General features: G+C 38.4%; 4 protein-coding genes across 12 annotated transcripts; 2 read left to right on the forward strand and 2 right to left on the reverse strand.

The window, feature by feature from the left end:
* Positions 1–9,375: 9,375 nt before the first annotated feature.
* Lpxn (leupaxin) lies at positions 9,376–45,902 on the reverse strand. 6 transcript variants are annotated; one of them, XM_076844618.2, is made up of 10 exons: positions 45,362–45,467; positions 41,777–41,848; positions 38,417–38,554; positions 34,466–34,512; positions 24,629–24,728; positions 21,162–21,329; positions 20,106–20,279; positions 19,908–19,989; positions 10,496–10,644; positions 9,376–10,169 (listed from the first exon to the last, which is right to left on the reverse strand). In XM_076844618.2, the coding sequence occupies exons 3-10, from the start codon at positions 38,552–38,554 to the stop codon at positions 9,900–9,902; spliced, it is 1,128 nt and encodes a 375-aa protein (XP_076700733.2). In that variant the 5' UTR covers positions 41,777–41,848; positions 45,362–45,467; the 3' UTR covers positions 9,376–9,899. The 6 variants fall into 6 exon arrangements, with proteins under 6 accessions (XP_076700733.2, XP_076700725.2, XP_076700732.2 ...); XM_076844610.2 differs by lacking the exons at positions 41,777–41,848; positions 45,362–45,467 and adding an exon at positions 45,483–45,901; XM_076844617.2 differs by lacking the exon at positions 41,777–41,848.
* Positions 45,903–46,357: 455 nt separating this feature from the next.
* Zfp91 (ZFP91 zinc finger protein, atypical E3 ubiquitin ligase) lies at positions 46,358–77,959 on the forward strand. Of its 4 annotated transcripts, none has more exons than XM_076847285.2 (11): positions 46,358–46,803; positions 53,306–53,334; positions 67,636–67,848; positions 68,077–68,110; positions 68,676–68,777; positions 69,375–69,509; positions 70,271–70,321; positions 70,726–70,804; positions 72,125–72,239; positions 74,533–74,632; positions 74,967–77,959. In XM_076847285.2, exons 1-11 carry the CDS (start codon positions 46,457–46,459, stop codon positions 75,475–75,477), a joined length of 1,716 nt encoding a protein of 571 aa, XP_076703400.1. In that variant the 5' UTR covers positions 46,358–46,456; the 3' UTR covers positions 75,478–77,959. The 4 variants fall into 4 exon arrangements, with proteins under 4 accessions (XP_076703400.1, XP_076703397.1, XP_076703399.1 ...); XM_076847282.2 differs by having other exon boundaries at positions 46,359–46,803; positions 68,074–68,110; positions 68,673–68,777; XM_076847284.2 differs by having other exon boundaries at positions 46,359–46,803; positions 68,074–68,110.
* Positions 77,960–79,952: 1,993 nt separating this feature from the next.
* Cntf (ciliary neurotrophic factor) lies at positions 79,953–83,485 on the forward strand. The gene is made up of 2 exons (XM_076844619.2): positions 79,953–80,618; positions 81,815–83,485. Exons 1-2 carry the CDS (start codon positions 80,505–80,507, stop codon positions 82,298–82,300), a joined length of 600 nt encoding a protein of 199 aa, XP_076700734.1. The 5' UTR covers positions 79,953–80,504; the 3' UTR covers positions 82,301–83,485.
* Positions 83,486–133,475: 49,990 nt separating this feature from the next.
* LOC143391859 (glycine N-acyltransferase-like protein Keg1) lies at positions 133,476–143,966 on the reverse strand. Its single transcript, XM_076844620.1, has 5 exons — positions 143,889–143,966; positions 140,383–140,490; positions 138,437–138,563; positions 136,445–136,616; positions 133,476–133,878 (listed from the first exon to the last, which is right to left on the reverse strand). The coding sequence occupies exons 1-5, from the start codon at positions 143,964–143,966 to the stop codon at positions 133,476–133,478; spliced, it is 888 nt and encodes a 295-aa protein (XP_076700735.1).
* Between the last annotated feature and the right edge of the window lie 213 nt (positions 143,967–144,179).

A 144,179-nucleotide genomic window follows, 5' to 3' on the forward strand; every position in this document is an offset into this window, starting at 1 on the left:
GTGGTTACTATCTTGAAATTCATGAAAACTTTGTCTTCAAATTTGTATTTTTAAGTTGAATGGGATTACTGAGCACGAACAGGTAGCCTTAGCTCCTGTACAGTCACAGCTGCTGCTCCCTCCCATTCTCCCGTCAGTCCCCACAATGAAATCATTGACTGTTTGTTGCCTACAAAATAATGTCCAATCTCCCCAGCCTAATAGTCAAAGCAATCTAGCCCCCAACAGCTTTTCAGGTTTTGTTCCTCTTGATAACTACCTATTTTCTATCCAAGGAGACCCTGAAGGACAAACAGGATCCTCAATAGACTATCTGCTTTCTCCACCCACCATACCATGCATGCTTCCCTTCCCCTTCCTTCCCGCAGTTCCCTCAGGGTGGAATGCCCCAGTTTTATCTCTTTCTTTTATCTCTTTCACTTCTAGGTTCAAATGAAAACCACCTCCACTGTGGGGTTTTTCCTTTGAGGTTATAAAACCCTATGTGTGTCTTTCTATTTATAACACTTTGCCAAATTGCCCTGCATTATTTAAATCTGTACATTGTTTCTTCTTTTGTTTCCTTTCCCAGAACCTAAAACTTCAGCTTCTCCCACTTCCACTTTCCTACCTACCATACTATGCGCTACTGTGATTTCTGCCTCCTGGGAAGAAACCATCCTGTATGGACAAGCTAGAATTAGGTACTGACTGTGTGACCTCTTCTAGGCTGCAAATTCTTTGAAGACAGAGATAATTCCTTATTGGTCTGAAGTTCCCCTGAGACCTAGAAGAGTACCTAGGTCTACAGATTCTACAAACTACGGATTCTACAAGTCACACCTGATTCTCCATTTAGTAAACTGAATGTGGCACAGATATCAGTTAAGGAGCCCACTTCAGGAAAATTTGTTTTAAACTCAGCAAACTAACGTTCAGATCACCGGGTACAGTAGTTTAAAATAGTACTGCATGTTCTCATTAGGAACCAAAGTTGGAAATTATGAATTTGTAGATTGATAAACCCTGAGAGCTATTTGTTAGTTTTAAAAAAAAAAACAGTTTAAAGTGGTGTCTTCAAACAGACTGTTCTTCCACTTTGGACAAGGAAACCTACATTGTAACTCATAGGAAAGCATGTTTCCATAGAGAAGATGGGCCCTCCTAGTTCCTAAAGATAGCCGGGTCATCTGGGCTCCTGTCTCCATCTAATCCCTCAAGAGCCTGCTTTACTTACTTTATCTTCAATCTCTTAAATCTCCAATATCTCCATCTCTCCAGCACTTTTATTCTGATTATATTCAAAATGTACTTCTCAGCTATGATCATCCTTAGAGCTATCTTCTAACCCACTTTCATTTTCACATAGCACCACCAAAAAGTGTTCATATTACCTGAGTGAATGAACAAATGTTCCAAAAACTCGATATTTCTGAGAAGACAGAATTAGTAAGCAATGGAGCTGGGAAAGAAACTTATACCTGAGGTAGAGACCCACAGAACACAGATCCTCCCACTGCTCAATGGCAACTCAAATTGCATGATTTTTTTTAAATTGGAGAATTATAATTATACATGGTATTAGGGTTCATTTTGACAAAATCATACTTGCAAGGAATTTTATTTCAACCCTCATTTCCTTCCTCCTGTTCTCTCTCCTCTACTTTCTTTCTTCTACATATACATAAAGGTGAAATTCCCTTTGGGAACATATATATGGATATAACAGATCATGTTACATTCATTCCACTTTCCCCCTTCCTTTCTCCCTCATTCTAGTTCTCTGACTCCTATTCCACTGATCTTCCCTGTATCCTTATGATATCTAATCCCTTTTCCAACTGCCTTCTTTCCCTTGCTTTGCTCTAGCTTCCACATGAGAGAAAACTTTCAGCCCTTGGTTTTCAGAGTCTGGCTTATTCCCCTTAGCATGATTTTCTCCATTTTCATCCATTTGCTAGCACATACCATGACTTCATTTTTCTTTATGGTCAAGTAAAATTCCATTGTGTATATATATCACATTTTCTTTATCCATTCATCAATTGACAGGCATCTGGGTTAATTCCACAATTTGGCTATTGTGATTTGTGCTGCTATAAATACTGAGGTGGCTGTATCACTATTATATGCAGATTTTAGATCTTTTGGATAAATACTGAGGAGTGGGTCATATAGTGGTACCACTCCTTAAAAAGCACATTTTTAAGAGTGCTTTCCAGAGTGTTTACACTAATCTGCAGTCCCACCAACAATGTAAGAGTACATTTTTCCCTATACCCTCACCAGCATTTATTGTTATTCATGTTCTTGATAACTGCCATTCTGATATGAGATGAAATCTTGGTGTAGTTTTGATTAGCATTTCCCTAATTGCTAGAAATGCTGAACATTTTTTCATGATTTCTTGGCCATTTGAAGTTTGTTTAGTTCTTTTGCCCATCTATTAATCGAGCTATTTGTTTTGGTTTTTGCATTTTTGTTTTTATTTTTTCTATGGAGTATTTTGAGTTCTTTATATATTCTGGATATTATTCCTCTGTTGGAGGAGTAGCTGGCAAAGATTTTCTCCCATAGGCTGTCTCTTCACTCTTTTAATTATTTCCTTTGAAGGGTAGAAGCTTTTTAATTTGATAGCATCTTGCTTATTGTTTTTTTTTTTTTGAGAGAGAATTTTTTAATATTTATTTTTTAGTTTTTGGTGGACACAACATCTTTATTTTATTTTTATGTGGTGCTGAGGATTAAACCCAGTGCCACGCACATGCCAGGCGAGTGCGCTATCGCTTGAGCCACATCCCCAGTCCCTTGCTTATTGTTTTTTGGTTTATTTCTTGCATTTTAGGGGTCTTGTTGAGGAAGTCAATGCCTGCACCTATATGATTGAGTATTGACCCTATGTTTTCTTCTACTAGTTGCAAGGTTTCTGGTCTAATTTCTAAGTTTTTGGTTGATTATTATTTGACTTTTATACAGGGTGAAAGATAGGCACCTAAATTTATTCTTCTGTATGTTGACCTCCAGTTTTCCCAGAAAAGAAAGCTTCCTTTTCTCCAACATGTATTTTCAACAACTTTGGTAACTACCAAATGGATGTAAAAAAAGTTGGACTTATCTCTGTGTCTTCTATTCTATTCTACTAGTCTACATACTGAACTATTCTAGTCTATTCTCTGCTAGTACCATACTGTTTTTGCCAGGATAGCTCTGTAGTATAATTTGAGATCAGGTATTATGATGTCTCCTGCATCACTTTTCTTGTATAGAATTGCTTTGGCTATCAGTTATCATAGTAGAGATCTTTCATCTCCTTGGTTAGATTAATTCCCAAGATTTTATTTATGTTGTTGTTTATCATTTTTTATATAAATACTTTTTTATTTTTTATTAGTTGCACATGACAATACAATGATCTTGACATATCATACATTTGAATCAAACGGGGTATAATTTCTCATTTTTCTGTGTGTACAGGTTGCAGAATCACATTGGTTGTACAGACACGTATATACATACAGCAATACTAGTGTCTATTTTATTCTTGTTTATTTTACAGCAGAATGAATTTTCATATATTGTACACAAATGGAGCACAACTTCTCATTTCTCTGGCTGTACATGGTGCAGAGTCACTCCAGTAGTGTAATTATACATGTATAAAGGGTAAAAATGTCTGTCTCATTCTACCATCCTTCCCATTGTTTATCATTTTTTTTAAAGATTCTTGTGAAGGGGATGGTTTTCCTGATTTCTTTCTCAGTTGAATCACTGTTGGAGTATAGAGAAACTATTAATTTATCAATGTTGATTTTGTATCCTGCTATTTTGGTAAATTCATTTATCAGCTTTAGAAGACATCTGGTGAAATTTTGAGGTCCTCTAGATACAGGATCATGTCAGCAGTAAACAGTGATTGACTTCTTTTCTAATTTGTATCCCTTTAATTTCCTTCTCTTGTCTGATTGCTCTAGCTAGAGTTTCTAGAACTATACTAAATAGAAGTGGTGAGAGTGGGCATCCTTATCTTATTTCTGATTTTAGAGGGAAAAGCTTTCAGTTTTTCTCCATTCAGTATGATGTTGGCTATGGGTCTGTTGTATATAGGCTTTATAATATTGAGGCAAGTTCCTTCTAAGCCTCATTTTGCCGGTGTTTTTAACATGAATGGTTGTTGTACATTATCAAAGGCCCTTTCTCCAAATGCATCAGTTTTAAATGAGCCACACACCAAAGACCATAATTTTCCCATTTGAGATTCATGTGATCAGGAAGAATATAGACACGAATCTTTGCTATTCTTTTAAGTAATAGTGACCATAAAGCTTTTCCTTGTAATTTCCCTTGTATTCGGGTTAGACTGGTGGCAGGCAGTGTAAACCTTGACATTAGAAGGTTCATGGATTCTTCCGCTATGATTATGCTTCCTTGACCTGGGTTAGCTGTTTTCTACCTAAGGAAAGCAGCTCACTGGATGGATGCCTTACGCCATGGAAATCATTCACTCTTGAGCATTACTTTGTCAATATGTTCCTGCAAAGGAAGATTATGAGCTCAAACTTAAGCTCTTCTCTTTAATCTCCCAGTATTTTCAATTCCGTCAAGCTTTCATCCTGAACCTTAAAAAAGACTACTAAAATCATACAAAAACAACTAAAAGCCTACTATGAATTCACAGTCTCCATGGAAATGCTAGAAATAGATGCTGTGTTGATGTCTTCACATATCTCTTAGACTATTTTGTTGATGCCTTTTATGTATGGTACTTGGCAGTTTACAAAGTCTTTTCTTGCTTATTATCTCAGTTAATCCTCACAGCAAACCCACATGGAAAGTATTACCCTCATTTAGCATATTATAAAACTGAAGTTTGGAGAAGATAAGTGGCTTAGCCAAGCTTTAAACCATTTGTATATGGTAAAATCAATATTTGAATATCAGTTTGTCTAATGTCAAGACCCCTGTTCTTGGCACTATACCCCAAACATCATAGCCTAAAGAAATGGGTTACCTGGATATATTAGTGCCCTTCCTTATCCTGTAAAAATTCACCTCATGGTCCACATCTCTTGGAGGCACTTTGCACTGTTGATACAGAGCCCAAGGAAAGCATCTACAGCAAGGAATTAGCAAATTATGGTTACAGTTCCAGCTTTACAAGTGACCTTGTTCTGCTCATGTAATTGATCACTTTTTCATAGATAAATAGAAATAATTACTGCCCATTCTCTCCCTTTATCTCCTCTACCAACACTACTCTAGATGAAATACAATAAGCTTCCTAAAGCCAGGAACATCATAAAACTTTGAAAATGAATGACTTAGCATATATTCAAAGCACATGGTGATTACCAGTGATTTGAGGATGTTGGCAAAGATAGTTTTTGGTTTTTTTTTTTACTCCTCCATAATTTTTCCCAACTAGTATTGTCAGTTCCCCATATATATTTAAGTCAAGAGAGCCCTCACCAGAAACCAATCCCACCAGTACTTCATCTGGAGCTTCTAATTTCCAGATCTATGAGAAAATAAATTTTCATTGTCCAGGACACTCAGTCTATGGTATTTTTGTTATGGAATCCATGCAAACAAAGACACAGTATAAATGTAAATCTGTTTCTCTTATTATTTTCTAATTTTCCAGACATACATTACTCATCTCACCTTTATCCGGATATTGGACAGGAACAACAATTTCAAGAATACATGTATTTTATTCTAAATATATGAACTACCCACAGGGTGTCTTAACCTTAAAATACAGTTATGTTTCACTGCTGTAGGGTAAAAATATATTATTTTAACCCACTAGGTTTTTTTATGTTTGTTTTTTAATATTTTTTTAGTTTTTGGTGGACCTTTATTTATTTATTTATATATGGTGCTAAGAATCGAACTCAGTGCCTCACACATGCCAGGCAAGTGTGCTACCTCTGAGCCCCAGCCCCAGCCCCTAACCCACTAGTTTTTAAGATGACATACAAAATAGTTTTTGTGCTCACATTGAGTTTATTTGTTCATCTATTTATTCATTCTTTCACTACACTTTAAACTGATAAAAGAGAGAATATGTCCATTTTGCTTACTCAAAAAATTTGTAACAGAACCTCAACTTAAATCAGTTTAAACAAAGAAAAAAACTTATTTGCTCACATAATTTCCCAGTCTAAGGTTAGGTTGTTGATATGGTAGAATTGAATGGGCATCTTAAAAGAGAAATCATGGGGATAGGGATGTAGCTCAGTGGTAGAACATTGGCCAGTATGTGTGGAGGCCTGGGTTTAATCCCTAGTACCATACAATGAAGGAAAAAAAGAAAGAAATAGAGGGAGGGAGGGAGAGAAGGAAGAGAAAGAGGAGAAAGAGGAGAAAGAAGGAGAAGAAGAAGGAAAACACAGCCTCTTCATTACTTAGTCTTACTCAGAGGAAACTCTTTGTTGGCTTCTTTCTTAGGCAGGCTCCCCATTGATAACAACAAAGATATTTCTAAGCAGCAATGGGTTTTTATTCACAGCTATTATTGAAGAAGGTCGTCAGACATTGGTTAGACACAGGACTATGTCCATTTCAGGAGCTGAAAGTAAAGTCAGCTCTTCCTAAACACAGGCACAAAACATGGAAAATGCAGTTTCTTGTGGAAAAACTAGACTAGAGGGCCAAGGGCACAGAAAACTAAGAAATTTATTCCCACTCTATTGGACATCCCTACTTATGTCCATTCCCATTGCTTACCACAGCCTGTTGAAGTAAAAAAGCATTCAAATCTAAAATCAAGTTCTCCTCTGAGTTAAAGCTTAAAGTCCTCTTTGATGTCTTGTTCCGCTCATTCTCAGGTTCTATCAGCACCTGTGATCTAAGCGATTTCTCACGGGAACTGGGGTAGTTATCCCAGGTAAAAAATGTTCCTCCCAGAACACAGCATTTGTTATGTTTTGGTAATATTTGAAATAGGAAGATAAGATGGATTTACCTCACCAGGATGCCAGGAAGTCTATGCAATGGTCCAGAATCCATGGTCTCTAAACTTAGGCAGAAATTATCTTCCCACAGGATATTCATTGAGGTACTATGCATCTGGAGTGAAGAACCCCCTACACAAATTGTCTCTGTTCCTACTGAATACATTTGAGATATTACAGTCTTCTGGCAAAGGTCTAAAGTTGCAGCAAGCCCAACCCAAGCACTGGCTTAAAGCTGAGAATTCTTTCTTTCTTCATCCTGTGAATCCTAATGACTGCTTTCCCTAGTACTTCAGCGCTACATCGATGGCAAGTTCTGTGTGGGGAAAACCTCTGCTGTATCTTGAGGGCAGGCAGTCACTTTCCATTTTCCTATTTTAGTGGCTACTGCCACTTCTCTTTTTGAAGGTCTGCTTATGACTAAGATGCTTGCTTCTAAAGAAATGAGTTTCCCTTTCTCTACTTTATTTCATCAGGAAGTTCTCTTTTCAGATTCCCAAACTGAAGATGCTTTTGATGCTTTTTAATGCCATGTTCCTAAAGGAGACCAGCACCACACATGGTTCTCATGATGACATTATTCCTAGCTCTCCTCTGCTTTTGAATTCTGAAAAGTTCTCAAGACATGTTTCTTCAAGGCACTGGCAACACCTACTTCTTACTTTCTGTCTTATGTTGAAACTTAGAAACTCTTTAATATTTTTGCTTTTGAACATATGAATTCAAGACTCATTACCTACTTCCTCCTTACCAATACCTTGATTTTTAAATATTCCTATCTCTTCCCTTCCACAGAGCCCTTGGGTTTCCAGGACACTTAATATATCCTCGAATTCTGGGAAGGGTCCAGTTTGGTTTAAACCAAGCTGCACAATCCATTTCTCCAGCAAAAAAAAAAAAAAAAAAAAAAAAAAAAACAGTAATGGGAATGTGACCTAAATTTGGTTAGGACAAATTTCAGAACTTTTTCTCACAAAAGTTTAAAAAAGTATGTTTTCTCCCTCCACTGGTCATGGAAACAAGAGCATGTGTCTGGCAACCAGCCAATAACTGTAAAGGAAGGACATGATAGAACTTGTATGAAAAAAGCAATGGATGTCTCTTATCACAGTATCATCTTGGATATCACCTTTACTTCAAAGAATAATTGGCCAAACTAATTGAGGAACTTCTCTGATAATACAGTTATGAGCTTAAGGCATATTTATTTCTCTCTCACTCACTCTCTCTCCTCACTGGTGGAAAAGTACTATCCCGGGAGGGTGGATTTTTTTTTTTCAAACACCTAGAAATTACTCAGATTCAAGAGTAAAGGAGTAGGTGACCATCTTGAATAATAGTATTTCTGTGTTTTTTAAAATATTTATTTAGTTGTATATGAACACAGAGTATCTTTATTTATTTTTATGTGGTGCTGGGGTTTGAACACAGTGCCTCACACATGCGAGGCAAGCATTATACCAGAGAGCTAAAGCCTCAGCCCCCCCATTTTTTTTTTTAAGGAAAAACTTTTTACTTATGGTTTCCCTGTTACTAAACCATTTGTCCTTGTTGCAGTATCTTTATGAGCAAATATAAACCACTTTGTTTTAGTTTCAAGAAGAAAATGTTCTTGTGTCCTAGTGAGCTCCAGCTTTTCTATGATATTCTTAAATATTTAAATTCTAAAAGAATCTCAAAGTATCAAATTCTTAGAAAAATATATAATAAAACCAAAACTTTAAGCACCTGAATATTGCATCTCAAGGCTAAAACCCAAGTTTCCCTTGACAAATTGCCAACGTGACCATGAACACCTGCATGTGCACATGACATCATAATGAAGACTTGTGAAGAGGGTGTTTTGAAGTGGAAAGTATTCTTTGCTTAGTCTGGTGCGTTCAGACAGTGGAACAGGCTAGAAGGCAGATGGCTGCATATCTGTGTGGCCCTCCCACATGCCTTACACACGTTCAAAGTTCCTATTTTATAGAAGTAACTGTCACTACTTCCTTTTCTCTCAAAAACTCCCTTATTACACATTCTAACAGAGGAGATAAATCTTGGCAAAAATCATTTCCATTTAAGTTATCCAAGAAATGCTATTCCCATACCAATCTAAAGATGACAAATTCGTCCCTATTTTTTTAAATACCTCCAGTAAAGAAGTCTTCATTAGTAAACTATTTCAGATTCCAGGATTCTAAAAATGATTTTTCTGTCATAACAAACAATTATACAATTATTTTGAGGACTATGTTAAGATATAGAACATACCTTATTCAATGTTTTAAAGAAGGATGATCCCTTGAGAGGCTTTTATAAGCAAACGGATAGGATGTAAGAAAATCAGATTCTTTAAAAACGTATAAAGTGCTGGGCATGATGGTGACACTAAATGAGGCCTCAGTTATAACACAGGAAACAGCAAGTTTATCTACCAAATAAATAAGACAATGAGTCATCAAAACCACAAGCCATTTTATTTATCAAGGATGTCAGTTAAAATCTATTTCCCCATGAAAAAGAGAAATACATTGAAGGGAGAGGCAAAGAATTAAAGAGTGGTATCATGATTCCTAACAGCAAGGACAATGACACAGCAGTGATTATTCAGAGAAACAAGGAAGCTTGGAGCAGGACATATCTGAAGGTCAAAGGAGAGCAGGGCCACCAGGAGAGGTAGAAATTAGAAAGAGAAAACCAGAGGTAGAACAAAAGGTGCATGCAGAAAATATATCTGCAGAGGGACTTATAGTAAGACGTAGGTCTAAATCCAAGTTCCGGATTAAAAAGATATAAAACTAGAATCCTAAAATAAAATTTCTAAGTCTAATCATGTAATGTATCGATGTCCCCTTATTTACTCATCACTTTACATTCTCTATAAGCCTATTTAAGCAAAAGGTCAGTAACAGCAAATGTACTCTCTCATCTTAGTTTACATTTTCTAGGCCATTTGACAAAGTTGTAGATTGGTTGAGATCAGAGTGAGAAGAGCTTATTGAAGCAGGATTGACAATAGGTCTTGTCATTCTGCTCCCTGAAGATGCCCTTTGACAACTGTGTCAGGCAGAATGCACACACAAAGTGCTCAGGGTGGAATTTATGACCCATGGCACTGATGCAGCGACCAGTGATGGGCTGCCCACATCCATGGCAGAGGGTTCCTCGGCGGTGATGATAGTGGAGCTCACAGAATGGACGTCCATCCAGTTCAAAGAAGGAGCCAGTAGAAAAACTGCTGAAGCAGTCCTAGAGGTGGAAAAAGGGCAGAAAAGGAATGCATGTGTCAAGAGGTGAAATATCAGCAAAGTAAAATATTCAGATTTGAAATTCCTGTCAAGTTATCTCCTAATTGTGGTAATTTAACTCCAGGTCATTTACAAATGGAGTTTAGATTGTCCCACTTGCAAAATAGATGCAAATGGCTCACAGAAAATGCTGTGATTTATTTATCCTTCAGGAAGCCCACATGAATTCCTCAACTAAGACCATGAGCCTTTTACAAGTTGTAGCTCTTCTGAGAGAAGAGAACCCTAGATTTCACCTAAATCCAAAAGACAATGGAAAATACAGACCCCGCACACAAAGCATTCTGGGTGCCAGACATTGTCCATAGCTGAAAGGTAGTTTTCCAACACTGGGCGGTTGCAACCACCACACTTGGGTGAAAACATGGCTAAGAAATCTTTTCTGCAATATGGCTTCTTGTCCTTCTCATGAAAGCCTGCAGAGATAAAATCAAAGATTCACAGTTGTAAATTTGAGCCCTGAAAGCTAAGTCAGAAGCAGAGATGAAGTCAATGACCTAACCTCTCCCAATCTCAGTGTCCCCTCATATCAAAACAGGGTAATTACAAATATCTTCAAAGGGTTCCTGGAAAAAATAAACAAGACAATGCAGACAAAGTGTTTCAGAGTTGTGCTTGGATCACAGGAAGCATTTAACAAGTGTTAAGGGCTGTTTCTCCTCACTGCTTTTGTCCCGAGTAGCCTTCACTCTGAACAGTTTTGCCCCAGATGTGATACAGCTGACTTCTTCTTACCACTCAGGAATCAACTCAAATGTCATCTTATCAGGAAGGAATGTCTTCAGTTTCTCTTTATCACTTCATCTTTTTTCATTGTTCTTAAGACATTTACCATTATCTGAAAGCATCTGCCATCCCTCACTAAACATTAGCTCTCAGAGAAACAAGATATTGTTGATCTTGTCTCCATTATATCCCCAAAATATAAAATGACATTTAAAAAAGTGCTTGATATTTTAAGATAAAATACTACAAAATAATAATTTTTAAATGAATGCATGATCTCAATATAATAATTCAAACCACACAAATACTTAAATTAAAATGGATTGGTTTCTCTTTAATCAGGAAATAGGCTCAAATATTTGAAAAGCAGGCTAAAGATAAATATATTTAGTAACATAAAAATACATGAATGAATGACTTATGAATGTTGGAAAAACATCAAAACAATGTCTAAGAGAAAGAACAATGTGAAGAGAAATATTTGCTAATTATATCCTAGAAAAACAAGGCTAATATAAGAAGCTCCTAAATGTACATATGATTTGGATTATTGTATCAAATTGAAAAGTGAAAAATTGCCAGGTATTGTGACACAGACCTATAATGCCAGAGATTCTGGAAGCTGAGGCTGAAGCATTACAAGTTTGAAACCAGCCTCAGTAACCTAGTGATACCCTGTCTCAAAAAATTAAAAGGGCTCAGAATGTAGCTCAGGAGTAGAACACCCTGAGTTCAATCCCCGGTACCCCCCCAAAAAAATTGCTTTGAAAAAGTGAAAAATATCCCTAAAAAGTGAGTCAAGTTGAAACAAATTAATGTATACACAGCAGATAATATGACCAAAGAAAAGAAAATGATTCATTCAAATGACTTTAAAACAGTATTTTGACCATATAGTCCTAATGGGTGTACATTAAAAAAAATGAACTACAAAGAAATATTAAATTGCTATTATGCACACTGAAATTTTGCTAATAGAGTAGATTTTTTAAAATGTTTTTACCACATACAAAGAAAGGGGTAACTATGCAGGAGAATAAATAGGTTAACTTGCTAGGCTACTTTACTATGTATATCAAACATCCCATGCTGCTTTATGAAGATAGTGTATCATGATCAAGTGGGTTTCTTTAAAGGGATACAAGGTTGGTTCAACATACACAAATCAATAAATTAAATTCACCACATAAATACACTTACGGACAATAATCACATGATTATCTCAACAGGTGCAAAAAATGCTTTTTGATAAAACGCAGTACTCATTTATGTTTAAAGCAATATAGAAACTAGGGATAAAAGGAATTTAGCTCAACAATTTAAAAGCTGTATGTGACAAACCCAAAGCCAATATCATACTGAATGGAGAAAAACTGAAAGCATTTCCTCTTGAAACAGGAATAAGAAAAGGATACCTACTTTCACATCTAGTCAACATAGTCCTTGAAACTCTAGCCAGATCAGGTGAGAAAAGAAAATCAACACACATAAATCAATCACTTTATTATATTCCAATAATAAACTTGTTGAAAAAGAAATTAGGAAAACTATTCTATTCACAATGACCTAAAAAAAATAAAATATTTGGGAATTAATCTAAGGAAGGATGTCAAGGACCTCCACAATGAAAACTATAGAACACTGAAGAAAGAAACTGAAGAACACCTTAGAAGACAGAAAGACCTCCCATGTTCTTGGGTAGGCAGAATTAATATTAATAAAATATCAATATTATTAATATGGCCATACCACCAAAATCATTATACAGGTTCAATGCAATTCCATCAAAATACCAATGACATTGTTCACAGAACTAGAAAAAGCAATCCTAAAACTCATTTGGAAAAATAAGAGTCTCAGAATAGTCAAAGCAACCTGAGCAAAAAGAGAAATGCTGGAGGCATCACAATACCAGACCTCAAAATATACTGCAGAACTATAGTAACAAAAACAGCACGGTCTGGGCACCAGATATGAAGACCAACGGAATAGAATAGAAGACACAGAGAAAAACCCACATATATCAGATAACCCAATTATCTGATACTAGACACAGGTGCCAAAAACATTCATTAGAGAAAAGATAGCCTTTTCAACAAATGGTGCTGAGAAAACTAAAATCCATATGTAAAAGGATGAAACTTAACCTCTCTCTCTCTCACTCTGCACAAAAGTAAACTCAAAGTGAATCAAAGACCTAGGAATTAGACCAGAAACCCTAAAACTGCTAGAAGAAAATGTAGATCCACCTCTCCAATACATTGGCAAAGGAATAAACTTCCTTAACAAGACTACAAGGGAGAAAATCTTTGCCATCTGCTCCTCAGATAGGGCATTAATACTCAGTATATATAAAAAATACACAAAACACCAAAAAATCCAAATAACCCAATTAATAAATGGACAAAAGAACAAAACAGAATTTCTCAAAAGAAGAAATACAACTGGCCAACAAGTGCATGAAGAAAATGTTCAACATCTCTAGCAATCAGGAAAATGCAAATCAAAATAACATTGAAATTTCATCTCACCTCAGAATGGCAATTATCATGAATACATAATAAGTGTTGGCAAGGATGTGGGGGAAAAGGTACACTGATAACATTGTTGGTAGGACTGCAAATTAGTATAACCACTCTGAAAAGCAGTATGGAGATTTCTCAAAAAACTAGGAATGGAACCACCATATTATCTGGCTATTCCACGCCTTGGTATATATCCAAAAGAACTAAAATCAGTATACTCTAGGGATACAGCCACATTAAATGTTGGCACAATTCACAATAGCCAAGCTATGAAATTAACCAAGATTCCCTTCCACAGATGAATGAATAAAGAAAATTTATAAACAATGGAGTATTATTCAGCCATAAAGAAGAATGAAATTATGTCATTTTAAGGCAAGTGGATGGAACTAGAGCAGACCATGCTAAGTGATATAAGCCAGACTCAGAAAGTCAAAGGTTCAACGTTTTCTCTGATATGTGGAAGCTGGTCCAAAATAAGGGTTAGGGAAGAGAGAGAGAGAGAAAGGGAAAAGGCATGGGAGGGGGAATTCCATCAAAATAGCAGACTGAGACTGGAGGGCTAGATAAAGGGGACTGGAGGAGGCATTAAATAAAGAGGACTGGGATGGCATTAAATATCACACAGACATAGAAAGTATCTTTTTCTTGGGATTCAGTGACAGCTTCTCTGCCCCAGCTCCCACAAGGGAGGCAAGGGAGGCTGGCAAAAAAAAATAAAAAATAAAAATAAAAATAAAATAAAAGAAAGAGCATGCCTGAAACCATCCTATTTACTTTAGGGAAAGACATTTGAGAAAGTTCAACCCAAATAAGGCAAGGGATTGGGTTTCAGGGGGTTGCTTGGTGATGTCTTGTGGTTAGCAGATTGACTGACATCTTAAAAGGTCACACCCATCTCAGGTGCTGTGTGGGATCAAAGGCAGAGCAAGAGAAAAGGACACATATATGGAACAGCCCAGTCAGAGGAGCAACAACTTCATGTGCTCAAATGCTCACGGCTCACACACACAGCCCATGGCTGGCTCACGGCAAGGCACACTATAACTTAAGAATCCATAAATCTGAATAAATGTAAAATATTTGTAAGAAAAAATTATGTTGCTTATTTAAATTAACAGAATAAGTTACATCTGAAATTTTCTGTGAGGTCTTTATATTGTCTTTACATTTAAAATAAGAATAATAGAATACACTAATCCATCTTCAAACACTTGATCTTCAAGCACCTGTTCAAGTGATCATTCCCTCTACATGTGCACGCACATGCAAGCACATATTTGTGGAGCTGGGAATATGAACTTGGGGCTCATGAATGCTAACCAAATGCTCTACCACTAAGCTATACCCCCAGTTAACATTCTCTTAGCTTTAAAATTCACTTCTCTGAGAGACCCAGGTGGCTTAGTCCTTCACTTAACTCAGGATTCTGCTTCAGAGAATAATTGACCCAACCACTCTGGCTCAAACACTACCTAATCAGTTGGCTAGTTTGATTATTACTCATCTCTTTGACTGGAATGTATTTACCATGACAGCAGGAACTTTCTTTTCTGTTACTTATCCCTAGGACCCACAATAGTCCTTGACACATACATAGTAGTTGCTTAATGAATATTTTTGAATGATAGACATGAGACTAATAATAGAAGAGCAAAGATGAGATCATCAGCTCCAGAAATTTGTTGTAGTTGGAAAGCTTCAGTTCAGCACTTACTGGAATATGTATAAATAGGGAACTTTTCTGTAAGGAATTCTCCTTAGTACTTACTGGGGGGAGGCCACCTAAAATAAAAATAATCAGCAATCCACTGTTTCTGCTGAAGACTCTTAACTATAGTACTAAATTAAAATTAGATCCTTTCCAGCAATCCTTTGAAGTGAGTTTTAACCCCATCTTTAACCCCAAATGAAATAGAAAAAGGAAGCTTAAAGAAGTTACTCATAACTACTCAGTAGAGAAGCTGAGATTCAAATAAAGGCCCAATTTCAATATCATACTCCTAACTTAAACACATCCTGACACTGATCTCTCCATGGGAATGAACTGACAGTTATCAGCTGAGCCCAAATATCATAACCCAGTAGCTTTATAAATATAAGCACTCTATTTGTATCTCACTAAAATAACAGGCAAGTAAAGCATACACAGTGGACCACATAGCACCTACCCAAGAAATATTTCCAGAAATCTACTATGATGGTATGGTAAAGGCCAGGTCACAAAATAACAATAGGTACAGCCTGATATTGTGACTCAAATTATGTAGCTGTTGTTTCTCCCTTAGTTATTGCTACTTTTTGACATGGTTTGCTCTGTTAAAGCCATGTCTGCTTTTTTTTAAAAGAAAAAAACAGACAATTTATCAGAACTCTGAGGCCTACAGATCCAAGAATCCAAACTAGTAATTTTATAGGCTACTCTATGTTCCTCCTTCTAAATGCTTGAGACACAAAGGAGCTCACTTTACTTTCCTCCCTTCAACCCCCCAAAAGATTTCTAGAGTCTGTTCTAGAGAAAATGAATACAGGAAATTCTACTATCTAAACAAACACCCACGGCCATCTTTCTTGATTTTATGTGGCAGAGTATTTCTTAAACTTTTGCATGCATCACTCATCTAAGAACTTGCTAAATTAGATTAATGGGTTCTCTTCATCCTGCCCCCATTTTTTTTTTTGCTCAATATGTATGGAATGGGGCCCCAGATTTCGCATTCTTAATAAGTCCCTAGGTGATGCTGATGTGCATAAAGCAAAGGACACAAAATTGAGCTTGCCTATAAGTAGGTACAACATGGGAAAACTGTAAGACATGCCAGCTAACCTAGGAATGACCCTCCTCTAGGCATTTACAGGGCAGTTGGTCTCAAGAGTTAAGAGAGCATGGAAGTAACAGCTACTGTTTCAACTTGGGTGACTCTTGGGAGAGGAATCAAAAGCAATCAGCCAAACTTGCTGTGATGCTCCTGCATTTAGTAATCCAATAAATTGGGCAAGTTTCCGCACTTATTTTCCCAGAAGCTCTCTCTGGGGCCAATTACCTCTGGAGGACGAATGTGAAACACTGACAATTAAAAGTGTCACAGAGAGAGGGAGGGTGTTTATACTATGGTGAGACTTTAGCCACAGGGGAAATTAGGGAGCACCTGCATGGCCTGGATAATGAACAACTAAAATGAAAGACAGGTAGGCACTGAGGACCTAGTCCCTCAGGAGGATGCTGAGGATGCTAAGGCCCAATGTGCTTAGAAACTTGAGCCTTAAAGAGGAATTCTTTGAACTGAAGAAAAAAATGCAGATGAATTAATTTCTCAAGAGACTCTGTGGTTAAACTGTCATTACTGAAACTATGTGTGACTGTGTGACTTGGGGTAAAAGGCAGGATGTCACCTAATTAATGGACTAACCATATGGTAGGATACCCATCTACAAGAAAGTCGGGCATAGAAATGCAAATACCACTTAACAGGAGCTTCTGATTAATAAATGGTCCTTTCTGTCAAGTGTCTCCATTAATAAATACGTTTTAAGTATAGATTTGTGCTTCTTTAAAGTCATAAATGATTCAATCAGTCTTGTCTATTTATAAGAGGCCAAAGTCAAGAACAATGAAACTAGCCACCTGTGTTATGCTTTCTGGTCATCCTATGTACTGGACATTTTTCTTTGGTAACTAACTTACGTCTCTATCTAAAATATGTCTATATCCTGCTGTTCTGCTTCTAGGAAACTTCCATATCACAGTTATCTGTGGGCAGTATTCACTTGCTGATTATCCTACTCAACTAACTCTCAACTTCTATGGCTACCACTACGATGTAAATTTACTGTGACAAGCCTCAATGAAAAGTGATGCTTCACTGAAGGGCAATCTTGAAACAAAATACCTAATGATTTGTGTGAAATGCACTGAGCAAGCTCCAGTGAACAAATTACCCCAAAGGGCTTTGCTAGTGGATTGTGTCTATTCCATTGGTCTATTGTCAAATAAAGCACATCACATTGATACTACAAAAGTAAAGGGATCCAATATCTGCACAGTCAAGGGAAAGTTATGTTGTAGAGAAAACATGGAATTTGCAGAAATGAGACCTATCTCCTCAACCATGACTTTAAGAAAATAACTTTACTTTCCTGAAGTTCAGTGTTTTCATCTACAACTAGGTAAAAATGAAATAAAACTATTCTCAAGCTAGGTATGGTGACCCACATCTGTAATCCTAGTTGCTTGGGAGGCTGAGGCAAGAGGATCACAAGTTCAAGGCTAGCCTCAGTCACTTTGTGAGGCCCAAAGCAACTTAGTGAGACTTGTCTCTAAATAAAAAATTAAAAGGATTGGGAATGTGGTTTACTGATTAAACATCCTTGGTTCAACCCCAGTACTAGGAGAAAAAGAGAAAGAGAGGAGGGACTTCAATAGGACTACTCAGAGAGCTGCAGATGTGTGCCCTGTTGTTAGTGAGACACAGTTGATGGTATCTGACTCATCCCTGCAAAATGTCCACAGGGGAGAGCATGGCTGACAGAGCCCACAGCAGCTGAATATAGAAAAGTAGCTGCAAATGAAGTGCAATTCCATTGGCTGATGGAGAAAAGGGCAGGTTTCCCAAGGTCTTACATGAAAAATGGAGTGAAAGAGATGATATGAAACCATTTTAATAATTTCTAAGGAAACACCAGAAGGGAACAATGAAAAAGCCTATGAAAAAAGAATCTCTAAGGAACCAGTCCTCAAAGAAATATGACAAGGACAGAGTAGCCAACAATACACGCAGTGGGCCATCAAAAGAGTTCACTCCGGGACCTGTATTTAATCCATAGAAGGAGAGTTAAACATTACACAGACCCAGAGCAAAAACTCAATTTAATAACAATACTTTATGAGGTAGAACTTGCCTGCCTTCTGTTCCCTTCTTTCACATTTCAACCCTAATTGGCTTGCAATTAGAGTGAGGGTGGTAGGGGCAAAGGCAGTTCAGGAGAGGTGAAAGGCCAGGTTTAAGGCCCTTCCAGGAAAAAAGAGCAACTTTTCCATTTTAAAAAATCTGGAAGCTTTACTACTGCTCATTTACTACTAAATCAGACACTGTGAGACAAAATTACCTAAAGACTTAATTTTTATTTTTTTATAGACACAATGCCTTTATTTTATAATTTATTTTCATGTGGTGCTGAGGACCGAACCCAGTGCCTTATGCCCACTGAGCTACAACCCCAGCCCAGGACTTTTTTGTTTTGTTTTAAACTGATGTTATTCCTAAAATTATTTATTAAGGTGATCAGAAAAGACATGCAATTGGCCAAGTTTTTATTTAGGAAGAGATGAGAACTTTCCTTTCTAAGTTAATTCTAAAAGGATGGAAAGTGACAAAGAAATTTTCAAATTCTATGTATGAGTCACAGTTGTTCAAAAAAAACATTTAAAAAATGAGCCTGTGGAGTACATTTAAGAGTTAAGCCATAATAATCATGAAGTAACATTTTTAAACTATGCATTTGTATCACTTTGATTAAAAAATCAATTATCAAAAATTTTAAGAGGTAGGGATGTCACCTAGTACCAAAATGAGTATGTTATGGTTTGGATCTGAATTGTACCCAAAAGTTCATGCTAAAGGCTTGGTCCCTTGCAGCAGTGTTTAGAGGTGGAGCCTTTGAGAGGTGGTTGGATTATTAAAGCTCTGACCTCATGAATGGATTAATCTATTTATGGATTCATAACTTAATGGGCTTTGGGAGGTGGTGGAAACTTTAGGATGTGGGGCCTAGTTGGAGGAAGTAGGTCACCGGAGGTATGCCCTTAAAAGGTACATTTTGGCTAGGTGCAGTGGCACACGCCTGGAATCCCAGTGGCTGAGGAGGCGGAGGCAGGAGGATTTCGAGTTCAAAGCCAGTCTCAGCAATTCAGTGAGAACCTGTCCCTAATAAAATACAAAATAGGGCTGGGGATGTGGCTCAGTGGTTGAGTGCCCCTAAATTCAATCTCTGGTACCCCTCCCACCAAAAAAGGGTACTTTTGTTCCTCTCCTCTCTCTCCCTCCCTCTCCCCCTCCCTCCCTCCCTCTCTCTCTCTTTCTCTCTCTCTCCCTCTCTCTTTCTCTCTCCCTACTTCCTGGCCACCATGTAGTGAGCAGCTTTGCTCTATCATGTACTCCCTGTTCTGCCTCATCACAAGCCCCAAAACAATGGAATCAAGTGACCATGTATGAATCTGAATCGATGACATAAAATAATCCTCTTCTCCTTTAAGATGATTTTTCTCAGGATTTTGTCACAACAATGGGAAGCTAACAAAGGGCACTTAGATGGTACTGGTAGAAACTAGGACTGCTGCAGCAGTGAAAACCAGGCTCCAAGGAAAAGCACTGCTGGCCTCCTCCTTACCACCAGCCCCTGGGGTTTAAGATGCAGCCTCCCAGTCCTACCTTCAGCACCAAACACCTCTCCACAGTGAGAGCAGAAGAAGTGCTCTGGGTGCCATGTCTGGTTCATTGCTGTTAGCACTTTCTAAAAAAGGAACACAGAGAGAGACATTAGAAGACTGCAGACCTGTCAAACATTATCTGGGTTCTAAAGAGTGATTAAAACCTACATGAAACCTGAGAGGAGAGAGATTTACTTACATCCACAATAGGAGCAGCACAGTAGGCACAGCGTGGAGAAAAAAGCTGGTGGTAGTCTTTGGGGCAGTAGGCCAAGCCACTCCGCTCGAAGAAGGGACTGGAGCCAATCTCTTTTTTGCAGTGAGTACAGACAAAGTGCTCTGGATGCCATGACTGTCCTAGGGCATGGATCATCTAGAGAAAGACATAGAGCCAGAAATGAAAGCCCAGCAGACTACTTTTAAGGACTGAGGTTGCACAACTCTGTAGGCCACTGCATTCCACGTAGACAACAATCCCTGGACTTATAGCACATTTGAGGTGGTCTCTTGTCATGCTTAATGAATAGTAAAAGGGTGTCCACTTTCCTGACTGATCACTCTGATAAACATGGGTACATGTTCCTTTTCATTCTACTGCCTCAGAAAACAGTAGAAAAACATAGAGCACACAGGTGATAGACAAGAGATAACTCCAGTTTTCACATGGAAGGGATCCTTGGAAAAGGAAAGGGCCGACTGAGTTTTAACTCTTCTGCTCTGCACTTCATCTCATGCCCTACAGAGTTCCGGTCGGAAAGCCCTCTACATGGATCTGGTGAAGGATGATTCAGAGCAGGACTTTGTGGCTATGATTTGAAGACACATTCAGCTGAAAACTAATCAATTTAGAGTAGAAATGTTTGAACAAAGGGAGCAGTGAGATAGGTTCCATCAATAAAGATGATAGAGAAAAATGGTTAAGAACTCAACCTCAGGCATCAGATTCTCCTGGTTTCAAACCTCACCTCTGTCTCTTACTAGACTGTGGGCAGGTCAGTTGATGCCTCTCAGCTCCCAACTTCCTTGTCTTTACAAAGAGAACTAGGGGGACCATTAAATTATGGCTGTTGGGACCATTAAATGAGGAAATACTTATAAAGCACTTAGCTCTGTTATCAGAGCACTACAAGTGATCAGTAATTATTAATGCTTATTTAAAAGTCTTACTATATAAGTAGAAAGTACTTTCTTTGGCAGGGCAGAGAGACAAACACACATATACAAATGCTATAGGACCAGACTTAGCTCATCCCACCTTCCCAGCAATCGGTTTCTGGCAGGAAGCACAGTGGCCCTTGGGCACGGTGGCAATCCCAAGGTCCTGCAATTCCTGCTCCAAACCCCCAAGCATTGAATCCAGGGAAGCTTTGTGATCCTGCTTGTCTGGTAACTGTTTCTTGCTGGCATCTGCCTTCATCACAACCTGGTACAAGGAAACCACAAATAGAGTTAACTTTCAAGTACTTTTGTTATAGTTTGTATGTGAGATGTCCCTCAAAAGCTCATGTGTAAAACAATGCAAAAAGCTTAGAGAAATGATTGGGTTATGAGAGCCATAACCCAACCAGTGAACAAATCCCCTTTGGGATTAACTCAGTGGTAACTGATGGTGGGTAGGCTGTGGCTGAAAGAGATGGGTCACCGGGGGGCATGCCTTTGGGGTATATATTTTGTATCTATCAAGTGGAGTCTCTTTTTGTTTTCTGATCATCATGTGAGCCACTTCCCTCCACCACACTCTTCTGCCATGATGTTCTGTTTCACCTGGAACCCTGGAGAATGGAACCAGCTGTCTATGGACTAAGACCTCTGAAACCATAAGCCTGTAAATAAACTTTACCTCTAAAAATTGTTCATATCAGGTCTTTTTTTTTTTTTAGTCACAGCAGAGGAAAAAGCTGATTAAAATTACTTTCTTGGTATTTTCTACACAACCCAGGATGGTCACCTCTACCAATAGATTTCTTGGTCTTCCCTTAACTTTCCTCTAAGATCTGGAGGAATCCAACATTTTAATACCAAGAGAAATATTTTCACTTCACTTTTATTCTAAATTTCTAAAGCCAAATGAAAACTGAGCAACCTTCTTCTATTTGTAAATCTTTTCTGACTGTAGAAAATTGAGTACATGAACATGATATCCTCTCTAACTCTTATAATGACCTAAGTTGACAATTAGTTCGGTCTTAATTTTATTTATGTATTCTACAATCTTGGATGAATACCTAGTTTGTGCCAATCATGGCCCTCAGCACTTGGAATAAATCAATGTACAAGACAAACCAAGTTTCTAGCCTTATTGATTTACATTCTTTGGTACACAGTAAACAAACAAACATGTTGTAATGTCAGGTAAAGCTATAGATGGAGGATGAGATGGTGAGGAAAAACTGATTTAATGGGCTAATCAGAGAAGACCAAATATCACTGAGGAAATGATATTTGAGCAGATTATTTGTGTGGTACTTAGGGACCCAGAAATATAGACAGCTGTGGGAAAGCATTCCAGAGGGAGAGAAAGCACTGAGGAAGGAAACAGTTTGGCATATTAGAAGACTTTGAAGTGCTGGGCTAGAACCCAGGGCCTTACACATGCTAGGCAAGTGCTCTCTACCACTGAGCTACATCCTCAGCTCCTGATATATTAAAAGAAAAGACAAAAGGCCTAGAGTTGAGGGACTGAGATTGGGGACAAGATGATGGACAGAAAGGCTAAGATCACATGGGGCCCTCATGGTAAAGACTTAGGTTTTATTCCAAGGTGACGGGAGCCACTGAAGGATTGCAAGTATCAGAGTGAAAGAATCTGACTGACAATTACCCTGTAATGGTTCATTGCAGAACTAAGTGTCCATAAGCCATAGGGAAGCAGGGAGACTATTACATATTGACTTAGGCCAGTGTTAGAGAATGGAAAAATGGTCAGATAAGACATGCCAATAGACTGGATTTTTTTAAAGCAAAATTCCAAGTTAGTTATTATAAGCCAAGCAACGGGAGATTCTCAAATTAAAAAAAAAAAAAAAAAAAAAGGATATTTAACTTGTCTCTCACCACTACGTCCTCATTCTGCATTGTCCTAGTCCCTTCCAATTGGGTTACCACTACCTTCTATCTAATGCTTAGCTGATCAGAAGCTACTATGGCTCCCTTGCCTCCACATCAAATGTGCACTCATCAGAAGGACATTCAAAGCCTCTCATCTATTGCCTTCACTTTACCTTTCCAGTCTACCTTTTATTATGCAGCAAAAGGCCTCTTTGTTCAATGCCAGTAGGCTCCTATGGTCTTCTGATCTTGATGGTTACTCTCTACCTTCAGACCTCTACTTATCCTATTTTGCTGCCTGGAATAACCTCATATTATTTCACCAATAATAATGCTAATTTTCTTTTTCCTCTATTACATAATGCTAGTTAATGTTCAAGAGATAAGTAAGGCTAACATCTGAAGGCCCTGAAAGGGTGACCAATATTAAGAATAAAAATAACTAAAATTAAAAAACCACATCTGTATCTACATCTGTATCTACCTCTTGTGTGTATATTCCAGAATACTTTTAGATAAATAAAAAGCAGGATACTAGATGACTGGAGAGACAAAGATAACAGGAAAATAGTTTAATGTAAACTTGTTTGTACTTTTGATTTTTGTACAATGTGAATGTAAGGTTTAACTAAAAACAAATATTTTAAATTTAAATTTAAATATAACAAGAAACATGCCAAATCAATCACAAAACACAATATCATAATGTAAATTTTTTCTAGCATTTTCAGATATACAGCATAATGAGCCAGTTTACCCAGATTGACTACAGATATTAGCTAATCAAAGAACATTAACTTATTAAAGAAAGTTTGTTTGAATTTTTCATTCATTTGTCTCTCTAATAAATATGTGTTACTCACTATGTGCCAGGCATAGCAATGTGCTGGGCACTATGAGTCCCCAGGTCAGTCACAGAGATAAGGTCCCTGACCTCTCCAATCACACACATTTTTAATGCCTTAAATTTTTTTCATAGTTATGTCTTGAATGTATATCAACTCTCCAACCAGATTTAGAGTGGTTGAATCTTCTACCTTACAAATTCTATATTATATTCCTTTAATAAATTCTTAAGTCCATTTATTTGATTTCCATTCTCTTCCAGGACATGTGAGCTTGTTATTTATGTTCTATAGGCAAAAATAAGGTGGTAGGTTTTATCTCAATATGGGCTTGGGATTCTTTATCTTCCTACTTTGATCTCCCCTACCTTGTCTCATTGGCCTCTTCTGTCTTGCTCAGTCAGGTCTCCCTAACAGTTCTTAGATACATATGCCCTCTGGGCTTGTTGCAAATAAAAGTATTGCTCATCTCATCTCTTTATGCTCAAACCCCACCCCTTCTTCAGAGTCAGCCCCAAGTCCCATCCCCACCTCTCCAGTAAAATCTGAGTAGCCTCACCAAATCCCTAAAGTTTGCTCCACATATTTTGGCAAACCACCTTTTACTCTATAGAGACTTATGCCTCATTTTACCAAGCATATTCCAAGCTCCTTGATATCAAAGCCTGCACCATATTATCATTTGTTTCCAAATAACACATAGTACAAAGTTGAGTTTTTCCATGAATTGAATTTAGTCTAGGAAGGCAGAACTGAGTTCCTCAAAGAATTGTGCTTCTCTGGGCCTCCTTTATCTTTAAGGAACTTAGCTCATCCAGATTGCACCCACCTTGGCCTGCATTTCACTCAAATGGGCCATGAGTTCATCCAGCTGAGCAGCTGCTGAAGTTTTAGGAAGTGGTGGTGATTCCTTTGGCTCTTGAACTTCACTATAAAGAAAGAGAGAAAAAATCATATAAACTTATCAAAATTCAAATAAATGTTAAGTCACACACAAAATGTGTACTTTTAACTATTAAAAAATGTACTTTTAACTATTAACCCCTTAGGCGTAAATCTAAAATCAGAAACAAAATAATCAAAAAATAGCTCTTAGATTAAAAATCTGAACAAGGTCTCTATGCTTTTTGTCCCTGGTCATCTCAAAAAATGATGTTTTCAAGTGTGTAAAGGAAAGGGCTTAACATGTAACTGAGAGGGTATTTTCCCCCAACTATGATGTACCAAGCAGCCACTAAATAAATCTTTAAAACCATAGCCATACATTTTTAATTTTTAATCATATTCTTTTTAAAAATTAAAAGGTACTATATCTCCCCCCCTCAGGTACTGTCCAACAACAACAACAAAATAAATAAATAAATAAATAAGAATATAAAGCAGGCATTAACAAGCTAAGGTCCATGGGCTAATTCTGACCATGTCCAACCAATGCTGCCTACAGGTGTTCTCTGCAAGGCTGAGTAGTTGCTACAGATACCTTTAGTCCACAAAAAACCTCACATGTTAATTCCTGGTTCTTTGCAGAAAAATTTTGCAAATCCTTGGTATGGAAAATTGAGATAATGTACATCATGGTGATTCCATATTTAGATAATTGGGAACAAATAAAACATTAGCCTAAAAATAGAATATAGGAGCTATTTAAGTAACTGCATAATCATTAGTAAAATTAACCAAGCATGAGGAATCAAAATAAGGCTCAAGTACAAATTAAGCAAAAATTATCTATTTAAGAAACAGAAGAGTACTTCTATATAATTATTATGATTAAAAAATAATTAAAACTGAATGTTCAAATAATTTATAAATAGCAATGAGAAAACACACACACACACACACACACACACACACACACACACCCTTGGAGTTGAAAACAAAGTGTCACTGAAAGAAAAATATATGAATGTAGTTAAGTCAAATACTGAAAAATTCGAGAGATCACAAATAAAATTTTTAACTCAAGGCTCTAAAAAAAGACTCCTAAAATACTTAAGCAGGAGTTAAAGCCTAAATTAATGAAGCAGAAAACAAACAAGGAAAAAAAATGATAGCTTTTGGGGAATATTGTACAAAACTTCCAAGTATAAAGAAAAATATGGAAAATGACCCAATTAATTCTATGAATATTACAGAAACTTGATATTAAAATTAGACAAAGAAAGAGCATTGTGTGTGAGAGAGGAATTTTAAAGACAATAGCAGAGCTTGCTTTGGTGACACATGACTATTATCCCTGCAGTTCAGGAGGCTGCAGGAGGATCACAAGTTTAAAGCCAGTCTCTGCACCTTAGTGAAGCTCTGTGCAACTTAGTGAGACTCTGTCTCAAAATAAAAAATAAAAAGGACTGGGGATGTGGCTCAGTGGTTAGGCCCCACTGGGTTCAATCCCTAGTATAAGAAACAAACAAAAGAAATATGTTTTTTAAACAATCATGGCTAAGTAGTGTTTATGTCAATCATCCTGAAGGGTTCAAGATTAGGGAAAGGGATAATATAATTCATTATGCTAACAAATAAGAGAAAAGCTTTCTAAACCTGTCGATAGATACTGAAAAAGCAGTAGAAATCAAATTTAATGATCATTCCTATTGTTGAAGATTAAGGAAAAAAAGAAAAAGTCCTTAACCTGATCAAATGTATCTATAAGAAATATATACTAGCCTCCATATTTACTCATCAAATACAAAACACATTTTAATTAAGAGATAAGCAGAACACCAATATTACCATTATTCCTTATTTTCAATATTATTCCAGAATACATTACCAAATACATTAAAAATAAAACAGTATTTGAAGAAAAAAAGCAAAGCACTCTCACTTTTATTTTCTTTTAAGATAGGTAATATGATCACTGACCTAGAGAATGTAAAATAAAAAAAAAAAAAGGTGATTGAACAGCTATCAGAACGAAGACAAAACACCAGAACCATTACTATATACAAGAATAAAATGAAAGAATGAATTTACTATCAACCAGCACTAAGCAATTAGAAAATTAAATGGGATCCATAATACCAAGACAAAATTACAAAATATTAAAAAATAAATCTAACAAAAATGTAAGATTTCTATGAAGAAAAACACTGGAAGACATAAAAGAAGACCCACATATATGATTAAAAAATGAGCAAAGGATCTGAATAGACATTTCTCCAAAGAAGACATACAAATGACCAAAGAGTATGTGAAAAGGTGCTCAACATCATTAAACATCAGGAAAATGCAAATCCAAGTTACTATGAAATGAAATGCTATCTCATACCTGGAGGATGCCTATTATCAAAACATCAAAGATAAATATTGGAGAAAATGTAAGGATGTAGATTGGTGCAGTCATGGAGAAAAAGAGTGGGGAGTTAAAATAGAACCATTAAAAATTGCTGGCATATGATCCAGCAATACCTTTTCTAAGCAGATACACAAAGGAAATGAAATCACCACCTGATAAAGATATCTGCACTCCCATGTTCTTTAGAGCACTATTCAGAATACCCAAGATATGGAACCAACCAAAGTGTCTGTTGATAAACACTTAAAATGAAATAGATAGGTAGGTAGATAAGATACATGCATACATATGTACATACATACAGATAGATATGTACTGGAATATAATTCATCCTTAGAAAAGATGGAGTTCTTGCCACTTGCCACAATGTGGATGAATCTGGAGGACATTATGCTAAGTAAAATAAGACAGACACAAAAAGAAAACATTGCATGATCTCACTTATATGTGGAAACTGAAAAAAAATCAAATATATAGAAACAAAATAAAACAAGTGCTGTCATGAGTGAGGTAGTGGACAGGAAATGAGGAAATTAGGTCAGAGATTACAAAATTGATGTGTAACCCAAACAAATCTAGTGAACTAATGTACAACATGAGTGCTATAGGTACTGTATTTGGGATTCCTACTAAATGAATACATTTTATCTGCTCTTGCCACAAAAATTTAAGAATAATCATAAGATTATGGGTATGTTAATTTGCATCATTAAAGTAACCATTTTACTATCTATACGTACCCACAGCATCAACATGCATAACGAGCTTTAAATATTCACTATAACAATTATTTTTTTAAAAATACCCACACAAGCAGAAATGCATGCTATGATGTCACTTTGCTTCAATTAATTAATTCAAATAAAACCCTAATAGAATTATTCAAGCTATGAAACAGATGCTAAAACTCAGGGCTAGAACTAACCCAAGGAAAGTTAAAAAAAACAAATGAGTTGAAGAAGGAAAATTTGTTCCAATAAATGTAACATCTTATAAAGTAACAGTAATTTCTCTCTCTCTCTCTCTCTCTCTCTCTCTCATTTTGCTCTCTCCCTCTTTCTTCTCTTTCCCTGCTCTCTCTCTTTCTCTCTCTTTTTCTCTTCCTTCCCCGTTAAATCAGATACCACTGCAATAAAGATCTTTTGGTCGCTCAATAAATAAATAAATAAATAAATAAATAAATTAAGTGACAGTAATTAAATGTGTGTGATATTTATTAAGAAATAAATAAATATGAAGGAGAAGACTGTAAAACCCAGAAACAGGATCTTACATCTATATGATAAATGTGGTATTTCAAATAATCAGAAATAGGCTATTGGACTCAGGAATAACAAGGTATTTGGAGCATAATAAATTTAGAACCCCCACACACCCTAAAGCTGAGTAAATGTAAGACAAATTAAAAATACATTTTTTTGTTGTTGTTGTTGTTCTGAAGATTGAACCCACAGGCACTCAGCCACTCAGCCATCAAGCCACATCCCTAGTCTTTTTTATTTTTTATTTTAACAGGTCTTGCTAAGTAGCTGAGGGCCTCCCTAAGTTGCTGAGGCTGGCTTTGAACTTGCAATCCTCCTGCCTCAGCCTCCCAAACTGCTGGGTTTACAGGCGTGTGCCACCATGCCCAACAAGATACAAAAGATATCTTAGCCTAAAAATACTACCATAAAATGGAGAATTTATTTTGTCATTTAGGGTTGATGAAATCTTTTCTAAGAAAGGCATAAAACTTTGGAGTGAAGTCAAAAAATAAAAAATACTGATAATGCCAATCTTAAAAAAATACATGTAAATATTTAAAACATACATAATATTTGAAAATTTGTAAAACTTCTATAAATTGATAATAAGAACACCAACTAATAGAAATCTGAACAAAAGGCTTTTATTTTTTTATTTTTTTATTTTTTAAAGAGAGAGGGAGAGAGGAGAGAGAGAGAGAAAGAGAATTTTTTAATATTTATTTTTTAGTTATCTGCGGACACAACATCTTTGTTTGTACGTGGTGCTGAGAATCGAACCCGGGCCGCACGCATGCCAGGCGAGCGTGCTACCACTTGAGCCACATCCTCAGCCCCTGAACAAAAGGCTTTTAAACAGGCAGGTTTCAGAAAAAGAAACTCAAATAAATGTTTATCAGTATGTAAAAATATGCTTACTCTCATTAATCCTTAAATAAGCAATTTAAGGCAGTGAAATACAAATTTATATCTTTTAGTCAAAATTATAAAACCTTAATAACATGCAGTGTTGGAAGGTCAGGATTATACATACATATATGCTTTTATATACACCATGAGTTATATAGGTTTACCTTATCAAAGCAACATCTATCAATTCTTCAAATAGATATAAGTTTCTTTTTTTTTTTTTAAAGAGAGAGTGAGAGATGGAGAGAGAGAATTTTTTAATATTTATTTTTTAGTTTTCGGCGGACACAACATCTTTGTTTGTATGTGGCCCGGCCCGCATGCACGCTACCGCTTGAGTCACATCCCCAGCCCCTAGATATAAGTTTCAATTCAGCAATTTCACTTCTAAGATGCTATTCTACAGAAAAAAAATTTGATACAGACAGACAAACAGATAGAGGTGGATATATGTACAATATACACAAAGATATAAGAGCAATACACATACATATATAAATGAAGATATATGTTCAAAGAATTTATTTCAATAAGGTATTTTTTAGCAAACTGAAAATAAACTAAATGGAGCTATAGCCAAATTTTAGTTTATTCATGCTACAGAATAACATACTGCCAACAAAAAAAATGCAGACATAGCTTTATATGAACTAAAGAGGATTTCTAAGATATATTGTTAAATTATAAAAGCAAAGCCCAGAACAATATGAAAAGTATCCTCCCATTCATATAAATTTGGGTTGATGATTTTTTGCGGGGGGGGAGGGTACCAGGGATTGAATTCAAGGGCACTCAACCACTGAGACACATCCCAGCCCTATTTTGTATTTTATTTAGAAACAGGGTCTCACTGAGTCGCTTAGAACCTCACTTTTGCTGAGGCTGGCTTTGAACTTTCGATTCCCCTGCCTCAGCCTCCCAAGCCACTGGGATTTCAGGCATGCATCACCGTGCTTGGCTCATTCATACAAATTTGAAGTACATATAGTAAGTGTGAATATGTGCACAAAAGTCTATAAAGAGGTATACCTCCCAGCAGTTACCCATGAAGCTAGTAATTAGTTGGTGGAAGAAAGACTCCAAGGGGAAGAGGGGTATCTGACTTTTTAACCTTTATATTTTGGAATCCACTGACTTTTTACACATATGAGTTTATGAAATATTTTTGTATCTTAAGTTGTATTTTCAAAACAAAACAAGGGTCATCTATACTAGAACAATAGTAATGTACATGGCCAACAGATGAAGTGGTAGGCGTGGCAGATGGGGCCAGCTGTAGTGAAACTCACAGGTGTAGCTCATTTGTTATCTAGAAAAAGACACACACACACTCTCATATACAATGAATGTTTAAACAATCTTCAGTAAAATAAATACAGTCACAGTATGGAGATCCTTATTTAAACTTTATTTCAATGTAGAAAACTTAAAAAGAAATATAAAAAAAAATTTAAACCATACATATACCCCCTCTGAGGAGACAATTATTTTGTACATTTTAGCAGCTATCATTGCAATTTTTTATAATTTTGTCTAATTTTAGACAATTTAAGTGGTATTCTATTTCATACGTTATGCACGTATTTATCCATGTTTTGTAACTATAACAACAGCTAGCATTTATTGTATGCTAATAGTATGACTGACCCTTAATAAAGAGAACATTTGTTCTCTTTAAATCTTTACAACAACCTTAATTGCTAAGCACTGTCATCCCAGAGGAGAAAAACTGAGACTGAGAAGAGGATAAAATTTTTTCTCAACAAAATACAGGTGAAAAAGAAGAATTTGGGACTGCAGGCTGCAAAGTTTGTGTTCTCTATCTTCCAAAATAATGCTTAAAGGCTATATGATTTCCAAATATATAATGTGCTATAATTTATCAAACCAAGTTTATTGTTAGGCACATAGATTTCTCATTTTTGCTAATATAATCAATACTGTTAAATAAATACTCACACCCATTTGCAATTATTTCCATAAAGTTAATTTTAGGAAGTGGAAAAACTAGGTCAAAAGGTATCACAGATAACTGGCTCTGGAATCAGTTCTTAATAAACCTTAACCAAGAGAACTTAGCTAATATGTCATCAAATCAACACTAATGAGAGAGAGAGAGAGAGAGAGAGAGAGAGAGAGAGAGAGAGAGAAAGGAGAAAGAGAGAGAGAGAGAGAGAGAGGAGTAAAACCATAAACAAGAGAAAATATTCTTTCACTAAAACTATTTCAAGAATGAAAACATAGCCTTACTGCTTTACTTATTATTATATATATTATTATATATGTGTCAGCCAAGAAAAGCATAGAAGAAAAATGTTACACTTCTCTCTTAAGAAAAAAGGACTCATTTGGGTTCATGTTCCAACGCTGGCTTAGTTATTTTTCAGTATTTAACAAGGAAAATATGAAAGGAAAATTAATATCTTCCTTTCTTAAAACCAAAAAATTTGTCTTTTAAGTACTGCAAGGTCCTCTGCCAGATGCTAATGTTTTATTTTTGTTTTTAAATCTAGGAAGGAATTGTCAGGTATATAAGTGACTGATTCAGTTCTTCTTGATACAGAGCTCTTCCTCAAAATCTTTCAGTCATAATCCCTTAGTACTTGCCACCACAGACATGCTCCTGGGAAGCACATCCTGCTGCTCTGTGTCCAAGCATAGAATAATTGTAGTTTCTTATCAGGATCTGCCCATTCTTAATCACTTGTACTTATTCAAAGAATCCCACTGGTTTTTAACTGGAGTCCTACTGCAGCATATACAAAGAAATAGATCACTGCCATAATACTCTAATAATAAATGAATCAACCACATAATATTCTAAATAAGAAATGAGACCTTGCAAGGGAATAGGAATGATGGTGGAATGAGTTAAGACATCAGTACCCTAAGTACACGTATGACATGTATGTTGTGAAAATACTTTGTATACAATCAGTGACTTGAAAAAATGTGCTCTATATGGGTAATATAAAATTAATTACATTATACCATCATGTATAACAAATTAGAATAAATTAAGAAAAAAAGAAATAAGACCTTGAAGAGTTGTAATCATCAACTCTTAAAGTGCCCACTGAGGGAAATGTTCCTTGAAAAAAAGGAACCTCAAGTCTTTGAATTGTCCCCTGAATTTTTAAAGATAGTAAAAGTCACCAAAAATGACTATGTCACCAGAAATGACTTATTTCATTACTCAGAGATCTTATTAACACAAATCACAAGACATACATTTAAAAGAATCTGGACTTCTTAAGGAAGGAGTTTCATTGTGTTGGAGTTTTTCCCATTTATTCTTCTGTTCCATTTTTATTAATTGCTGCTCCCTTTTATTATCAAAATTATTATTTTTGTTCATGTAAAACATACAATTCTAAATTATTGCTCATATTACTACTGATGTACAACTGTTAGAAATTTGTTTCATTACTATATTCACAGCTGGTATTGAACATTCTTTTCAAGTTATGTTGAAAACAAGGTTCAGTTCACTGAAGCAAGCCAGAGTAAATGGTGGAAACATGCAGAGATCAAGATTCTGAGTCTAACATTCTATCTATGCATGCTAGCATTCCGGGCTCTGAATTGTACTGCCTCTGGGATTCACAAAAGTCTATAAAATATTTACAAGTTGATTTAATATAACTCTCCCACACATGCCTACATAGCAAGTATCATTCAGAACAGGGAATGTATCAAAGTCCAGTCAGGAAAACAGAAACCACAGTGAGTAAACAAAAGGAATTTAATCAGAAACTTGATTACACAGGTGATGGGACAGCCAAGAAGCAAAAGAAGACAATGAGGTAACTCAGAGATTAGCCACAGCAGGAATTCATCACAGCCTTAAACCAAAAGGATAAAGAAAAGAGGAAAAGCTGCCAGAATCCAAGGGCCCAGGTCAATGAGCTGGAACCACAGCAGATCTGTCACGCTCCAGCTGAAGCCATAAAAATGTAGCTGATGACAGATATACTGTGGAAAGACAGCAGCTGGGAGAAATGCCCTGGATTTCCTCCTCTGTACCCCCCAATCTCTCCACAGTGCCTCATATTGGTCACAGGAAGAGCTAACAAGAAAGCCTGAACTGCAGAGTCAGCTCCCTGTAATATGGAAGAAATGAGGGGGAATGGGCCAAGGATTCTATGCAGAGCAAAGGGTGTTGATAAGTTAGTACTGGTGTTGCTCGTGCTGGTTTTCATGTTATGTATTTGTTCACTTGTATTTCTACCTTCCTTCATGGATTTAAGAAAACGAGTATTTTACTAAGAACTTTTTGTGTACCAGGCACTACTTTCTTATTGTTTTGATTCATTTTTTTTTTTTTTTTTTAACTGGGGCAGGGAGAGGGAGGTCAGGGGAACAGCTCATCCCACAATTTTCTGGAACTAGAACTAACTGGCAAAACATATATTAATAAACTGGCCTCACCCCCACCAAAGTAGAAAATGCCCTCAAGTGAGGAGTTTTATTAAAGACTTCTTATATTGAGTCCTTCTGCTGTCTTTGCCTTGTGTGAATGTATTACTGATTGTGATTCTGAAATCAAAATAGTGTAGTAGAACATGCAAGAATTTTTATTATCTAATATTGTAAGCCCTTTGAACTGTTTCCCAGACAGTTGTCTGATGTTAAAAACTACAAGCTATGACTGAAGAGAGAACAACAACAACAAAAAAATGGCCTTTAAAAATTTTCAGACTACCAATTCTGCTTGTGTCAGGAGAAAGGATTAAGTAAGTGAATATGTTTCAGTATGTAACTTTCACTAAAGGAAACTTTTCACCAGCTAAATGAAATTGGAAGAAACATTCAAGAAAGAAGTATATATTCAAGTCTGCCATGGAGCCCCACTATCTGACGTTGTGGGAATCTTCCTTATGTTTCTTGGGTATGTTTTCTCTTATGTGAACTACAACACATATCTGGACTAGACAAGCTAAAACATCTATGGTGACTCTGGGACTATTTAGACTTTTTCAGATGGCAAAGGAAATAGCAGAGCCCACAAGCCTGGACAGCCTGTCTGGAAGCCAGGCACCTGGAGAATCTGCCAAGTCAGGTGAGCAGAGTTCTACATCTGCTCAAAGAGAAGAAGGAGGAGTGTAGAGGAGTGATAACCATTGACACTTATAAACCAACTGCTCAAAGAGTGACAAATCAAAGTTATTATCTAATATCGTTAGTTTTTTCATATTTAGTAAAAACAGAAACCCACCTGTAGACATTGGGCTCCTGGATACTTGTAGTATACACAAGCTGCACCTAAAATATATAAGTGACAAAGAAGAGCAAAGAATGATTTCTGTTGTTAAAATATTGGTTCTTATCAACATTAGGAGTTACAGGATGTTTTTTGCTTCTAAAGGGGGCTGATACATGCCTTTAATCCCAGCAGCTTGGGAGGTTGAGGCAGGAGGATCACTGAGTTCAAAGCCAGTTTCAGCAATGGCAAGGCATTGAGCAACTCAGTGAGACCCTGTCTCTAAATAAAATACAAAATAGGGCTGGGGGTGTGGCTCAGTGGTTGAGTGATCCTGAGTTCAATCCCCAGTATCCTGCCCCGCAAAAAATTAAAGTGGACTGATAGTTCTGAGATATCAGAGTAAATCACTGAGATCTCCTTTCCTAAGACACAGGAATTACCAACCCTCCTGTAGAGAAAGGCCAAACTTTATAGAGTAGTTGGCATGAGAACAAATACTAGCAGTCCCTCCCTGCCTGAAAAGCAATGAAATAGAGAAGTACACCCTCCTCACATAGGAACCATAAAACAAACAGAAGGGCAAGAGTAAAGCCCCTTTATTTAACCACTCAGGATGGTGCCGAGAGTATAAGCTACAACACAATCAAACTTGACATTGGAAAAGAAATACGTGTGAATCCATGGTGATTCACTAAATAAATACTGAGTACCTGTCATGTACCAAGACAGAGGATATAGCAGGTCAAAAAACAAAACATAACAATCACATAAAACTGAATGTCCTGCTTCTGGTGGTAAGAAACTGATAAATAACAAATTAATAGGTAAAGTTAATCAGGGGGTGCAAGATGCAAAGAAGGGGAAAGATTGCAGTTATAACTATATTAATCAAGTAATCACTGAGTAGAGGTGCTTGAGCAAGAACTAAGATGAGGAAAATACACATATATTAGTGGTAACATGATTCATGTGGAAGCAATGACTATAAAAAACACTCTGGAGCGTCTTGTGGCCTGAGGAGTGGGTGCCAGGGAAAAAGGGGCAAGATCAGCAATTTAACCTACTGTTCAAAGTGGGTTAAATTTTGAGGGCAAAAGGGAATTCTAAAAACAATTCACATATGATTTTTGAAATATGTATTTTTATCAAAAATTTAATTTTTATTATATTGGTGAACCTACAAAATAATTCTACTCAATACTCATTTTCTAAATAAAAATTTCTAAAATATTTTAAATAACTATATTTACAAACATTAGGGAAAGTTTAAAAAACTCATCTGAACATTTAAATAGCACAAGTAAGTTAATTATTCTTGATACATGGTCACAAACCTTAATCAGTTTCTTAGCATTGCTGTCTCTGACATTGTGTTATAAAAATTTTTTTGGAAAATATATTCCTTTCAATATGGTGCTATCGTTCTCACAAAATTGAAATCTCCTTCAAGGCTTGCTGAGAGCCATAGCTAAGTAAGAATGACGCATGGCAATTTCCTTGTCAGCCTACCCCATGTTGCTTAGAAGGAGGACTCTCCATTGTGGAAATGGGCTTGCCTTGGACCCAGGTCATTTGCAGTGACATTGCATGAATGTTTGAGTAAGGTGACCCTGCTCAAGGACCAGGGCGGATCCGGGTTTAGGGCAGGTCAGGGTTTAGGGCGGTTCCAGGTTTAAGGTGATTCCTGCTGGGAGTAGGGCATATCCTGCTGCCTCAGGTGCCCGCCCACTCCTTGAGTTCCAGAGAGTATTTGGGATGCAGAGGCCAGTGGAGAGTGTGGATTTTTCCCCAGAACGTGCTTGTAGAGTGGCGGTGTGAGTTCAGGAATAAAGAATTGCTGTTTGAATCTACAAGGCTGTGAGTGGCTCATGATTTTGTGCCCAGCTAGACTGCGGCAAAGGCTGAATTTTATGGTTAATATATTTGAATTGCTGATAGTTTTAATTTATGCCTGCTTGTAGACCATGTTTTTAACTGGTTTGAAGAGACCTTTACTGTGAATTTGTACATTCAGAGCAAATTCTGCTAAATGTAAAATATTCTCAATTCTGTTTTTTATGCTGAAATGTGTAAATATTTTGGGACAATATTTTCACAGGTGCTGCCTTTCTGCTTCTCTTTCAAAGCACCTTTCTTCAATAATGTTCTTATAAGCCAAAACTTTGTTATACTTTGACAATTTTATTTCATTCCGTGGAGAATATAAATTTATTCAATTAAAATAGGGATCAAAATCTGATTGTTTCAGAAACACAATTTTCAAATTAGTAATTAAACCATTGAATTCTCATCTTTAGATTTGTTCAATTCTCAGCTTTTGTAGCAAGAAATCTAAACTGCATCTTTTTCAAACTCATTACTCCCTAAAATCTTTAAAAGTAGAATTTTAATGCTATATTCACTGAATAATTTAAGATTTCAAACTCTTACTTTTTGGGGAGTGGAGGAATACTAGGGATTGAACCCAGAGGCACTTAAACACTGAGCCACATCTTTAGCCTTTTCTATTTTTTTTTTTTCATTTTGAAATAGGATCTCCCTGAGTTGAGCATAACGCAGGCTAAATCTGGGTTACTTCATGAACTGAGACCTTTCCAATCGAAGGATGACAGGCAAGACAGCGAGGAAATATATACAGCCATGTAAAATTGTGTCCTTATATTCAGTATCAGCTTCTGTCACATGTTTTCTACATCAGTTACTTATAAACTCCATGTATATATACTAATATTTGTAAATTTGAAAAATTTTGGTTTCCATATTGATTGGTAGACTTTGAATTTTGTTTGGATGCAGTCGTGAGTTTTGTGCACATCAAAAGTAATTCTGAGTACATTTCTGTTCCATAGGTTTTGAGTTAGTAAGAACATTGTTTTTTACCACAAAGCTGTGCTTCACCAACATTTGTATTTATATTATCACCACAAAAAAATATTTTATCTTCAGTGTCAAATTTTTCAATTAAACTTATGATAACCTTAGCAACATCAGATGTTTCCTTTTTTTTTTTTTTAAACTAGAGAATGAACTTCCATATAATCCAATCCTTTGAATTGGATGAAATACAGCCAAAACATTTTTGTAATTAACAAATTTTCTAGTGGAGACATCTGATAATATTGATATAAAACTGACATTATTTGACGGTTTTTAAAGGGAAACAACTCTTTAATCATCACCACTTCAAGTACAAGCACAAGAAAATTTGGAATGAAAATGAGCAAACTTGATTTAGAAGAGTCATTTGATACAAAGGGAAAGGTGTGCTTCACACTGACACCTAAACACACCTCCTAGAGCAGCTACATGTTTAATTGTTTAAATTTGTCTTAACTTTTGAAGTAGATGCCAATTCTTCTCCACCATATTTGTGCCTTTTGGTTTTCAAAAGGACAATGATATCTCTACTTGCTCCCATCATGGATTTGGTAAATGTTGACAAATATTTTGTGTAAGTCATACATTTATTAACAGCTTCTTTGAGCAAACAAAACCATAAGTTTTGGCTTCATTTAAGCTAACTTCTAAAAGGCTTTGTTGAAAAGTTAAAAAAGTGCTGCCAAACAATAAAACAAATCCTTAGAGCTTGACAGAAGCAAATAAATAATCTGCACTAGAAAGAATATTCAGATTACACTATACTCTATGACAAGAATGCTTCACTTCTATTTCCTAAACATCATTTGTATAACATTAAGCCACAACTTCCCATGTCTCTTACTGACTCCGAGGTGGCTCTGTGCATGTCACATATAACCACATGGACAATGGCAGGGCATGAGCAGATATACAAAGTGGTCAACAGGGAGAAAGACCTCACAAATTTTCCTGCTACCACCTAAGATCAGAGAAGTCAGCTGTCCCTGATTGCTTGTGCTTGAGTTCTTAGCTTTAAGAGCCAGCAACTGGTACATTCAAGGTACTAGAATAAATGAAAAGTTACCGAGGAGGGATTTGTGTTACCCTGATGGGGCAGGATCTTTGAAGCCTCAGCAAGGTTACTCTCCTTTTTGGAATGCTGATCCAGGGAAGGAGGAGCTGGGTTAGAATATTCATCATTGTCCTGGAGGGTGGAGCGTTCCAACTCCTCCAATAAAGCATCTATATAAGAAATAAGAAAATTATAACATAGAATAAGTTTCCAGAATTATTTTCTCTTTAACCAGTGTCCCCATTCATCTCCTTCTTCTCTTGGATAAAGTTATTTTCAAACACCTTCCCTTCCTCCTTATTTCACTTACACTGTGACCTGTTATACCAGGAGATAGTTAATGCCTCCTTATATTCTGGCTTCTTATTTCCTATGGTTGCATTCAATATCATAGTCTCACTCTATACTCTGACTTCTTATATTGCAAGTATTCATTTTATTCATTCATTAGGGCAGACCACCCACAAAGATCCTCAACTAGGAAAAGATAATCCTAAATATAAAGATAGATCTTAAATATGTTTCTTATCAGAAAAATATAAGCAATTTTATAAACATCTTAAAAAATACCAGGGAGGTAACACATTCTTAACCCTGGTGATTTTTTTGCTGTTGTTTTAAATTTCAAGAATGATTCCAAGCAAATAAAAAATTCTCAAAACAAAGTGTAAGTATTCTTTTAGGGTGTGGAGAGAATAAGAAGTTGAAAAGAAAACAGAAATTGCAAAATCAAGATGTTGCAATTCAAATAGTTGGGACTTGTTTCTCTTGTAGTTTTCTTGGGAAAACTTTATAATCATTATACTAGCACTTTTCTGTTGTAGTGAAATTAATAATAATTAATAAAAATTAACACACACCAGCCACAGTGCTCAGAAGTTTACACATTTCATTTAATTGTCATAACACTTTGAGGCAGATGATATTATTGTCCTTCGTTTTAAGATTGAAAAAGAGACAAAATAACCAGCATAGGTGCAGAACCAGGACTTGAATCTGGGCTATCTGATTCCCAGCCCCCAAACAAAGTTGGAGGTCACAGTCCCCACTTCTCACATGGATTCTCCAGGTCTTCTTGAGCAAGACATTGTCTCTGAAGCTGTTTCCTCATCTACATAAAGAAGTAGCTGGATAGAACAATATTTTTCAAATTGTGCATCAAGACTCATTAGTGGATTACTAGTGGATTTTTTAACCACAAGTTAAAGTTTGTAAAGCAATAAATTATATTATTTCTAAGAACCTTCCTAGCTCTGAAGTTCTCAAATAAAGAAAATGAACTTCACAGTTCATTCAAATTAATAAACACTGATTTTCATTTATGTCAGATTTGCAGAGTACGGATATTTCTTAAAGGCATAAGAAAAGATCTAATTGTATTTTACAAAAAATTCTGTGAAACTTTCTCAATCATGCATACCACAAAATTTTGACATTCATGCACCATTTTATAAATAAGAAAAGTGACATCAACTCTTCTGGTCAAATTACCCTTCAAGAATAAAGTAATGGCAAAAATAGCAGGGAATATCTAGAGATTAAAAAAGACTTAAGGGCCAGGCTCAGTGGCACACACCTGTAATCCCAGCGGCTTGGGAAGCTGGTAGGAGGATCACAAGTTCAAAGCCAGCCTCAGCAAAAGCAAGATATAAGGCAACTCAGCGAGACCTTATCACTAAGTAAAATACAAAATAGCACTGGGGATGTGGCTCAGTGGCCAAGTACCCCTGAGTTCAAATTCCCGATACCAAAAAAATAAATTTAAAAAAAAGACATAAGGGACTTATAACTAACTTCAATATATGATACCTATTTAATCATTAAGTACACTTTAAAACACTAAACTTTTATACACCTTTGAACACTGAATAGTCAATAAATACAGTTAGTTCATTCTAGGTGTGATAGTTTTGAAAATATTAAGTGATTTGTTAATTTTAGGTGTGATAATTATATTTCATGATATTGAGAGAAATCACTATTAAGTCTGTTGTGAGTGTAATACTGGTTTTATGGTATAAATATACCTTTACATTAGCAATTAATGCAGAAGTATTTACAGATGAAATCTGAGAAGTAGCTTTAAAATGATACAGAGATGGAAGGAATAGGTGATATATAGAGAGAGGTATATATATATACACACACATACATATATATATAGGTGTATATAAAAATTGATTATGTATGTTCTACCTTTGCATATTTAAAAATTCCCTTATTACAATGCAAGATTTTTGGTTTTTATTTGTCTGTGTATATGTGTGTGTGTGTGTGTGTGTGTGTGTGTGTGTCTAGTACCAGTGGTGCTTTATCATTGAGCTCAATTCCCACCCCTTTTTGGTTTTTATTTTGAAACATGGTCTTGCTAAGTTGCTCAGGTTGGCACCCAACTTGACATCCTCCTGCCTCAGCCTCCTGGAATTACAGGCCACTATGCCCAGCCTATAATTAAAGGTTTAAAGAAGAACAAAGAAAAAGAAAATTAAGAAAGAGAAATAAAACTTTTTGTCTCAGAATTTCATTAGCCAGACTCAGTACTAAATTTCAGAATTGCAATTGTTTATTATATTAAAATATAGCCTCTTTTTAATTTTCTACTAAGCTTTGCTACAACCAGAAGTCAAAGTTCTTCCTAGATTAATAGAATGCATTTACAGTAAAAACTGCAGGAAGCGGGAGACCATACTGTGAAGCACATGGAAGCATCAGCTATCAAAAGTCACGAAAACTCTCCTGAGTCATGAGTTAACAAGGCTTTCTCTTCCTGTTTCCTGAAGAGTTTCTGTCTTTTGCCAGATTCTGTAATCTGAAGATGACTCATTTCAGTATGACAGATGAGATTATTGGGTGTGGGGAGGTACTAGAGTAAAAACCTTTAGTCCTCTCCCTAGTGCTTCACCATGGAAATCAATACCTACATTTATATGGAAGGAATGCAGTGACAGATCTTGGGGGTCTCCCAAGGTTGAAATGATCCATAATACTCCTGGTTCTTTTTATCTACCATCCTCGTGTAATGAGGATTTAGGTAAAACCTATGTGGCTACAAACTCCTAACCTCTAAGGCAGTACTGCAGAGAGGAAAGATTTGCTCACCTAAGTCACACTATTCTCAACGGTATTCCTTTGCTGAAGCGGGAGGGAAACAGTCTTGGGGTAACTAAGGAGCTGATGATAGTTTGAAGAAACTGATGGGGTACAGCCATCAATAGCCCACTGGATAATCTGTACATGTTAGCTTCCAGGCTACTTGGTACTTTCTACATTTCTCAAAAAGATTTCTTTAACATCCATCCTGCTCAGTAAATGCAAAACTACATAATTTCTTAATGGGGTTATTTCATTGACCAGAATACCTGAACTAACACAATTTTAGTACAGGAGAACACCTTGCGGCTTAATTGGTTTTGGTATCAGATGCTCCTGGGAGTAACACTGAACAAGTTATTATGGTTTTTTACCTGAAAAAAAAAGTAGATAATACCTATTTCAGAGGATTGCTGCAAATACTAAAATGATTTACAATATCATCTAGTTTAAGCCAATATCACTGAATAAGTACTAGTTTCCTTTGATTATCTTAATGAAATTTGGTACCCTTTAAAAAAAAAGAAAACCTGATGGGACTCAGGCAGAAATGCAATTCTCCCAACACTCACAATTCATAAGAATTTGTATTCTATCCCAGGTTCAAAATATGCTACCTCCTATCAAGTGTGGTGTAGTAGGCCTGTAATTCTAATGGCTTGGGAGGCTGAGGCCAGGAGGATCCTAAGTTTAAGGACAGCCTCAGCAATTTATCCAGATTCTGCTTTTTAAAAAAAAAAATTTTTTAAGGCTGAGGATGTAGCTCAATAGTAGAGAGTTCCAGCTTCATCCCTAGTACTAGAATTTTTTTAAAAAAAGTCAATCTCCAGTATCAAAATAGACTTTACTTCAAAACAGTTCAATATTTATTAAACATCAACTTTTTTCTTTTCATTAACATTTCTCCCCTCCTGTTATTTGTTCTTGTTCCATCCTCTTTCGCCAGCTCTGAAATCACACTCCAACCAACATTTTCTTAAGGAAATTGTACAAGATATCTCATTTATGGTTGTTGTTTGCACTTTTGACATATCTTTGAACACACACAAATCCTGAACACTGAAGAATTAATATAGCTTGAGACCTTGGTACAAGTTCGTGGCTCAATATTAGGAGACTGCTGCAATCCCCTTCCCCCCGCAAAAAGGGTTGGCAAAGCCTACTGAATGAGTACCAAGAATGAAAAACTTTGCATTACTCCAAAGCTTGAAATTAGTTCCACTGCCCATTTTACTTACTTGCCTCAAAGTGTAAGGAGGAGGTATTATATTTTCAGGCCACAGTAATCTACTCCTTCTGGATTCCTCTGAATAAAAAGCTTACCACCAAAATCACGGTAGTTACAGTACTACGTCTTCTTGATTTAATACTACGCCATAGAACAAATAAAACCACTCTGGCCTTTCTCCAACCTCTGCGGATCCTTTTTTCTTGTACTTCTACCTCATTTCTCTTCCACATAACACCATCTCCCCCCTTTTTCTTCCTTTCACATGGTTTCTCCACAAATCACATCTCTGCAGTTGTCTAGCTGTGTAGTCACCCTGTGATCTCCAGCAGTCCCCAAAAGGGAAAAACCCACATAAAAACTGACAATTTCGGTCACAAATCTGTCCAGAAGTACTTGTCCCAGAGTTCACACTGTAGTAAGCACCAAACTCTCTGCATATTGTGCCACTGCAAACAGTAAACTTACTGTTGCCCCAGTCATAGTTCCTCATGCTCACTCTTGTCTGGATTGAGAACAGATGCGAAAAAAATCTTCCAGCACTATACCCTGTCTGACTGCAAATACACCCCACCATACATGGAGATGGTGGCCAAGTCTTCATCCTCTCCATTTCTCCTCCAAGACACTCCTCACTCACCCAGCTCTTCCATTGTTCCACACCCAAGATGCTCTGGTCTCACAGGTTGTAAAGAACTGCTTTGGCATGTGGTGAAGAAGAGGACCACAAAGGAACTAAATGAGACCGTCTAAAGCAGCCTCTACAACTTTTTTTGGTTCCTGTATTTGCTTAACACTTCCTCTCTTTTGATTTGGTGAATTTCTTCTTTTCTTGTAGGTCACAGTTTTTAAAATGAGACCGACATAGGAAGCAGGTTGGAAGGTTTGAGTTTTGGTAGTTCATTGGTCAGGGTGATAAAGATTCAAAACTAATTTAACAGCTGCTATGTGCCAAAATTCATCTTGAACTAATAGGAATGGTAGGTATACACTTGTGGGGTTTTTTTCCCCAAGTGTAGATAGATAACGCATGTGGCTAAGAAACTGCTCTTTTTTGTTTTGTTTTTTTCTGTGAAGCTGAGGGACCATAGAGGCACAGCCACCTTAAAATTTCAATCAGCATTAACCAACACCAAGTTCTTTACTAAATTATTCATAAATTAAATTTACTTGCTTTCCTATATAGTTTGTAAGTCCTTTAAAAGCAGGGCAGAAGTTGGATTCTTGGCCACTGGCTTATTCAGTGGTCCAAAATGCAAACATCTATGAAGTAATGAAAAATAAAACTGGAAAGTTTAAGATACAAGGTACTAGACTGTGTGGACATTGAATTAAACACAATTCCCCCCTAGCGACATTACCCTGTAGCAGTTTTTTTTTTTTTTTTTTTTTAACTGACACTGTGGATTAATTTTTTTATCACTGTTATTTTATTCAATTGGGTTAAATAAAACATTTACCAAAGGCCTACCATCAGGCAGTAAGGAACTGTAATAATTGCCTCTTAAAATACATTTTACCCAGTTTTTAGCAATGAAGTAGGTTTAAGGAATCGTAATTTATAACAGACTAGGTAGCATTTCTACTTACAATAATCCACATTTTAGGTCAAAGCCCATGATCTTTCTTCTAAAACACAGTGGTCTTTTGCTTGTTTGTTTAAAGAATCATTCCACTGTCTTTTTTTTTTTTTGAAAATAGATATTTCTCTGTATTACTTTATGCAGCCATTGGATGTCAGTGCTGTTTTAAAAGTCTGCTCACTGCAAATACTGAAAAATCCCCCAATGACACTATGCCAAAAGTTTTTACAACTGGAAATGACATTAGCTCTATCAAAGTGCAAAACACTCAGTAGTGAATATAAAACATTTGCCTAATCTTAAGTGGTAAGTAAAATACTGGAAAGAAAAAATGTACTTCAGCAGTTATCTGCAGTTCAATTTAATGATTAACGAGAAATTTGGAATTGAATCCCCAGATCTTCTTTCCATCTTCCTCCTTTTCAGGATTTTAACCCAGGATACTTTATTTTCCAGAGGTAAAGAACTATTCTTGCAAATCATTCCTTGATTATTAGGGATTAAGGGAAGGAATGGGAGAGGACCACGGCATTAATGACCACAACTTGAAGATCATCAATGGAAACTCCCTTTTGACGCATCAGGAAAACAATTTGCTTGCACACGCTAGCGAGCAGAAAAATAACTTCTGACAAAGCTGCGGTCCTGACCGTGCTTCCTGTGCAGCAGTAACATTTATAAACCTCAAACTTCCGGGTGGGGAGTTTAGCTTCTCCAGGTCACTAAAGTCACGCTAATGTCTCTCTCCAGCTCAGGGACCACAGCCAAGCAGTGACGCCAGCTCCTTGAAGCCTCAACATCTGGCAGCAAAGCCACTTTATAATGAATTCCACACATTTTATTAAAACTGAACTGAGTGGGGCATTGCTAGGCCCCTGCAGACCCGATGGACGCTGATTCGCTCCCTGACCTCCAAGGGCTGGCAGGAGAGCGGGTCAGAGACACAGGAAGACAAGACGAATAATATAAAATGAACGCTAGCCGGCCCCATGATAAGCGTCATTTGAACAAACCAAAGTAAATAAGGCTTATGATATGGCCACTCCGAAAAAGCTATGCTAACGCCAAGAAAGTACCAAGAACTAGGAGATAGTCTTCCGGGCCAGCCTTCCAGCAACCGGCTCAGCAGCCGAGCCAGGATGTAGGCAGGCGTCGCGGCCTAACCCGGAAACGTTGCCTCCAGAAAAAGCAAACTACCTTTCCCGTCGTGACTTGGTCAAAAACTCCCAGTATCCTCTCCGCCTCTGGTTTCCTATCATTTTTCTTCAACCGTAAGGTAAGTACGACTTCATTTCCCAGGATGCCCTTGGCCAAATTATACATGCGCATGCGTCAAGAGGCGGGCCCACGTTACTCCGCCTCCGATCTACCGCCGCCATTTTTTCGGAGACTTTCATCCGGCAGCCGACGGGGCTTTTTTTCTTAAAGGAGAAGCGACAGCTCAAAAAAATTCCCCCCTTCTCCCCGCAAGACCTGGCGGCGTTGGGGACAGAAAGGACAGAGACAGGGAAGTGGGGTAGGGGCGGAGGCGGCAGAACGCCCAAGCTACTTCTCTGGTTTAAGGAAGCTTAGAAACAGCCCTTGTGGCACTTGCGGCTCCTTAGGGAGGCAGGTGCGCGCGCAGCTAGTCCGGGGCGCGCGCAAGGCGGAGAAAGAGGTACTTTTTCTAACCACCCGCCTCCCTCCCTAGATTTACCCCTCCCACTGTCCCTAGCCCGCATTGAACTCCGGAGGGGGGAAAAGGTCACTTTGTGATTGTCGCGAGACGCAGCCGTTTAACGGTGAGAACGGGTGCGCGGGGAAGGAAACCTCGCGCGCTCCCTTGGAGCTGTTTCCTGATTGGCTGAGGGAGGGGTTGGGGGCGGGAACGTAGTACGTCGCTGCGTCAGGGACCGCGGGAGTACGGGCAGGGAGGCCGATCCTCTTCTCCGATTGGTCCGCTGAGCGTTTGTGGCGGGCGCGCGCGCGTGCCGTCAGCGGTAGCGGGTCTTGAGTGGCAGGGGGCGGGGGGGCATCCTCGGAGCGGGCGGAGGGGAGGGGGGAAAGGAGCTCAGGGTGAGAGTGAGCCGGACGCTCCGGGAGGCGAGGGGGGCGGGGGGAGCAGCGTCGCGGCCGCCGCCGCCTCCGCCTCCACCGCCTGGAACGAGGGGGTGGGGGACGGACGAGCCCCGATGCCGGGGGAGACGGAAGAGCCGAGACCCCCGGAGCAGCAGGACCAGGAAGGGGGAGAGGCGGCGGCGGCCAAGGCGGCTCCAGAGGAGCCCCAACAACGGCCCCTTGAGGTGGCGGCGGCGGCGCCTGCGGGGACCACGAGCAGCCGCGTGCTGAGGGGAGGTCGGGACCGAGGCCGAGCCGCTGCGGCCGCCGCCGCCGCCGCTGTGTCCCGCCGGAGGAAGGCCGAGTATCCCCGCCGGCGGAGGAGCAGCCCCAGCGCCAGGCCTCTCGACGCCCCAGGGCAGCAGTCCCAGGCCGCGAAGGCCCCGTCTCCAGTTCAGGGCAAGAAGAGTCCGCGACTCCTGTGAGTACCGCAGCATTTCAAGCGGTGGTAAAGACCCCCCTCTGTCTGCACGCAACCCTCTCGGCTCCCGTAGCGCCCACTCCACGTGACACCCTGCCTGCTCTGCCCCCTGCCGGCTCTGCACGCCAGATGTCACGCCGTTTCCCGATTTGCGGTCTATCGCTTTCCTGCACCCTGGTGTCCTCTATCTGTCTGGCCACTTTCCCGCTCCCTGAAATCACTCTTTGTACGGTGCTCTCTTTTGCTCCCTGATGACCCCACCTCTTGCCTGCCGCCCGCAGGCATGTCCCTGTCTGGCATCTGCCACCCCCTTTGTCAGCCTATCGCTTTCCCTTCGGCTGCTTTCCAGTATTACATCACATCCCCATTAGGAAATCAACAGCAGGTTCCTTGCCTTCAAGAATGCCCCCCCCCCCTTAATTAGCCCAAGAACCAATTCTAATAGTATGTTTGTTTTTACTCTCCTAAATTGACAAATTCATTTTTCATTTTTTTTGTAAGAATTTGATACTTATCGTCAGGGCAAAGACGTATAAGTATTTTGTATAACTAAACTAGGTGAATACTTAATTTTTGTTTTTACCAAGTAGCATGTTTTTTCTTTAGTTTTGCATCTATTTTAATAGGAATGTGTGCTTCATTCTTAAGAGAGAGTCTGGAAGGAATTATTACCTAGAGGTAATAGAAGAATCACAAACAAATGGCCTGGAGCATAAATATATTAAGTAATTTAAATATAATGTTTACATATGAAGAACACTGGAACACACAAGTTTTCAAATTACAAAGCTAATCACATTAGCTATTGAATTCATTGCTGAGAAGGTCATTTGTGTCCTTAGACTAAGTGGAAAAAAAAAAAAAAAAAACTAGTAAAAGCAAAGAAAATTGAAAGCAGTGTCAGTTTTAAGTTTCCATTCTTCCAGTAGAGAGAGTGGCAAGGTTTGACTTGCACTACACCCAGTATATTTAAAGCCTAAAAGAAACTTGTGACCTGGCATCCTTGTGTTAGAAACCTCAGGAAAAGGAATAGAATTCAGAGGTATCATTTTGGTAGAGAAGTGCTTTCAAAGTTCTGAATGCCACTTAAGTTAATGTAACTTAGAGAATTTATTGTATAAATTGCAGTTCTGTGGACAATAAAAATTTGTATCTAGAAATTTTTCAGCTGCAGTTGGAATTCTAATTGCTATAGATGTATTTCATGTTCATAAAAATTTTAAAGTTCTATACTTAATTTCTTGTAAATTTCAAAAGATAGGTATTATTAATCTTATTTTGATATAAATTCCTTTGGTGACTTTTTTTTTACCTGTGCCTCATAGGGAATTACGTACTGTATTTCACTATATAATTGTGGCAGATTTCATGCCAATATTTTTGCAAAAAGGTGGGGGACCATTATACAGATTTTTTTTAAGCGCTGGTATTACTTAAAATTCACTTAGTACTAAATAACTTTGGTGCAAGATTAGGATGCACAGAATACTTGTGAATATATGTTAAAATTAAGTAGCTCAAATCCGTGCACATCATTTCTTTGTGATAGCTTAGAGAATATATTTGTTTAAAACAAGTTAACACATTACTTGTTATTAATTCATGCATTAGAATCACAATATTACAAAAGAAATTTTACTCAAGAAAATTTATTACAGTGTTGCAAAATATGAATTTAGGAAATTTAATCTGAGTCAGATCTTGCTGGGTTATCATTGGTTTTTTTAATCTGATGTGAAGTCCTCAGTGCCTCAGGAAAGGTGTGCTTACTGATGGTACTGCAGTGTTCTAAACAAAATCTGTTTTCAGAAATACACTGACAAGCATATCAGTACTACTTTTTTTTTCCTATTTTGTGTTTTTTTTATTTCTTACATACATGACAATAGTGGAATGCGTTACAATCATAATTATCCATTCACAGCACAATTTTTCATAACTCTGTATATAAAGTATGTTCACACCAAATTATGCCATTATACATGAGCTCTCTTATCATTTTTTTTCTTGCATTACAATTCTTAACAAAACACATTTCTCTTTTACCACTATATAAGATAGTGTCTCACTGATAACATTTCTATGAGACCACATTTGTTTCAGTGACATTGAAGGATAATTTTATGTATAAGCATAGTGTTTAGGGACTTGCTATTAAATGCCTTAAGGAGAAGACATCATGCAAGATGTTGATTGTCCTTATTTTTCTATATATTTAAAGCGATTTCAATAAAATACCACATGACTACTTTTTAAAAAAAATGAAATACACTGACAATTTACGTGTACTGAGAATTCTAGGCTTACAACTTGCAGTGCATAAGAAGACATCCTTATACCACTAGTGAATACATTGTTCTATTTACATTTTTAGCAGTGTGAGCAACAGAATTATACCGTGTAATGATTGCATGATGAAAGTTATAAACCAATTTTTGTGCTAAAAAATCAAGGTGACGATTATGTGGTGAAATATGGTATGGGGGATACTCCTATGATGTGATTTTGTAGGAATTAGATATATCATATGAAGACCTTCATATGTTTCCTGGCATATAGTAAGTACTAAATAAAACGATGTATTGAGTACTGGTGATATGGTATAGGTATGAGTGGTTCGTAATGAGTGGTTCATAATGGTGTTCTTCATGTCAGTTCTACAAAATGTATTATACATGAAAGAAGTTAATACTTGAAATACTTTCAAAATTTGCTTCATTTTCACCTAACATGTTAACACATTGGTGTTAATACACCTTTATCTTATAAACAATTTTACTTACATTAGTAGTTATATGGGCTGTTATGATTTTTATTTTCCCCAACTTGGCAAAAAGTACTAATGAATCCTTTTATTTCCACAGTATAAATGTTAAAGCAATTGAATTTAGATGAAGAGAATTTAAGTGTTCCTCCCTCTCATCTAATATTATAAAAGATAGTAAAAGTAATGGTATTCTATTATAGCATCAGAATTATCTTTTGACTGTGTACTTAAAATTATACAATTTTATTAGATTGTTAAAATAAAAAGCTTTAATGATAGCATTTATACCTTTTCTATTTATTCCTTGGTGTCTGGGAATCAAAGGAGTCCCAAAGAAATTCAGCTTGTCACCCCTCCTTCGAGCAGTAACTGGGCCTGATACTGTTCTGAGCTGATAGCAAAAACGGCGATTACACACAACCTTTGTCTTCAAGGAACTTGCAATGAAAGGGAAAGATGCCTTGATCAGTGAAGATTTGTTAAACATGTGTGCATGGTTTCTAGAATTTCATTCACAAAGCACATTTTTAAGCTAATTTTTTTCTTAGTCCTTTTGAGTATTGAATTTCTGCTTACTTAATTATAACCTGATTCATCTGTTTTCCAAATAACATTATGATAGTTTTTAAAGGAGAGGTTAAAAATTTAATCCCTATTAATTGCTTATTCCATTCAAGTTCTTTTTCCATATCCTAGCTTTTTAACCTGCAAAATCCTAAGCAACTGTTTTAACCCACATTTATTTTTCTCTAATAAAGTGAAGCAAAGTGTACCATAGTTTAAAAGCTCAGTAAATTTGAATTAACCAAACTTCTGTTCCTATCATAGGTAAATTATTTAGTAGTTTAAAAAAAAAAAAAAAAAAAAAAGCATTGGGTTTAAATCAGAAACGTTCAGGTCCCAGCTTTATAGTGCTAAGTGGCCCTGGGCAAGTCACTCAGGGTCTTCAGATCTGCTTCATCTGTAATTAATATTTTATGAACTTATAAAATGAGCTTTATGGTTGGGTGGTAATTAGGTTATAGTTTCATAAACTTTAATATACATATATCCTCAGCCTTTTTAATTTTTTATCTGGAGACAGGATTTTGCTGACTAGCTTAGGGACTCACTAAGTTTTTGAAGCTGACCTTGAACTTGGAATCCTCCTGCCTCAGCCTACTGAGCCTCTGGTGTTACAGGCATGCACAACCACTCCTGGCTTAATTTTTGTTTTTACCAAGTAGCATGTTTTATTTATTCACATTGAAATGTTTAGGAGTTAACAGGGAGAGTAGGAAATGTTTATAAATGAAGGGGAATAAAGAAATTTTTGGTGAATTTATTCAAGAGAAAGGCAGGAAATTTAAATGATAGTCATTATAAAGTCTAAACAGCTAATTGTAAGGAAAGATATACCGAATTTTAGCAAAGTTTATGCATTCTTATTACTTAATAGTTAGACTCATTATTTGCTGTATTTTAGCCAGTAAAATTATATACATACGATTTTTGGGCTGGGCCTGAGGCTCAGCGGTAGAGCGCTCACCTAGCATATTCAAGGCACTAGGTTTGATCCTCAGCACCACATAAAATGAAATAAATAAAATAAAGGTATTGTGCCCAACTACAACTAAAAAATATATATATTTTAAAAAAGATTCTCAGTTTATATATTCTCATTTAATCTTTTAAATAATTGTATAAGGAATATGTTAACATTTTATTAACATATATTTTAAACCTTTATAAGTTCAGCTAAAACTGGAGTATTTTTAATGGTCATCTTTCAGGTTCAGATAAAAAGTTGCAGCTGAAGGAAAAGCATTGCTTTTAATTTGTGGTATATAGAATTCTATTTTGCTGCTGGCTATGCTTGCACACGCCTATAATCCCAAGGGCTTGGAAGGCTGAGGCAGGAGGATCTCTTCAAAGCCAGCCTCAGTAAAGCAGTGTACTAAGAAACTCAGTGAGACCCTGTCTCTAAATAAAAATACAAAATAGGGCTGGGGATGTGGCTCAATGGTTGGGTGCCCCTGAGTTCAGTCCCCGATACCATAAAAAGAATTCTAATTTGTAGTCCTTTTAGGGGAGGAATTGATGAAAGTAATAAATTTTTAGGTGGCATTTTTTCCTTACGTTTTTGCTATTTCTCTTTTGAGGGCTATGAATATGAGAAGAGGCAATAATATCCTGACTTGAAAAAGCTTAGAGCCCATTATTTCCAGAAGGGTTCAATTGTACAAGACTGGAATCTTGAGTGATCCAGGATCTTAGAGCAATCAGTATGGTGGTAAAAACATTGAACCATTTCAAAAAATTTTCAGAAATTTAGCTTCTATTGTTATTTTCATTTAAAGATAAGAAGATTGATGGCTATCTTATATTAATTGCACATTTATAATATAAAAGAAAGTTTTATAAAAGAAAGTCTTTCAAAAATATATGGAACAAAACGTGGTAACTGTTCTTTCTAAAGAGGACAGTCATATGTATTATTTTGTGGCTTCTGTGTTATCTGTAAAATAAAAGGATCTTCAATTGTATTAGGTTTACTTGGAAAAAAAGAAAAATGAAAAACCTTTGTATTGTTCAGAGATGCTCTATGGCACCTTTATGGTGAAGATCCAAAGCCTCTTTTGAATTTGGGTAATGTGTATGGAGGAGTTCACCATGTTATATATCCATGAGTCATAGAAATTTTCCCAAGTTAAAAAACATGTTTTTTATGTGTAGGCTTATGACACTTCATACTATTGCATCTAATTTGAAAAGTGCAAATTATATTTGTAAGCTTCTTCTATTGCTTTTGACATTAGATTTTGATTTAACAGTAATTTTAGGGTCTTTTAAAGTTCCCAACCTTTTTATTATAAAAATTATCAGATCTACACAAAGTAGAGAAAAACGGAATGCCAAATATTGATTTAGCACTTAGATCCAGAAGTTATTGAGATTTTTGCAATGCTTGCTATACCGACCCCCACCCCACCTGCAAAAGTATTTTAGATCCTCTCCCCAAATGTTAAGTCATTTCAAGTATTTGTATAAAATTGCTAGAGTCTGTAAACAAGTCAGGATGGCGCAAGTCTGGATGGCGCCTGGCAAAATGCCAGAGGGAGTGGTTTGTGAAGTAACAAAAGTGAGCCATTAAGTGTGGAGATTCCTTATTGGTTGACTGATGTATCTAGTTTATGTTATTAAGATAAGCTGTATGGAATGTATAAAAACCACTCCTGTCCTACAATAAACGGCTCCCACTCCTGCTGTATCAATCTACACAAGTTCCTCGCCACCCCCCCCCCTCCCCCCCCCCGTTATTTTGCTACAGCCAGACTACGACATAAAATAAGGACATTCATTGTTTTCTATAACACTTAATAGAACAAAATTAGAAATATTTTCCTTGTATTAATGTTTATAATTAGAACTAAAATATGTTTTGAGTAATACTTTAGTTCTGTTCTGTCAGGTATTATAGCCACTTCAAACTGTTTACATTAATTAAAATTAAAAATTCAGTTCCTTAGTCACAATGTTTAAGTGTTCAGTAGGCCTACACAACTGACGTATTGTACAGTGCAGATGCAGAATATTTCCATCACTGTTGAAAGTTAGTCATATTTTACTCTTGTCCAAAACTGCTTTAGATGCTTTCTGTATCTCTCTGGAGATGAACCTAAAAGAGACAAATATGTATGTTTTCAGGAAATGTGCAAGATTGCTCATTTAATGTTTGATTCTTATTTCTTTCAGATGCGTAGAAAAAATAACAACTGATAAAGGTAAGACTTGGTCATTTTTACCTCTCTTGTATATGTATGAATGACACTGTGTTATAATCTGGTAGAAAGTAGAATAAGCTCCAGCCTAATTTAAAAAAATTCCCATATAAAAGGAATTTTTGTTCAATAAAACATTAGTGAAGTTGATAGAGCCTATTCAGATGTCATTAATCAGATTTAGATAGTAAACTATCTCGACAGTATTTAGAAACTCAACAATGAAGAACCACAATTTTTTTTTTTTTTTAGTTGTAGGTGCACAGCATGCTTTTATTTGTTTAGTTTTTTATGCAGTGCTAAGGATAAAACCCAGTGCCTCACACATGCTAGGCAAGCGCTCTGCCACTGAGCTACAGCCCCAGCCCAGGAACCATGATTTGATGACAGTTTATTATAATTTTTAAAGCTATTTAGCCTTTTTTTAATGAAGTAATGAAGAAAGAAGTAATACATACTATATAGAATAAAGTGTAGGCAGTGTCTATACTGGTAGAGACTAAAATTTTGATTACAGTTTGAAGAATACAGAAAAAAATGTTCTGAGATTTCAGCCTGGTGAATAATTAAATGAAGTTATTAGGTCATTTCTATGTAATGTTTTAGCCAATTAAATGTTTATTGAATCTAGTTTTCTGTTTGTCTGATTTATGAAGGAAAGCTAATGTTCACTTTTTTCTTTCTAAATACTTTTATTTAAGAGATTTCATTCTGGCTTTGTAGATTGAATTATTATAATTACTGCTACTTGATTGAGCCAGTAGCCCATTGATTACATTTTTCTTTTCTAGTTGTTGGTTATGTTGTTTAATGTTAAACTCAAATATGTGGGATCCTCCTTAAAACTGGAACAATATATTCTAATTTGTATTTTAATTATTGTATATGCTTTTGACTCGGTACTAACAGCCAGTTTCCAATACCTGGGGTCTACTTAATAGTTGAGAGTTGACCAGTGGTTTTGTTTTTGTTTTTCTATATTGGGGATTAAACCCAGAGACACTTTTACACTGAGCTACACACCCAGCACATTTTATTTTTTATTTTGAGACAGTCTTGCTAAGTTGCTAAGTCTGATTTCAAATTTGGGATGCTCCTGGTAGAAAGTAGAAGAATAATCTCCTGAGTACCTGGGATTATAGGTATGTGTCACGATACCTAGCTACCAGTTAGTTTTTTAAGGTCCACTTACAGCCTGCTTATTTATTTATTTATTTCCGTGCGTGCGTGCGTGCGTGCGTGTGTGTGTGTGTGTGTTTTCAGGCAAGAAATATTACATACTAGGCAAAGTTTTGTGTAGAAAGCTTTGCATGATTATTTTGTCTGCTGAGTTAAGTGAAAACAGTAGTTATATCTGCCTAGAACGGAAGGTCTTATGTTCAGAGATCAATTTATAGATTTTTATGATGTAAAAAAATATATATGAGGAGACAGACCATAATCAAGTACCAGAGCAGTTTTTATTTTAAAAAACAACCTGCCTTCATCAGAGCTATAGTTACTTTATGTGTCTAAAGAAATTACTTTGGGTTGACTTGAGGACAATTTATATAGAAATTTTGAACCCTTTTTGGTGGGTAAATGATCTTTGTGTAGATAATATTAAACCAGAAGTTGGCATGCTATTTAGTTTTGCAGCTGTGGAAAGATTAAAACTTTATTCTGGGTAATTCAGTTTCAAAATCTCATCTCACTTTAATCTACTAGTTAAATGATCTGAGTCTGTGTATTCTCAAACTCCCATCTCCGTGTCTTCTTTAATTCACCTGTTAAAGAGTAGCTGCTCAACCCTAAGACCTGTATCTAACATTATAGGAGAGATTAATGAAAAAGTCAGGAAGATTCTAGTATTAACTTTTTCCTGTACTATTTGATATTTACAGTTCACCTCAATTCTAGTTCTTGTATGTCAAAAAGTTACCTGTAGACCCTGGCAGAGTCTTCATATTCAGTCTGCTGAATTTTTATTCATCTGTATTTTAAAGAAACTTTTTGAAAACGTTTTGTTATTTTTTAGAAGTCATGACTCTCTTTTATTAATATTATGATATTTTTATGATTGTTTTTACTCGTATTTGCTCCAAACAACCAGAAAGATATGCTTTCCTTGAATTGAAAAGAACCTTTGACGTGTTTCAACAAGTAAACAGTATTGTACAAAGAAAGCAGCTTTCCATGATTTTTAAGTTGCAAAGTGCTACATTCATTTTTCAGACTGAAGAAATAATAAAGAAGCATTATCATGAATTTCTGTTCCTACTACATTTATTTAACCTTGATAGGTGTATATAAAACAAATAGAAAGGTACTTTGCTAAGTAATGGTTATTAAATTTATTCAAAAAGTGTAAGTGAAATTAAATCAAAGCAACCAATACTGTACTCACAATAATAAAGTAAAAGGGTGGTTTATCTAAATGTTTATCTAAACTTATTGACACCCCTGCTTTACTCATAATTTTAATTTCTTTTAAAAACTATACATAAAACCTAATTTTTTCTCCTGTCTTTTGGGTTCTTAGTAAATAATAGTTAAAATTGCTTAGATCCAACATAAAAATTGGACATTGTGATGCTTTAATGTTTACTAATGGATGTTTTAGGTGTTTCCTGGAATAATTGTCAAATCTACAGAGTTAAGTAAATGTGGGCAGTGTTTTGCGTTATTAACATTAGATAGAATATACTGTAGGTTTTCTTAGGAATTTTTTTTCTTTTTTAGTACTATGCAGTATAAACATCAAAATGTACAGCAATTACCTAATTTATTTTACTATGAAACCCTCTCTAAAGAATATCTAATAAAACCAGTTTATGGAAGACATTTTGGCATAATTGTTGCTTGAAAATTTTACTGTATTAAACTTTGGGACTCACCTTTTATTCAGAATAGTTTTATTTTCGGTTACTCTTGTTAGGTGACCTTTAACAAAGATTAGTCATTAGATGAATTCAGAACTTCTGGAAACTAGATTATTTAGGACAGTTTAACTCTTAACTCCTTGGCACCTAGTTTATTGTATTCAGCAAATATGTGTAATTATTACCAAAATATTAGCTTGTTTTTCTTTTTATTCCCTCTGCCTTGTATCATATCCTCAGATATTTGTTAAAGATTAATTTAGTCTAATTTATAGATTATGATCTCTCCAATCCCTGGCCCTATGACCACCGCCACCCTTCCTCCTCCTGGGGTTTGAACCATGGGGCTCTTTACCACTGAGCTACATCCTCATCCCTTTTCATTTTTTATTTGATCAGTCTCCCTAAGTTGCCAAAGCCAGCTTTGAACTTGGATCCTCCCACCTTAGCCTCCCAAATAGCTAGGATCATAGGGATTCACCAGCATGCCTGGCTACGTGATTTTTAAAAAAAATTAGAATCAATTGGTATTCAATACTTTTTTCATAATTTTACTTTCAATAGTTTTTTATTTTTACTGTGTTGGAATATACTTTATTAATTTCTTGACCTTTAAAATCCGTCTCCTGTATCACATTGTTTTCTTTTGTAGACATGCAACTTCACAACATAATATTGTTTCTTCTATCCTTTAAAGATGCATTTCATTTTCAGTATTGTTAAAACAATATTTGTATTATTCCTCAATTCATAGAACAGGCACTCTAGTTTTTTTTATCTCACTCCAAGGAAATCTCACTTTGGCAATTTTTTACCATTTGAGTTTCTATACAGAATAAGATGTGCAATATTCTCAGGACATGGTCTTCATAATTCTTGAATAATTTTCAGTATTCTTAATCACCTTGTTTTACTAACTATAATAAAATGCTGTCAGTTTTGAACATAAAAGAACTGTGGAAGGAAAGTCTTTGGTGAGAAAGGGCATGTATAAACCCAATCCCAACCCTTAAATGTGCTATTAGTTTTAGTTGACGCATTCTCTTTTACATATTAAATTGTATTCTAAAGTGAGCTTAAAAGGAAAAAAAAAATCTCTTCTCCCGGTTTCTCTTAATACTGCGTAATATTAATGCATCAGTATTAATAATTCAAAATGGAGTTTCTTATTATAGAAAACAAGCAAAGTGGGCTAATGATAGACATATACAGAGTAGTCTAGATAGATTTTAGAAACTGAAGTTTCTGACTCTGGTATTGATACTACTCAAGCCTCAGCTCGGACAGTACATTAAGTAGGCTTTTTTCTTTCTTTCTTTCTTTTTTTTTTTTGTAAGTGGATTCAATACCTTTATTTATCTTTATGTGGTGCTGAGGATTAAACCCAGGGCTTCACACATGCTTATAAGCACTCTACTACTGAGCCACAACCCTAGCCCTACATAGGCATTTTATTTTTCCTTCCTTACAAGCCCTTTATCATAAGCAAGAGCCATATTATTTCTCAGTATGAGAATGAACTCAAACATCTTGTTCCTTGTTAGGGAATGGCCCAGATCATTTAGTCTATTTTCTAGTTCAGACTTCCAGATCTCCTATATTTCTTCCGCTCTTGTAAATCCTTAGAAGTAAAGACACACAATACATGCGGATTATGATAGAAGCTTAGAAAGACTTATCATCTTATTTCACTTATAGGACATTTTGTCAGATAAATGGGTCTTTCATAAAAATAACAAGTTGCCCATTACAATTCAACTTCTGACACATTTATCTTTATTCTGCTATATATAATAATTATACTAAGATGCCTTTTCTAGTAAACACCTCTTGAGAGTTATAGCAGCATGCTTTGACAGAAGAAAGGGAAAACTAATGTCCTAGGTGGGTAAATTCATACCCAGACTTTAAGAATCCAAAACCCCTAAGAAAAACTCACCTACACACGAGGACATAACATTGTCTTCATTCTAAGATTATCTGAATGGACAAGACATTCTCACAAAAAGGAATCAACTTATTTAATGCCTCTATATCCAAGAGGGATCAAACTCCTGAATTAAAACTAGCCAGATTAATCTCACTACATTCAGGCAAAGGCCCCTGTAGCATCTGCATTTAATTGTCTTAGAGCAAAACTGTGCCTGTCTTCTGCCTCCCTATTTCATTAAGCCTGGCTAGCTTCTTTGATTCTAAACTCCCAACTTGTAACCTATTTGTTGATTTGTGTGTAATTTTTGCTGCTCTGTCAGTTTCTAAACCCTGTTATTTTATTTACTGTAATCTTTTGTAAATTTTGGTATTGTCTATTGCTGTATTTTTAAAAACATCTAAACAATTAGTGACTTAAAGAGCAACCATTTAATATTTTTTATTTACATGTTTCCTCTCCTCATTGGTCTTACAGTCTAGACTTTTTATGTCAAGGTGGTCTTGGACAGTATTCCAAAATGCTGCAGGCAATTGCTACAAGGCTTTTGCCATCCCACGAGATATAAGATAAATGTATTTTTTTTAATCTATTTTTTTTTAGTTTATCTGCAAGAAAAATTAGAAAATTGAAATTACAGAATTAAAAAATAGTACAGTTTACAGTGATATTGATAATAGTGTAACAATGGGAAATGCTGTTAAGAACACATCTTGGAGAAATGACATACTCTGCAATAGATTATGCTGGGAAAATTGCCCAGCCACATGCAGAAGAATCAAACTAGACCCCTTTCTCATCATTACGAAAATTAAATATATATTAAAAATTATCAAGTTGAGATGACAAATGTTTTAATTAGTTTGATTGAATCTTTATACACAATCCAGATACCACATTGTACCTGTTTGGAATGAAACTCTTCCAAGTTTCTCCATCACTTTATCAGCTAGCCACTGAAGGCCAGGACAGAAGAGCACCAGCATAGGATCTATTGACATAGATCTCTTGCAGGGTGGCCTTGTCCTTTCACAGATCTGATGGCAGGCATGACTTCAGGGATACAACTCAAGGCTACAGTTTGGTAAGACCAAGTCAGGAGGGGGGCACACCTGGAGAGCACACATATAGAATTTAGCACAGGCAGGGAGGGAGAAAGAAGAGAACGTAGCAATCAGCAGTAGATATTGAGGAATGGGTGTGAGTCACTTTAATTTCATGGGTAAATGCTTGAAGTGGGGAGCCTGGACTGCTAAGCAGGAGAGCTCTTATTTCTGACTATTCAGGCCATTCGGGTATGATTTAAAACTGGTAACTGTCAGGAATGAAAGCCCTGCCTCTGGTAAAGCTAAATCTGCAAAGTGGATGCTGAGGCAACACAAAATTATAAATGTTCACCTCACCTATAAGTAGACATGATTTTTGTCAACTAAAAGCAAAAATTTTAAAAATCAGACTAACCAGCAGATGAGAAATTCAAGTAATAGTTGGTATTGCCTTTTGAGAATAAAATCCAGAGGGGCGGAAACAGTCTGTTGCAGTCTTGAATTTCTTCATGAAATATCAGTCTCTGTTTTTAAGGCCTTTGATTTATCTTGTGTTTGACCAAACAGCTGGGTCCTGCAGCCTAGCATATTGATACACTTAGCCATTAAATTCATATTCTTAAATTTTTGACAAATTTTATCATCACTTTTTGATTAATTTGTTACCTTTACTTAATTATATGTTTGGTATTTCTTAACCTTTTCTGTTTTTGTCCTGCTTTCTCAAAAGAGATTTTTTTCCAGCTTAATTTCAAATCTTCCAGGTTTTATTTTTTGCTCTTACATATTTTTAGATTTCCAAGAGGGTTTTTTGTTTGTTTGTTTTTAAGTAGTGTGCTCTTCTGCTGTGGTTTGAATATCTCCTCCAAGACTCATGTTGAAATTTTTGTCAGTGTGGTGGTATTGGAAAAAGTCAGGTAGGACGTGATTAGGTTATGAGATCAGTGCCCTTCTAAATGGATTAGAGCCTTTATCACTGGAGTGGCTTTGTTATAAAAGCAAATTTGCCTTCCTTTGCTCTCCCTTGCCTCCCTTCTTGCTCTCACCATGTGATGCCTTGCAGTATGTTATGCAGGAAGAAGGCTCTTGCAAGGTCTGACATCCTCGTATTGAACTTCCTAGCCTCTAGAACTGTGAAAAATAAAGTTCTTTAATAATTACCAGTCTGAGGTATTCTGTTACAGCAACATGAAATAATCGTAAGACATTTTCTAATGATGTCCTAGGAAGGATGCATTTATACATTTTTTTTTCTGTATTTCTTCTAAGTTTTTTTTTCCCCCATTCATTTAGTCTGTCTTATATGTATATATGGTGCTGGGAATTGAACCCAGGGTCTTGGATATGCTAGGAAAGCACTCTACTGAGTTAATCCCCAGCCCCTGTTTAGTTTTTCTTACTAGAGAGTTTCCTCAAGTTTCTGGTTCTGAGGTTAACAGGGATAAGAAACTGATTTTCTTCTTAACGCTACAGCACCGATCACTTCTGATACTAGATCTGTGGTGATGGTTTCACCACAAACCAAGCAGTCAGTTCTGTAGAATTCTGTTAAATTGAATTCAGTTCTGACACTCAATTTAATTCTAATATTAACTACCTGGAGATAGCATTAGATCCCACAGGTTAAAGGTTTAGTTTCTCAGGCCCCGGGTTGTTTTACCTGTGCTTCTGACCACTGTGAAATGGAGTTTCCACAGCCCCCTCCTTGGATTTAGCTGGATTGCTAGAGTGGCTCATAGAACTCAGGGAAACACTTCCCTTTGATTATAAAGGAAATTACAGGATGCAGAAGAAGAGATGCATAGGGCAAGGAATGTTGAAAGGAATGAGGAGCATCTATACCTTCTGGGTGCATACCCTCCAGACCCTCCACATGTTTAGCTATCTGTAAGCTCCTTGAACTCAGCCCTTTGGGGGTTTTATGGAAGTTTTGTTATGTAGGCACAACTGGCTAAGCCATTGGCCTTTAACGATCAACTTAACTTCAGCCCTTGCCCCCTCCTAGGAGGTTGGTGGAATGAGGCTGAAAAGGCCCAAACTCACCATATCCTATTCTTTCCTGTGATCAGTTTCATACTGAATCTACTTAAGGGCTAAGTACTTGTCAGTTTATTAGCATATAGAGAGGTATAATTCCAGACATTCCAAGGAGTTTAGAAGTTATTTTCAAGGAGACAAGGATAAGGATCAGTGTGGTATGTATTTTGTAGTACTACACTAGTGTTCCTTGATGTTCTTTTGATGTTTGGAAGAGTGCTAAAATGCTAATTGGAAATGCTATATGTATGTGTCAGACTCCTCCCCCACCCCACCCCCCCCTTTTCTCTTCAGGGATAGTTTGGGAATAGCTTTTCCATGGAGCAGTTCATTTTCTTTAGAGATTCTTGTATCTCTTTTCTAGATAGAATTGGTGGGGAATGAATGAGACAGATCCTCTATGATCCTAACTTTTGCTTCCATTTAACTACCTTTTTTCTCTGACTATATTTCACTTCTGCCCTCAACTGGAACTGTTAATGTCAGAGCTCTGTTTATTTTAACCCCTCCTAAATGGTAAAACTCCACTCAAAAGGCAGCATGGGATGAAGAAGTCTGGATGTTAAATTTACTTTAAAAAACTTTTCTAACTGTTCTGCCTCTTTTGATTCTTCCCCACATATATATATATTATAGATATCTATATATGTAGATATCTAAATATGACTCAACAATTCCTTAACCTTTCTGGGGTAATTTAAAATGTATTTGCTTGTTTCTTTTTCACAGCATTTATTTGATCTTAAAAATCACTAAGCACTCACCCTGGATTTGTTCTAAATTTGTTGAAATCACACAGCTGATATTGTCTCCTTGTGTTCCTTTGACTTTGTAATTGTTAGTCACAATTCCTTTTCTGTCATTTTAGCAGTGTTTTAGGAGAAAGCAGAAACAAAAGTGTGTATTCAGTTTGTTCTGTTTAACTGGAAGCCCCCTAAACACCCTTTAAAACCTTGATTAATTCTGATAATCATTTTATTCCATCAAACCTATGTGAATGATACTCATTCTCATTAAATCTGTTTTTGTTGTTATTTGGTTTGTGTCTTAAATCTTGAAATTTGAGGAGTGGATTAATGTTTGAATTGGATATGATTTTAGTGATCATTTTCTATAAACTTTCCTTTTATGCGTGAAGACATTGAGACAAAAGAAAACTTGAAGATTTGGTGTGTCTTCATTTTTGCTGCCAAACAAACATCATAAATTTAGTGTCATAAAACAACAGTTTATTTCTTTGTGACTCTGGGATGGCTGGACTGTTTTCTGCTACTTTTCTGGGCTAATTGGGCATTTGTTCAGCAACTGAATGGGCTTGTTAACATGTATAGAAATTGTTGCTAGTTGTGGGTTCTCTGCCAAATGGCCTCATCTTTTAGTAGGCTATACTAGCTTCCTTATTACATGCCACTCTTTATGAAAGGGCAAGCACCACTGCAAAGTGACTATTCATCCTCTGCTTATGTCCCCTTGAATCTTATATTTCATCACTAAAATTCTCTAACTTCATATTTAGTTTCTCATCAAATTTTAATATCACTGAAAGTCCCATGCTTTGCCATGAAACTGATTAGAAAGTTGATTAGTAAACATGGCATTAGAAAGAACATTTGTGATCTTGGGAAAATTTAACTTTTCCATGCTTCATTTTGCTTTTCTATAATGAGAAAAAAATAACTACCTCATGAGGTGTTTTGAGAATTTAGTGTGTGGTAAGACTGACTACTGTTGTTATGATCACATGGTAATGTTAAGGACTTATTAAGTTGTTATTAACTAATTAACAACTAGTCGAAGTGCTAGATCCATCCATTTTAAGTGAATTTGCTTATGTACTGTATTTTCACTATGTATTGGTTTACAGTTTTGATTTTTAAAACCAGTGCGTGAGGAGTACAGTTAACTTTCAGTACCCTTACCCAATCCTCCTCAACTCACTTTTCATTTCCTAGCTCTGTCTAGCATCACCTATTTCTCATGTCTCTAATTATTGCCATCACCAATGTTACCACACTTTCTAAAGCTATTATTTGTGACCTTTTCTATTTCAGTAGGCTTTTAACTGATCTTAAGACGTCTGTCCTCTTCCTGTCTGTCTGGTCTTCAGTCAGACTAAACATTAAAAATTCAAATCTAATCATGCCACCTCCTTACTTTCTTAAACTCTTTTCATGGCTGTAGGATAAAGTGCAAAACCCTTCAGGGACCTTCTTAATTAGACTTTCTGAACAGTGTTATAAATGATGACAGTTTGTGCCATGTTTCCCCTTCTCCAAACATTTAGGTCTTAACTTTGATTTCTCAGTTCGGTATATTATATGCACTGTTTTTCCTTTCTGCTTGTATCTTCCAGCTAAGTACTTCTTTATTCTTTCTCTTAGGGCGCCAACATCTTTTTTTTTTAAACTTAAGTGTTGACCTAATTGTTAGCTAAAGAGACAACATTAAGTTAAATAACACTGGTTTTAAGAGCTGTGGGTTCAGAGAAAAGCATCTTTCCACTTTCTCAGACCTAAACTAATTCACCTAATGCGTGTACTTTGAAAGTTAGTAGTATTGCTTTGTGATTTTAGGGTGGACCCTAAATTTTTAATATCTGTAGAAATTTTGTGAAAGTTCAATAATATTTGTTATCCTTTACTTCCTTTTTTATCAGTGCTCCAGGGACTAATATCTGCTCTAAATAGTAAACAATGAGAGATAATTAGAAAAAGAAAAATCTGATTTGCATATTAACATATATATGTATGTGTGAGTGTGTGTGTTTATAAACATTTGTTGATTTATAAATGAATCAACCAAGTTTGGGTGTACAAATCATTTTCTTTAAGTTAGCTCTGCAAACTTTTTTCCTGTTTGTAATCACACATAATAAATTTCTCTGGTTCTGAAACAATAAAATACTACTTGCAGTTTTAGATTTAAAATTTTATTCTGATGGAATAATTTGTGTGGGTCTTTTAAGTCAGTATATTTTATAAATGGGTTCCTCTCTTGGCACTTGTACCAACCAAGACTGAATGGAAATGAGCCAAATCTAAAGTGAGCTCTTGCACTGATGTTCTCCATTCTTCTTTTATATGATTAGGTGTGGCATAGCAGAAGGGTATAGACTTTGGACTGAGATAGATATTCCTGGGTTGAAGTCCAAGTTTCAAAATTTAATATGTGAGCTCCTTTAATTTAATATGTGATTTCCTTGTAGTTACTTGCTCTCCTCATCTGTAAAGATTACTGATTATTTGAGAGTTATGGTAACTAAATTTAGATAAATTGAAAAAAAAATACTTCTGGCATTACTAAGTACCTAAGGTTTGCTAGTTTCCCAGAATACTCTCAATTGAGATGAGAAGAACTTTTAGTTTGTTCCCCAGTAAGTCAACCAAACACACCCTGTTTGATTCAATTAAATATTACTTTTATTTAACTTTTGTAAGCTGCAGTTAGCAAAAGATGGCAACCTGTGGGTCAAAAGTCCAGATTGTATTAAGATGATCCTTCTAATTTGAGGTATTTTATCACAAACCAGGTAGCTATCATCACTTGGAATTTGATGCATTAGGTTGCTTAGTGTTGTCTTTGGCTATAAAACTGAGACTCTCTTGTATCATATTTTACTACCTTGAAGAATTTTTTAAAAATGATCCTTCTGGTAGTATCAGTTTCTCATTGTCTCAATTCATCATATTACCTACTCTTACTTGGTCTTCTTTTTTAAGAATATAAGTTGTATTCAGTGTTACTACATATTGCTCATAGATTGACTGGCCTGATGTCTTTCTTCACCTCAACTACTGTGGCTTTTTTCTCTTCTTGCTATTTATATATCATGGTATCTCCTCAGGGTTAACTGTTATTGTGAGAAATTACTAGAAATCATCTTTAAACAAGACAAATTTGTTCTTGGCTCTTTTCCTATTTGGCCATAATTGTTTATATATATATATATAATTGTGTGTATATATATATATATATATATATATATATATATATTGATTGTCAGATCTGACTCTGTATGTATACGTATTGAGATGGAAATCACTTAACAAAGACTTAAAAATTAATCATTTTAAAGCATGCAATTTAGTGACATTTAACACATTTGTAGTATTGTACAACCATCTGTCCCGTTCAGAGCATTTTCATTAAGACCAAATAAGACTGATACCCTTTTAAAAGCAGTCATTTCCCCTTTTCTGTTTCTGTGGATTAAACATACCAAACATCATAGGCTAGCAACCCAGTATCCTCTATAGAGTATACTTTGCCCTCTCAAAGCTGACCAGGTGCTTTGGCTTACTGTTACTGTTAGCCCTGGAAAGATCAAAATTTAAAACTGAATGTCTTATCACTTTTGTACTATAATAAAGTCAAAGAATTGGAAGTTGTACCATCTTAATTTGAGAACTGTCTGTGTCATGTTTTTCCCTTCAGTTGTTTTTTTATCTTCTAAATGATTAAAACAATTGTCAATATATAGTATATTTGTATCATGTAATAGTTTTTAAATTAAAGTATATTTTGTCTGATATTAGTATTATTAATTGAATTACCTCCCCCTACAGTCCTAACTCAGGCAACTGTCAATGTCAGGTCCTCATTTGAAAATGGGATCTTTTCAGATAAATAGGTCTTTGTGGTAATTTTTTATGGCAGCACTAGGAAAATTAACATACTGCAAACATGATATAACAAAATACCCAAAAATGTGAATGAAGTTTGGGGATTAGGTAATGTTTAGTGGCTGATAGTATTCTGAAGTGTTCAGTTGCCTTGAAGTAATAGTTGACAGGAATAGTATTAGAGGCAATCTGCAAAAGCCTTGGAAGGAAATGATGAACAAAACATGTTGGACAGTGGCGAAGAGGCAATCTTTGTTATAAAGTTGCAGAGAACTTCAGGGCTGAATTGTGCTCTATCATTGGGTGTAAGTAGAGCTTGTAAGGAATGAACTTGGATGTTTACCTGAGATTTCCAAGCTAAATGTAGATACAACCTGAATTCTCCTTGCTGCTTATACTAAGATATGAAAAGAGAAATAGAGGAATGAATTGCTTAGCAAAAAGGGAACCAACACAAAAACAAAACAAATAACCACTCAATACTTTGGAATGGTTTTAGTCTATCCATATAGATAACTTATGGACCCAACCTGCCATCTCCACAGTTCCCAGTATAAGATGCAGTAATCAAGGAAAGATCCGTGGAGAACCCTCTGGTTTGATGACTGGGACCCCATGAGTTAACACAGGAGAGACTGAAAAGAATTTTTGAGAATTTTGTTCTAGCAGAAAAGAACAAAAATAGGGTGAAATGAAAGAACAGTGATTGTGACAGTAGAACCATAAATTCAGAGGCCAAGCTGTAGGAGACTTCCTAGGATCAGAAGGCAGGCTGTTGCCTCAGTGGGTCAGAGTACAAAGTACTTATGCACAGACGGTTATTATTGTTAGACCTTAAAATAAAATAGAGTTTGCTTTGCTATTACTCACACTAACATCTTTGTATTATAGTGTTTTCACAATTTTACCAGTATATTGTGTTAAGTATTTTGATCATTATGAACATGATGGTTGAAAAGAAGCAAAAAATTGGGTATTGCCTTATCGTTTTGTTTCTTGCTTGTTGTGAGTAGATAGAGCTTTTTTTGTCTCTCATTTATTTGACAGCCATATTTTTATACCGAGGTGCCATTTCTCTATTGGGCTGTTAGATTTTGCTTCTAGCTGAAATGTATCATCCTGTGACCTCAATATGTACTGCCTTTATCTAGGTCTAGGCACTCCCAAATATGAAAGTCAATTTCTAATGTTGACTTTTTATTACTTGTTGTTCAGGAGAGTATCACTTCATTTACCCTTAAAATGTGATGAAATGTAGACTAACAACAGATTGTGTGTGTATCTGTGTGCAGTATCTCACAGGACATCTGAAACAAAACAACACTGGAGCTGGACTTTGCTATGGGATTGCTCTATGGATCAATTCGAATTCATAGTGCAGTTCTAAGTAAAACTCTTGATTAGAGTCAAGGAAAGGCAAGGCATTGTTTTTAAGAAATTCCTTGCAACATTGGTTGTTAAAACATCTAGAACTGTGGTTCTTTCTTTTGGTTGCCTCTTAATTTAATCTCTCTTAATTTAGAGCTAATGGCTAGAACTCCATGAATCAAATTACTTCAGAGTATTTTACATACTTCATAGCATATAAAATTACTGCTTTGCAACATGTTAATGATGTCAAGGATAAGTTTTATCTAGTATCCTCATCTTGTTTCTAATATTTCAGTAATAACCTGGGTGTTTTGGTTTTTTCCTTTAGAAAACATGTAATTTCTCCTGATTATAGTTCTGTTTATAATTAGTAGATATATAGAGATGGTTATTGGTTAACCATAAACTGAAAAAGAATGGCTCACCTTTGGTTCTAGATCCTAAGGAAGAGAAAGAGGAAGAAGACGAGTCTGCTCTCCCTCAGGAAGTTTCCGTTGCTGCATCTAGACCTAGCCGGGGCTGGCGCAGTAGTAGCAGGACATCTATCTCTCGCCTTCGAGATACAGAAAACACTCGAAGTTCTCGCTCCAAGACTGGGTCATTGCAGCTCATCTGCAAGTCAGAACCAATTACAGATCAGCTTGATTATGGTACATTAATAGAATATGGATACTTAATACCCCAATTTTTTAAAATCTTAAATGTAATGTTGAACATTTATCTAAAAATTAAAACTTTTAAGGACAGGTTTAAGGAGAATTTCTTTTAGATAATTAGTTTTCTATAATTACCTCATACAGTTATTTGACTTAAATCTTTTGTCTGCATAGAGAAATATTAATATACAGATTGTAATTTTACTTTTATTTTTCTAGAAGTTGCAGAAGAACATCAGTCTCCTGGTGGCATTAGGTAAAAAAAAAATGTTTTTATATTTCTTATTTAAACATGTGGGTACATAGAACACAGTTAATTTAATGTTTTGGAAGTTGTTTTTTACTTTGAGCTCTAAGATAAATTAACTTGTTTTGATATCATGTTTAGATTTAATGTTGATCTTAATTTGAGCTTAAACCATGTAATTTTTCGTTGTGCGGTTCAGAATCTGTGTCTTAAGTGTCTTCTATGGTTAGGCTTATTCCATTTTAGGCACTAATGTGAAATGTGGGTGTTTTGACCACTGTTTTAAAAATATAAAGTCAGTTTTGTTTTTTTTTTTTAAGTTCTTAGTGCCATCAAACAATTGTCACTTTATCTTTGTTTAATAAAGTGATAGTGTATCTAGGATTTGTATGGTTTGCCTTATTATTAGGGAACAGTAGTAGATTACAGTCCAACTAACTTGTAAAGGAAAAAAAGTTTTAGATAACTTAATGTGAATTTTTATTTACCTCTAAAATAAATTTCCAAATACAGAATAGTTAGTCATGATCATTATAACCAGAATTTCTCATTTCTGTTTGCTTATTTTTAGTAGTGATGAGGAAGAGGAGGAGGAAGAAGAAATGCTAATCAGTGAAGAAGAAATACCATTTAAAGATGATCCAAGAGATGAGACCTACAGACCTCACTTAGAAAGGCACGTCTCAGATTTTATTTTATTCTAGAAATGTCAGTGAAAAATGGGGAGGGCCAGGGGGTTATAGCTCAGTGGTAGAGTGATTGCCTAGCAAGTGCGAGGCCCTGGGTTCAAATGAATGAATGAGAAAATACTGTTGTATGTTTTTATTTTGTTTTGTTGCCTAACTAAATAGGTATAAAAATAATTTTAACTGAGTAATTAATATTCACTTGTTTTGTAAATCTGACATTTTTTCACTCCTACAGTTCTGATTTGCATTTACAGAATTTTAATTTGATCTTATCCAAATTATTAGTTGTGTATGTTTTATCTTACCAAGATGTGATGATTTGCATGGATACTTAGAATTTGGGGATGTGGGGCTTACCTGTCTATACAACTAAAAGGAAAATTGATTTTTTTAGGTTTCTTTAGCCTAGGGATTTTCCCCCATGAACTTCAAGCATATACATCATTACTGTGCATTTGAGGAACCTTTGAATTTCATAGGAAATCGCAGTTTGTGAGCTGAGGATCTTAACAATGATTCTGTGCCTTAACCTTTGAAAAGGTTCTTTGCAGAATGCCAATTTTGAATTGCATTTGTGTTTTCAGGGAAACCCCAAAGCCACGGAGAAAATCAGGGAAGGTGAAAGAAGAGAAAGAAAAGAAAGAAATTAAAGTGGAAGTAGAAGTGGAGGTGAAAGAAGAAGAGAATGAAATTAGGGAAGATGAAGAACCTCCTAGGAAGTGAGTTGGCAAATTTTATTAAAAATGGAAGTCTAACAAATTTTGAAGCCACTGGTGGAATAAAGCATGTACATACTTCAAAATATTCATTTTTTTTTAATTTAAAAATATCTGGCCTCAAGTAGCTGATAGTTTCATTGGAGAAGTTTCATTGGAGAGACCTTTCACAAAAGCTTGAAAAATCTTCACTTTAATTCAAAGCAATAATTTAAGTCTAAATAAGAAGGTGAGACACTGGCTTTGTGTATGCAGAGGGAGTAGAAACTACGGGAAAAATAGGGCAAATATGGGTCCTTCAAAGTAGAGCAAATAAGCCAAATGTAATAACCTTGATGCTATAAAAATTTTCTGTATTAGCAACCACATTTCATTTTTTGTTATATTGCAAGGAAAATTTAGTTTCCATTTGTAGGATTTTAAGATAATAAACTTTTTAAATCTGTTTTTTAAATTTGATTAATATAAGTGATGAATTTTCGTTCTAATGGATCATGATGTGATTCTGTAGTAATGCATAATTTATGGAAGGTGTGTGTCTAATCTGTGATACAAAATAATTTTGAAAATGAAATCACTTCAGAGTAAAATGTTGCTAATTTTCCCGATACATCTTTGATCTTATGTATTCTGTCTTATCCTTTGTGTTGGCAACCTGCTCTTTGTCCTCATGTCATAGGCTCAGGTATATGCCTTCGGCCATCCTTCACCACTATAAATTTCAGTTTAGAATATGTGGTCAGTTACTCTTTCTTTAATTATAGGAGAGGAAGAAGGCGAAAAGATGACAAAAGTCCACGTTTACCCAAAAGGAGGTAAGGAATTTCTACTCCTGTTCCATGTACCTTGTTTCTGGTGCTAGGCACTTTACTAATAATTATTTAGCTCTCATAATAATCCTGCAGGGATGACTTAATATTTTCGCTGAAGTAGTTTGATTAACATCCATGATATAGATAATTGTTTTATTTTCATTGCAGAATGTTGAAGTTTCTGAAATTCTTAGTACTTCCTTTACTTCTTGAGGGGTTGCTAGTTTATTTGTGCTGATTTTAAACTATGAAACATTTGGCAATTTTGGGTTACTTAAAACACGAATTCTTTGCAAGTTGTATACTAATAAAGAGGTTATAATCCTTCGTACTGTAAGATAGTTATTTTTAATAGTACATGATGATACTTTTCTGTTCTTGATCTTTCTCCTGTTCTGTGATAATAGGAAAAAACCTCCAATTCAATATGTCCGTTGTGAGATGGAAGGATGTGGAACTGTTCTTGCTCACCCTCGCTATTTGCAGGTCAGTGAAGTTGTTACATAAGACAGCCTTAAGTAATAAAATTATTTAATCGTTCTTAGTTCATAGTACTACTCAAAACAAAATAACCTGAGACTGGGTAATTTATAATGAACAGAAACTATTGGCTCCTAGTTACAAAGGCTGAGTATGGCCTTGGTTCTGTGTCATTCCATAGCAAAAGGTAGAAGGGCAAACAGTCCTTTTTTTCACATTAACAGCTTCAATCCATTTATGAGGGCAGAGCATTTGAACACTTCCCTTTGGACCCTGTCTCCTAATATTGAGGATTATGTTCCCAACATATCAGCTGGCCTCAAGCAGCTAATCATTTCATTGGAGAGACCCCTCTCAAAACCTTAAAAAGTCTTCACTTTAATTCAAAGCAGGGATTTAAGTCCAAATGAGAAGTGAAGACAGTGGGAATAGAGGGAGTAGATGCAGAGGGAATATAGACAAGAGAAAAATAGGGTAAATATGGGTCCTCAGAATTAGAATGCATAAGGCAAATGCAATAACCTTCAACCCATTGTGTGTGGGGGTTTTTTGTTGTTGGTTTTTTTTTTTTTTTTTTTTTTTTTCTTTTTTAAGACAACATAGTACCTGGGCCCAAATAGAAGGATTTTCTTGGAATTATCAAATATTACAGGATTTCCCAAACTTGTGATAGAAAAGTTGATTGTAACAGCACACCAAGACTCACAATAACAGATTTTATTTTAATGTGTATCAAAAAAAAGCATGTCAAACCAGTGATTTCTTAGAGACTATGCAAAATGAATAAAACAATTTTAGTTTTGTTTTTGTTTTTCTTCAATGAATAGTTGTTTAAAAATTGAGTAGTAGGACAGCTCATATTTAGGTCTAGAGAAAATATGAAAGTGAAATACTGCTTAGATACATATTCGATGTTTAGCAGCAAGTGTGGCATAAGACTGGGCCTATTTTGGATTGTGGTTCTGTAATAATGATAGCTATTATTGGAAGGTATGTTTGCTGCATTAAACTCTGTAAAATATGTGATCCCATTAGTCTCACAACAAAATTATAATTATTGTCTCCATTGTACAAATGAGAGCTGGAATTTAAATATGTGAGTACATCTCCTAAGATTACTCTGCTTGTGAATGACAGGTCCAGATTGGAACCCAGGTCTATATAATTCATAGCGTATGTTTTTAACCATTTTCCTATACTTCTTCCCTATCCATATACAAAATATTTGGTTTACCTTCAGCACTTTCAACCTAGTTGAGAAAAGAGCAATTAAGAAACCTTAAATTTTTTTTTCTATTCCTTTTAACTTACCTTTTAATGTTTTAGCATCACATTAAATACCAGCATTTGCTGAAGAAGAAATATGTATGTCCCCATCCCTCCTGTGGACGACTCTTTAGGCTCCAGAAACAACTTCTGCGACATGCCAAACATCATACTGGTAATTTTTAAAACAAGATTTTATCAAGTAGCCAGGTGAACTCAACTTTAGGTGGGCAAATGGATAGTGATAAAATTTTTCTTAAAAGAATCTGCAGTCAAGCATGGAAGAAAGGTTTGATAATAAAACAAATTTTACAAAGTGTGATCGAACTAGGGCTTTTGAACTTTTGTCTGTTGACGTCTTTGAGAACTTAACAACTAAGATAATGATCCTTTTTTAGTAGAAATGGGATTTTTTAAATTTTTTTCAAATATTTGTAGTAACTGTTTACAGGGTTAAAAGTGGGGAATATTAAAGAGAAAGCCTAAACAGTAAAAGAGGATGGCTTATAATTATGGTTAATCATAAATATCTTCTGGGACTTATTGAAATCAAAAAAGCTAGATTTTGGGATTTGCATGCAAACTCTTGTCAGAATTGTCAACTCAAAAACAGAAGCTGAGTGCAATATATATTATAGAATAGATTCATTCCATTCATGTATAGCCATTGACAATCTCAATGAAGTGAAGCTTATAATGCAATTTGAGTCAGATATTGGTGGCATATAATACTAATGTGGTAATTCTCAGATACTTTATTACATGCTAACCTTTTTGTTTTGGGAGGATAAGGCTAGGAATTTTTGTAGAAATAAGTCCTCCCCAAGATTATACCTTACTAGCATACTTTTAAAAAATTTTTTCTATATGCATGACTTAGACATATTACCACTCCTCAGTTTCCCTAACTATAAATTAAGATACCAGTATCACATAACTACTGTCAGGATGAAATGAGATCACATATAAAGTTCAGGTCACTGCACAGAGCCTGGCACATGATAGACTTTTTTTAAAACACTGGAATTTCATTTGGGTCTTGATCACTCTAAAATCTACTATCTTTGCTTCATACCGTGTTTCTTGAAAGAAAGTAGTATCCTTACTTTGTATCTTAAATATGATTTTTCTGCTCCTGCTGTCCCTGTTAATAGTTATATCCAATAGAAAAAACATTTCTGACAGCCAGTTTAGAATATTTCAGCTATCATAAGTGTACTATGAAAAGAAAAGCTGTTACTAGTTCATTCTGTTCCAAATGTTTATATTTAATTAATACAATTTTAATGTGTCACTCTTCCCTTTCCAAATTAGTATATATGAACTCCCTTTTCAAGTATAAATTATTTTAAAAATGGATTTCCTACCCAGATTTGCCATGCTGTTATGGAGCAGAACAATTGGACAAGACTTTATTGAGGCTAAGAGTTGTCATTATGTTAGGGTTTGGGGTTTTTTGGTTTTGTTTTTCATTTTTCTTCCTCTCAGTGCTGGGGATTAACCCAGGCCCTTGCACATGCTGCGAAAGCACTCTGCCACTGTTCTACACCCCAGCCCTGTCACTGTTTTAGAACTCTGCATTTTTAGACCCTACTATACAGTGGTGGAACACAAACCAACCAACATTGGTTTATACTTGGGTTTTTGTTAGCCGTACAGAATCTGAGGTCTTGCCTCAGACATGGTGAATCAGCTTGTATGTGTGTTTAATAAGATTCCTAGGTGTTCCCTATGCATGTTTAAACCTGAGAAAAGAAGGTTTTAAACTATTTGGGAAGTAGTATTGGATTTAATTGTCTATAGTTCACCATTTAACTTATGTTCATATTTTCACTGTGACTGTATCCAGTAATTTTAAATGGAGCAGAAAATATAATGAACATTAATTCAGCAAATATATATTTAGCACCTGTTTGTCCATTGGCTGCCTAATCAAGTAGTAGAGAAATAAGTGCAGTGTTCTTTTGTCCCATCAGTTTCATACCACATTACCAAATTTATCAAAAATGTTGGGGGGGAGTTATACAGTAACAGAGGTAGTTAAATGCTGCAAAAGGTGTAGGGGAGAATAAGGTCTAGAAATACGAGTACTTTTTTGCATATGTTTGAGAGAAATTTAAATTGTGGTAACATTTTTTTAACCTGAAACAGACATAATTACTATTTTAGATATGGATCAGTTTTATTTTTTTATGGGGGGAGTGGCATTTAAAGTTGAGATTAGGATTTCAGCTCTCATTTCTATCTGTGATTTTTTATTTTTTATTCTTAAACTACTGAATATATGGACTAAAATATCCAAATAGCATATTTTTAAATGTTTATTTACTCAAAGTGTTTAACATTGAAAATAGTATCAGTTTTACTCTAAATTGACGTACCTGATCACCTGCTCATTTGTTTTGAACTAGTGGAAATATTAATAGGGTGTCTAAATGGAAAGCTAACCACATTTTTTTGCCTCTTAGATCAAAGGGATTATATCTGTGAGTATTGTGCTCGGGCCTTCAAGAGTTCCCACAATCTGGCAGTGCACAGGATGATTCACACTGGCGAGAAGCCATTACAGTGAGTATTTACTGGCCAACATCTGGATGAGAAGTGCGGACACTCCACATGAGTATTTTCCTCTTACCAACATCTCTCCTGCCACTTTTATTAGCTTTTGTCAAATTAAAGAGTGGGAATTGTTTAGGGCAGCTACTTAGTGACCTTTTTCTTTGTTTTACTTGTTTTTCAAGTAAACAAAAGAAAAAAAATGTATTTTCACCTAGTTGTTTCCACATCCTTCATTAGCAGTATGTGTTACTGATTATTTTATATATGCTCTAAATTCTCACCCAACTTTTAAGTAAGAGCTTCGTTTCTTTTAATCGCACATTTTATCTTCCACTCCCCTTAGATGTGAGATCTGTGGATTTACTTGTCGACAAAAGGCATCCCTTAATTGGCACATGAAGAAGCATGATGCAGACTCCTTCTACCAGTTTTCTTGCAATATCTGTGGCAAAAAATTTGAGAAGAAGGACAGCGTAGTGGCACACAAAGCAAAAAGCCACCCTGAGGTGCTGATTGCAGAAGCTCTGGCTGCCAATGCAGGCGCCCTCATCACCAGCACAGATATCTTGGGCACTAACCCAGAGTCCCTGACACAACCTGCAGATGGTCAGGGTCTTCCTCTTCTTCCTGAGCCCTTGGGAAATTCAACTTCTGGAGAGTGCCTGCTGCTAGAAGCTGAAGGGATGTCAAAGTCGTACTGCAGTGGGACAGAACGGGTGAGCCTGATGGCTGATGGAAAGATCTTTGTGGGAAGTGGCAGCAGTGGGGGCACTGAAGGGCTGGTCATGAACTCGGATATTCTCGGTGCTACCACAGAGGTTCTGATTGAAGATTCAGACTCTACTGGACCTTAGTGGAAAGGAAGACTTTGGACGCTGGGACAGTTCAGACTTTGTATTTAAAAGATAAAAAGGACAAAAAAAAATTTAAAGCATTTAAAATCTAGTAAAATAACTGAAGGGCCTGCTCTTTCCATTGTGGATCACAGCACACACAAACCCCATCCCAAGAGCTCCCTCTGTTATCCCTCTTATAAAATTGATGTTGCCTTTAACAGAAAGGTAGACAAAAAGCAGCAGCAGCTCTAAAAGTGAGGGTTAATCCTCATACTCGGTTCCAGCCAGCAGCAGACTTATGCTCAATTGGCAGATCCCCTTTCCAACCCGTAACTCTGATGTGCTCTGGATCAGCTTTTGACTCAATAGTATACTACTGTCCTTTCAATCCTATCTTCTCTTCCACTGCTGCCCTATGGTTCTGGCTTCTACCCACTGCAACACACTTATCCTCAAATACTATGTAATTCTAATCTCTGGAGGCTGGCAGCTTGACTTGGCACTTTAGGCCCCTTAACAGGATGTGCTGTTAAAACAGCACATGTTTCTCACCCCTCTTTCTCCATTCCCCACTGGGTTTTGGAAAGGAAGGATACATGTGGACCACCTCCCTCCTCTTTGATCCCAGCACCTCATTCCCCCTCCCAAACCTTCATATGGCTCTTAATGGTGCTTATTTGCTTGGAAGCAGGCTCCCAAGAGGGAGGGGGCTGCCCTCTACACAGTCTTTTTGACTGTAAGATAGGGCTGTGTATTAGTGAGACAGTGAGAAAAGTCCCAGGCTAATGGCAGAAATTTGCACTTTGAACATGTGTGTTTTTGTGTTGTGGAACCTGAGATTTCTTATTTATTAATGGAAAGTCTGATTTTTTGGGGGGGGAGGGTCTTCGTTGCTATATTTTGTGGGGCTGGGAGAGATTAGATTATTCTGACATGGGATCCTTTCCACAAGAGGTACTTTGAAGGCAAGGCATAGGGTTGAAAAGCACAGCCAGCCTCTAAAATCATAGCTCTCCAGTGGCCTTTAAAGAAAGCTGGTCCTCAGCACTAACAAAATCACTACAATAGCCTAGTGCTTTTTTTTTGGAAGCCTTCTTAGGGAAGGATAATGGGTTTGTGGTAACCAATGTGCTCTTTGAGATTTTAAGAGCATTGAGATTTAAGGAATTTTGAGGGGATGAGGATGGTTGTTCAGGTCTGAATTACAGATATGAGATTTTTTTTCTTGTGAATTTCCTTTTGTCTCTATCATTTCCTTTTATATATCACCCTTCTTGCCTGTTGGTTGTTTTGGTTTGTTTTGTTGTTTTTGTTTTTTGCTTTGCTTTATCATTGGTTTGCGGCAGCTCCCTATTAGACACTTAGAGAAAGAACAAAGTGTAAGAGTCCTAAGTAAGTCAAAGAAAACTGCTGATTTGTTTCTCTTTTAGTAACACCTCAGAAAAGACTTCAGTAGACAAAGTTAGGCTATATGATAATGGCTTTGGCTTTCACCTGAAGTTCTGGAAATTACCACTTCCCTTCAGATAGATTTTCATGGGGTGTGGATTGCTTATTACTATACATGGGCGTTTTCGTACAAGCTTGTAACTCTCAAAAGACTAAAAACTTATTTTATTTTGACTGATTTTTAGAGTCTTAGAAGGGCAATTCCTATCCTATGTACCTCAGAAGCCAGAATTGAAAACTTACCCTATTTGTTTATTGTCAGAAATGTGTGATGGCTGTTGGAAAGAATGAAGTTTTGCTGAGAACAAAATAAGGAACAACTTGTTTTTCACAAACACTAAAACTACCAAATTTGTCAGTTTTCTCTTTAATTTATTTTTTTCCAAAAGGGGGGTAACAATGTCATCTCTGAAAGAGGCTTACTGTACACCCACTAGTGTCGGTGGTTGGGATGCCAGGGAATAGGGAGTGAGACACCTACAGTAAATAGTCTTAAATGCACTATTTTTTCAGAGTGTTGCAGATCTGCCATCTCTCCAATGTGAGGGTAGAACATGGAATAAGGATAGAAAGGATACAGAAAAGATAGAAGGGATGCAGAATATGCTTTCCTGCCCACAGCGAGGGGTTTGCAGTTTTAATTTGGTATGTTGAGTGGATTTGAAAATACTAAGATGGATTGAGTGGGTCTACAACAAAGTTCCGTTTTATACTGTTTCACTAACTAGCATCTATATCCCACACTTACCTTTTTGTCTTTGCTACACCTAGACTTTGTCTTCATGAACTTCACTTGCACTGGTTAGTCATCAGATATTTTAGCCACCTATACAAAAGCAAACTGCATTAAGGGGGGGAAAGGCACTTCTCTGGGATGGGGGAATATGTTCTCCTTTGTATCACACTCCCCTCCCCATAAAAAGCAACTAGTTAGTTCCAATTGGAAACTCCTATCCTTCCCCTTTGTTGGGGGTGGGAATCCTCTTTCACAGCTACCATTTGCTGACAATAAATTATTGTAGCAGTTTGCAATAAATTTTAAAATATTTTTCATGGAGTTTATATTTTTCCTTTTGAGAAAGGAATGCTATCATAGTAAAGAGTCTATATAAGTAAACTATCTAAGCCCCATTTATGTTCTGCTCCCCCTGCCATTGTTTATTTCATTGTCTCTCCAAGGAGCTCTTTTAATCTTGAAAATCTGTATTTCATACTCTTTATTAGTCTGATTTTGTTACCTTTTTAATAACTTGCCATGTCATATTCTCCAGCTTGAATTGGCATTTCTAAATTCTGATAATGTCATTGAGATGGCATTTCTAAATTCTGATAATGTCATTCGGTATTTCTAGAAGATGTACTTCTCCCTTGCTTGTGATTGCCCAGGGTTATTTTGAACAATCTTAATATGTTTCAGACAGTTTAGATACTGGCTGGGAGTACTGGGAATAAGAAAATTATTTAGGTATAGAAAGCATCCACATAGAGCACTTGAACCTCCTTTGTACCTGTTTGGAGGGAAAAAAATCATAAAATATACTACCAACCTAAATAAGATTATTACAATCTCATTGTTTGCAGTACCATTTTTTCCTCCTGTCTTTCCCACTTTCCAATGTACTCAAGAAAATTGAAAAATTGTAATGGATCAATTGAAAATATTTTATTTCCTGAAAACCTTTTTTGCCTATTGTAATGTGCAGGACCCTTCTCCTTTGATGAAAGAGATGGGTAGTTAAGATACCTGAATCTAGGTTGAAAAGGTTGTGTAAAAAGAAATTATAATAAAAGGGATACTTTGCTTTTCAGATCCTTGTTTTCTCTTCACCTAGGTAAGGCATACCCACAACAAGTATGTAAAGAAGAAAATAAAAGTTGTCCTCCTGGAAGCAACTTGTCTTCCTTGGTTCTACTGAGTTAAATTATCCTATGGGTGAAACATTTGCTGCTAAATGAGAAAATGTGCTCTTGGCACATTTCATATTCAGTGTACCATTGTTTGCTGGTACACAACTGATTGCTTTTTCTGAGAATCAAGCACTTTTTGATGTTTAATGCTGGAATGTCATGTGATTCAGTTATCAACAAATTTAGAAACTTCTTTGATAGTAGCTTTCCACTAGAAAAAGTAGCCCTATATTGACCTAATAGTGGGGACATTAAGGTTGCTGTGAGATCATCAAATCACTCTAATGATGATTAAAAAAAAAAAAATCCTTAATAGCATATTACACCAATGCTTCACAAGACCTGGTATCTGTGTGGAGTTCTAACTCTTAACAATAGACACACAAAACTATAATACTCTATAAACAGTCTCACTATAACAGCTTGGCTGGCCTCATGTTTTCCCCATTACATCTCTATATTGTTAATCTATGTAAATTTGCTCCTGAAATAGTGTGCATTTCAACTCATTGCTAGCATCTGTGGTATGAAATAGTGAAAGCTAATCAGTCCATTTGGGGATGAAACTTTTGAGACTATCCAATTAGCATCATCCTGAGTTAAATGCAATACTCTCCAAGCACCTTCTAAATCTTCTGTCCTCATTTCAAAGCCCAGCACATTCTCTTATTTTGTTAAGCATGTGGTATGACTAGGACAGGGAAGAAGAAAAAGCATGTTGTCACTTGAGTGAGACTGCCTAAGAAATGTTACCAGGTTGGGGTTGGGTGTTTCCTCTGGAAGAGAACAGGCCTAAACAGTACCTTCTACATCTGTGGCTACCATGTTTGAGATCACAGATACTTCCTTAGTTGATTTTTTAACCAAGTATAAATCAACTTTAAAAAATACCAAAAGGATCAAAAGTGAAAAGATGTTGCATTTTTAAAGAACCTATTTCACATTACCTTTCCTTGCACAAAATGTGAACTATCTATAAAGAATTGGAAAGTCAGTGGACAAAACAATTGTAGAACCAAAGACATCTACATAAATTTCAGCGTAGTTTATTGTAGATTTTGTGCACGTTATTTAATGTCTTAAAGCTTAGTTTCTTAGGACAGCCAATATTTACCCCAGAATTACTCTAAGGATCAATTAAGTTGTTTTAAAGCCTTTAGCAGAGTGTCTAACCCTTGGTAGGTATTTGATAAATGGCATCTACATGAATAATAATATTTTTTGACCACTTCATCAGGCCAAGAAAAGAAAAAGACATGGGGAGCATAAGGGAGGATGATGATATAGTGAGCTTGATTTTATACATATAAAATAGATTACATTAGGCAGGGATGTCCTGAGGATTAGCGTGATAGTGACTTTGTTGCTAAGTACATAAAGCAAAACAATGACATAAAAACAAGTGTGCTAAGTACTGAGTGGAGGAGAGAGATGGAGGCAGACGCTGCAGGGGAAAAAAAAAAAAAAAAGAAAAAAAACAGCCTGATTAAAAAGGGCCCTTTGATTCCACAGGCACAAAAATCCACAGCCAGGAATTTGCTGCCACCTCTGAGTCAGGCAGGGGGTGGGGGTGCACAATCCCATTAGAGAATGCCCAGTGGATTTAGTCTGTGAGAGTCACATTTCTTATTTGGACCAGTGTAGACAGAAGCAAACCCAGCTCACTTGTTTCTTGGGACAGTTAGGGGATGGCTTTTGCAGAGCATTCACCACGGACCCCTCGCCGACGGGACCTCTGTAGCCGTTCCATCTGGCTAGCAAGGAAGATTCGTTCAGACCTGACTGCCCTTATGGAATCTTATGTAAGTCATCTATTTTCCCATCATGTCTTCTGACCCAGCTCCTTAACATCATATTCCAGACCCACAACCAATTATGAAAGCCCTAATCACAGTCATTCATGTATTGGATGCCTATTATTTGACATGGCCCTTTCTAAGCTCATGTGAGCTTATGACTGCCTTCCTCCATGATGCTTAGGAGACATGTTCCTTGAATGAGAAAATATATATGGTGGTATAGGTAGGATTGGCTCTGTGTCTTGAAGGCTGTTCCTAATTGGCCTGTATTCTGAATTCTCCCAGAATAGATTAACCTTGGGCCCTCTAAGTTTGTGTACTTCACAGGCATTGTTATAAATTTTTGAGCTGTGTAAATGAAAGGTTTATATGATTAGGCGGAAGAACAGTATGAATATGGAAGAAATTTTTAAATCCAAACAATACCTATATAATATTAGCCACCCACTTTTCAGTACTACACACCTAAAGTGTCCTAGTATCTGAGTGAAAAAATAAACTATCAAACCCTTGGAAGACTCCTGAGAAACTTGTGAAATTTGTCAAATTCTAAAAGTGTTCTGGGCTGGTTTTCTGATATAGGGGACCCCTATCAGTCTGCACCTTAGGCTTACCTTGGAAATACTCCAGACCATTGTGGAAAGTTCTGGATTTTTGTTCTCTGAGAATTGGTTTATCTTTGAACAACCTTGTCAGTTAGAAATTAGACTCTGATTACCTTTTCTTTTGAAAAAATGTAAAAATATAATTCCTCTTTTTTTTTTTTTTTTAAGAATTGATCTCACATTCAGAGTGGGCAGTGGGAATAAAGACATTAGGAAATTCTAAAATAGCTACTTTAGGGTTTCCTAGATTTGGATAGTGTCTTCATGTATGTTTAAAATACTTGAACTCTCCAATATAATTAAATATTTCAGTTTCTAGAAAAGAGTGGAGAATCTTCTAAATTAGTAGTGTATTTCACCCATTAGAACTTAATGAAAGTGAAACATTCTTCCAGGAAAAATGCAGATATTCCATATTGGATCTCCTAAAGTCCAGTTATGAATCCCGAGTAGAGTTTCTGTTCTGGACATTTTATTTTCTTTACAACTTGGATCCTTGACCAATGAGGTGAATGAGGTTTTATATGTGATTTTAAATAATATTGTTGAGATGATCACAGCAGATTATGCCATGTTTCCTGTGACTTTGGATAGGTGAAGCATCAGGGCCTGAACAAGAATGTCAACCTGGACTCTGTGGATGGTGTGCCAGTAGCAAGCACTGATCAGTGGAGTGAGCTGACAGAGGCAGAGAGACTCCAAGAGAACCTCCAAGCTTACCGTACCTTCCATGTTATGTTGGCCAGGCTTTTAGAAGACCAGCAGGTACATTTTACTCCAACCCAAGGTGACTTCCATCAAGCCATACATACCATTCTGCTCCAAGTTTCAGCCTTCACCTACCAGCTAGAGGAGTTAATGGTGCTCCTGGAGCACAAAATCCCCCCGAATGAGTCTGACGGGATGCCAGTTGTTGGAGATGGTGGTCTCTTTGAGAAGAAGCTGTGGGGCCTAAAGGTGCTGCGAGAGCTTTCACAGTGGACCGTGAGGTCCATCCATGACCTTCGTGTCATTTCTTCCCATCAGACGGGGATCCCAGCACATGAGAGCCAATATGTTGCTAAGGACAAGAAGATGTAGCAGTTAGCCTTCTCTGTCTTCCTTGCTGTCTGTTCTGATGGAATATACATAGTTTTCTGGGGCCTCATTTTCCCATCTTCAGTTTTTGAGAACCTTTTAAGACCACAAGCATTTCCGCCAAGTAGATTGGAGACACAGACAAATGGGTAGGGAGGTTTACATAGCTTGGGGTGTGGGTGTGGGTGTAAGACAATGGGAGCAATCCTACCTTAGAGTTCTAACCATTCTACCCACTAAGTAACCTTTACCATCATTTAACAACATTACAGATAGAAGAGAGAAATATCTCAAACTCTAGTTCTGGAAGATTTCTGAGAAGACTAAACCAATGAATGGACTCTGTACAGTCATTCATACTCTTAGATAATAAAAATAATAATAGCCAACACTTACGGAGTCGCTGCTGTATTAAGGCAGTGAACCAGAGGTCTTACATATGTTATGTATTACCTGTACAGCAACTCGTGAGGAAGGTGGTGTCATTCACCTCTGATGAAAAAACAAGCTCACAGAGACCATTAAGGTCATGCAGTGCCAAGTGACATACTAAGTTTGAACCCAGATCCTCACTGTAAAGCTGATGTACTTTTTACTTTAGAGGCTTGATTATGAAACTGTCACTGCCCTTCTATCTCAGAGGGTTGGAAGGTGTAATCATCTATGTACAGTATCCTCCACACTAAAGAAGCCCTTACACACTCTCATAAGTCAGCAGCAATTTTTAGTGTTAAAAGCAATATTCGTTGCCCATGCTTAGCAAAGAAGAGAAAAGCTGGAGATCGTAGATCCCATTTCAAAGATGAGGCCTACAAGACTTCTGAACCTTAGCAGTTGAAAATGTGCAGTAATACAGCCTGGTTGAAAGTGTCTACTGATGTTCTTGGATATTGGGTTGGGCACAGCCTATACCAGCTTACCTCACATTCACTATAATTAGCAATCCAGGGATATAGATCCAAGCATTTGTAGATGATGGGTGGAATTCTACCCAAGTTAAAAAGTCACCGGACTGTCACTTCACATTCTCTGAACTTAGTCATGAGGAGAGGGTGAGGCCCGCTTTTCCCACTGGGATTGCCAGAGAGTCTGCAACAATATACAGCAAAGGCTCCAGGGGATGAAAAGCTAGTAAGTATGGACACGAATGGAAAAGGCAAGGCCCATGTTCTAATGGTACATATGTGATAGGTAATATTTAACTTGTCATTAAAACCCAAGATCTTAAATTGGGGACCTCAATTTTATTAGTCAAGGTGTCTTTACTCTTAAGTGAACCATGAGTCAGAAGGGCCTGCCTCCCATTAGGTCACTTGAGGTGAGGATGGGTGACTTGACTTCCCCACGTGGGTTCATGTCCAAATTCCATGAAGTCAGTGTTGTGAAAGTTCAAGGGAAGAAAGGCTCTGTCTTCTTAGAACGCATTTATGGAAATATGGGTGACGTGTGTGTAAAAGATCAATAGTAGGTTGGAATTACAATCCCTGGGTTTAAGAATTGGGGAAATCGGTGAAGGCCAGAAATAGTTTCCAGGAGGAAACAGGAGTTGTGTCACAGAGGTTGGCTGAGTACAAATAGGAAGAAATCATAAAGAAGGAAACCGAAGAGTTGGCTGCTAGAAAAAAACTTGGGCAATAATAAACATTGGGGCCCTGGCTGCCAGCAGAGGCATGTTGGTTTTATTTCATTGGTAATATGGGTATAGATACATAGTTACCCAATAAATGCTGTTTGTTTCATTCAAGCTTTTCCTAATTTAAATGGTTTCTTCTGCCTACCAGCAGCATTTTCAACTAATAATATATCTGCTTGCTTTGTAAAGCTCTTAGATTTATGCAGATGATCCATTTGCTTAATGAAAGTGTGAATAAAATTTCTTTATGGGGGAATAACTGATCGTAAACTTTCTGGATATAAAATAAGTGACCCTTTTCCAAGTGTTTTTATCGTCAGCAGATGTGACAGAGTGGACATCTGCAGAAGTGTCAGAAACCAGTAGAGCTTGGTTTAAGCTCTGCTCAGTGGCCTCTGGAGGAATATTTATGTATAAGAGGCAGATTTGAAATGGCAGCAGGTCTGGGAAAGGTACAAACTTTAACTCTGAGGACATAGCAGGCTATCTATATTTCAGTCAGCTCACAGAAGCAGGAAATCTTTACCAAGTGCATTTCTCAGCACTGTGCTAAGAGCTGGGTATTAGTTTCTCCTTCAAGAAACTTCTAAGTGCCTGAAGAGAGAAGCGTGGAGAAACCCCTTAGAAAAAGACAAAGGGAAAATGAGTACTTAGCCATGTAACAAAAGCAAACACTCATGAGATCTAAATGTTAAGCATTGCATTGTGTTTACCTGAAATGGATAAGTCAAATTGAATAAGGTACTGGCAATGGGCCATTGGTCCATTGTTCTGGGTGTGTGTTTTATGATACTGATAAGAGGTAACAACTACGCTGCAGAAGTAAATAAGTTTTAAGGATCCACAATCCAAAAGAGATTTTTGTTCTTTAGATTTCATTCCCTTGTTTCTTAGATCTCTATGTGGATAGAATATCTGGGGAAATCAATTGATATAACTATATAGAGTTATAGTTATGATGTGCATTAAATTTAGCTCCAAGCCTATAATTCCACAGCCTCCAGGAAAGTCCTCTCTGCAGGGAGAGATTGTTTTCCTGAGTCCATCAAGGAATCGCATGCATGAGAGCTGATAAATTTTTCTTACATTAAAATGGTTATTTGAGAAAGGCTTGCAAAATTAGCACAAACCTGATGGCCAAGCATTGAATAACATTAGTTTTAAGATAATCAGGTACAAGGGTTTTAATAAAAGTGGAAAGCCATAGCCCTGACATTGCTGTTATTTTGGGCTGCTATGGATGAAAGCCCAATGGATGACTCATTGTGACCACTGGTCAGATAGGGAGAGAACAAGTATTTCCGAGTGACATATCTGAAAAGTGGCTTGAAATGACTATTGCTTCTGAATTCCCAGCTCCTCACTGGGTACCCAAGCATCGTCTCTCTCTATGAAGGAGTAAAACAAAGACGTAGGAAGAGAAAGACCTCCACCAGAATGGGGAAGGAATTGGTGAAGAGGAGGGAGAGGGAGTAGAATCTAGACTTGATTTCAGTTGATGTGTGTGTGTGTGTGTGTGTGTGTGTGTGTGTGTATGATACCAATGTGGTGTTTAGTTCAGGGCATTTTTTTTTAAAAAGGAATAATTTGGCCTCCCACCTCATCTCAACCTCCACCTCAAGCCTCAGACCTAAAAAGGGAAAAGTGGTAAAAAAAAAAACTTGACCTCAGCACAAAAACTTCAATAGAACTCAGGATTACAGATAAAAACCAAGCAAAAAGATAATTTGACTATTTGATGAAATGTGAATGGGGTGTGAAAAACCTGTCTGCTTTGTAATTCATGACATAAAATATATATCTCAAGTCAATCTATTTTTAGCACATAGGAAATAAAAGATACAAGAATGGCTAACAATAAAGTTCTCTTCTCAGCAAGACCATGAGTAGCTTCTTTTATTTCTGTGTCTTTGGATGAACAAGGGGAATTTCAAGTGATTTCAACATTGGATGAAATGTAATCCTCCCAGCCAGGGCCAGGCTCAATGAAGCGTGCTGGGTAAATCTCCATGATGCCAGGCCACTGGGCAAAATTCCCAGGCCCAGTCAACCTAGAAAAGGTTGATTGGCCCTACACCATCAGACAATGCTGCTTTTCCTTTGGATATGTAGTCCTATCAACTAGCCTGCAAATAAGGATTTCCTTGTATGTAGTTTAATTTCAAATATATGATCCCCAGTCTAATCTTTGACTGAAAGAAAAAACCCTTGCATAGCCCATGTCTTGTTAATTTAGAAGTAGAAATTGTGGAAAATCACATAGGGAAAAATTTGAAAAGTTGCTGAGAGATTTTGTATTTCTATCCACATAGTCAAGATGGTATGAGGGCTGGGATTATAAGTCAGTGATAGAGCGCTTACTGAGCATGTATGAGGCACTGGGTTTGATCCTCAGCACCACATAAAATAAATAAAGGTATTGTGTCCATTTACGACTAAAAAAAATTAAAAAAAAAAAAAGATAGTATGAAAGGATCATGCATTTATTTATCACATTAGGCAGCTCTGTGCCATTTAATCCTTAGAGATGCTACCTCCCCCAAATGAGGGAAATGACAATGAGCATCAATTTGCCCAAGTTCATTCCTCTAGCATTTGACAGAATGAAGTTCTAATACTGGCTTCAAAGTTCACCCTATGACATGGAACACGTAGGAAGCAAGCTCATCTGACTCTAAAATCCATTCTCTGTCTTGGGAATTCAGTTTTCCTTAGATAAAAACAGTGCAGACTTGTGTTAAACCTTGCTCTGTAACAAAGTAGGTAAGTTTCCAAACTGGGACAGGTCTGAGTTTCCTCATTCGTGGAATGGAAATGATGACAAATAACTAGCTTCCCAGTTATTACATAGTTCCGACAAATTAAGTATCTGAAACAACTTATAAATGACACACAAACATCAAGTCTATTTCATGTCTCATGTAACCTGGATTCAGGTTAGACTGGATTGAGGAGTGGGCTCAATAGAGAATGCCATTTGCTTCCCAGGATGGACCTGGCCATAGCCTAGACTTTGCCCTGTTGGCCTTTGGTCAGTCTCAGAGTCTCCAGGAATCATCCCCCTTCTTGGAAAGTTGAGGCCCAGGCTGTTCACTGAATCCAGAAGATGGCTTTCACAGTAGTTGGTGTCAGACAAGTCCTGGAAAAGCCTGGCAGGCTCTAGAGAGAGCCAAAGAAACAAGCAAACCCCTGTGTTTAGACCTAGAATCATCCATGTACTCAACATCCTCCACTTAATACAGGAAGGAAAATAAACTTCATTTAATTCAATTTCTTCATTAAACAATACAAAGAGTCCAAAGAAGTTGGAAATCTGCCCAGGTTTTCCGGCTAGAAAGTGGAAGAATGAGAATTGCAGTATAAGTCTGTGGTTCCCCGATTGCATGCCCATGTTTCTTTAAACAGACTGCACAGGAATCATCTTGTATCTCTATGTCCTTGCTCTCTGGCATCCAATGCCTTCTTGCTACCTTACCTCTAATGAGTCTGGAAGCTTTAAGACTCCGGAGTTCCAAACTCTTAGGAATCCTTCAGCGCTCTAGCAACTTCTTTTGCATCCCCAAATCTCACCTCTACCCTAAACTGATGGTACTATATCCCATACCTCACCTGTTATGATGGAGAAGAGGGACACATTCTGAGGTAATGGCTAAATATGCTTTTCCTTCTAGGGTATGTGTCATTTGAAGAACGCCCCCAGGGAAGATGTAAAATAATAATAATAATATGCTGAGGCAGGGTCATCAGATCAGATCAACTTTTATGCCACACCAATAAGCAAAGGGTTAGGACTAGTTTCTTTTCTTACCTAACAATTCCTGACCCCTGTTCCCAAAGCTTGAGGTGGCAGAGGGTTGGGGTTATAAAAATATTAACTTGAGAGGTCACTGGACAAAAAGCCAGTATTCCCAATCTGATTCTAAACTCTAAAGCCCAATCTTTTGGAAGTTGCCATCCTCACTCTAACCAAATTAATCAGAAATACATATCGACACCTACTTTGAGCCAATGCTAAAAATACAGAAATAAATAATAATGATATTATAAGCCCATGGTGCACAAATGATGGAGGCAGGAGATGGGAAACAACCCTTGGATCAGCAAGCTTTACTTTATTCTGCAGAGAAGTCAATCCATCTGGCTTGGGAGAGCTCATTTTCTGGGTACGGGAAATGGTCCCCAGGTTACAGAAGGAGTCTGGGCTTTATAGTTTACAATGAGGGTGAATTAATCATTGGAGACTGCGGTCATGGACAGTCACGACTGAATTTTGCAGGTTAAAATTGTAACTCAGGAAGGGAGTTGTAAAACGTTTGAAACATTGTCACTGGGAAAAGCTCACAATCTGGTGTTCATTTATCTCTGGGACTCATTGTTACCCAGAACTTCACTATTTGCTCTTCTCCTTCCAGGACTCATTGGCAATGGGAAAGGGTGAAAGTCCAGGACCCAGTGTTTTGGTATTCACCTCCTCCCTTCACTACCCATTGTGGTTGGGTAGGAGTAAATATTTATTTTTGGTGGAGATGCTGGGGATGAACCTGGGATGGGATGAAAGTTTGCTTTTTCCCTCTGGGACCATTATTACTGAAAGGATGTACTAGAAGAGGTTTAATACTTGGTTAATTTCCCTTCCCCCCTCCTGAGTTACACTGTCCCTCCATTTTTCCCAGGGAGCTGTCTTGTAGGAATATTGTTTTTTATAACCCTTCAGATATTGGCATAATGAGGTCAATTTCATCCACAGTTCCTTTTCTTTTTCTTTCCTCCTCTATCACCTTTGATTCCCTTTCTCTTCTACTGTTCTCATTTCTACTTTCTCCTTTTTTTATATTCCTTACTTATTTCTAGCTTCTACATATGAGAGAAGACATTCAACCTTTGACTATCTGAGTCAGGCTTATTTCACTTAGAATGATGTTCTCTGGTTCCACCCATTTACCAGCAAATGCCATTCTTCCTTATGGCGGAGTAGAACTCATGTGTGTGTCTGTGTGTGTGTGTCTGTGTGTGTGTGTGTGTGTGTGTGTGTGTGTGTGTGTGTATCATGTTTCCTTTACCAATTTGCACTAATAAAAAAGAAAAGAAAAATGATAAGGTGCAAGAAAATGATACTAGCAAATATGCATATAGTATTTATTATGTGCCAGGCATTGTTCTAATTACTTTATGTGTATTAATTACATATTCCTCACAAGAACCCTGTGAGGCAGGTGTGAAGATTCTTATTTTACAAATAAAGACATGTACTCGAAACACAGCCTCTTGGAAAACAGGTGCACAACCAACTCTGGTTTGTAGTTGATATGAATGACAAAGAGCGGTGGGGGCACAAAGGATGGAAGGAGAGAGAAAGCACTTCTTCACATAGGCAGTTTGGAAGTCACGGACTGAATTGTGCATGTTAAAATTGTGCAGGTTAGGGAGGGGCAGGCAAGAACTTTGTAATTAGAAGCAGCAGGACTTGTCCGGGCTTGGCTACTGGAAGGCATAGGGCATGTTGGGGACCATTTGGCATTACCAAATCTCAGGGTTCTTTGAGCGCTACAGTAGAAGACAAGACTGGAGGAGGGGGCCAGGACACCTTGAGGAGAGGATCAGTGAAAGGATTTTGCCGATGAGGTATATTGGGATCAACCCTCTGTTTTAGAAAACATAAGAAGCATTAAGAAGATGCTAGAGTTCATCTATTCCTCCCATGGGTCAATCACCTTATATCAGAGAAAACATCTGGCATTTGTTTTGGGGGATTAGCTAACTTCAGTTAGCATTATCTTCTCCAATGCCACCCATTTACCTGCAAATGCCATGATTCTATTCTCTTTTATTGCTGAGTAAAATTCCATTGTGTATATATCCCCCATTTTTTTAACCCATTCATCTACTAAGGGGCATTTAGGTTGGTTCCACAGTTTAGCTATTGTGAATTGTGCAGCTATAATATTGATGTGGCTGTGTCCCTGTAAAATGCTGCTTTTAAGTCTTTTGGGTATAGACGGAGGAGAGAGATAGCTGGGTCAAATGGTGGTTCCATTCTCAGTTTAAAGAAGATGCTAGATAATGCTCAAGGTAAGCTACGTTTTATATTTCTAGAAACGCTGAAGGCACCAGGATACAGAGATGGGCATGACATGGTCCCTGGCCTTTTGAAATTTGTATCCAGGTGGAAAAAAGACAAGCCACACACAGTCGTGTGATTTGGAGAGTGAAAAGAATGAAGTAGAAAATCAAAAGTGGGATGGAGAACAACTGAGAGTAGTAGCCAGAAAGGCAAAGAGTGGGAAGCCCAGAGGAACAGTCTTCTGGGACCTGGACCCTCCACCCAGCAGTCATGAGCTGCTCAGGAACTTTCCGACAACATCCCAGTCAGTGAAGATCCAGAGGAAAGGGAGGTCCCACTTGGGAGGTCTCATTTTGTATAGTGTTCTGCTTGGTGGAGCCTCAGAACAGCCGGTGGAAACAGGATACAACCAGGGCATTTAGGAGTTTGTGCCCCACACCCAAGAAAGTGTCATCTTGACCTTCTCTAACCACTTTTGTCCCATCATCCTAAATGTGAGAATCTCAGTCCCACAGTGAATCTCACCATCATGTACATTCACAAGACACTAACTTAAAAAAAAAAAAAAAAAAAAGAGCAAATAGCAGAAAGACCAGCAGAGTAGAGGGGAGGGAGCAAGGGGAGGGGAGGAAAAGGGCAAGTCCTGGGGACTGAATTAGAGTAAATTATATTTCATACCTTTATAATTATGTTGAAATGAACCCTATTGTCATATATAACTAAAGAGAACTAATAGGCTGAGAGCCATGGCACACGCCTGCAATCCCAGTGGCTCAGGAGACTGAGGCAGGAGGATCCTGAGTTCAAAGCCAGCCTCAGCAAAAACAAGGTGCTAAGCAACTCAGTGAGACCCTGAGTTTATAAAATACACAATAGAGCTAGGGGTGTGGCTTAGTGGTTGAGTGTGCCCTTGAGTTCAACCTCCAGTAACCTCCAACCAAAAAAAAAAAAAAACAATAAAAAGGGGAAAAAAAGCCTTAAATGTAGTATATAATATGTAACTATAATTATATTACTATAATTATACTATAATTACTATAATATTACTATAATTATGAATTAATTGTAATTAATATAGTCACATACATAAGCTCTAGATTATTATTTCCAGCATACTCCAATGCACCCATGTCAATTTCATTGAAATATTTGCAGAATTGAAAACTTGGGGCTTAATATAACTCAGGGGGTTACATTTCACGTGAGATGTGCATGAGTCAGCCATAAATAGACCTCAGTAGAGGAAAGAAATCATTAAGTGCAGAGCCCAGGGACAGGAAGGAGCTTCCTCTCTTCAAGGAAATGAATGAAGGCCCAGATGGCTGAAGCCAGGCCAGCAGAGAAGCAGGGCCAGTGGCCTTCAGCAAGAGACCAGGAGAAACACACTTGGAGTTAAGCAGTCGAGTTCTTACTTGTTTTAGAGTGGAAGGCTGCAAATCATGGGGAGCTGTGGGCTGTCTCAGGGAGACAGCTTAGCCCTTCTATAGGGTTTAGGCTGTGGCTGGGTGACTTGGGGGAGGTTGAAGGGAGCAGAGCTTTACTCTAGATTGGTCGCTGCTAGAGAGTTGGTGCAGCTCTTTCCCTGTACATGAAGGCAGAAGCTCAGTTGCCTTCAAGTTTGGGCTTCCCCGATAGCCCCCCACTGTAAGAGGCATTGCTGCTGGCTGTGCAGGGGCGTCAACACTGCTTTACAAGAGGCACTAAATAGTCTGCCCTTGTCCAGAATGGCTGAGCACTTGTTGCTCACAAAACTGCCCAAACCTCCAGCAGGCAACAAGCCCATCTTTGTGTGCTTGCGTGCAACTGTATGTCCACCTGGAGACCCTTTGTGCAGAACACCAGGTCAACCCCATTAAGGTTGATGCCAATGAAAAACTTGGGGCATAGGCATGCCTCTGTAAATCTGACCAAGAGGGAAAGTTCCATAAACCGGTTGGTTGCAGTTGTGTAACAGGTGAGGAGCAGGGCAAAGAATCCCCAGGCCGAGTCAATCCTCATGACTTCATGTGCAGGAACAAAAGAAATGTGGCTCATGTTCCTAAAAAAAAAAAAAAAAGAAAAGAAAAAAGGAAAAAGGGGCAGTAATTCTACAACTGCATGTTTGGTGGGTGGTAAGTGACCTTGTTTTTGTCTGTGCTTAACCAAATTACAAAGTAGGCTGTTTTGTTCCATTTTATCAAGGTCTTAGGGTAACTCTGTCTGAAGTTTTTATTCTTTGAGAATACTTAGATTGATGCGGCTCACTGAGCTGTGAGCCTCAAGCCCAGCTTGTAACAATACTGCAGTCCAGCTGTCAACACCGGACCAGTTCTGGATGTCAGGGGCTATTTTTCTTTTCACTAGTGGCACAATTATGTGTAGAAAGAGATCTGGATTTATCCTAACTGCAGAGCACAGACAATAGATATACAACCAACTCTGACCAAAGTCAATGTGTAGTTAGTACTGGATAACAAAGAGCAATGCCTCCTAGATTAAAAACAAAAACAAAAAACAAAAAACCTTCTAGCTACCACATTTGCCTATTCTTTCTGGCAGCACCCAACCCAGAGCAAATAGGCTTCATTGAATCTTCCTCAGCTTAACTAACCCAAGTCTAAATCCTATCATAAATCCCTCCTGACACTTATGGAGAGGCCCCAAAGTCTGCCATGATGTGCTGCCTCCTCATGGCAACAGGCCAATAAACCCAACTGTGTTTGAGTGCAGGCGTTGTCCTGGTGATGGTTGGCTAAAAGACACTGCAAAGAGAGACCATTGCAAAGTTTTAAGCAGGAAAGTGACATAATGGAGTCTATACTGTATCTTTTAAAAGGAGCATCCAAGTTGCTTTGGGCAAGAATGTGGAAGCAGGAGATCCAGATGATGAGAACTTGAATTAAAACAGCGAAAGGAGGCAAGAAGAAGTGAGAACAGCTCTGGAAAATATGACCGGGAACTTGGCAGGGACTACGGAGGAGAAGAATAGTGAGTTTTAAAGAGGAAGGAACCAAAGAGAACCTACTCCCAGATAGGACAGTGAATAAATTAGGCAGGAAACAAAAGAAGGGAGTAAATTTGGGGTGTGGTTTGGAAGACTAGAAGTCTGTTTTTTAAAATCCCTGAGTTGACTATGGAGAACCGGGAGCAGGGGAAGGAGTGGGGAATGAATGACGAGGAAAGCTGGAGCTCAACCCCCAAGGGCCTTGAGCACCAGGCTGACCCGTTCAGACTCATCCTGTGATGTAGCTCCACTACTCCCTTCAAATCAGCATTCACAGAGTAAGACGGGAGGAAAGGAAAAATAAGGAAGAATCACTGAGGGTCAGGTCAGTCCCCTTGTCCACATCCAATGCAGACGCTTCTGATTAAGAGACGCACCAGAGCTTTAGTTTACCTAAAATACATCAGGAAAGCACCCACTTGACATCTCCCGCCTTGGACAGGGTGGCATCCCCTGAGAAGGGTATTTTATTCATTTTATTCTATTGGTGTCCCCATCTCCTTCTCCATATGAATTTTTAGTTATCTTTCCATTAATTATGAATTATCTTAGCAAATCAACTTGTAAAGAGAAAAGATCTGTTCTGGCTCACAGTTTTAGAGGTCTCAGTCCATGAGCAGCAGGGCCCTTGGTTTTGGGAAATCTGGTGGCATCATGACAGGTAGGTGCACATAGCAGAGCAAAAACCCCTCGCCTTGTGGCTAGGGAGCAAAAGAGAAGAGGAAGGAGCAGGATCCCACCATCCCTTCAAAGCCGTGTCCCCCAGTGACCTCAAGGTCTCCCGGTTGGTCCCACCTCCTCGGCCCTACAGTTGCCCTCCAAGAGTACCCCATGGGAAACCAAGCCATTAACACACGGACATTCGGGGGACACCTGAGATCCAAACTCTACCAAAGGATAACTTCTGTTCACAATTCAAGATCCAGATCACAGCCACCTTCTTATGAAACTATCCCCCATCACCTTCCCCTATCTCATTGCCTTTCTTCTTTGCCACGACCTGCTCCTCCTCCTCATCTGCTACCAGGACTGCTCCTGCCACTGACAGCTACATATCTCAGCTGCTGACAATGACACTCTTGAGCATTCACACTGAATTTCTTGCTTTGCGCACAGCAGCTCTTTTAATCCTCACGACAACTGTTGCCCTTTTTTTCCCCCCTCCCTGGTCCTTCTTCAAGGCCCAGCTAAAATCTCCTCCCATCCCTCCCAAGATCTCTCCCAGAATTCATTTTTCCAGAGAGTGTTATTGGAAGCTACATCACATCTTCACAATGAGCAGTGTATAGTCTGTGTTTATCTGCTCTCCTCAGTGGTGAGCTTTGATTAGACGCCTTTGTGTCTTTTGAGGTACCTAGAGCTCTGCTGCTCACCTCCACACTTCACATCTATCCTCAGAATGATTGTGACAGCTCTAAATGATAGGCTGGGCATTACGAAAGGGGTTTCCTTGCAGTGTCCTGTTCAAGAGTTGCCACCATCTTCTGACATCAGTCTCATGACCATCTCCACTGTGTTAGTCAGCTTTCCACTAATACAACAAATACTGGAGATTATCAACTTATAAAGAGAAAAGATTGATTTTGGGCTCAGGTTTAGAGGTTCCAGACCATCACTGGTTGGCCTTATTGTTTTGGGTGAGGAAGCACATCGTGGTGGGTGTTTGTGGTGGAACAAATCTGCATACCTCCTGGCCAGGAAGCAAGAGAGAGAAGGAAGATGGGCTCCCACAATCCCCTTCAAGGCTCCCCCATGACTTACATACCTCTCACTAGGCCCTACCTGTGAGTTTTCACCACTACCCAATAGCACCACCCTGGGGACCAAGGCTTTAACACATGGGGCCTGTGGAGAACATTGCAGATATAAACTATGTGGCGTCCACTTAACAGAGGAGATTAACTCTTAGAGAAGTGAGCTAGTTTGCTTGTGGTCCCAGAGCTGTGTTGAGACAGGAGCCCATATCTGTCTGATTTGGCTCTGGGGTCCCATTCTTAAATTAGCTCAGCATCACAAATTTGGAGGTTCACAGTAGAACCACAGGGCTTTTCATCCATTAACTTATTTAATGTTCTCATGTAGCCTAGGAATTTGACACATTAACTTCATTTTATAGAGGACCAAACTAAGGTACAATTATCAATTGATGTACATGATTCACACCAAGCCCAACAGTTTTAGTGCCATGCTAAGCAACAGTATCCCATAAAAGCTACTTAACTTCTCTGAGCCTCAGTTTCCTCCTCTTTGGTAAAATAAGTGCCCAGGAAAAGTCATTTTTTTTTAAAGAATTAAAGGAAATAATCTTTGTGAAGGTAAATGCTTAATACTTAGTACCAAATATTATTATTCTTTTTAAAAATTTTTTTAATATTTATTTTTCAGTTTTCAGTAGACACAACATCTTTATTTTATTTTATGTGGTGTTGAGGATCGAACCCAGCGCCCCACGCATGCCAGAAGAGTGCGTTACTGCTTGAGCCACATCCCCAGCCCCATTATTATTCTTTTTAAAAAATTGTAATTAGGTATATATGACAGCAGAATGCACTCTGATTCATTGTACACAAATACAGCACAACTTTCCATTTCTCTGGTTTACAGGATGTAGCGTTACACCATATGTGCAGTCATACGTGTACCCAGGGTAATGATGTCTGCCTCATTCCATTATCTTTCCTGCCCCCACCCTCACTCTCCTGCCCTTCCTCCCCTTTGCCCCATCAGAGTTCCTCCATTCTTCCCATGCCTTCCCCCCATGATGGATCAGCATCCACTAAACAGAGACAACATTCAGGCATTTGGTTTTGGGGGAATGGCTTACGTCGCTTAGCATGATATTCTCCATCTCCATCCGTTTACTTGCAAATTCCATAATTTTATTCTCTTTTAATGCTGAGTAATATTCTATTGTGCATATATACCACATCGTGTATCTATAATTCCTAAATAAAATAGGAATTACTGTACTAACCCACCTTAGGATGTGTTAAGTGAAAGTTTATTAAAGTATCTGTAAGTGCTGGTGACCTGCTTCAAGACAGTAAGAGTCAGGAGGACACCTGCTTGGATCAATCAGACGAGTAGATAAAATTGTCCCATATGTCCCAGAGTTATTTGGCTTTCAATTGCCTTTCCTCTCAGAATTCAGAATTGGTACCAGTATGATATCACTAGTATCCTGAGGGAGCATCTCTTATGTATCCCAGTTTGCTGCTATAATGCTTGAAACATTGACAATACTTGGGGTCACCCAGAAGGTCAGGGGGCTCCCATCAACCCTATGGGACCACTTTCCTCAACCACCAGCATCTTGGATACCTCCCTGTGATCCTAGAATTGGCTTTTAAACTTTGCACCTTCCAGGCCCCCCATTGGACTAGGTTCTGCTTGCCCTGTGGTTCCACGATGAGAGTGTAGTCTACACCTTTATTTTTATTCTTGGAGTAAGTTCCCATATGCTGGAGTCAAATTGTAATGAGGCCTATGTTCCTGGAACCTTACAAAACTGAACTGCTGCCCCAAGATTCTTTCCTGGGGTCAGAGAAGTCCTCTGGCTTACTTGAGCCAAACAGAATTTTCGAGGCAAATATCTTCTGATTATGTGGATGCAGGTAAGACAGGATTAGGGGAAAGCAACAAGATTTCCAAACGTAAGTATCACGAAGCATCCACTGAAAACTGTGGCTCACAAATCAATGACCACACTTTTAAATATATTTAACACTGTGAGATATATGTATATACATATATATGCACATAATATATAGTAATATATACTATATACAAAAATATACATATATTATATACATATATAAATACATACATTTAAACCATACAGAAATGTCATGTTAAAAAAAAAAAAAAGAAATGTCATGTTTTTGTAAAGTCAATAATGATTGGATATGAGCGATATTATATGATCAACTTTGTATTTAACCGAAAGTTTCACAAAACAATTCTTGTGTTTATTTCATGCCAAGCACTGTTTTATTTTCCTATAGCATTTTAAAAGGATGTTGAGGGGCTGGGGATGTGGCTCAAGCGGTAGCGCACTCACCTGGCATGCGTGTGGCCCGGGTTCGATCCTCAGCACCACTTACAAAGATGTTGTGTCTGCTGAAAAACTAAAAATAAATAAATAAATATTAAAAAATTCTCTCTCTCTCTCAAAAAAATAAAAAATAAATAAAAAATAAAAGGATATTGACCACAACCCAGTATATTTCACAATCTACATATAGATCAAGCCTTGTTTAAAAAACAACTCAGACTTAGACCAAGCATAAGAGAGAACTTTGAGTATTTGGGTAAAAGGCAATGATATCATGAATTTTATAACAATTGCAAAAAAAAAATAAGTATTCCAATTTCAAAGTTAAATCAGATGTCCCAGGGTCAGTGACAATTCTGTCTTCTCTGTTGATCCATCCTTTCATGCCAAGACTACCAGTTATACATCTGTATCTGAACAAAATCGGTACCTTCGTAACAAGGAGGGAAGCCCAATGTAGGGACACACTTGATGAACTGTGGTACTTCTCAGCAAGAGGGTGTTAGTAAGGGGACTGTTAAGGATTTGAGCTTGTATTGGCTGATTTGGAGGAGGGATTGAGCCAATTCTGTGGTTGGGTATCTTGTTATCTACATGGCAGAAAGAACATAGAGGGCTAACCCTTTCATTAGTACAGTAATGATATATTAGTCACATTTGGTTGTTTTAAAGTTTTGGACAATTCTTGTCATTGTGCCCTCTGATCAACCTGGGGTTTGGTGGCCATTTCAGTGGCTCTCTAGTTCCCCTGTCCTCTGTAGTTTCCCTTCTTGAAGGACCTGAAACCATAGCTTATCCCCAGAGCAACAGCCCTCACCTGTGAGGGTGCCCACCCAGGTCCCAGTAATAACTCTACTGTTGAGTTCTGAGCCAGCCTGGCTCAAGAAATGGCCAGCAAGGTTGATCATTGATGTTAGCCTGATGCTGGTTGTCAGAACCTTGCATTCTCACCCTGACCTACTCACTGGCCACTGGAGTGTACTAGGATAGAGGGTCTGTGAGACATGCTGTTGATCCAGGGTGGGCTAGGAAAAATGGGAACATTTCCACATGGTTGCTCAACAGCACCCCACCTGAGGCAGTAAAGAATCTAACAGCCACTACTGAAGTAGGCCTGATACGCTGGCTGGACCCCACTGGGCACTTCATAGAGTTTCAGAGGACTTTCTTCATAGAATATCTTCTTCTGTAGTCCAGGGTTCTGGTCCCTCATGAAACCCACCAAGAGTCTGGCTCCCAGACAGTTGAAGAAATCCCAAAAGGGGAATACCTGAGCTACATCTAGCTCTAGGTCACCACTGACACACACCTGGGGGTCACCAGAGAACATTAATAGGTACAGGTAGGAGGGAGGTTCAATCCTAGGTTCTGGTGAGCAGGTTCAGGTTGCAGGGGCTAGAGAGCCCTTCAAGGAGGAAACCCATGGGTGCCATGCCGTACTGCTCCTGGGTGGCACACACAGTCTGGCAGCACTGCAAGGAGAGCCAGCACTGACAGCCACACTGCTGGCCCTCAGGGCTGAGGGGCTCCCAGTCTTCAGTGTGCTGTGCAGAGCACTGGCTCTGTAGTTTTCTGGGCACGAGGTGTTGTCAGTGAGCAGGTTCAAGGGGTGCAGGATGCTCAGTGTCTGCTCCTGGAAGATGACCTTAAATGTGAAGTCATAAGGGCTGCCCTCTTTGCATGACCTCAGACTCCAGCAGCTCTGGTCTGCCGAAGGCCACCAGTCTGTTGCCAATGCCCTCTTGCTACTCCTGTGAAGGGGTTCTCTGGCTGAGTGTCTTGGAGCTTCCTGTGTTCTGGAAGAACTGGCTCTTTGTCTGCCACAGGAAGCCTCTTTTCCAAGATCGACCACCTGAAAGAACATGGCCAAGGAGGCCACCGTGAGGTTGCTCTTCTCTCTGGCCTGACTGTCCACCTCACTCGGTCCTCCTGTGTCACGGTAGCCCTGCCTCCACATGGCTGAGGATGTGTGTACCATGCCCGAGCTCAAGCATCTCTGCCAGGTACTCAGTCTTGTGGTCACTGAGCATCAGCACTGGCTGCTGGAAGGCAGACCGGAAGCCAGGGTTCTCATGGAATTTCACAGAACATATGCTGAGGTGGATCTGCACCCTGCATGTGACCATCTACGACTCCAGGTTGTCTGCCTTAACATTCTGGAAGTCAGCAGAGAACTTGCCACTGAAGCTGAGGAGGAAGAATTCTGCATGAATGGAGACTGTCCGGGTGTTGGTGTAAGTATCAGTGGTCAGTGCGCTCTGCGTCAGTGTCCATGATCCACACTGTCTGTCTGCAACACCACGTGTGTGTGGTTTGGAAGGAGGGACCCACCATCCTTTGGCCCAGCTCCACTTTGTGCAGGCTGTTCCAGCTGCCTCCTGGCAGTGTCCTCAGCACCTGCAAGTTCCATACCTGCTTTCAGTCTTGGAAGCCTGTCCTCATCTTGCCACCCCCAGTGGAGAGCAGGACCTATAAATGAGCAAGGCACAAGGACATGGCTGGAGGAGAGGTTTGCTTTGGCATCTGCCCTTAGCTTCTCTGTGGCCAGGGGTGCTGAAATCTATAACCCAGAAGCTAAAATATGCTTAGCCACAGGGTGGTGATTCCGCCCTCCTCAGTGAGCAGTCCCCTCCCAGGCTGCTCTCCAGAGCAGAGAATAGCAAGGACATCTCTTATCAGAGGCACACAGGGAGTTGAAACTGGGACAGATTCCAGGCTTTGGGTTGTACCAAGGAGGGCTGATGACAGGCGTATGGCCCATGGGCCCTCTGGACTCAGGTCTATGGAGAACATCAACCTAACATCTGCATTTATGAAGCACTTAATATTTCAGTCTCTCACTTGCTCCTTACTGTAGCCTGTAAGCAGGGTCATACTACTGCAATTTGCAAATGTAAGGTTCAAGATCAGGCCATGAACTGGCCAGGAACAAGCTCACGTCCCAGGCCTGGAAGTCTGGGCCCCTCTCCTCCCCGATGGGCTAGGCTGGGAGGCTGGGGGCTGGGAGTTACCCCCACTCTTGATTTCCCTGTGGTCCTGCAGCAGGTATTTCAGAAGGGGGCTCAGGGCTGCTCTAAGAAGTGAGGGTGGCTGTGCTAATGCTCCAGAGCCCTGGGGCACCAGGGATGCATCCCACCACGTTACACACCTTACAGTGCGGAGCCCAAGGATTTTCCTCCTGTTCCTTCCCCCTGGAGCCCTCTGGGAGATACTCCTTTGCCTGAGACTAATAACTGCTCTAAGCGAGACCCTGGTCTCAGTGCTTGATGCCATTTTAACCCCTTGTTATTCTTGTTTCATACATTCAGGAACCCCGAGACCCAGAGAAGACAAAGTGCCCAAGGCCCCTGAACACCACAGAGACAGTATCTGAATCCAAGTTCATTTGATATCACCAAGGGCAGTTTCCATTCCCTGATCTCTATCTGGTGTTTCTCCTACCCGGTATTTCATTATCAGGATCTTGCTTTCTATCTCTCCCAGGGCTCTTGGAAAGGGCATATGGAGTTACTCCTGGCTAGGTCTGGTTGCAGCCTATGTGGGAGCAGAGGTCTTCACTTCCCACCACATTTGGGGAGAAGCCTGGATTGGAATCTGGGCTCTATTATTTAACAAGAAGCCTCCTACTCTCCTGACTTTCACCACAATCCCTCCTCCCTCCCGGGTACAGGATGAGAACAATACAAACCTCTTCAGGCTTCATCTGTTGCATGTCTGAATGCCCCGAGGTATGCCTGGCACACAGCAGGGCGTTCTTTCAGTAAAGTGGGCTGTGACTCCTTCAGAGATTTGACTTGCACTCAGATTTGTCTAAACCCCAGGCCTGGTGCTCTTTCAATCCAAAGGCTCCTTTTGATCTGTATTTTTATTTAAAAGTAGATATTTTAATTCCTTTATTCAATAGTTTTATTGGACTATCCTAAGGTCACTTGGGATGGTTATTTGCTGTTATCTGGGAAAAACAAGGGTTTCTCCTTCTCAAATTCCTTCCTATGGAGAGACAGGATGGAAGGATGTACACCCACCTGTTCCCAGAGGTTATCTCTGCTCCTTGACATCCTGCCCAGGCCCCTAAGAAAAAGCACCTCAGGGCATTACAAACCCAAAGGAGTCTGGAAATTCATCATATTTGGTTAGATCTTTTTCCTGGCACCTAGGGCTGGTTTGTGGGCATTTCTTCGCTGTGGATGAAAGAGAAAATAAACATGTTTGGGCTGAATGGTGGCTAAACATTTGCTGACTTGGATCAGATGCCGGCAGGAGGAGGGCGAGGAGAGCTGTGAGGATGTTTTGTTACCAGCCCTGGGCAGCACTGGCTGAGGCCGAGAGGTTAGGACGGGTCAAGTGGTGCCCAGCACTCACATCCCCCAATTGTTCTGAGGCAGCGTAAGGCCAGCCTGCAGAATCAGACACTGTGGCCCCCAGCAACCGACCTTGGAGAAGAAGGATGACTTCCTTTCATGAAGGCACAAACAAGACCTTCCAGCTACTAACTTTTAAAAATTACAACAAGTGCTTGCTGTGGAAAATTAGAAGGGGGTTGACCAAATCATGCTGGGTGCGTGTCAGTGCAGCATGGTGAGTTCCACTTCTGTGGATACCTATAAATATACACAATTTATTAAAATGACAAATAGATGGGGGAAGCCAGTGAAGTAGAGGAAGGGAATGGGATGGGTGGGGGAAAAGTGGTGCTCTTTCAATCCAAAGGCTCCTTTTGATCTTTATTTTTATTTAAAAGTAGATATTTTAATTCCTTTATTCAATAGTTCTATTTCTGGGGACAGAAATGGAGCAAATTATATTCCATGCATGTATTATTATGTCAAAATGAACCTCATTATTACTTATAGCTATCATGCACGAATAAAAACACTTTTAAAAGAGTAAAGAGTTTATATAAAGTGAAAAAGATCCCCTCCAGCCAGCTATGTTCCTCAGAGATAACTTCTGTGAACAGGTGGGTGTACATCCTTCCAGATGTTTCCATAAGTGCAGGTGTGCATCCAGACACTTGTACACACACTACTCGACCCAAATGATACCAGGCCATGGGCGCTTTTATCCACCCAGAAACTGATTCCCAGAGAAAGGAAATGCTGTGCACAAAATCATACAAAGATAGACCATAGCAAGGACCTAGATCCCTGTCTCTTGCATCCTGCCCCGTTCTCTTGGGCTGTGCTCATTCGAATTGACCACCTTGAGGGACACAAATATACTTATTCTGGCAGACAGTTAGGGGAAAGAGTTGCAGGTTCAACCAATCACAACTAACAAAGGGTGCTGAGGGTCTTCCTAAGGTTACTGGCTAGATATTTGCTCTGCACTTAGGGGCCTCATTCTGTACTCGCCTGCTTGGGAAGGAACAGGTGAATGATTAAATAAGGATACAAAGTGGTCTTCTAAAAATATTTTAACCTTTATTTTTTACTGTATTTTTTTAAATTGGTACATTACAGTTGTACATAATTGTGGGATTTGTTGGTACATATTTCTATATGCACAAAATATAATAATACAAAGTGATCTTAAATGATACTTAAAGGAAGGAACTCTTTCGGTTGGAGCACAATGCTTTTTTAAAAAAATTTTTTTTTCTAACTAGTTTTACATGACAGCAGAATGCATTTCAACTCATTGGACACCCATAGAACATGATTTCTCTTTCTTCTGGCTGTACACGATGCAAAGTCACACCATTTGTGCTATCTACATGTGCATAGGATACTACTGTCTGTCTCATTCCACCATCTTTCCCACCCCCATAACCCTTTCCCTCCCCTCACTCTCTTCTGCCCAATCCAAAGTTCCTCCATTCTCCCCTAGCCCCTTCCCCCTATTATGGATCAGCATCTGTGTTAGGGTCTGTAAACAAGTCTGGATGGCGCCTGGCATCCATTTACTGGAAAATGCCATAATTTCATTCTTCTTTATGGCAGAGTAATATCCCATTGTGTATAGGTACCTCATTTTCTTTATCCATTCATCTGTTGAAGGGCACCTAGGTTGGTTTCCTAGCCTAGCTATTGTGAATTGAGCTGCTATAAAGATGTGGCTGCATCTTTGTAATATGCTGATTTTAAGTCTTTGGGGGTATAAATGGAGAAGTGGGATAGCTGGATCAAGTGGTGTTTTCATTCCAAGCTTTCTAAAGAATATCCACACTGCTTTCCATAGTGGTTGCACCAACTTGCAGTCCCACCAGCAATATATGAATGTACCTTTTCCCCCACATGCTTGCCAACATTTATTGTTGTTTGTATTCTTGATAATTGCCATTCTGACGGGGGTAAGATTAAATCTTAGAGTAGTTTTGATTTGCCATTCTCAAATTGCTGGAAATGTTGAATATTTTTTCATATATTTGTTGATCAATTGTATTTCTTCTGTGAAGTGTCTGTTCAGTTCCTTTGCCCATTCATTGATTGGGTTATTGTTCTTTTTGGTGTTAAGTTTTTTGAGTTCTTTATATATCCTGGAGATTGGTGCTCTATCTGATGTGCATGTGGTAAAGATTTTCTCCCACTTTGTAGGCGCCCTCTTCATGTTATTGTTTGCTGATAAGAAGCTTTTTAGTTTCCATCCCATTTATTGATTCTTGATTGCATTTCTTGTGCTTTAAGAGTCATGTTAAGGAAGTCAGGTCCTAAGCTGAAACAATAAAGATTTGGACCTACTTTTTCCTCTATTAGAGGAAGGTCTTCTGGTTTAATTCCTAGGTCCTTGATCCATCTTAATTTGAATTTTGTGCAGGGCGAGAGATAGGGTTCTAATTTCATTTTTGCTGTATATGGCTTTCCAGTTTTCCCAGCACCATTTGTTTAAGAGGCTATCTTTTCTCCAATGTATATTTTTGGTGCCTTTGTCTCGTATGAGATGCCTGTATTTATGTGGGTTAGTCTCTGTGTTCTCTATTCTGAACCATTGGTCTACCAGTCTGTTTTGGTGCCAATACCATGTTGTTTTGTGACTGTTGCTCTGTAGTATAGTTTAAGGTCTGGTATTGTGATGCCTTCACTCTTCTTGCTAAGGATTGCTTAGGCTACTCTGGGTCTCTTATTTTTCCAAATGAATTTTATGACTGCTTTTTCTATTTCTATGAAGAATGATATTGGGATTTTGATAGGACAATGTTACTAATTGCAACATTACCATCTGAATATTTTAAAAATCAGGACCCCATAAAAGGGGAAGAAGCAATAACAAAAAGGGAAGAACCAGAGAGGTAGGGTTTGGGAGAGTTCAGCAGAACTGGATTTGGGATAAGTCCTGCCTCTAGAGGTTCTATGACCTTGGACAAAAGTTTTCATCTTCTTGACCTTTTCATTTGTAGGCACCTGTGAACGTAAGGAGGAGAAAAGGAACAAAGAGCAATTTAACTGGGATTAATTTATTCCAGATTATACCAATTAAAGCTCAAGCAGGCTGAGGAGTTTGAGGGACTTTTAGTCTAGGAAACTAATAGTTCAATGTCAAAGGCAACCCCTCTCAGCTTCTCGGGAGACTGAGGAAGGAGGATCTGCAAGTTAGAGGTCAGCCTTAGTAATTCAGTATGACCCTGTCTCAACATTAAAAAAGATAAAAATAGAGGTATATGTGTGTGTGTGTGTGTGTGTGTGTGTGTGGTGTGGTGTGGTGTGTGTGTGTGTGTGTGTGGTGTGGTGTGTGTGTGTGTGTTTGTGGTGTGTGTGTGGTGGTGTGTGTGTGTGTGTGTGTGTGTGTGTGTGTGGTGTGGGGGGGCAGTCCTGAGGATACCACTCAGTAGTGCTTACCTAGCATGCTTGAGGCCCAGAGTTCAATCCTCAATGCTAAAGAAGGGAAAAAAAAAAGTAACTCCCTGGATCTTGCACCCAAGAAGAGATCTTGAGGAATTTCTCAGTTAACTTCTAAATAACTCATGTTCCCTATGTGTGCACTCTACCCCAATGTATCACCCGACCAAGGAAACTACAAACTTAAATAGCTATGGCTATAACAATTAAGTGATTTTCTCAAAACAGCTAATAGAGAAGATTTTGAATGTTTCCAACACAAAGAAATGATATATGTCTGAAGTGACAGATATGCCAATTACCCACCTGATCATTATACATTGTATACAGGTATAGAAATGTCACACTATACCCCATAAATAGTTACAAGTACTACATGTCAATTAAAAATAAAAACATATTAAGGAAGAATTTAAAAACCTACCAGGTCCCTCACTCTTCCATCTAAAGTCACCTGGGAGTCCCTGCTGCCTGAAGTCTCCCTGCCTTTTTTATGATACTTTTCCTTAAGGATTCATCATGGGTCTGCCTCACTTGATAATGGATGTACACATTCTCTGTTCCTTGGTTTTGAGAAGATCCAGAACCATCAAAATGAGGAAAGCTGGGATGGAGAAACAGAGACAAAGCCCTTGTTGTGGTGTGGATATGAAGGAGGTGCCCCTGAAAGTTCATGTGCAAGAAATTCAGAGGTGAAATAATTGGGTTATGAGAGCCTTAACCGGCAAAATAATTGACTAAAACAGCTCTGATCTTCATCACTGTGTTCTCAAAATGCATAATTGATATCTCATCTTCCCTGGAAGATTGCTGTAAACACCCAGCAGGTGTCTGTACCTCCTAAAAGACAAATGGGGTCTTGATGGCCCCAGAAAAAAATTCAGGGTTCGTTTTGCTTAAGGTATTGATTTCCAGTGAAACCTATTAAAATTGAATTTCTGAGTTTCATTGAATCAGAGCTGTAGAAAATGAGTTCTGAGAACCCAGCTACCTACAACCCACAGAACTTGTGTCACATTCACATGACATAATTACTTCATTGTCTTCATGTGAAACAAAACTCTCCAGGCTGAAGGAATCTCTGAAATAAAAGGGTTTAGTGAGCCATTACAGATACCAGCAAGAAAAGGTCAAAATCCCAGCAACTCAGGAGGCTGAAGCAGGAGGATTGCAAGTTCAAGGCCAGCCTGGGCAATTTAGCAAGGCCCTAGGCAATTTAGCAAGATCCTGTCTCAAAATACAAAGGGCTGGGAATATGGCTTAGTGGTACAGTGCCTCTGAGTTCAATCCCCAGTAATGCACGTAAACACACACACACACGCACACACACACACGCACACACACACACACACACACGCACACGCACACACACATGCACACGTACACATACACATGCACACACGCACATGCACATGTTACATGCATGCACAAACAAATCAGGTCATGGATGAGCTCTGCATGTCTAGTGGCAAGGCTGGATAGCAGTTGGAAATAAGCCCACTAGACCTAAAAATCCAGAGCATTTTTATAAGAAAAATCTGGGGAAAGAAAATAGAAATTATTTACATTGAACCTACACTGGCTATACAAAAGAAGGGAAGGATAAGGAAAAATGGAGAAAGCTTTAGGACAGGAGTGCACAGGAAGAAGTCCTGTTGCTTCTGTCTTCGTTGGGATTAACAGTCAAGAAAGTTGTAACTGACAAAGTGGTGCCTGGAGGTGGGCCACTGGGAGAGCCATGGTTTCAACATGAAACAGGCTTTTGTCTGGTTTTCTCCTGTGACTGCTGGTTAACTTCCCGTATTTCTTCTCCCCTCTGCATTCTGGCTTTTGTAATTAAATGTAAAGAATCTTAGAATTTTTTTTTTTTAATGAAGCAAAACTTTACTATTCCAGGAGAATCTTTGCTGACAGATGGCTTGATGTTCATCATAAAAGTTTCCAAAATACCCATCAAATCTTCAATGACAAGCCTCCAAAGATAGTTTTCATCCCAAGAGTGTGTGAATTCCTTGCCTTACTTTGCTTCTTCCACCAGCCTTGGCCTGTTGTGTTGTGATCTTTGCACAATTTATATCAAGACCTTCCCTCTCTCCACTGAAGAGACTGCCTTAGACCAAATTTCCATTTCCACAAATTCTAACCTGATCCTCCAAGACACTGCCACCTGTCTGCTGAGATGCCGTTCCCCTTGTCTCATCAACAGTTTGCCTTGGTGATAGTTCAGGAAAGGGCATCAAATGGTCCCTAGGAAATTCTTTGGCACAGCTAGGTTTAAATATTGGATAAAACTAGATCCAAATTGCTGAGCCTAGTGCTCAAGGTCTCCAGCTGTCTGACTCTTGTCTCACCTTCAAGTCAATTGTTCATCTACTCTGTTACAAACCACATAAACTACGCTGTTCTCTTGTATTTTATCAGCTTTGTGCTTTCATTCATGTTTTACACTCTGTTGATTCTTTCACATCTCAGCATCTTTTTGTTACCCATGTTGTATCTGGTCTCCAAAGATAGCCCCCAGCAAACCAACCCATCCCAATTGTTTTCCTGAGAAGACCTGGCCCACAGTGAATCTGCCCTGGTCCTGTGACTCACTTTAACTACTTTAATATGGCGGGCATGAAGCTATCTCTGTACCTAAGAAGACCTGGAAGCTCACACTTCTGGGAACCTGATCTATTCAGTTACTCTGCTGGAGAGCGAGAGATCATAAGACTGGAAAAAAAGAAGAGCCCGACTCTGCCCTCATCTTGCCTTGCTTCAGCCTTCATGTTCACCTCACTTAAGTCTAGATGACAATGTAAGCAAGTCATTCTGGACATTCAGAACCCAGCTGAGCTCCTGGACAATGTGCCATGGATCAAAAATGGCAAACAGCTGAGTCCATTCAGATCACAGAAGAGCAAGGTATAAAGGACTGTTGTTTTAGACTGCCAAAATTTGCTGGTTTGTTTTTATGGCCCTAGAGATTGAACTCAGGATCTTGCACATGCTGAACATGTGCTCTACCATTGAGTTACACACACAGCCCGTAGACCACCAAATTGTTTGATGGCTTGCTATGCTGCAATAGATTACCAAATACCCATTTTCAAAGCCTCCTTCAAGAGCTACTTCTTTAAGAAGCTCCCTCTGTCTTCCCTTCCACAGCTGGAGGTGGGAACTACTTTGTTCCCTGCCAAAGTCGAACGGAGACACTCAACTTCCCTCCTGGAATCTCCTATTATTTCCTGGCCTCCCCCTGAAAAGCATTCCATCAACTCAATGTGTTATGGCCAATGGGCCTTTTTTAGGAGAGGCTGGAAATTTATAAATTCCTTTTCATTAAGGACCAGAAGAATTTGTGCTGTAGAGTTACCTAAAGCAAATCAAATGTGCTGCCTACAGAGAGTAGCCCTGACCCCCCAGGAAGCTTCTGATCATGACAGCTGCTCAAGTGATGGTTTATCTAATGGAAACAGAGATAACCATTGAGAAAATGTGGAGGTCTGACCGTAGGGTTAAAAAAAGTGGAGGGGAGTCCACTCAACCTTTTTGTCTTATGGTACAGCTTTTGGACTAAATTGTTACCCACCATCATACTTTCTGCCTATTTTGAAAAAAAAAAAAAAAAGAAAGAAAGAAAGAAAGAAAGAAAGTAGTGACCATAAAGTGAAAGGCTCCCCTAGTGGGGAGCAGCTGATTTATTCTGGAGGGTGGGAGTGCTACACTGCATCCTCCTCAATGACCAGCAGAGGGCAGTGTAGACACAAGAGTTGCCTCCCTGAGATGCGCCTTCCTCCAGGAAGTTTTAAGCAGCAGACAGGGACATGGCTTTGCCAGCTGTTTTGGAGATGGAATGACTCTGTTTGGCTGTAACATGATATGCACATGGGACAAGTCTCCTCTTCCTTGATCAGAGCACTTCCTGTCTGGCATGTCCGATGTATCCGCAAGTGGTGCGATCCTGTGTCCTTCAACTTCTGCCTGCCTCAGCTATACCACAAGCTTACCATACAACCTGGTGCTTTATGGGGAAAAAACAAATAAACCCGTGCACTCACTCATTAGGCAAAGTCCCTGTGAAGATCAATCTGGCTGCTTGTGCAGGAGCCATGACTTTGTTCACACTCTCCTAATTTAACCTGGTTGTTTTCAGGTCTGGGGCTCATCCCGAAAGTATGATTCAAAGGGAAGGAAAATATTCACATTAAAAACATTTAGAGTTGCATTAAGTGTGGCACACGGCTCATGTATCCCCCCTGCAAGAGAGAAACTGAGGAGTGAAGTTAGCTGACAGCCTTCAGCTGCTGCCCACGTGGGATCTGCGACAGCATTTGCTCCCCCAAGCTGCTTCTAGAAGACTGGAAGAAGCTTCTCTGAGAAACAGCTCTCAGCTAAAGCTTGGAGGATGAACGGGACTTGCTCAGACACAGAGTGCATAGATAAAGAGTTCTAACAGCAGCGTCAGTCACAAGCTAGTCTGGACGCAGGGTTCCTTTCTCTACCTTGGATCATGCTTTCCCACCAACGATCTACAGAGGTTCCCGCATCCTGAATCTGTCAAAGGCCTCTTGTAAATCCCCTGGATTCTTAGAATAGGCTTGGTAAGTGTCAGTATAATGAACAAGGCCCTCTGTCATCGCCTGCATGGGTTGAATAAAGAGAAAAAGGAGGGATAGACTTTGAACACTGGAGAATCTAGGCCAGCAGAAAAACTTACCAATTCGGCTTTGGCACAAATACCTCAGGTTCCGGGTAGAGAACTGTCATTCCTACTTGCTTTCCTGTCCAGAGGAGGATGATTAAAATTAGGCTACCTGTCCTCCAGTACCTCACACTTCAGTGGGTCCTCGGTTTACATGAAAAAAGGGCACCAGATGCTATGGGAGCCCAAAGGAGAGGATCAGAACATGGGGAGAGGGCAGTAGAACATTCTGGAAATCAATCCATAGACTCTGGAGGCTTCCAGTATTGGATTCTATCTACAGCACATTCACCAGGTGGTGTCTGCTTGAACAGCTTGAGTTACAGGAAAATCACTGTCTTTGAACACAACCCAGTTCTGCTGGTAGGAATGGGTCTCCGTGATGAATTCACGTTCCAATATCAGGTTTGGAGACACAGAAAAACTCTGCCTCTGATTTTCATCTCACCAAGCTTCCAGTGGTTGAAGAACGAACAATCTCTTATGTAATAATACTTATTATTATTTAACCAACCCCTACCGTAGATGCACTACTGCTAGACACTTAAGATCGTATCCGATTTAATCTTTGAAACCCCCTGGTGAGGAAGGTCCTGGTGTTTTCACTTTAGAGTCGATGACACTGAGGCGTAGAGGAAACGGGGAACTTGTTATTGGTGAATGATGGGATTGTGGTCACATCTGGGTTTGTGGGCTTCACTCTCCATGTCTAGGACAATTAAAGTTGGAGAAAAGTGATATGGAGGGGGAAGATCATTGGAAGGAAAGAACACATTTTAGCTGTTGAGGAAGATGTGAGGTTAAAAGAATTTGTGTTATTTTTGCAATTGAACTTGACTTCCTTTGGGTCCAGGATGAGGAAGCCATTGGATTTAGAAGGTTGGTGGAGGAAGTGGAGACATGTGTGGCGCCTGAACCCCTGGCTCTTCTGTTGTTAGCGTCATTGTTCCACGTCAGCTCTGGAGTCAGACTCGGGGTCTGAATCCTGGCATGGCCGCTTGTCAGCTGTGAGCCCAGAGGTAGCTTACTTAACTTCCTTTGCCTCAGTGTCCCGATCTATAAAATGGGGAACATAATCGCACTTGCTGTTGTAAGCATCAAACAAGAATATACACTTAAAAGGACATTTAGCACATGGTAAGCCCACTATACATGTCAGCTATGATGACTGCCACCTCCCCGAGTTAGTGTCAGAGTCAGGTGGGGTTGAGAACTGAAGTGCAGTGCTTTAATTGCGGGGAGGGGAGTAGACATACAGACTTACTGCACTGAGTATTGTTTATTCCAGTTGCTGAATTCTGGCATTTTAAAACTCTTTAAATGATGGTAAAACACACACAACGTCAAATTTATCATCTTAACCAATTTTAAATGTACAGCATTGTTAAGTACATTCACATTGTTATGTGAACACCCTCCAGAACACTTCTCATCTTGCAGAACTGAAACTCTATACCCACAACTCCCCCTTCCCCAACCCTGTAACCACCTGTATACTTTCAGTCTTTATAAATTTGACCAGTCTAGATACCTCAAAAAGTGGAATCATGCAGCATTTGACTTTTTTGGTAAGTGGCCTCTTTCAGTTAGCATAAAGTCCTCAAGGTTCATTCCAATGGTAGCATATGTCAGAATTTCCTTCAATTTTAGGGGTGAATAACGCCCCCTTTGCTCTTCATATACATAGTTTGTGTAGCCAGTCATCCATTGATGGGCATGTTCACTGTCTGGCTACTCTGAATAATGTTGCCATGACCTGGGAGTACAAACACCTCTGTGAGACCTTGCTTCCAATTTTGGGGGGGCATATACCTAGAGAGGGATTGCTGGATCATATGCTAGTTCTCTTTTTAATTTTTTATGGGGGCAACCTCCATACTGCGTTCTAAAATGACTGCTACATTCTGCATTCTTGCACAGTGTTCCAGTTCCTCTACATTCTCACCAAGACTTGCTATTTTCTGTTTTCCTGACAGCAGCCGTCCTAAAGTGTGAGATAGTAACGCATCAAGGTTTGGACTTGCATTTCCCTCATGATTAGTGTTGAGTTTCTTCACATGTCACTTTTGGTTGTTTGTATAACTTTTAAAAGAAATACCTATTCAAGTCCTTTGTCAATTTCTAATCTAGCTGTTCAGTTTTTTTGACGTTCCGTAATTGGGGTTATTTATGTATTCTGAATATCAGCCCATTATCAGATATGTGATCTACAAATGTTTTCTCCCATTTCAAAAATTTTGTACAATATTTTTAATTGGTTTCTTCTGGTTATACATAACATTGGGATTCATTTTGACATAACTATAAAAACATAGAATATAAGTTGTTCTAATTCAGTCCCTTTCCCTCCCCTCCTCCCTCCCCTATTCCTTCCCTCTGCTCTACTGAGCTTTCTGCTCTTTACTTATAGTTATTTTTTTTAAGTTAGTGTCTTGTGGATGGACATGATGGTGGGATTCACTGTATGTTCATATATGTGCTCAGTGGTAGAGCACTTGCCTAGCATGCGTGAGGCACTGGGTTTGATCCTCAGCACCACATAAAAACAAACAAATAAAATTAAGGTATTGTGTCCATGTACAACTAAAGAGAGAGAGAGAGAGAGAGAGACTGAAGTCAGACTCATTTCACTGCCTTTCCCTATTCCATTCCTCCTCCTTCCCCCTTATTTTGGTGGACCCCCCCTTCCTTTTCTGTTTTCCTTTTCTTGTTTTGAACTAGCTTCCACATATCAGAGTTATTTTCTCCCATTCAGGGGTTGCCTTTCCACTCTGTATACTGTCGTTCAATTCATGGAACTTTGAAATTTTGTTGTAGTCTGTCCTACGTCTCCATATTTGCTTTTGTTGCTGTGCCTTTGGTGTCATCTTTAAGAAATCATCACCAAATCCAATGCCATGAGCTGAATCCAGTGCTTTTATCCTCAAGCTTGGGGGACAGGTTTGCTCAGGCAAGAGAAATGACAAATTTCAGAGCACACTGGATTATTTAAGCTTCCAAGCAACAGTCCGTTCATGGATGATGAGATAGAGACCCAAGGAACCTGAGCGAAGCACTCATTATTAGGATGCGTTGCTGTTTGGGATTATTAACGAGTGGCGTGTATTGGGTCAAATATTTAAAGATACTCAACATTGCAGAGAATTTTTAGAGCCTCATGTTTGCAAATTAAGATTCTAAAGGGACCCAGAAATACAGAGCTATCCTGCACTTGCACATCCAGTGTAGCTGCAGATTATGATCCAAGCAGACTCGCCCCTGGATCTTTTCCAGGATGGCAGTACTTGAAGGCAGGGAGCGGTGGGGGTTGGGGGGTGGCCATGAGTCTCACTGCCTGACCCTCACCCTGGAAAGGACCTCGAAAAGGGAAGGACACTTTGGGCAACTAGTGTTTAAAGAAATCGAGGGGGATTGATTTATGGCCACAGACTATGAAACAATAGATCGCTCCTAAATATTTGATGTACCTCCTGGTGGCTTCCCTAGTAAAAGGCAGTTGTTTTGGATGCATTTCCTGCCACCAGTTATAGGATCTTGTCCAATTAGGTGGCAGAGAAAATACACTTAAAAAGAATAGAATTTAATTTCATTAGAATCCCCAGAGAAGCTTTTACATGATTTTTAGGTGGAGAGGTTCATATAAAAGTATCTTGGAAAACAATGCCAATATACAAAGTTCACTTGGGCAGATTGGCCTGCTATCGGGAGTTCAGCTTCCGGTGTATTTCCCCAGAGGGACAGGGATGCCAAGGATCCCTTTCTTCTCAGGCTTCAGTCACTAGGTACAGGTCCTGAATGTTTAAAATACTATAAATAAAGTGGTGCACATGAATCTTTCAGCCCTTCAAAACAACCTTGTAGATGCAGGAAGAGAGAAGGTAGCTCAGCAGAACCATATCCCAGAGCTTCTATCTCTGACCCTGCCAGAATGCAGGAATCTGCCATGGCGTGATGAGAATAGGCCAGAATAAGAGGAGAGACCCATGCCTCCCTGTAGGATATGCTCTAGGTGAACGCTTCAGGCCTATCTGTGGGGAGGTTAGCCTCATACGGTTCCTATCCAGTCAGGCCCCAAAATAAGTAGCTCCACCCTAGGTTGCCTCTTCCGATGGGTTGCACTGCAATTTGTCTCCTCAGGCCTGAAATCCAGCCGCTGGACATGCTTGGGCAGTGTGAGCAGTTAGCCAGAGTGCTGCACGCTGCTTTCTCCTGACTAACACACCCTGTGCTGACATATGATGAAAAAGGCCATGAGCAGGAGTCGGGGAGTGGGTGCTTACGATTTTCCATAGTCTTACAAGATGACCCATTTTAAAATAGTCTGGGGAATTTGGTGTAGATCCTCCATGATTGTGAGGTATAAGATAGAACCTCTCTCTTCCTCTCTTAAAAATTTCTAAAATGTTCTACAAGGAACTCTGTCTACTCTTGACACCTCTTTACATTCATGTTCTGCCACCCATTGTAGAGATCAGCAACAGAATGGGCTACAAAGAATAAATCATCAAGAAAACTCAAGTTAATAGTTATGCAAGGTAGGTCAGGTTTTAAAACTAGAAACTTAATGCAAAATAGAGAAAAATAAACTAAAGGGATGATATTTAAATTTGGAGTCGCACACATCCAAAAATAAAAGGAGAAAAGAATTTTTCATGAGAACACTTTTTTAAAAATGATAATGTTAGAGCCAGGCAGAGTGCCACACACCTGTGATCCCAGTGACCCAGGATGCTAATGCAGGAGGGTTGCAAGTTCAAGGCCAGCCTCAACTTAGAGAGACCCTAAGAAACTTAGCAAGGCTCTGTTTCAAAAGAGAAATTGAAAAGGGCTGGGGGTAAAGTGGTAAAGTGGTAAAGTGTCTCTGGATTTAATCCCCAGTTTAAAAAAAAAAAAAAAACAAGTAAAAATTGTTTTGGAGAAAAAAAAAACCTTAATCCAGGAAAAAAGTATTTATTAAAAAAAAGAATTATAATTAGGTAAAAAAGTTTGAGTAGTTATATGTGAATTACTGTCTAAGCTCTTGAAGGAACGATGACATTTTCTACTGAATGTATATTTAAATAGAGGCCCAAAAGATGATGTAACTTTTTTCAGGGTCAGTTGGTGAGTGACGGGTGACATTCTGACCCAAGGAGTCTGACTCCAAAGTTTACATTCAAAAATGAATAAAGATCCAAACAAATTTAAGAGCAGTATTGTGTCAGGGATACCCAAGAACACACTCAGATTTGATGATGCTCTGTAAGAACTCAAAGCTCAGAAAAACTGTTTTATTCATAGCTATGGCATTACAGAGAAAGGCTACAGAACAAAATCAACAAAGAAAGAAAAGAATGTGCGTAGGGCAGCAACCAAGTAAGACAAGGCTGGGGTCCCGGACAGCTGTCCTCTCCCAGGGGGCTCATAAAGTACTTTGTTCTCTTGTGTGACTCCACAAACCCACTATTGCCAGCCAGGGAAGCTCACCTAAAATGTGGTGTCTAGAGTTGTTGTAGGGGCCATTCACTAAGGTATGAGTGCTCTTGTGCTTGACCTTACCTGCCTACCAGGCCCAACTCCTCCCTAGAGGTCAGATGGATGTAGGTATGGTCCCAGGTGAATATAAGAAGTGTTAACCATAACCACATCACTAGCATAAAGTACCTGATGTGGACCACCTTTTCAGATATACAAAGACATTCTTCTCAGGTAAGATGTGTGTGTGTGTGTGTGTGTGTGTGTGTGTGTGTATTTGTACTTTTTAGATCTACAGGACAGTAGAGTGTATTTTGACAGATTATACATACATGGAGTATAACTTCCCATTCTTATGGTTGTACATGATGTGGAGTTACACTGGTTGTGTATTCATATGTGAACATAGGAAAGTCATGTCCGACTCATTCTACTGTCTTTCCTATTCCATTCTCCCTCCCTTCCCTTCGTTCCCCTTTGTCTAATTCAATGAACTTCTATTTCCCATCCCCTTTATTGTATGTTAGCATCTGAGTATCAGAGAAAACATTTGACCTTTGGTTTGGGGGATTGGCTCATTTTGTTTCGCATTAGTCTCCAGTTTCATCTGTTTACTGGAAAATGCCATAATTTTATTCATCCTTGTGGCTGAATAATATTCCATTGTGTATATGTACCATATTTTCTTTATCCATTCATCTGTTGAAGGGCACCTAGGTTGGTCCCATAGCTTAGCTATTGTGAATTGAGCTGCTGTAAACATTGATGTAGCTGTGTCATTATACTATGCTGATTTTAAGTCCTTTGAGTACATGCTGAGGAGTGAGATAATTGGGTCAAATGGTGGTTCCATTCCAAGCTTTCTGAGGAATCTCCGTGCTGCTTTCTATAGTGGTTGCACCAATTTGCAGTCCCACCAGCAATGTATGAGTGTACCTTCCCACCCACATCCTCACCAGCATTCTGTTACTTGTGTTCTTGATAATTGCCATTCTGACTGGAGTGAGATGAAATATCTGTAGTTTTAATTTGCATTTCTCTAACTACTAGAGATGATGAACATTTTTTTTCATATATTTGTTGATTGTATTTCTTCTTCTGTGAAGTGCCTTCTTTTCTTTTGCCCATTTATTGATTGGGTTATTTATTTATTTATTTTTGGTGTTAGGTTCCTTGGGTTCCTTATATATCCTGAGATGAATGCTTTATCTGAGGTGCAGGTGGCAAAGGTTTTCTCCCATTCTATAGGCTCTCTCTTCATGCCCTTGATTGTTTCCTGAGGCAAGAGGTTTTTGAGGGCTCAGAAATTATCTCAGAGCTGCTGGATGTGGGCTGATCTTCTGTAGAATGTGCAGGTTCTCAGCAACTCAGGCCTGTGGAGTTCATCCTTTCCTGTCCAGGTATGTTTAAGATGAAAGCAAAAGATATGCAACCATGGGCTGGGGCTGTGGCTCAGTGGCAGAGCACTTGCCTCCCATGTGTGAGGTACTGGGTTCCATCCTCAGCACCACATAAAAATAAACTAAAAAATAAAGGCAAAATAAATAATAATAATGAGATAATAATAATAATAATAATAATAATAATAATAATAATAAAAGATATGCAACAAAAAGAGCAAAAGAAGCAGAAGGTAACTGAGGTTAAGATCATCCAAAAAATGGTTTAAAATTAAAAAAAGAAGAAAAGAATGAAAGAAAGCTAAAGAAGTTATTAGTCAGACTTGAGGTCTTTAAGGAATTTTCTGGCGAATTTCCCCAGCAAAGGCTTTCCTGAGGAGATCACAGGCTGTCTCTCTTCTGGAAGTGGGGCTTGGCAGAACTTGGCTGTGCACTACTCTCCGTTGCCTGGTTCTTCATCTTGTGCTCTGATGATGTGCTTTTTTTCTGCAGGGGGCCCAGGGAAGAGCCCAGAACAGCTGCATCCCCGCAGCGTCTACAGAGCAGGTCCCACTCTCTGAACAGTGAGCCTGCCCAGGCGTTTACAGCACAAGAATCTGCGGCATTTCTGGAGCAAGTCACCCCAGAGGGATGATGAGCCAGCCTGGGGAGTCCGCCAGATGAGGAAGTGTTTGAGTGATTAGGAGAAAATGGAGTAAGGAGCAGGTTGGGAACAAGGTCCTCCACTGATGGAAGGCTGAGAGCAGAGTCCAGCCCTCAGGGCAGGTGTAGGGGACAGTCAGTTGATGAGGATGCCAGGGTGTAAGATTCGAGCCAGAGGAGGATATACCTGAGTCCTCACCCCACCCTCAGCCTCTCAATAGATCATTCATCAGACACTCAGATCTGTCTAAATGACATGTTGTTATCACACGAAGCAATGGACAAGGGGCCCCACCTGATCACCTTTGTTTAATCTGAGATTGAATTTGAGAGAGACTGAAATGGAGACTTATGTCTGAAGAATATTTGAAGAATAAAGTAACATTTGATGGACAGAGAACAGAGATTTAATTTAAGATAAATGAATGCTTTGGGGCTGGGGATATAACGTAGTGGTAGGGCACTTGTCTAGTATGTGCAAGGCCCTGGGTTCATTTTTCAGCACAGAAAAAAGAAGAGAGTGAGGCAGGGCGGTGGAGGTGGGGGAGAGAATAACGCATGCTTTAAAATAACACAAATTGGTGCAACCACTTTGGGAAACAGTAAGAAGATTCCTCAAAAAACTAGGAATGGAACCACCATTGGATTCAACTCTCCTACTTCTGGGTTTATATCCAAAAGATTGAAAATCAACACACTACAGTGATGCAACCACATCAATGTTTATAGCAGTTCAATTCACAATAGCTAAGCTATGGAACCAACCTAGATGCCCTTCAACAGATGAACAGGTAAAGAAATTGTGGTGCATATACACCATTAAGTATTACTTAGCCATAAAAAAGAATGACTTTATGACATTTGCAAGTAAATGGATGGACCTGGAGACTATCACGCAAAATGAAATAATTCAGTCCCAAGAAACCAAAGATTGGATGTTTTTGCTGAAATGTGGAAGCTAACCTACAGTAAGTGGGTGTGGGGAGAGGGAAAGAATAGATATTCAGTAGATTGGACAAATGGGAATGAAGGAAGGGAGGGGAATAGGAAAAGAAAAGACAGTGGAATGAATCTGAAATAATTTTCCCTGTGTACATATATGAAGACACCACAGTGAATCTCACCATCATTACATCCATAAGAATGGGGTCCTAACTAAAATAAGATATACTCCATGCTTGTACAATTATATCAAAATGAATTCTACTATCTTGTATAACTAAAAAGAACCAATTAAAAATAGGATTCTCTTCTGCCTTCATTCAATCTAATAAATTCTAATGCAGAGGTATTATGAAAATTAATAAAAAAAGGAGATTGAAAGAAGAATGACACAAATGTGCAGACAATGTCTGTAAATCAGAAACTACTAACGAGAGATACTGACATCTAGTTATTTCCTACTGAAAAATTTGAGTTTCAGGGACAAAACTATCCTCAAACCATCTGGGCAGAGTATTATCTGCAAAGAGATCAAAACATGTAGCTTTCTTGGACATCACTTACAAAATAAATATTAGACGTGGAGGAAGCTACATGCAAAATTTTGAGGAGAAAGGAAGTAATATAAAAATGTCATAGAGCTAAGATGCTGTTGATGTGTGATGGCTTCCAAAAGACCTTCTACATACGTACAGAATTCAGGAAGTGGATCACTTAGTTATCCTAACTGAACAACTGAATGAAAGCATGCTCTAGTTAAATGAGAAATAAGTCAAAACACAGAGATGAAGAACAGACAAATTATGGAAAAAAGATGAGCATTAAAATCAACGAAATACAGAATTAAGTCTAGTTAAGTGTCACAGATGCTAGTGAGAAAAGGACCAGGTCAAAAGCCAGGCTTGGGGCTGGGCATGGCGGCACATGCCTGTAATCCCATCAACTCTGAGGGCAAAAGCAGGGGGCTCTCAAGTCCAAGGCCAGTCTCAGCAACCTAGTGAGGCCCTGTCTCAAAATAAAAAAATAAAAAGGGCTGGGGGTATAGCTCAATGGTAAGAGTGCCTGTGAGTTCAATCCTCAGTACAGAAAAAGAAAAGAAAGAGAAAGAAAACTTATATTCAGGATTTCACGAAGTGCAATTTACAGAGAAACTTTCTGACAAAAATGTGGTCCAGATAGCAGCAATATCAAGTGGATCTCCCTGATTTGGATCAGAAGGAGAGACATACATACTTCAAAAATAAGAGCTGTAGTTACAGAGCGCTGACTTTAGTCATTTCCTAGTGTGACCTACATAGGGGTCAAGCTGTAATACACCTGGCTTATCTCAAGCTAATATTAGGCACATTCCTGATGCCAATGGCTGGTATCAAAGTCTCACATCCCACTTGAATGGACCCCACATACCACTTGAAGGGACATTTTTATTTATAGAATGCTGGGAAAACTGACCAGAGTTACTCAGGCGCAGTCAGAGATTATGACTCAAGATGACTGTGGTCAGGTAAAGCTGTATACCTACAGAGTGCTAATTAAATCCCAAATAGAATCTATAACTTCCAAACTGCTTTGAAGACAAAAAAATCTAGTGAGAGATTATACTGGGATCTCTTTTTTTTTTTTTTTTTTTTTCCACTTCCTGCTGTTGCTAAGTTTTTTTCCTTCCAGAGACGTTCTCTAAGTAATTAAAAGCTGGTCATGAGTAGCTTACTGAGCCCCTCTCCACCTGAAGCATTGCTTTTAAACTTAACGGGGCCCTTGACAGTCTGGGGTCTCAGGATCATAAGTCATGAATTATCAAATAAATAAAGTAAACCACATGGATTATGGAGAAAACAAAATTATATTGAAATACAGTTATTCCAATTAAAAATGGCGATTAAGTTAAATAAGATGTAGCAGCAAAGTCTAATAATGAATGTAAATGTTCATTACATAATTATCAATTATGTCATCATTTTTAATATGATAAGAGTGAATGATGTTTCGGTTATCATCAGCAACTGAAATCAGATAGGAAATAATTTCATCACCATTCATGACAGTCAGAGGTAATATAAACTTACTGTAGTTTGGTGCATATATTCATAATTGAAAGAAATGCTGATGTATGGGCAGAAGTTAATGAACACAAAGATGCAATTTTTTTTTCCTCTTCAATTTTAGAGATTCCCTGAATTTAAATGAACACCTGGGAAGTCTGTGAACCCAGATCAAAAGTCTCTTACTAAAAAGCCCCATTTCTCCTCAGCAAAATTTCTTTTCATCAAAACATGACTTCCAAAACTGGCCCCCATGGGGTTGAACACTCCTTCCAATATTGTAGAGGGGGCCTGATTTTCTATCTCTTCTCAACAGCAGATCCGACCAAATGCAGTCATCCTTTATCAGTTTAAAAGAAAGCAGAGATAAAAGATAATCCCATTATAGTTTTATTTTGCCTTTCCATTATTCTCATTCTGGTTCCTTTGTTTCCAATAATTTCTTTTTTTTAAAAAAAATTATTTTTTAGGTGTAGTACCTTTATTTTATTTATTTTTATGTGGTACTGAGGATTGAACCCAGGGCCTCACATGTGCTAGGCGAGCACTCTACCACTGAATTACAGCCCCCCCCAATAATTTCTTTTCTTTTTAATTTTTTAAATTTATTTTTTAGGTGTAGATAGACACAACACAATGCCTTTATTTTTATGTGGTGCTGAGGATCAAACCTGGGTCCCGCCCGTGTTAGGCAAGTGCTCTACTGCTGAGCCACCATCCAAGCCCCTAATAATTTCTTAATCACAGAAAAACATTATTACAACATATGTCATTGAAAGCTCTCACATTCCACAGATACTAAGTTTTTTATATACTAAATACATTTTCATAAAAATGTTTTAAAAAAATCCCAGAAAACCAAAAGAATACTTCATATTAATTTCATGCATTTGTTTCTTTCGTAAATATTCATCTTTGCTCAGTGATTACTGAATACTCTTGTCTGCATGCAAAACAAAAGCAAAAGCAAAACAAAACAAAACAAAAAACAACCTCTCCCAAGGCTTCTACACAGAAAATGACACTCATTACTCCTGAATGCATTTCATAGGCCGAATTGAGTCTCTCAGCTACTCCCAACTTCTAAAGAGCCAGGAAAGTGCAATCTTATGATAGCAGAGAAAGGGAACTACAACTATATGTTAGACATGTTTGCAGCCTACCAACGTCTGGCCTCTAATCCTTGAACATTGATTCCTACTCTTGCCTGCATGAAGACATACAAAACCCCACCCCAGAGATGACAACCTGGAAGTCTCACCCAGTTGCTATCCAGCCCTAACAGCCAGATTTGCCACCCCCTCCCCATCCCCAGTCTCCAATCAGAAAACTTGGTAGTTGCAAGATGGTAACAGCGACCCCAAGCTATAATTTCAGGCTTTTCCATTTTCTGTATTAACATACCTTTCCACTCCCCAACTGACTCATTATCAAAACCTCCTCTTCAGTCCCTGGGTTGTCAGGGTTGTGAGTCCTTGGTTAGAGAGGCCTGTGGCACAAGGAGCTCATCTTTAAGGAAGGACAGTTTACTTTCTTGCCGTGCCCACTTTGAGACCTCTTCCTTGGATAGGATGTCACCTCTCCTTGTAATTCTCTCATGTCTGACATCACGGCTTTTCAGAACTTACTTGTAATAAGTGATAGGAAAGACCTATTAGGTACTATGTAGTAGGTTAAGGTCACTTGATACTTTGACAACTTAAGCTGGGAGGTGCTCAGCATCTTTCAACAGTCTGATGGGCGGGGGCGGGGCGGAGAGCCTGTCCACCAGCCATGGCTTCCTCTGCTGCCCTCTGCTGGCTGACCAGAGTCCTCAACGTTCCGCAAGGGACTGCCTCTGACCCTCTGCAAGCCCTCTGACCCTGAAGGTGTGAAGGGCTTTCTAGAAAGACTGGTTTAAAAATACACGGTGATTTGTATGAATTTTAAAGTGATCATTTTTTTCTACTTAAGATGTGGCCAAAGAGAATAGCAGCAAAGAAAAAGAGCTGTGGATGTTGAAGTTGCTTCTAAGTCAGGATCATATCAAGGAAATATTCCTCACCCCCAGAGTAGGGGGCCCGTGCAATGCCTGCCCTAGGTAGAACCAGAGCTTCCACGTCTGCAACTCCCCCCTTCTTAATTAGAAGCTTTTATTATGGTCATTTTACTCCTCTATAATACATTAGGTTTGTGAGAGCAAATAGCTTGTTTTTCTCAGTTCATGGGAAGGCCAAGAGAGGCCATGTAAAGACTTGAAAGAAACTTTTTAAGGTGTCCAAGATTAGAGAGGCTCATCAGTCATGGCTCTCCAGAGAGACAGAACCAATGGATAGATCTTTGTCTAATATAGATATAAAATATAAATATGTAATTATATACAGTTTAAATATGTGTGTGTGTGTGTGTGTGTGTGTGTGTGTGTGTATTTTTAAGTAACTGGCTTACATAATTGGAGGGTTAGTGAGTCTGGCATGCTAAGATCAACCAGCAGGCTATAGCAACTCAGAAATTAACGATGCAGTTAATTTGAAGTAGAACCTCTTACTTTTATTTTTTCCTCTTAAGGCCTTTAGTTGATTAAATGAGAACCCCAACCACATTATCAAGGATGTGGGTAACGTCTACAGCTAGTAACAACATCTGTAAAGTATTCTCAAAGTAACAGCCGAATTAGTGTCTGATTAAGCAACAGGTCACGATAGCCTAGTCAAATTGGCAGAAAGCTCCTCATCTTAAGTAGCAACTGGGTGAGACTTTCCGGTTGTCACCCCTGGGCTGGGGCTGTGTGTGGTCCTCATGCAGGCAAGAGTGGGGATCAATATCTGATGACCAGAAGGCAGACGTTAGTAGACTCCAAACATTGCTAACAGTTCTCCTTCTCTGCTATGATGGGATTGCACCTTCCTGCCTCTTTTAAAGTGGGGTGTGGTTGTGTGACTCAAGTTGGCCCACAAAACACCTTCAGGAGGAATGTGTGCCCCTTCCAGGTAGAAGCCTGAAGGATCTGTGTACAACGCGGGCCAGCTGCAGGTGAAACCCGCCCAGTTTGGGGAGATTTAGGATAGACTCTCCATCTAAACCTCAAAGGTCATTAAATGAGAGATCCTGTTGGTCATTTGGAGACACTAGGATTTTGGTTATTGCAACACAGTCCAGACTGTTCTGATGCAGACACCTTCCGGGATGACTTTCTATAGCCTCCCTCAGCTTTAGGAGTCCAATATCACTTGTAGCCCTTGTGAGATTTGCCCCCTGGGTAGCTGTCAGCCTCCTCTCTCACCATTCTCTTCTCTTTGTTTGTGCTCCAAGTTATTGCACTTTGTTCTTTTTTCATATCCTGAATGTTCTTTTGCCTCAGGCCCAAAAGAACACTTCCTATTCCCTTTGCTTTTAGTATTCTCTCCTTGTTCCTTTCTCTGACTTCAAGACCTTGGTGCAGTTCCATCAATTTTCCCACAAATGACATGATTTTGTTCTTTTTTTATGGCTCAATAATATTTCACGGTCTATACGAACCACTTTTTTTTTTGTATCTGTAGATGAAAAGAATGCCTTTATTTTATCTGTTTATTTTTATGTGGTGCTGAGGATCAAAGCCAGTGCTTCACACATGCTAGGCAGGCGCTCTGCCACTACGCTACAGCCCCAGCTCCATAGCACATTTTATTTATCTATTTGCCTGTTGATGGGCACTTAGACTGATTCCTTAAGTTGGCTATTGTGAATTGTGCTTCCATGAACAAGGGTATGCAGGTGTCTCTATAGTGTGCTGACTTTAATCCTGTCATATACATAGAAAAGTGGTATAGCTGGATCATACAGTAGTTCTACTTTTAGTTTTCTGAGGAAACTCAGGACTGATTTCCATGAGGGCTTTGATAATTTACACTTACAGATTATGTAAGTGTTCCTTGTCCCCACATACTCACCAGTATTTACTGTTTTTTGTATTCCTTGTGATGTTAACCATCCTGACTAGAGTGAGATGGAATTTAAATGTAGTTTTGACTTGTATTTCCCTGATGGCTGAAGATATGAACAATTTTTTTAAAATATAAAAAATGGTTATTTATACTTCCTCTTTTGTGAAGTGTCTGTTCAGTTCATTTACTCATTTATATATTGGGTTATTTGTTTGGGGTGCTTTTTTGGTGTTTTTTAACTGCTTTATATATTCTGGATATTAATCTTCTATTAGAAAAGGCGCTGACAAAGATATCTCTAATTCTGTAGGCTCTCTCTTCACTCTGTTACTTGTTTCCTTGGCTGGGCAGAAGATTTTAATTTGATGCAGCCTCATTTTTTTGATTCTTTATATTATTTACTGAGCTATAGGAGTCGTATTTAGGAATTCATTTTCAGTACCGATGTCTTGAAGTGTTTCCCCTATTTTCTTTTAGCAGTTTCAAAGTTTCAGGTCTTATATTTAGGTCTCTGATCAATTTTGAATTGATTTTTGTGCAGGATAAGGGGTAAGAATTCAGTTTGATTCTTCTCCATATGGCTATCTAGTTTTTCCAGCTCCATTTGCTAAAGAGGCTGTCTTCTCCAACATTTGTTCTTGGCACCTTTGTCAAGAATCATATGGCTGTAGCTGCCTGGGTTTATTTCTGTGCCCTCTATTCTATTCCGTTGGTCTACATGTCTGTCTTTATGCCAATACCATTCTGATGTTATTATTAGGGCTCTGAAATATATTTGAACATTGGGTAATGGAATCCCTCCAGCAATGCTCTTTTGCTCAGCATTGTTTGGGGTATTGAGAGTAGCCTTGGTCTTTTTTTTTTCCTAGTTCTTTAAAGAATGTCATTGGTAGTTTGATGGAGAATGATTAAATCCATAGATCACTCTATAGAGATATGACCATTTTCATTATATTAATTCTGCCAATCTATAAGCATAGAAGGTCTTTCCCTCCTCTGGTGTCTTTTTAATTTCTTTTTTCAGTGCTCCATGTTTTTTTATTGTTTATTTTTATTTTTATTTTATTTTTTATCTCTTTGGTTATTTTTATTCCTAGAAAATTTTAAACCTATAGTAAATGGAATTGTTTTCCTAATTTCTTTCTCAGTGGGCTCACTATTGGTGTCTAGAAAAATGATTGATTCTTTTTTAAATATTTATTTTAGTTTGTTTTATTTTTAGTTTTCAGTGGACACAACATCTTTATTTTATTTTTATGTGGTGCTGAGGATTGAACCCGGGTCCCGCCTGTGCGAGGCGAGCGCTCTACCGCTGAGCCACAATCCCAGCCCCCAAAATGATTGATTTTTGTATGTTGATTTTGTTTCCTGCTACTTTGCTGAACTTGTCTATCAGATCTCAGTGTCTTCCAGTGAAATCTTTTAGCACAGGTTCTTGTCCTCTGCCAACATCGCTAATTTGACTTCTTCCTTTCCTACTCATACCCCTTTTATTTCTCCCTTTTGCCTAATTGATCTGGTTAAAATTTCAAACACCACATTGAGTAGGAGTGGTAAGGATGAACGACCTTTTCTCATCCCTGATTCTACAGGGAATGCTTTCAGTTTTTCCCACTAACCAAAGAGAAGAAAGGGGGACGATTAATATAGAATTGGCTAAAAAATTAAAGACCAATGAAAGTGATATTAATACTAAAATATAAAAATGAGGCAGGGGGAGAGACAGAATAAGAAATGACAAGAGAAAGAAAAAAGAGAAAGGAATAAAAATGAGAAAGAAGAAAAGATATATCTATATATAAACATCCAATTAAAGAATTAAAATACACAGAATTAGATAAAGCACAAACACGCACATCATGGAAAACAAAACAACATACAATAAAAACAAAATCAAAATCTAACAAACACACCAAAAGGGCTAAAATTCCTTCTTCTTAAGAAGATTAAAATGAAGATGATTCTTTTAAGGATTCTAATTTAAGAATCCACCAGGTATGGGTGATGGGGGTTGTAAATATGGCCCAGTGTGTTTTTTCTCAGCTCCAGGTCAATAGGCCACTTTAGTTAGGATTGAGCTCTGCCCTGCTTGTTCACTGAGATTGCTACGGAAAACTGTCCACTGCAAGGCTGGATTCATACCTAGGACCTCTGTTCTTGGTACCCCAGGATGGGGGCGGGGGGTCGCTGGCTATAGTAGGAGCCACCTGCCAACCCTCTTGTCCATGGAGGCTTTGAACTGATCTCACTGAGGACCTCGGGTCCTGAGACCCTCAGTCAGTGCACTTGTCTCAGTATGGCAAGTGTCCAAGCCACTGTGGTGTATCCTCCAAATACCTTGAGCATGGAAGAGGCAACCAGGATTCTAGAATCAGCACTGGGGAAGGGAACTGCAGGCATCACACTTTGGTCCAGTGCCAGCCACGGTGCTCTCAGCCCCAGCCCCGCTGTGAACCTACCCACAGCTGGCCTTGCTCCCTATTGCAAAGTTCCAACTATCAATTTTAGATGAAGTACGCTTCCATTTCCATCCACCTGGCAGATTGTCAGAGGGTGCCTCCCACATCCTAGAGTTCCCAGCAGATCGGTATCACTGTCACGCTTTTGGGCCCAGTTGACTCTCAGGGTGGGCACCTGCTGACCCAGTGAAGAAGAGTGGCGGTTAGTCTTGGAGACATAAAAAAAAAGTGCAGGAGTTTTTGATCTTCCATTCTTCAAGCCAGGACAATGAAACCCTTCTAAAGATGACTTCCTTCCCTTCAGTGTCTGAATCCACAGAGGAACACAGGGAACATCTTTTCCTGCACTTTTTTTGCTATTTGGAATCCTGATAATGGAGTGTGCCTTCCTATCAACCTGTAGAAAGGACGCCTCCCCTTCCCCACTCTGTTGCCAAGAGTTTAGTGCTAGTGAGTTCTATTTCTCTTATTATTCTAAAAAACCCCCACTATTCCTGAGTTTTGCCTGGTCATTGACTCTCTGGTCAAGTTGCCCTCCAGTGCTTTCCAGTAAATGCTGAATGCTTCTTGTCCACCAACTTTTCTCTCCCCAACCCTGCAAATCTTAAATCTTGAAAACATCCCAGTAACTTTTTTCTTGGCATCTTCAGCTTTGAAGGGGGAAGAGAGAGATTAGATAAGTTTAGGGGTAATCGATCTTGTATTACCAGTTCCAAACATCTATAAATGATTAACATGTCTGTGCGTACTGTCCCTAGAGCAGAGATCTGACTCAAAGGGTAGCTACTGAATGCTCAGCTGCATGCCCTCCAAAATTAGTAAGTTTTAAGTCAATTGAAAGCAAGTGAAGCTAGAGGATATATTTGTTTTCCCTCGGCTATGTGGTTGTTCTCTTATTTGGAAAGAGCCCATCCTCCTGCAAAAATTTGTGTTAGGGTTGGAATGAAAAATATTCCTATTTGTGCGGACCTATTCAAAGTCCATGCCTTTTCTTTTTCCAACCAATCCAAAGGATGGCAGATGACTGTGACCACTCACTAACCCTTACCAAATCTATTCCCAGAATGCAGGAAATTAACAAGAGGTCCTTGACTTACCAGGGATCGTGGAGGGAAAGTGCTGGGCCTACCACAGATACACCCTCAATACCTAAGTAGGGTAGTGAAATTCTGGTATCAAGCTGGCCTTTGTGTGGTATTTACCCAAGTCGACAAAGATCAAGTGCAGACATTACACAAAAATACAAGATTTGACCTTCCTTAACCAGGGAGAAGTAAAACTACTGGCTTAGTTCAAGGACAGTTTCTATTTTTTTTTCTTTTCTTTTAGATCTCATTTAATGGGAAATAAATAATTTTACATAAGATTGATGATGACTGCACAATTACACTTTACATGAGCTTCTTGACCACTGATAGCCTCCTATGAATCACCTATCATATCTTTGCCCATTTTGCCGTAGCTTATGTATCTTATGTCATTAGTTTTTAATGTTCAGTTTCTATTGTGGCATAATCCACGTTATAAATACTGCCCTTGTAAAGTATAAAATTTGGTGGTTTTGAGTTTGTCACCTGTGGCCACTGATGTCTCTGATTGGTTAGCTCAGCGATCAACTGCATGGCTTCCTTAAATGCCTAGGACCACGTCTCCCAGCCTTTGCTGAGGGCTTTGTTTTTGTTTTAGGTCCTGCCTTGGTGCTTAGGGAAGTGGTTTAAGTGAAGCCTTAACCTTCACTTCCTGTGTGAAGCTTGGAGTCTCAAGGTCAGCCAGAGGAGAGAGCTGAGAGTATTCTTTGCTCTTTCCTGAGCATGTCCACAATGCTAGAGAGTGTATGAAAACATGGAGCTTTCTAGAGTCCTAGAAATAGTCAGAGCTTAAAAAGCCCCCTTTGAACTATCCCATTTTTCCTTTTAATTGTTTTGTACAATTCTGGTTTGCTCCAAAGGCTATGTTACTTCAGGCAGTTATGTGATCTATGCGCCTATCTGGCTGAGCTGAGACATCAATTGCCTTTTTATTGTGGACTGGAACTCAGTCAGAGTCCTGGGTTTGACTCCAGCTTGCAGACTACAGATCTTGGGACTTTTCAACCTCCATAATCATGTGAACCAATTCCTCATAATCCATCTATGTATTGATGTCATCTACATCTGCCTCTTACTGATTTTGTTTCTTTGGAAAACCTTGACTAATCCAATAGGTGATCAGCGAAATAATTATGACTCATTTAAAAAACAAAAAAGAAAAGGGGTTGAGGAGAAATATATTTGCTGTTAAGATATATATTAGGCCAGGCACAGTGGTGCATGCCTATAATCCTGGCAATTCAGGAGACTGAGGCAGGAGGTTCCCAAGTCCAAGCCAGTCTGGGCAATTTAGTGAGACTCTCTCTCAAAATAAAAAGAGTTGAGGATGTAGCTCAGTGGTACAGCACCCTTGGGTTCAATCCCCAGTACCTTCACCCACCAACAGAGATCTATTTCAGGAATATAAATCTCAGGTGAAAAAAAAAAAACAAGTTCAGAACAGAGTGTATTTTGCTCCATTTTAAAAAGTGGAAGGATAAGCCAAAAATGAATAAATATGCTTATCATGGGCTTGGGGTGTGAAAGAATATAGAAAATGGAAATGAAGGCTAGACATCTTTGAATGTGCCTATCTTGTGAATTTGACTTTGAAATCATGTAAATAGTTTTCTTAAATACAATATGAGCAAATTAAAAATCATTCCTTTAACATCAAAATGAAACAAAAATGTTTTTTAAGTTGGTAGCTAAAACAAATGGAAATAAATTATTGCAATTGACTTTACAGTAATTTAGTGTACGTTGCTACTATGTACGTTGCTACCATATGTGGGGCCCAAATTGCTTGGAGGCCACATGGTCTATGTAGCTTTGACTTGGAGAAGTGATTCTTAAAGTTTGGATCTCCAAACAACATCTTTAACAGTACTGGGGAATTCTTAGGCTCTAACTAAGATTGCTCTAAAAATTGAATTTATTAATCTAGAACCAGTGAACATTTTATAACTCAATGCATGTAGGTAAATTTCATCAGTGGCTGCTAAAACAAAAAGGTGAATAGCTGACAAGGAAATTTATAATGATTGGAAAAGCCTGACAATAGCTGGACCAAACATAGAAGTCTGAACATGCTGAAAAGAATTTATGTGGCTCACTGATGTGATGCAGTAGGAAGTCACAGTTATGAAACATTCTTCTGAAAAAATTAAATCTGAATGCAAACTTTTACATCTAGAATGTAAAAAATTTAAGCAACATCTATGATGCAGAAAAACAGGTTAAGCAAATCTAGAAGTTTTGTCTAGAAGACAAGCAACATAATATCTTCAACAAATAAATTGAACGGTGATAAAAACAAAAGAGTGAGTTAGAAAACTTATTCAAATTTTGGTTCAAGTGATAAAGAGACTTTATAGTTTGGTTCAACTATAAAGAGACATGGATGGGGAAATTAAACACTGACTGGACAGTCTATAACATTAAGAAATAATTACTCATTTTTATCTGTGTTAATTATATTGTGTATACTTTTTAAGTCATCTTTTAAAGATACTAATGAAGTAGCAACAAGCAAAATGACGTGCTACCTAGGATTCATTTCAATATAATATAATAATTTGTGGTGTTTGTTAGGTGGTGGGGGGTTGGGGGAGTGAGGATAAGGAATACTGTCTCCTAGAATTTTTAATTCTTTTGCAGATATTCAATATTTGAAGGCCCTGTTTCTATTTGGGGAGACTCTGCCTTACCATGCCAAGGTGGCTTCCCATATTGAAGTAGTTGAAAATACTGGCTACAGGCCCTCCTAACACCATTTGCAGTTAGGGTACAGGAACAAGACATAGACTACCTCAAACATAAGCACATTCTGGTCTTTAGCTAAGCAGACTGGTGGCAGTGGGGGCAGGAGCTGTGGTTCTAGTAGCAGCACCTGATAGTACCCATCAGAGATGTTGGGGTGCGGCCTCTGGTGTCTGAGCACAGAAGTGGTCATGGAGTTTCAAGTGGATACTTGCAGCTGGGTCATCACTCTGGCTAAGCAAGTCTAGGCTATGCCCTCTGGGAGACACTGGCTCCTCTGGATATTTTATCTGCAAGTCATTTCTTTCTCATCCCTTAAAAAGAACTTCCACGGATTCCCATCAGATGTCTACCTATCCCCAGCATCTGTCCCATGCCTCCCGCCATCCCCCTCAATTAATATAAGTGAAATTTATTTACTTTATGTACTTAGGAAAGCCACTTCCCCCTCCCCCCTTGTATCCACGCCTGCCACAACCATCCCCACTTGCCTTTTCAGTCTCATGTCTCCCTTTTTCCATAATCACCCCTTGTTCATGCTGGCTCTTGAGCTTCAACCAGAATTGTGAACCAAAATGAGCTCTTCTCTTTATAATCTAGTTTATAGTATTGTATTATCAGCAACACAAAACAGACTAACACAGAAAATTGGTTCAGAGGAGTGAAGTCGTTACCATAACTCTTCAAGAACATGAAGGCAGCTTTGGAATTGGATAATAGAAGTTGGAAGAATTTGGAGTAGTAGGCTAGAAAAGGCTTATAAGGCTGTATGCAGAATATTACAGGCAATTCTATGGAGAAGTCAGAAGATGACGAGACTAAGGAACTTGTCTCAGATGGAAATGAGGATCAATTGGTAGTTAGAAAATAGGTCATCCCAGTTACACCATTACAAAGAATATAGCTGCATCGTTTCCATGATCTAGAGCTTTATGGAAGGCCAAATTTAAAGGATATGATCTAAGATCTGTGTGAAAGAAATGTCTGAATGGCAAAGCATTCAGGCTGTGGCATGGGTATATTTGCTACTAATGGCATTTACAGAGAGACTTGAGAGTGAAAGGGTACAGAGCAGAAAGATTTGGAAACTTTGCAGCCTGGCGAAGATGCATCTTTGGGAGAGGATGGTGTGGCCATGCAACAGCCTCCTAAAGAGATCAACAGGAATGCTGAGAATCAGGACCATCTGGAGAAGCCCTTGAGGGTATCTTAGAAATCTTTAAGGCTGCCCCTTCCATCAGACGCCCAGAGGCCTTCTGGGACAAAGCTGTTCAGGAATTGAGTCCAGGTCACTTTTCATGGACTTGGGATTTCTTTCTCAGCTCACAGTCATGGTTCAAGTGGGCCCAGGTACAGCTCATGCCTGAAGTCCACCTTGACAGCCACGGGATGCTGGTTTTGCAGGTATGCAGAAGGCAAGAGCTGTGGGGTCATGGCAGCTTTCACCGAAATTTCAAAGGAAAGTCTGGAAGGTCAGAAAGAGGTTTGACAAAAGACAGAGGTGGCTTCAGTGGGGCCAATGCCTAGTGGAGCCATGGCGGCGGAGCTGCAGTGGAGATTCTCGAAAGAATTCCCAGCTCCCACCATTATTGGAATCTTGATTTACTTTTATTTGTTTATTAGACTTTTAAGAATTATTTGTCTTTTAGGATGGTGCTGTTTATGACCAGAGAATCAAAATCTTTATAAGGAAAACAAAATCTATAAATACAATTCGGAACATTTAAAATTACTTAATGAAAACTAAATTTATCAGTGACTCTACACACAACCTTCAGGTTCTTAAAAGAAATTGTTAAAAGTTTCAGATTTGGGAGTAGAATAAGAAAGTCCCTATCAAAACGAACTTTTGAAAATGAATTTAAAGGAGTAGAAAGCATCCTTATATTTTTATCTTCCTCTGGCAGCTTTAGCCTAGGGGAGAAAGTAGATATTCTGTCATTCACAGCAAACTGAGTGCAGACTTTGAAGAAATTCTTAAATAATTGCTTGGAGCCTCATTTGAGTGTTTTCAGATAACTTTATTTGACTGTTATCTGACGGATAATGCAAAGCCAACATGCCCTACTGAGATTAAAGATGTGGTTTCTGTAGGCTGGGAGTGATGGGATCTTTCTTTCTCTCTTGTGGGTTCTGTTGCTGCCCATCTGGAGGCTCTCCTCTCTTTACATCCATATCACAAAGCCCTTCTTCTCTCAATGACTCCAGGACAGTTCTGGGGGGGGGGGGGTTTGGCTGGTGTTCAAGTGTGGAGGAATTGGGCTGTGAGGAGCTCAAGTCCCAACCTAGTGAGGGTCTCTCTCTTTTCTCCTTTCAGTGGGTGTTATTTCTCTAGCACTGTTGGACAGTCTTCTAGGGAGACTCAGGGATGACTTTTCTGGTGGCCTCCTTTATCCACCAGATTCCTACATGGCCCTCACTTGTACTGCACAGGGTTCAGGTATCTCAAAGCAGTGTGCTGCTACCAGGTGGAACCCGGTCTCAATCCTGTACAAAGCCTCCCACAGGCCTGTGCCTGATAATAAATATCCATCTCCCTGGTCTGAGTCTTCTCACTTTCTCCTCTCCCTACATCCATATCCCCTCATGAACCATGTAGATTAAGCTTCCACAACCAAAGAATCAAATAATCTTTCTGTTTTTAGAATCTCTTTATTATGACAGGATCACGGAGGGTGGGGGATTAAGGAAGCTCAGCCTCTAGAAGCAATGTCAGATTACCCTTCCTGGGGTATGAATTGCAAAAGATATTAATACTCGTTGCAAAAATATTCTGAGTGTCTTCTTAATTATTCTCATTATTGCTTTGTGTATATTGTGCCTGTGTGTAATATATTTCATGTGTAATGTATTTGTGTATATTGTGCATGTCTGTAATATATTTCAAGGCCTAGGAAGTCTGGAAAAGAATGATTTTTCAAAAGACCTGTTCAGGAAACAGGCTATTCTCCAGCCAATAAAAGAAAAGCTATAGGAAGCCAGAGGGGGAAATCCTAGAAGCCACTTCCTGGCAAAGGCACAAGGGTCCATGAGTTAGGAGAGCAATATAGAAACGCCTGCAGGGACCCTGAGAATGTGGGAGCTGAGCCAGCCTGGGAGTAGGGGACTGGCTCAATTTCATGCTGAGGAAGCAAAGCAAAGTTCATGAGCCATTTGAGGCCAGGGACCCCGGTTCTGCTGTTCACCACTCATCCCCATTTCCTCGAACTCACAGTCCACTCCATTACAATGTATTCCTTCCCCTGTTTACCCATCCTCTTCTCCAGCCACATGCAAAGCCACTCATTACCGTCTTATGTCCAGGGCCACTTTCACAGAGGCACATAGTTCCACTGGTTCCAGTCACAGGGCATGGGGATATTACCCAGCCTGAGGGTCACTCGTTGTGTGATGTGGTTGGCCTTATCCACATGAGCATACATGGGGAAGCCAAGTTTTCCCAGAGTCTGGATCTGGTATCTGGCGATGTGATAAATGAGACTTTGACCTCGGTACTCAGGCACAGTAGCTCCGATTCGCAGCTCTCCAGTCTGGTCCATCATGGTCCAGCTCACAGGGGTCCCCTCAGGCCCCAGCAGACAGAAGCTGGGGAAGGTCCGGATACAGCGCTCAATGAATCTCTGACTTCTTTCATTGCCACCAAAATACCAGAATTTATTCACCAAGGCAGCATGAGCAATATCCAGGGATGAGTGTTTAAACATCTCTTGGTCGCTATTGGGAACAAGGGAAAAGACCAATCCTTATTATCACACACATTGTGAAATATTTCGTTTTCCCTCAAATTGTCCTGAGAGGTAAACAGAAGCCTATCTAAAGTCATAGCCAGACTGCTGGTTCCTATCAACACTGCTTGTGTGGCTTGGCTTGATCAGTTAATCTCTCACTTTCTCCTTTTCCTCATCTGGTGACTAGAGATGATAAACACACCTCCTTAGAAAATCACCATTAGGCTTCAATGAGCCAGTGTTTATTGGTGATTAGATCCAGCACCAGGCAGATAAAAATTATTTGCAGTGTTTCATTTGGTTTTGTCTATAACACTGCAAGGTAGTTAGCTCAGGTGTGATTATCCCCATTTGACATAGAAAAGTTGCATAGAAAATTTGCTAGCAAGCAGGAAAGTCTCTGTTTAGAATTGTGGAACCTTAGAATGTTGGTGTCTGAGGACCTTGGCCGTTGTGTTGAACAAATGAGAAAGTGTAGTCCAGAGAAGGATACCATGTTACAGAACATGTAAGTCTAAAGATTTCTACAGTGTGTAAAGGGGTCAGGGGAACATGCTGGAAAGAGCCCTGGATGAGGACTAGAAGATATTCTCAAGCTCCAATTATGTCCTTCACCGTCCACATGGTGAGCAACCACTCCATCATCAGCACCTGCTTTCCATGGAGAAAATGAAAGTTATGCCCTCCTGTCTATCTCAAAGGGTCACGAGGATCCTTTGAGACTTTAGACATGGAGGTGCTTTCTAGGTTGTAATGTCCTTTACTACGTGAATAAAACTTTTCCTGGCACAAAAGCTCAGGAGGCCATGGGGCTGAGCATCTCGAGATCAAATCTCCACTCATAATTTTTAATTCTATTCTCAATTACACTAAAAATTCAGTGGGAAAGAATAGATAATTTGTTCAAATTATTCTTATTGGAACCCATTTGTCTCATGAAGTGAATTCATTAAACATACTAAGCACCCACTATGTGCCAGGTACTATATGAGCTGTTGAGAATCTATCAGTGAACAACAGAGGGCGAGATTCCTGCTCCTATAGGATTTGCAGTATTGTTGGGGTAGGATTTAAACAGCAAATAAGTAAACTAGCCAATATTAAATAATCATAAGCACAACGAAGAAAACAAAACTGGGTCACATGTGCAGAATAACTGGGAAGTGACTTGACTAACGGGGGTGGGGAGAGCGGTGAAGAGTCTTGGATAACGAAAGAAATCCTGGGTGTAAATATTGGGTGGGTGAGAGAGAGACATTTCAGAGAGAAGAGCTAATTCAAAGGGCCTGAGCTTGTGATGATCAAGTAGGAAGAGTTCAATAAAAATTACAGGAGATCATTATTATGAACTAAGTTTTGCACTGGGCTCCACAGATCAGATTAAAAACCAAAAATATGATCGCTAATACTAAAGTTCCAGGTCACCAAACCTAGAACAAATTGCTATCTGACCTCAGGGGAGAGAGAGAGAGAGAGCAGTAACCACCAATTTTTCATATATCTGGATTTCAATGGCTTTATTATTTACAAAAAGTAACTTATGTTAACCAGTCAGATATTTTTCTACTGTTTTGTCTCCCTATGCCTACCTTACAAGGAAAATAATTTTGAAATGAGCCAATCTGCTTTTTGTTCCTTGTTTCTGCTTTCTTGAAAATCTCCTCTGTCTAGAAAACCAACCTCTTCAGTCTACCCCATTGGAACACTTACTCTGTTTTGTAGAACCAAAGGTTGCTTGATTCCAGAACCACAAATAAAGGTCAATTAATATCTTTAAACTAAATTTGTTGCAACTTTGTTTTTTGACAAGAGGAAGGCCAGGGTTGTTGGAGGAAATAAACAAGAGGCCATCTCTGAAAGGAAATGGATACCAGCTCTTACAGGGCTGAGAAAGAGTTCAGAAGTATTTCAAGGTGAGATGGAAAGTATTGGGAATCTTTTAAGCAGGAGAGGCACGTGGTTTTATTTAAATTTTAAAAAAGATGACTTAGGCTCCTTTGCAGAAAACAGATCCCAAGGAGGTCAGAACAAAAGCTGGGAGAGAAGTTGGAAAGGATAGCAGGTTAAATGGTAGTCCCTCAAAAAGGTGCCTTCACCTGGCACTTGTGCATGTGATCTTGTTTAGAAAAATCATCTTTGAAGATATAAGGATCCTTAAGTTGAGAATCTCAATATGAAATTGTCCTGATTATCCTGTGGATTATCAATCCAATGGCAAGTGTCCTTAGACAAAAGAGGAGAAGACACACAGAGGAGAATGCCAAGTGACAGTAGGATTGTTTCGTGACCACAGCGATGCAACATCTAGACAGAGGCATCAGAAATTGGTGGAGGAAAGGAAGGACTCTCTTCTGTGGACCTGAGGGGGGAATGGCCCTGCTCACACCTTGATTTGGGACTTGTAGATTTCATAGCCACGAGAGAATGAAATTCTGTTGTTTGAAGCCCCTTCCAGTTTGTGTTAATATTTTTGACAGTCCTGGAACCCTAACACAGGAGACAACTTCAGTGGTGACAACTGAATGGTGCAGTTTGGCTCCTATCAGACTTACAGGGACTTGGATTTGTCACCATTGGGAGAAGCGTCCTTTCCATCCAGCAGCGAAGGAGCCAGTTTCTTTGCTGTGTCATGTACCATGTAGAGAAAGCATTGTGTGTGCTTGACTTGGCCCGAATGAATAGCTGCAAGGTTTTTTATCACCTTATCCAGGCTGGCCTGTAAGCCTAGATGGGGGAAGGCAAGGCATCATATGAGATTTCATCCTTCATGAATGTTTGGGAAAAACTGCATAAAGGAGTCGGAAGGTATGTGGACAGAAGTAACAAATCACCTGTTCATTCATGATATAGGCGTTAGATGAAAACAGTTACATCACTCCCATATATTTTAAAATTTAAAATTAGCATAATATCACAGGTCTTGAAAACACCATGGGACAATAAAGGTGACCAAAGGGGATGAGGTGTAGAGATATTAACTAAAATTTACTGGTCAATTTCTAGGCACAGTGCAATAGATTGTTTCTATAATGGTCCCAGATTATTCCTACCTAACTAATCTGATTTTCTCTCTGAAATGACTTTGGACATAGCCAGTTAATACAGCTTGGCCAATGGAATGAGAGCAAATGTGATTTAGTAAGAAGCTTTACAATGTTGTCTTTTGGCCCCTCAGTACCTGTAATGGTTAATTTGAGTTGTCAAATTGATTAAGAGATGCCAAGGATGAAGAGGATTATGGGTGTGTTGATGAGGGTGTGTCCAGGAATGATTGGCATGTGGGACACCCAACTGAAATGGAGACCCTCTCTAAGCCTGGGCAGCACCGACCAATAGGATGATGTCTTGGATGGGATAAAAGTTGGAATAACAAGGAAGCAGAAGCAGATGCAAGCTCCATTCTTCTTCAACGGGTTCTTGATTACTGCTGGGATTCTCTGAGGATGTCGGACTCTCGCTTTTTCACTCTTGCAAAGTGAATTATCCAGAAACCTTTGGTCTTAGACTAAGATCCCTCTTTTCTGGAGCTTTAGCCTCTTGGACTGTGCAGCCACCGATTCTTCCCATTATACACTATCCAGCTTCTGGTCATGAAGCCAACTTAATAAGTCTGCTTTTTATAATTATACTTCCTGTTGATTTGGTTCCCCTAGAGAACCCTGACTAATACAGTGCCCTTTTAACTTTACATGTTGCCCAGCCTATTTCTATCACTGTAGTAAAAAAAAAAAAAAAAAAAAAAAAAAAAAAACCAGTGCAAACAAAGCTAGTGTCACAGGCAGGCTTGGGACCATGACTAACCTGGTCCTACCAGCTCGTGGATGAACCTCCAGCTGACTATGGCCACACGGTGACTCTAGGTGAGACTAGCGAACAACCTAGTTGAACCTAGCACAAAGTGCTAACTCCCACGACTGTGAGCTAATAAATGATGGTGGCCTTAAATTGCTACTTTGAGAAGGTCTGAAAAATCTAACTGCTAAGCATTTCCCAGTCAAGGTCTCATTTAACCCTCAAGGACTCTATTTTTCAGTTTTATTTTATACTCAATAAATATTTTATGTTAATATTTTATGCATAAGGAAACTGACTCACAGAGAGGTTGTTACTTACCTTACATCATTCAGCTAATAACAGCACCAGCAAGGTTGCAGTCTTGATAATCTGACTCCAGAGAGCATATTCTTACTTACCAAGATACTCCTTTGTGAATTTGACAGTGTGAAAAAACAGAAACGGAACAAAAGAAGTTTTGCTCCCATCCCCATGTTCTTTAATAGGTCCTGGACACGCCGGAGAGTAAATCATGAGTCCTTAGCTCCTAGGAAAACATATTACTCAAAATTTCCTTTTTAAACCTTATATACTGCATCAACACGTTTTCACTAAGGAGGGAGTGGCTTCAGGAATGGACAGAAGAATGAGTGTCTGGATCCTGGAGGAAAGATACTGTGGTGTGCAAGGTGCTTATGCAAAATAAAAAGTGACCCCACAAGTGTATTCAGGCAGGAGATTCCAGCAGCCAGCACAATTCCAGTTCTTACTTTGAATCTGCAAGTGTTGCTTCCAGTTGATGACTTCTGGTGAGCTAAGGAATTCCTGACAGTTCTCGGGATCCTTGGAATAGATCTGGTAAGTATTAGTGTAGTGATCAAGGTCATCTGTCATTTCCTGTTGGGGTTAAGAAAAGAAGAATCAACCAAAATGTTTGTAGTTGATGATTGTCAGTACTCCCTTATATTATGATATTTTAAAATACAAAAATTAGCATTTTTTTGCCTTTACTTATAAATTATTTAGGATCAGGTCAAGGACTCCCTTATTCAGTTAAAAATGAAAAGTATCCTAACTCTACTCTTGCTTTGAAATTTCAAAGTAATCCATTCAAAACCATTTTCCTATACCTCCATAAAACTCATGTAGAAGAGCTAAAATAACAGCCGAGAAAAAAGAAAAATCTCTAGTTAAAAGAATAAGTTTTGCTTTGGACTATGCACATGTCCTTATTATAATTGATACAGGTAACAGGGTACATTAGCCATCTATAAATGATGAAACCAAATAAAAAGATATTGAACTCAATATGCCTTCTTTAAAAAAAGAAAAGACATTGTTAAACAAACTCCAAGTCCATCAAGCAAATGAACGACTGCATTCATAAACATAGATATTCAAACATATCTAGCAAATTTATTGAAACCAGGATAGGATTATTTAAATATGAAGGAACAGAAAAAAGAAAAAAATTACTTCAACCAGTGTAACCTCATTTATAAGTCCTTTTAATCTTCCAATATCAAGAAATATTAAATAAAAATACACTTGCTATTCAGCTATAACACCATGGATCACACTAGCAATTTTCCTGCCTTGCCTTAAAAGTTTTTTAAAATTTGTGTTCAACACTGTGTTTTAGTAAAAATTTCACTAGGAAGCAACTCTGACTCTCTCCCTGTAACATCTACCACAGGTAGTACTTTTTCTTCCGCTTTGTTTCACTGACTTCACTGTGGACACTTGGTTACAAGGCAGTCCTGCATCTCAGTAGGAAGAGCCTTTCAGTGAGAGTTTGTGATTTAATATGAATGAGTTGGTATGACTCCAGGACTGGTGGTTTTCAAAGACAGGAAATAGTTTTCACCTTAGGCTAACAGTTGAAAATGAAATTAGGATTTGATTTATTACAATATAGAAACGTAGCCTAGGAAATGCTCTCTCTCTCTTTTTCAATCATACAATGTATTTTAATAAAAAGCTTTACTTCTCAAATCATCAGTAGCAGCAGCTTCTCCAAATGATTAAATTTACTACATCTTTTTTAAAATTTATTTTTTTAAATTTTAATTTGTTAGATATGACAGCAGACTGTATTGCAATTCATATTACACATTCAGAGCACAACTTTCATATCTCTGGTTGTACACAAAGTAGATTCACACCATTTGTGTCTTCATACATGTACTTAGGATAATGATGTCCATCTCATTCCACGTCTTTTCTACTCCATGCCCACTCTCTTCGTCTCCCTCCCCTTTGCCCTATCTAGAGTTCATCTAGTCTTCCCATGCCCTTCTACCCTCCCCACCCCATTATGAATCAGCATCCTTAAATCAGAGAAAACATTTGGCATTTGGTTTTTTGGGATTGGCTAACTTAGCATTATATTCTCCAACTCCATCCATTTACTTGCAAACGCCATGATTTTATTCTCTTTGGGGGACTGGCTTGTAAACAAAATAAAATAATGAAGAAGGATGAAAGTGAATCATAGACTTTCTCCCTGTGCTACTACTGTGTTTTGTTTATTACCTCTGCCCATTTCACACCAGGGTAATTCATTTAGGAGCTTCTGTTCTCCAGCGTGTGAGCTTCTTGAGTTGGCATTGTAGTTCCTTTCTGTTTCCCTGGGGTCTACCCTATTGCCAGGCTCCTGATACACATATGGCAGACATGAACACAGAGCCATATTCATTCTCACTGGGCATCTTACCTGCTCCTCAGGACGAATAACCAGAGTATTAAAATCAGGCCATTTGTCCACCAGGGCCTTAAGCTTGAATGGGTTCCCCTGGTTTACGTGGAAGACAGTTCCATACACCTACACATGTCAACAAAATAGGAGTATCAGCACGTTACACAGAGATAGTGAAGAGCATGTATTTGACCAGAAGGAGGCTTGCTGCTTCTATGAAATCATGAATTTTTTTAAGATTGGAAGGTACCTAACATATGTCTCTGTCAAATGGCTCTTTGGTTCTACTTGTTTGCTTGAATAAAAATATCTTTAAAAGATATCCATATAGTAAAATACGACCAATACATACATGATCATTGTAACTCCACATCATGTACAACCACAAAAATGGTAAGTTTTACTCTATGTATGTATGGTATGTCAAAATATCTATCTACAAAATACTATGTGTCAAAATACATGCTCACAAAATACATTAGTGAGACAAGGACTAATTTCCTTGGATCAAGGAAATTTTGATCCAATTTCCACAAGGATCCTTCCTGTGGCCCTTTTATAATCAATTCTGTTACTTCTCTACTCCTTACCTAGTCCTCATTCACTGGCGACCTATGCTCCATTTCTACAATTTTTTCACTTTAAGAATTTTATATAAGTGGAATCAGTGCAAACTTTTGGAATTGGCTTTTTCCATAAGCTTTTGGGATTGGCTTAATTCATCTAGAGAATTATGCAAGTATCCACAGTGGATTTCTATTCATTGCTCTGTATTTGTGCAGAGTATGGATGTATCAAAGTTTGTTTAATCCTTCACCCACTGGAGAACATCTGGGTTGTTTCCAGTTTTTGCTATTTCAAATCAAGCTCTTATAGACATTCATGTATTTATGTTTGTGTGAATATTAACTTGCATTTCTCTGGGGCAAAGGCTCAGGAGTGTAATTGCTGGCTGCATAATAGTTACATGTTTCGTTTTTAAAGAAACTTGCAAACCCTTTTTCTGGTATGGCTGTACCATTTCAAACTTCCATTAGCAAAAATTAGTGATCCATTTTCTCTGAATTCTTGGCCAGAATTTGGGATTTGGACTCCTGTTTTGCTCAAATGAGAGTTGAAATGGGCTAAGGGGAGTTGAAATGGACTGTGTGAATTCTATTTCTAGCCCCAGCTGGGCAAGTTATTCAAGTTCTCGATGCCTTAAACCCATCCTGTTCAACATAGGGAGAACAGCAATATCCTTTTCCTGGGAGTGTTTTTAAGTTCATATGAATTCATAAATAAAGCCCAGTGGATGGTATATGGTTATGCCAAGTAAGAGCTTGCTGTTGTTACCACTGCTTCTGTCCCTGGGGTCCCAGTTGGCTCTGGCACTGGCCTGTTCTGAATAAATTTAGCTTTAATTTTAATTGGAAGAAAGAGATAAGTTAATACTTTCATAATTGACCAAATGTTAGAAAATGTAAAATAAGTAAAAGGTGCATAATCAAACCCTTTTGCAACAAATTTGTTGCATTGTATAATCATTTCTAGGTCTCCCTCTTTTATTTATTTATTTTTATTTTTTCATTTTAATGAAATAAGATGTGACCTATTCCAAGAAAATACATGGTAGTTAGCTTCTCATCTGACACAAATATCTAAAAATTATTTTGTACTTAAGTCAACCTTTTAAAGAAGAATCAGGAAATTTCCAGTGTCGTTGTGAAAGATTCTTTGAAAGTAAACAATGACATTTGGGGGAGTGGCAGTGAGTGAACCCAGGGCCTTGTGTAAGCACTCTTCCAACTGAGCTATATCTCCAGCCCAACAGTGGTATTTTTGTTTTTTTGTTTTTTTTTTAACTTATTATTTTTTTTATTTTTATTTTTATTTTTTTTTTATTTTTTTTCATCTTTCATACATTTGATTCATGTGAGTTATGCTTTTCCATTTTTACCCCAAATACAAATTGCAGAATCACATCAGTTATACATTCACAATGTTTACATAATGCCATATTAGTGACTGTTGTATTCTGCTGTCTTGTTTTGTTTGTTGTTGTTGTTGTTTGTGTTTTGTTACTGGGGATTGAATTCAGGGGTGCTTAACCACTGAGTCACATTCCCAGCCCTTTTAAATATTTTATTTAGAGATAGAGTCTCACTAAGTTGCTTAAGGCCTCACTAACTTGCAGAGGCTGATTTGAACTTCCATCTTCCTGCCTCAGCCTCCCCAGCTGCTGGAATTACAGGTGTGCACTACTGAACCCCAGTATTTTTAGTTAGCAAAGATATATATGTATATATATATGTATATATTGTGTTTAATATATATATGGAAAGATTTTGACTAAATTGCAAAATATTAAATATGAAGAGAATAAATAAAATTTTTAAAACCAGATTTCCAACCAATAAATGTTAATTAGAATAATAGCAAACTTCTCTGTCAGAAAACAATTGAAATAATATCAACATAATGCAAGGGTAAAGACCTTTCATTCAAAGGTCTACTAGCAGATATATTTAAACCAGATAAACCTTCTGATTAGCTAAGAATGAGAGAAAATTGATAGCTTTTTAAAATTAATAAAATTAAAAACCTTTCCAAAATATGATCTGAAGGTGTATTTTTTATTGACAATAGCCTCTGTTACTGTAGAATATAGTTTTGAATTTTCTGTTTATCTCATTACATTTTATGACCACAGGGACTTCAAATGATTGAAATTATTCAATATGGCTATATTATATGGGTAACAGTTTTGATCAATAGGCCTATTCTTTTTTAAATTCTAATTTGTTATGTATGACAGCAGAATGCATTACAATTCATAGTACACATATAGAGCACAACTTTTCATATCTCTGGTTGTATACAAAGTAGAGTCACACCATTTGTGTCTTCATACTTGTACTTAGGGTAATCTGTGCATCTCATTCTACTATCTTTTCTACCCCCATACACCCTTCCTTCCTCTTCCACCCCTTTGCCTTATTTATAGTTCATCTAATCCTCCAATGCTCCTCTCCCCCACTATGAATCAGCATTCTTAAATCAGAGAAAACATTTGGCATTTGGTTTTTGGGGGACTGGCTAACTTCACTTAGCATTATATTCTCCAACTCCAGCCATTTACCTGCAAATGCCCTGATTTTATTCTCTTTTAATGCTGAATAGTATTCCATTGTATATATATATGCACATTTTCATTAATTATTCATCAACTGAAGGGCAGGTTGGTTTCACCATTTAGCTATTGAGAATTGTGCTGCTGTAAACATTGATGTGGCTGTGTCCCTGTAGTATGCTGAGCAATATATATTTTTTTTTTATATTGACTTCACCTTAGTGAAACCTGTTTCCTCTTCTTGGATATGAGTGTAATGTGGATCCCTTCAAAGGGGTGATATGAACTTCATGAGATATAACACAAGTGCATTCCTGACACTGCGTAGATGCTCAGTAAAAGTTGTGTTCTTTGCCACCTCTGTCACCGTAAGATGCAGCTCTCTGTTTCCCAGAGAATGTCCCACTCTCACCTTTAAGGACTCAGGGAGGTGCTTCAGCAAGGACTTCTCCAGCAGCTGCAGCATCTGTGGACCCTGTAAGTGGAGCATCTTGGCAGGAATCTTAGCCTCAAGAGAGGAGCAACTACAACAAGAAAAGTCAGGAATGGGAAAATGCTTGTTGCCATCTGTCTGGACTGCCACAACAGAGTACCACAAACGGGTGGCTTATAAACAACAGGAACTCATTTCTTACACTTCTGGATCCCTGGAAGCCCAAGGCAAAGACCCAAGTGGATTCAGTGTCTGGTGAGTACCTGCTTT

This window comes from Callospermophilus lateralis, chromosome 2 (genome assembly GCF_048772815.1).
Source record: "Callospermophilus lateralis isolate mCalLat2 chromosome 2, mCalLat2.hap1, whole genome shotgun sequence".
Taxonomy (NCBI): Eukaryota; Metazoa; Chordata; class Mammalia; order Rodentia; family Sciuridae; genus Callospermophilus; species Callospermophilus lateralis.

Coding starts and splice junctions, on each gene's coding strand:
- Lpxn (XM_076844610.2), bottom strand. CDS start 45,614: ATGCGCATGTATAATTTGGCCAAGGGCATCCTGGGAAATGAAGTCGTA. Junction 38,555..45,482: donor ACCAAGTCACGACGGGAAAG/GTAGTTTGCTTT, acceptor TTTCTTATATAG/ATGCTTTATTGGAGGAGTTG. Junction 24,729..34,465: donor CAGGAGCCCAATGTCTACAG/GTGGGTTTCTGT, acceptor CTTTCTTTATAG/TGAAGTTCAAGAGCCAAAGG.
- Zfp91 (XM_076847282.2), top strand. CDS start 46,457: ATGCCGGGGGAGACGGAAGAGCCGAGACCCCCGGAGCAGCAGGACCAG. Junction 70,322..70,725: donor CCACGTTTACCCAAAAGGAG/GTAAGGAATTTC, acceptor CTGTGATAATAG/GAAAAAACCTCCAATTCAAT. Junction 72,240..74,532: donor ACATGCCAAACATCATACTG/GTAATTTTTAAA, acceptor TTTGCCTCTTAG/ATCAAAGGGATTATATCTGT.
- Cntf (XM_076844619.2), top strand. CDS start 80,505: ATGGCTTTTGCAGAGCATTCACCACGGACCCCTCGCCGACGGGACCTC. Junction 80,619..81,814: donor CTGCCCTTATGGAATCTTAT/GTAAGTCATCTA, acceptor GACTTTGGATAG/GTGAAGCATCAGGGCCTGAA.
- LOC143391859 (XM_076844620.1), bottom strand. CDS start 143,966: ATGCTCCACTTACAGGGTCCACAGATGCTGCAGCTGCTGGAGAAGTCC. Junction 140,491..143,888: donor ACCTCCCTGAGTCCTTAAAG/GTGAGAGTGGGA, acceptor TGACATGTGTAG/GTGTATGGAACTGTCTTCCA. Junction 138,564..140,382: donor TTATTCGTCCTGAGGAGCAG/GTAAGATGCCCA, acceptor TAACCCCAACAG/GAAATGACAGATGACCTTGA.